This window comes from Mobula birostris, chromosome 13 (assembly GCF_030028105.1).
Source record: "Mobula birostris isolate sMobBir1 chromosome 13, sMobBir1.hap1, whole genome shotgun sequence".
Lineage (NCBI taxonomy): Eukaryota > Metazoa > Chordata > Chondrichthyes > Myliobatiformes > Myliobatidae > Mobula > Mobula birostris.
In genome coordinates, this window is record NC_092382.1 from 43,664,529 (window position 1) to 43,786,424 (window position 121,896).

The 121,896-nt window shown below is 45.5% G+C and overlaps 1 protein-coding gene and 1 long non-coding RNA gene across 2 annotated transcripts; one reads left to right on the top strand and one right to left on the bottom strand.

Moving 5' to 3' along the window:
- Positions 1–11,657: 11,657 nt before the first annotated feature.
- On the top strand, positions 11,658–28,549 carry LOC140207582 (uncharacterized). The gene is made up of 3 exons (XR_011888592.1): positions 11,658–11,673; positions 21,447–21,494; positions 28,513–28,549. It is a non-coding gene; the product is annotated as an uncharacterized lncRNA (long non-coding RNA).
- Positions 28,550–55,912: 27,363 nt separating this feature from the next.
- On the bottom strand, positions 55,913–120,049 carry LOC140207913 (uncharacterized). The gene is given in 10 exon segments (XM_072276455.1): positions 55,913–56,230; positions 76,674–77,471; positions 84,240–84,268; positions 86,152–86,561; positions 90,114–90,203; positions 93,211–93,305; positions 101,494–101,839; positions 104,343–104,442; positions 111,306–112,510; positions 119,990–120,049. Coding segments are annotated over 9 exon segments (2,985 nt in total). The 5' UTR covers positions 112,105–112,510; positions 119,990–120,049.
- Between the last annotated feature and the right edge of the window lie 1,847 nt (positions 120,050–121,896).

Below are 121,896 nucleotides of genomic sequence, written 5' to 3' on the forward strand. Positions count from 1 at the left end.
ATCCTTACCCCTCATACAGTGGTATCTGTAGCAACAGAAGGACAACAGACAATTAACCCCCACTTTGGCCTGGGAGGGAATGTGTGAAGGGTAAAGCAACAATTATAGGAAGGTTGCGCATTCTTTGGAGCGGGTATAGAAGCGCTCTACTAGATTACTCTACCTGGTTAGAGGGGAATGAAAGCATACGGACAGTGAGAAGGGAAGGGATATTAGTTCACTTAGACACTTGATTACGAATTTAATAGACTAGACGCAATACGGTGATCCAAAGGACCTGTTCCTGTGCTCTGGTGTTCTATGTTCTATATTCTATGCTATATAGAACCATAGAACTATAGAACACTACAGCACAGAAAAAAGGTCATTCGTCCCTTTTAGTGGTGTGGCTTTGCTAGTCAGGAAAATGTTACAGCAGTGCTCAGGCAGGACAGATTAGAGGGCTTGTCTACCGAGGCCATATGGGTGGAACTGAGAAACAGGAAAGGAATGACCACGTTGATGGGGTTGTATTCTAGACCACCCAATAGTCAGCGAGAGTTGGAGGAGCAAATCCGCAGAGAGATAGCAGACAACGGCAGGAAACATTAAGTTGTGATAGTAGAGGATTTAAATTTTACGCATATTGCTTGGGACTCCAATACTGTTAAAGGTCTAGACGGGTTCGAGTTTGTAAAATGTGTTCAGGAATTTTGTTTTTCTAATCAATATATAGAGGCAACAACTAGAGAGAATACAATATTAGATTTCCTATTAGGAAACGAGTTAGGACAGGTGACGGAAGTGTGTGTAGGGGAATACTTTGGTTCCAGTGATCATAACACAATTAGTTTCAACTTGATCATGGATAAAGGTAGATCTGGTCCTCGCGTTGAGGTTCTAAACTGGAAAAAGGCAAAATTTGAAGAAATGGGAAAGGATCTAAAAGGCGTGGATTGGGACAGGTTGTTCTCTGCCAAGGATGTGATTGGTAAGTGGGAGGCCTTCAAAGGTGAAATTTTGAGAGTGCAGAGTTTGTATGCTCCTGTCTGGATTAAAGGCAAAGTGAATAAGTGTAAGGAACCTTGGTTCTCAAAGGATATCGGAACTCTGATAAAGATGAAGATGGAGATGTATGACATGTACAGGAAAGAAGGAGGAAGTAAGGTGCTTGAGGAGTATAAAAAGTGCAAAAATAAACTTAAGAAATCAGGAGAGCTAAAAGAAGACATGAGATTGCCTTGGCAGTCAAAGTGAAGGATAATCCGAAGAGCTTTTACAGGTATACTAAGAGTAAAAGGATAGTAAGGGATAAAATTGGTCCTCTTGAAGATCAGAGTGGTCGGCTATGTATGGAACCAAAAGAAATGGGGGAGATCTTAAGTCGGTTTTTGCGTCTGTATTTACTACGAAAACTGGCATGAAGTCTATGGAATTGAGAGAATCAAGTAGTGAGATCATGGAATCTATTCAGATTGAAGAGGGGGAGATGCTTGATATCTTGAGTCAAATCAGAGTAGATAAATCCCCAGGACCTGACAGAGTATTCCCTCGGACCTTGAAGGAGACTAGTGTTGAAATTGCAGGGGCCCTGGCAGATATATTTAAAATATCGGTATCTACCGGTGAGGTGCCGAAGGATTTGAGGATAGTTCATGTGGTTCCTCTGTTTAAAAAATGCTCTAAAGATAATCCGGGAAATTATAGGCCGGTAGTAGGTAAATTATTGGAAGGAGTACTAAGAGAAAGGATCTACAAGTATTTGGGTAGACAGGGCCTTATCAGGGAGCGTCAACGTGGCTTTGTGCGTGGTAGGTCATGTTTAACAAATCTGTTGGAATTTTTCGAGGAGGTTACCAGGAAAGTGTATGTTGTCTACATGACCTTTGACGAGGTCTGGCATGGGAGGTTAGTTAGGAAGATACATTCGCTAGGTATACATGGAAATGTAGTAAATTGGATTAGACATTGACTCAATGGAAGAAGTCAGAGAGTGGTAGTGGAGGATTGCTTCTCTGAGTGGAGGCCTGTGACTAGTAGTGTGACTCAGGGATCAGTGCTGGGTCTATTGTTATTTATTATCTATATCAATGACCTGGATGATAATGTGGTAAATTGGGTCAGCAAATTCGCTGATGATACAAAGATTGGTGGTGTAGTGCACAGTGAGGAAGGTTTTCAAAACGTCCAGAGGGATTTAGGACAGCTGGAAAAATGGGCTGAAAAAATGGCAGATGGAGTTTAATACAGACAAGTGTGAGGTATTGCACTTTGGAAGGATAAACCAAGGTAGAACATACAAGGTAAATGTTAGGACAATGAGGAGTGCAGTAGAGCAGAGGGATCTGGGAACACAGATACAAAATTCCCTAAAAGTGGCGTCATGGGTAGATAGGGTCGTAAAGAGTGCTTTTGGTACATTGGCCTTTAAAAATCAAAGTATTGAGTATAAGAGTTGGAATGTTATAGTGAAGTTGCACAAGGCATTGGTGAGGCCGAATTTTGAGTATTGTGTGCACTTTTGGTTACCAAATTACAGGAAGGATATAAATAAGATTGAAAGAGTGCAGTGAAGGTTTACAAGGACGTTGCCAGGACTTGAGAAACTGAGTTACAGAGAAAGGTTGAATAGATAGAGGTATATAAAATTATGATGGGTATAGATAGAGTGAAGGCAAGCAGGTTTTTTTTCCACTGAGGCTAGGGGAGAATAAAAAGAAAAAAAAACACAGGACATGGGTTAAGGGTGAAGGGGGAGAAGTTTAAAGAGAACATTAAGAGAGGCTTCTTCGCACAGAGAGTGGTGGGAGTGTGGAATGAGCTGCCAGATGAAGTGGTAAATGCGGACTCTCTTTGAACATTTAAGAAAAACTTGGACAGGTGCATGGATGAGAGGTGCATGGAGGGATATGGTCCAGGTGCAGGTTAGTGGACCTAGGCAGAAAAAAATGGTTCGGCACAGCCAAGAAAGGCCAAAAGTCCTGTTTCTGTACTGTAATGTTTTATGGTTCTATGGTTCTAGTCTGTGCCGAAACTTCATTGCGCTGCTGCCATTGACCTGCATCCAGTCCATAACCCTCCAGAGCTCTTCGATCCATGTATCTGTCCAAATTATTCTTCAAACTTAAGAGTGAGCCCGCATTTACCACGTCAGCTGGCAGCTCGTTCCACACTCCCACCACTCCCTGAGTGAAGACGTTCCCCCTAATGTTCTCTTAAAACCTTTCCCCTTTCACCCTAATGCCATGTCCTCTCGTATTTATCTCTCCTAATATAACTGGAAAGACCCTAATCGCATTTACTCTGTCTATACCCCTCATAATTTTGTAAACCTCTATTAAATCTCCCCTCATTCTTCTGCTCTCCAAGCAGTAAAGTCCTAACCTGTTCAATCTTTCCCTCTAACTCAACTCCTGAAGACCCGGCATATCCTAGTAAACCTGTTCTGCACTCTTTCAATCTTACTGATATCCTTCCTATTGTTAGGTGACCATAAATGCACAGAACACTCCAAACTTGGCCTCACCAATGTCTTATACAACCTCACCAAAACATCCTAACTCCTATATTCAATACTTTGATTTATGAATGCAGGATGCCAAAAGCCTTCTTTACTACCCTGCCGACCTGTGACGCTACTTTAAGGGAATTATGTATCTGAACTCCCAGATCCCTTTGTTCCTCCGCACTCCTCAGTGCCCTATCATTTACTGTGTATGTCCTACCTTGATTTGTGCTTCCAAAATGCAACACCTCACACTTGTGTGCATTAAATTCCATCTGCCATTTTCTGGCCCATTTTTGCTGTTGGTCCAGATCCCTCTGCAAGTTTGAAAGCCTTCCTCGCTGTCCACAACGCTTCGAATCTTAGAGTCACCAGCAAACTTGCTGATTCATTATAATCTAGATCACTGATATAGAAAACGAATAACAATGGTCTCAGCACAGATCCCTAAGGCACACCACTAGTTACAGGTCTCTAGTCTGCGAAGCGATCATCCACTTCCACTCTCTGTCTTCTCCCACACAGCCAATTTCGAATCCAAATTAAATATTGAAACATACAGTAAATCCGGCGTTTGCATCGGCGCCCAATATACTCTAATGTTGAGTGGCGGGCAGTTTGCAAGGATCGGCACACTTCTGCTGCCGCCTTCGGAGCTCCACAAATTTCTAAGCCTGACACGTAGGTCCACGGAATGTACAAGGCCCACCGGAGCACCCGAACTAACCCACGCGATTACAGAGAGAACAGCGATACTCTTTACAGCCGTGAGTGCAGTGATGGTCGTGTGCATAGAGCTATAAATCTCTACGCTAGTCGCTACATTACGCTACCACCCTGCCGGAAGTCCCAGAAGAGACTGATGCAACACACACAAAATGGTGGTGGAACTCAGCAGGCCAGGCAGTATCTATCATAGATGCTGCCTGGCCTGCTGCGTTCCACCAGTATTTTGTGTGTGCTGCTTGAATTTCCAGCATATGCAGATTTTCTAGTGTTTGCGTTTTTAAAGGGACTGATGTCACAGGTGCGGAGTACCTCCTGTACCTGCTCAGAGTTACTTGTGGCACGTTCAGCCCTTCGCCTCGTCAGTGCCGTGTGGCTGTACTATTTACCGTGAGATTATGCTGCCATTTCATTGTCTGCTAATCTTGCTTCCCACCCCTCTCCGAGCCCCACACCACAGTCCCAGACTTCCAACTCCGCACACTAACAATAGCATCGTATATCGACAGATCCGGCGTTACAAGGAATCGGTCTGGGTTAGAACACACGTGAATACTAGCATCAGCCTCAAAATTGGCACTTTCATGAATATCCTAATCGACTATACAACGCGGGGCAACTCCGCAGGTAAGTTGGGAGTGTCGGTGGGTTGGGATGTCAGGAAAGAAGTGGTGACTGTCACAGCCCAGCTGTTACGCAGCTGTCCGCTCTGCATCTTCACCATTGCAGGGCGACCCAGTCTATGTGGCAGCGAGCAGCTGCATACCGCTCCCCCTCGCAATGTGCCTGCACAGTCATGTGGAAGTCTTTATCAAGTAATCGATCAGTTGAAAACAGCGGCATTTTTTTTCCAGAAGGTTAAGAGTGTTTGCAGTCCAAAGGCCTGAGCCATAATCCATGATGAATTCAGCTTTACTGGTAGCACCATATTCCAACAGAGTGTTTGTGAATGTGGAACGGTTATGGTAGATCAGAAAATCGGAGAGGATTGAAATCACAGCCGTGAATAAATTTCAGTTTAATAAAGAGAAAATTCCGGTATCACCGAACATAAGAGTACAACGTGGCACAGACCCTCCGGGGCACGATGATGTCCTGACACTTTATCCAGCGTGAGATCAATTTAACCCTCTGTCCTGCGTAGCCTCCCTTTTAATTTCTCATTCGTATGCCCATTTTGGAGTTTCTTCAATTCTCCGAAAGTATCTGTCTCATTCTACGCCCTTGGCCGAGCGTTCCACACACCCACCATTCTCCACGTACAGGAACCTGCATCATATTTCACATATATACCCCTCCAATAACCCTCCCATCTGCTCCCTAGTGCTAGTCCTTATTACGCTCGGCAAAAGTCCAAGTCGTTTTCGTCGTCGTTGTCGTCGTCTTCTTTTCTTCTTCTTCTTCTTCTTCTCCTCCTCCTCCTCCTCCTCTTCCTCTTCTTCTTCTTCTTCTTCCTCTTCCTTCTCTTCCTTCTCTTCTTCCTCCTTCTTCTTCTTCTTCTTCTTCTTCCTCTTCCTTCTCTTCCTTCTCCTTCTTCTCCTTCTTCTCCTTCTTCTTCTTCTTCTTCTTCTTCTTCTTCTTCTTCTTCTTCTTCTTCTTCTTCTCTTCTTCTTCTTCTGCTTCTTCCTAGTTGCCCAAACAGGTTCACAGGTCACTGACAGGAGCACGGAGAAACCTTTATCCTGGGTTTTTACAACTTCCTTTCAGCCATGATTCAGTGATGGCCACAACATCATAACTGACAATTAGCAACTATGGAACAATATCATCTACCTTGTTTCTTATACTCTGTGAACTGAGATATAGCACTTTCAGTGCCGTATTTGTTATCGTTTTTGATTGTGCATTCCTAATGCACTGATGCTCACCCTGCTGACTGCAATTTTGGCTTTTCATCTGCTGCTCTTCCTAAGAGTCTGACAGCACGCTTAAAAAAAAACATCCGTCCTACCGTGAGTCCATTCATCAAGGTCCCACACGCTGTCAAATTAGATTAAATCCTCCCGAACAGTTCCATCAAATGGGTCCACGAGAATATTGCCCCTCCCTGCGACATGTGCAACTTTTCACTTTTCTACAGGTCATTAATTCCCCAGATGAAATCCCAAATGTAAAAAGTAGCGAGCCCAATAGACTCCCAATTGGAACACAACTGGGTGCCTGCATTCAACAAGAAACGGCTACTTTAGTCCCACTCTTTGCGTCCGACCAAGTAGCTACTGTTCTATCCATGCTAGAATGTTTCCTGTAATACCACGGGCTCGTAGTTTGTTCACCAGCCTCATAAGTGGCATCTTGTCAACGGGCTTCAGAAAATCTATGTACACTGCATCATCGAATTCTCCTTTGACTACTCTGCTTATTATTTTTCAATTATTTATGCAAATTGGCATAGGAACAAGATGATCTGATCGCAGTTCAAGGATTAGTGTGGGAGCAGTGGGTTTGAATTCATGGGAAATTGACACCAGTATTGGGGAAGAATGGAGATGTGCCTATGGGACGGGCTCCAGCTGAAACGTGATGTGACCTGGATACATAATTAGGGCTGTGGACATGGCTTTAAACTAAATTGCAAGAGGGTGTTTTCAACAATTTGGATAAGTATGCATAAAGTAATAAAAAGAAAAGTGTCGATAAAATAAGTAAATGCAAAAGATAAAAAAGGGAAAAGTATGGAGTATGGAACAGTCAAGCACAAAAGAGCAAATGATTAAAATATCAGTGTCAGGGCAATTCATTGGAATTCCCGCAGTATTCGAAATAAGGTCAATGAACTTGCGGCACAGAACCAAGGGGTACTATTTAGTGTCTGTCACAGAGACTTGGTTGCAAGGTGATGAGGATAGGGTATTAAATATCCAAGTATATAAGGTAATACGGATGGATAGACAGAAAAGTACGGGAGGTGGGATAGCGCTCCTATTCAAAGATGAGTTCAGGGCTATAGTGAGAGGCGATGCAAGATTTGAGGAGCAGAATATTGAATCCATCTGGGAAGTGATTAAGAAAGGGAAAACATCACTCGTGGGAGTTGTCTGTCGGTCACCGAATAATAACATTACAGTGGCACAGCAATAAACAGAGAAATATCTGAGGCATGTAAGAACGGACAGCAGTTATCATGGTGGTATTTTACTTGCACGTAGATTGAGCAAATGATTGGGCGAGGCAGTCCTGAGGGAGATTTCACAGAGTGCAACCTTAATGGTTTTCTTGAACAATACCACACAATGAAAAAAAAAGAACAGAAAGAGTGTTACTCTTACTAACTCATCTTTCAATTAGTCCTGACGAAGGGTCTCTGCCTGAAACGTCGATTGTATCTCTTTCAATAGATGCTGCCTGGCCCGCTGCGTTCACCAGAATTCTTTATGTGTGTTGCTTGACATTCTAGCATCTGTAGATTTCCTCGTGTTTGCGATAGAAAAAATGTTGTTTTTTTTTGATAATTTTATAAATCGGAAAAGGTTAGCTAAAGTGAATGGATGTCCCCTGGATATTGGGAAGGGGGAATTGATGTCGGGTAATCAGGAAATACCCGAGGCTTGGAATGAACATTCTGTGACTGTCTTCACCGTTGAGCACACATCTAATATACCAAAGAGAGCTGTTATGGATGAGATAGGAGGTAAGGACCTCGATATAACCGATAGCAAGAAAGAGGTGGTGCTGAACAAACTTGATCAGGGTCCCTCGGAACTGAAAAAAATGGTAGAAGTTATAGTAGATGCTTACCAAAATGTACTGGACTCTGAGCAGCTCCCCGTAAAACGGAAGACGGCAAATGTCACGTCACCATTAAAAAAAAAGGATATAGGCAAAAGGCATGTAACTATAGGCCAGTTAGATTAACATCCGTAGCTGTGAAAATGTTTGAAGCCATCATTAGCAAAGAAATAGCGAAACATCTGGAAACAGATGGATCCATCAGGCAGACGCGGCATGGATTCAGGGAAGGTAGGCTTCGCTTGAGAAACTTACTGGAGTTATTTCATAATTTAACGAGCCCAGTGGATACAGGGGGACAGATGGACGTTATTTACTAGGAGTTCCGGAAGGCGTTTAATAAGGTAAAACATGAAAGACATACATGGGATAAGGATGCATAGAGTTGGGGTGCTGTATTAGCATGGATAGAGGATTGATTAACTCAGAGGAAAACAGAGAGTCGGTATACGTAGATATTACTCTGTTTGGCAATCAGTTGTTTGCAGTTTGCCGCAGGGGTCGGTGCAACTGTTCAGGATGTACATTAGCGATCTGGAAGAGGGGAACGAGTGCAGTGTGTCTACGTATGTTGATAACACTACACTGAGAGGAAAATACAATTGTGCAGAAGATACGGAGAGTCTGCAGAGACATATAGATAGCTTATGTGAGTCGGCAAGGGTCTGGCTGGCGGACTACAATTTTGCTAAATGCGAGGTCATCCAATTTGCAAGGGAAAATGGAAGAGCAGATTATTATTTAAATGTAAAAAAAAAATACAGCATGCAGAGGGACTTAGGAGTGATCGGGCATGAATCAGAGAAGGTTGGAGTGCAGGTGAAACAGGCTATCAAGAAGGCAAAAGGAATGCTGGTCCTCATTGCAAGAGGGATTCAATTTAAGAGCTAGGAGGCCATTCTGCAACTGTACAGGGTATGATCAGCTTCACCTGGAGTACCGTGTGCAGGTTTAATCTCCTTATTTGAGGAGGAATATACTGGAGTTGAGCGCCCTGCAGAGGAGATTCCACAGATTGAATCCAGAGATGAGAGGGGTGAGACGATGAGACGAGATTGAGTTGCCTGGGACTCTACTAGCTGGAATTATAAAAGCGGCTAAATTAATCCTCTATAAAATAAACGACAGAAATTCTGCAGATGCTGGAAATTCAAGCAACACACATAAAAGTTGCTGGTGAACGCAGCAACTTTTATGTGTGTTGCTCTATAAGATAAAGGCGGGATGGCTGTTTGCACTGATAAGCGAGAGTACAACGAAGGGATATAGCCTCAAATCCGTCGGAATAATTTAGAACAGGATGAAGAGGAAATGCTTTTCCCAGAAAGTGGAGAATCTGTGGAATTCTCAGCACAATGGAGGCGCGGAGTCTACCTCAGTAAATATTCTTTAAAACAAGTTTGGATAGATTTTTATATAGTGGGGGAATTAATTGTTATTGCAGAAAGACAGGTAGGTGGAGATGAGTCCATGAACTCATTGAATGGCGGAGCGGGCTCGACCATCAGAGGCCGACACCTGCTGCTATTTCTTATCTCTTTATGTTCAAAGAATCCAACAGATTTTTAGGCAAGATTTTCCATTGAGAAAACTATTTTCTGACTAAGGCATTTTTTTTTTCATGTGCCTTAAAGTACCCAGAGACCTTATCCTTATTAATCGACTCCAACGCTCCAACGTCTTGTCAAGCCCTGAGGTCAAAGTAATCGCCTACAGATTCCTTTCTTAAGCCTCTCTCTCCCTTTTTGAAGAGTGGTTACGATTTGCCATTTTACAGTCTTCCGCAACCATTGCAAACTTTACTTATTCTAGTACTATATCATTACTAATTCCTCCACAATCTCTTCAGCCACCTTTTTCAGAACCCTAAAGTATGCACCATCTGGTCTAGACGATTTATCTACCTTCAGCATTTTCAGCTTCACCAAACCCTATTCTCTGTCAATGGCAACTTCACGCACCTCGTGACGCCTGACAAATGGAGCATCTAGCAAAGTGCTACTGTCTTCCACAGTGACAGTAGAGACTTTGTACATCTCCCATCAGCTATTTTTCACCATTGCAGTTCCTGAGTTCTATCCACAATGACTCAACACCTTCCGACCATATGTTACTCCTTTGAATTCTACTTGCAGATATTCGCTGCCCCCTCTGCGTTTCTGTCTCTCCTCTGGATACAATCTGTAACTTGGACATTTAGTTCACAGCTGTCATCTTCTTTCAATCATGATTCATTATGTCCATAACATAAGACCAGAGGACCATAAAGCATCGGAGCAGAATTAGGCTATGTGGCCCATCGAATCTGCTCGGCTATTCAAGAATGGGTGACCCTTTCATTTGTCTCCTCCTCTACACCAGTTCCCGGCCTTCTTCCCATAACCTTTGACGTCATGTCCAGTCAAGAACTTATTAATCTCTTCCTTAAATACACCCCGTCAGCTGAGCTCCACAGTCTGCTGGTAACAAATTTCACAGATCCGCCACCCTATAGTTAAAGAAATCTCTCCTACTCTCTGCTTTGAAAGCGCTCCCCTCTAATGAGGTTGTGCCCTGTAATTCTAGACTCTCCCAACATGGGAAATATCTTTACAACGTCATTAGGACCAATCATCGTAAGTCTTACACAGTGAGCAGTACGACACTGAGGAACAAAGTCATCTGGCAACACGGTTCTTAATTTATTGAAGCTGGTGTCACAAGTTGATAGGGTGGAGTGCCTGAACTGTGCTACCGCTTTCTATTGAAATTCCTGTTTGAGATTCTAGTGAAAGGAATACATATTTACAACTTTCTTTATCACCCCCCAGGATATCTGATGCATAGCAATGGACTATTTCTCCTTTCACTCACCAGAGATGGAAAGATTACAATGTACTTGATGCTTCCCGAAGAACATTGGGAAAACCCTCCAACACCAACGAACCCACAAGTGAGGACCATCTGCTACCTGATCAGACGTTATATTGTGTCCGGCCCGCAGGCCGAGGGCGGAATGTGGTCGGGAACTAGATGAGGATGCTTTCACTGTAGGATGATGGTTAATTGATTGCATGTGTTTCCGCTACTGAAGTTAGGGACAAGATTGGGGTTCGAGGAAAGCTAGCGTCGGCCCATGTGTGGGATAATCAATGTTTTCCAGTCCGGTGAGGAATTCTGCACCACATAACGCTTTTGCTATTCATTATTAAGGGAAAGGATTTTGGTTCAATGAAAGGCAAACGATAAAGGACGCCGAATTCAGCACCGTTACCTTATGGGGAAATTACACCTGACAAATTAGTTGGAATTCTTTAAACAGGCAGGTTTAACAAAGGCGAGTCAATGGCCAGACTAGAGTCAGTGGCTGTAGTGAACCAGAATGGTGGGGGCGTTGGGGGGTTCGGTCTCATCTGGAATATCCCGGGATGCCGAAGAGGCGAGAAGGAAACGTGTCGCCGTTCAGTAGAGTGGGATGTATGTGAAAGAAACCGGAGGGGATCTCTGATATACCCTTACATCTGACTGAATAGCAGTGCAGCGTCGATAGACGGGTGTGTATCGGAATTTTTCTGTTGTAATTTCTACGATGTTTTTATCTTGCAGGCATTTATAACTCGTTTCCCAACAATGGACGTTTTTGTCAGTAGGATTCGTCGGAGTTTCCTGAAACAGGCAAATTACTTGAATCTTACGCTCACTGAGCAGAAAGCCAATTTCAACAACTCCTTCTACTTCGTAGCTTTCTGCAACAGGTAGGTCACACACCGAGGCGTATAGTTGAGTATGCTGTGCAGCTAATGCATAACGGGGCACAGAACATTCTCTCCTCGCCATTTGGCAGAAGGGAGGGTGAGCTTCTCAAATTTTCCTGGCAGAGTTCTGAACAATTGTGCTGACTTCAATTTTTGTGATTCGGTAATTAAAAGTACTTCGAAATGTCATCCTCAATAAACTCTTGTCAGTGACTAAGACAGGCGAAATGACATCTAATCTGTCGTCGATAACCAGAAGATGTGGGAGCCTTTGTGCCATTCAGCGCTTCGGTTCTGTCCACCGATAATGGCTGATTTATTATCTTTCTATCCTATTCCACTACCTTCTTCCTGTAAACTTTGATATCTTTGCTGAACAAGAGCCTATCAACCTTCACTTTATACTCGGTCTTTTCTCCTTGGAGCGACGGAGAATCAGAGGTGACCTGATAGAAGTGTGTAAGATGATGAGAGGCATTGATCGTGTGGATAGTCAGAGGCTTTTTCCCAGGGCTGAAATGGCTGCCACAAGAGGGGACAGGTTTACGGTGCTTGGGAGTAGGTACAGAGGAGACTTCAGGGGATAAGTTTTTTTTTTTCTTTTTACGCAGAGCGCAGTGAGTGCATGAAATGGGTTGGCGGCAACAGTGGTGGAGGTGGATACGAATCGGATGTTTTAAGAGACTTTTGGATAGGTACATGGAGCTTAGAAAAATAGAGGGCTACTGTTAACCCTGGTAACTTCGAAGGTAGGGACACGTTCTTCACAACGTTGTGGGCCGAAGGGCCTGTATTGCACTATAGGTTTTCTATGTTTCTATGTTAAATGTCCACGAGTACATGTACTCCATGTCCACCTATGGCAATGAATTCCTTGGATTTAACACCCTCTGGTTGAAGAAATGCTTCATCATATCTCGTCTAATTGGACACTCCTCTATTCTTAGGTTTTGCAATCTGGTCCACAATATCTCGGCCATTTAATACTCCGTGAGATCTCAGCTCACATTTCTAACCTCCTGTGAGTACAGGACCTGACCATCCAACACTTCTCTGAAGATAGCACTTGCATTCCGACAGCATTCTAATGATCCTCCTCCTCACCCTCGCCAACTTCAGCACACCCTTTTTTCTATATGGGGTCCACCCCTCAAAGCAATACGCTTAATGTGGTATGGCCAATGATTTATAAATCTTCAGCATTGCATCCTTGCTTTTACTTTTTAATCCTCTCGACATGAATGCTAACCCAGTATTTTCCATCCTTACTATCAACCGAACCTGCATGCTAACCTTTAGAGAATCCTACACGATAACACCAACATCTCTTTGCACATCTTATGAATGGATTTTCGCACCGTTAAGGAAGTTATTTGCGCCTTTAGTAATTCTACCAAAGTGCATCACCATCAATTTCTTGACACTAAATTCCATCTGACAAATCCTTGCCCAATTTCTCAATCCGTTTTCGTACTTGTGAATTCCTCCGGGTTCCTCAAACAAGGCTCCCCCTCCACTAATGTTGGTATCGTATGCAAATGTGGAAGCAAAGCCAGCTATTCACTCATCCAAGTCATTTACATATTACGTGTAACGACGCGATCTCAACACCACTTCCTGAGGAGCAGCGCTATTAACCGCCAGCTAACCAGATAAGTCTCCGTTTCTATCAGATAAGTCCCAGTTACTTTCTTTGTCTGCGGTCTCACGTGGAAGACAATATTCACCTTCAAGGATGGACCTTCTGATATTTCATTCTCCCGACCTACCTCCAGTCCAGTCAGCCTCCGAATCTACGTACAGGCCTTTCAGATTCCCGATCTAACTTCAGTCCATTCAATTCCAACCTATGTTCGGCTTCCATATCAAACTTCAAACCCTTTCACCTCCCAATCTATCTTCAGTCATTTTGACCTCTCAATCTAACTTCAAACATGTCAGCTTCCCGATCTACCTTGGGGCCTGTCAACAGACCAATCTACATATGCAGACTTTTCTGTCTCTCCATTTAACTTCAGATCTTAAACTTGTGGATCTAACTTCGGACGTTTCAGGTTCTCTGAAGACCATAAGACGTACTAGCAGAACCGAGTTATTTGGCCCATCGAGTCTTCTTCAGTATATCATCATGGAAAATCTTATATTCCTCACAGCCCCAATCTTCTGCCTTCTCCCCGGATTACTTCAGACCTTGATCAAAGAAGAAAGAATCCTTTGCAATCGATTCCGGCATCTTCCCATTCAATGAGGTCAGCTTAACTGGCATATAATTTCCTTTCTTCCTCTTGAGGAGTGGAGTGACATTTCCAATTCTGCAGTGTTCTGGACCCATTTGAGAATCTATTGTTTCTTGAAAGGTCACTGATAATGCGACAAACAATCTCTTTAGTGATGTCTTTCAGAACCTTGGCGTCAGATCCTGGTGCCTTGTCTACGCTCAGACCTTCTTAGTTTCCCAAGAACTTTCCCTCTGTTAATGGTAACTTCATACACTTCATGACTGCTGACATTTCGAACATCCAACGAAGACGGGTGAAAAATACAGTTTTCCCGCTATTTCCTTATCGCCAATAACTACCTCTAAGGCATCGTTATACAGCGGTCCAATATCCACTGTTGACTGTATTTTACACTTTATGTATCTGAAGAAACGTTTGCGATTCTCTTTAAGATGATTGGCTAGTACACTTTCGTATTCCATCTTTACAGTCTTAATGTGGTTATTGGATTTTTTTTGTTCTGTTGGTATAAGAAAGCTTCCCATTTGTCGAATTTCCCACTAATACTCTGTTTGGCTATTATGTTGGTTTTGCTTTCTCTTGGTAGTAACGGTTGTGTCATGTTGCTTTTAGACTACAGCCTACTCTTGGGAATGCATATATCCTGTGCCGTCGGAACTACTTCCAGAAATTCCAGTCTTCCCTGCTCTATCGTCCTCACTGTCAATGTTCTTTTCCAATCAATTCATGTCAACTCCCCTCTCTTGCCTCTGTACTTCTCTATACTCCTCTGTGTCGTGATACATCTGACTTTACCTTCTCTGTTTCAGATTTCAGGGAAAATACGATCATATTATGATCAATTGTCCCATAGGATTCTTTCACCTTAATCTCTCTAATTTAGTCCTATTCATTCCACAACTTCCAATCCAAAATAGCTGATCCCCTAGTCGGCTCAACCAGGAGCTGCTCTAATAATTCAAATTCTAAACATTCCACAAAATTCTCCTCTCGGACTCCAGCACCAACCTAATATTCCCAATCTACCTGCATTAAAAAAAAAACTCATTGAATATGCGCTTTTGGCATGATTTATTTCTCTCTCGTTGTAATTTGTAGATTACATCCTTACGACAGCTTGGGGCTCTGCATACAACTCCAATGAAGTCTTTTCACCTTTGCTGTTCCTTTGCTCTATCCATAATGAGTAAACAGTTTCCGAACCTGTGTCATATCTTTCTAATGATCTGATTTCCCTTGTTTACCAACAGAGCATTGACAACCGCTCTGTCTTCCTGCCTATCTTTCGATATAATGTGTACCCTTTGGACATTATGTTCCCAGCTGCAATCTTTCTCCAGCCGCGATTCAGTGATGCCTGCAACATCATACTCGACAATCTGTAACCGTACTTCAAATTCATCTACCTTGTTGAGTAACACCTCAGTACTGTAGACACGCTTTTCAATTTTACATTGCAGCTGATCCTGTTGACTGCATTTTTGCCCTATTATCATAATTTCCTTGCTAACAGTCTCACTACACACTGCTTCTGTTTGTAAACCAACTACTTCATGTTTGGCACTGTCACTTCGATTCATATCACCCTGTTAAACTAATTTAAACATATCCGTATTAACTTTTTTACCCTGCCCGTAAGGACTTTCGAATTCCTAAGGCTGAGGTGCAACCGTCCCTGTTGTACGGGTCACGCCTTCCCCAGAAGAGATCCCAATGATCAATAACCTTAACCCCTGCCCGCTGCATCATTCCTCAGCCACACATTCACCTGCCAAATCAGTCTGTTCCTACTTTCACTGGCACGTGGTACAGGGAGCAAGAGCTGATCACCCTTGAAGTCCTGTTTGTCAGCTTCCTACATAGCTGCCTAAAAACTCTCTTCATGACCTCTTCACCTTGTCTACCTATGTCATTGGTGTCGGTGTACAACAGGACTACTGGCTGCTAATCCAGTCCCGTGGGAATACCTTAGACTCGACACCAGACATCCCTAATTGTGACACCAGGAAGGGAAAATACCATTCGGATGACTCTAGCGCGACAGCAAAATATGGTTTCTGTTCTACTGAGTGATGAATCTCCCATCCACACTTTAGTCATAGAAACATAGAAACATCGATAACCTACAGCAGAATACAAGCAACCTGGCCCCATAAAGTTGTGCCGAACATGTTCCTACCTCAGAAATTACTAGGCTTACCTATAGCCCCCATTTTAAGCTCCATTCCCTATCCAAAAGTCTCCTAAAAGACCCTATTGTATTCGTCTCCATAACCGTTGCCGGCAGCCCATTCCACGCATTCACCACTCTCTGGGTGAAAAACTTACCCCTGACATCTCCTCTGTACCTACTCCGCAGCAGCTTAAACCTGTGTCGTCTTGTAGCAACCATTTCAGCCCTGGGAAAAAGCCTCTTACCATGCAGACGATCAATGCTCTCATCATTTTATACACCTCTGTCAAGTCACCTCTCATCCTCCGTTGATCCAAGGAGAAAAGGCCGAGTTCACTCAACCTATTCTCATAAGGCATGCTCCCCAATCCAGGCAAAATTCTTGTGTATCTCCTCTGCACCCTTTCTATGGCTTCAATATCCTTCCTGTGGTGAGGCGACCAGAACTGAGCACAATACTCCAAATGGGGTCTGACCAGGGTCTTATAACACTACCTCTCGTCTCCTAATTTCAATTCTACGATTGATGAAGGCCAATACACCGCACGCATTATTAACCACAGAGTCAACCTGCGCAGCTCCTTTGAGCGTCCTATAGACTCGGACCCCAGGGAACCTCTGATCCTCCACACAGCCTAGAGCCTTACCATTAAAGCTACATTCTGCCATCATATTTGACCTACCAAAATGACCCATTTCACACTTATCTGGGTTGAACTCCGGACGCCACATCGCTGCCCAGTTTTGTATCCTATTAATGTCCCGCTGCAACCTCAGATAGCCCTCCACACTATCCACAACACATCCAAGGTTTGTGTCATCTGCAAACTTACTAACCCATCCCTCCACTTCCTCATCTGGGTCATTCATAAAAATCACAAAGAGTAAGGGTCCCAGAACAGATCCTTGAGGCACCGAATTCCATGCAGAACATGACCCATCTACAACCACTCTTTGTCTTCTTTGGGCAAGCCAGTTCTGGAACGACAAAGCAATGTCCCCTTAGATCTTACGCCTCCTTACTTTCTCAGTAAACCTTGCATGTGGTACCTTATCAAATGTCTTGGTGAAATCCATATACACTACATCTACTGCCCTTCCTTCATCAATGTGTTAAGTCACATCCTCAAAAATATTCAATGAGGCTCGTAAGGCACGACCTGCCTATGACAAAGCAATGCTGACTATTTCTAATCATATTATGCCTCTCCAAATGTTCGTAAATCCTGACTCTCAGGATTTTCTCGATCAACGTGTCAACCACTGAAGTAACATTCAATAGTCAGTAATTTCCCGGGCTATCCCTACTCAATTTCATCAATAAGAAGAAAACATCGTAAACCTCCGATCTTCCGGAGCCTCTCCCATCCCCATTTATGATGCAAAGATCATCGCTAGAGGCTCAACAATCTTCTCTCTCGCTACCCACGGTAGCCTTGGGTACATCTCATCCGGTCCGCGGGACTTATCCAACTTGATGCTTTCCAAAAGCGCTAGTACACCCGTCTCCTTAATATCTACATGTCCAAGCTTATCAGCCCGCTGCAAATCATCCCTACTATCGTCAAGATCCTTTTTCCTTGGTGAATACTGAAGCAAAGTATTCATTAAGTGCCCAGCGGTTCCATGCACACTTTACCACTCTCACATTTGATTGGTTCTGTTATCTCATATGCTATCCTCTTGCTCTTCGCATACTTGCAAAATGACTTGGGGTTTTCCACAATCTTGTCCGCCAAAGCACTCTCATGGCCCCTTCTGGGTCTCCCAATTTCTTTCTTAAGCTCCTTCCTGCTAGCCTTATAATCTTCTAGATCTTTACCATTAGCTAGTTCTTTGAACCTTTCGTAAGCTCTTCTTTTCTTCTTGACGAGATTAACAACAGCCTTTATACACCACGGTTTCTGTACACTACTACCCTTTCCCTCTCTCATTGGAACGTACCTATGCAGAACCCCACGCAGATATCCCCTGAACATTTTCTACATTTCTTCCGCACGTTTCCCTGAGAATATCTGTTTCCAATTTATGCTTCCAAGTTCCTGCCCGATAGCCTCATGTTTTCCCTTATTTCAATTAAACGTTTCTCTAACGTGTGTTTTCCTTTCCCTCTCCAATACTACGGTAAACTAGGTACAATTGTGATTACTATCTACAAAATGGTCAACCGCTGGGAGACCTGACACTTGACCAGGTTCATTTCCCAATACCAGATCAAGCACGGCCTCTCCTCTTGTAGGCTTAGAGACCTATTTTGTCAAGAAACCTTCCTGAACACAACTAACAAACTCCAAACCATCTAATCCCCTCACTGTCGGTAGATGCCAATCAATATTTGGGAATTTAAGATCTCCCACCACAACAACCCTGTTATTATTACTCCTTCTCAGAATCTGTCCCCTACCTGCTCCACGATGTCCCTGCGACTATTGGGTCGTCTATAAAAAACATCCAGTTGTCACAATGGGGGGCGTTGGGAACGAGAGTGGACCCAAATGCAAGAAACATCTTGAGAGGTTAGCAGGCTGGGGTCTTGGCTCTTGAGTCTAGCAGGTCGGGACTAAGGGTTTGGGTTTGGACTCGGAATCACAGACCACCAGGGCAAGGACTTGACATGAGACTCGGATGCTGCCAGGGCCAGGACTTGACTTGGTACTTGTATGCCGCCAGGGCCAGGACGTGGTACTTGCATGCCGCCAGGGCCAGGACTTGACTTGCTACTTGGATGTCGCGAGGACCAGGACTTGACTTGGTGCTTGGATGCCGCCTGTGCCAGGACTTGGTGCTTGGATGCCGCCGGTGCCAGGACTTGGTACTTGTACGCCGCCAGGGCCATGACGTGGTACTTGGGTGCCGCCAGGGCCATGACGTGGTACTTGGATGCCGCCAGGGCCAGGATGTGGTACTTGGAGCCTCTGGGTAGTGGCGAGCTCTAGACTCGGCCCGGGAACAGAAGACAGCGGCTCTTGATTCCCTCCGGCGGGTTAAGGGACTGATCCGCCTCGGTGAGGAAACTTTGCAGGCTCGCTTTGGCGAGGTAACTTGACAGGGTTGCTCCGGTGAGGAAAGGCGACTTACTGGCACTCGCTTCGGGCGGAGACTAAGCTTGCTCCGGCCAGATGACGTTGGCGCGCCGTACCTTTAGTGACTTTGCAAACGCTCTCGCACGAACGGCAGAAAGCCGGAGACTATAAACTGCCGGTTCAGCCGAGAGTAAATTGCCTCGTATCACCAAGCCTGAGGGACACGGGAAAACTGGGAACCAAAGGGAAACAGGGAGTCAGCGGTCCGGATCGTAACGTAAACAAAGTAAATTTAAAGGGACCCCGATCCGGACCATGACATCAGTAGAGTTATTGACCCCTTACAATTCATAACCTCCAACCACAGAGACTCCGTTGTCAACCCCTCCCTGAATTCCCCCTTTTCTGCAGCCGTGAATCTATCTCTGATCAATATTTTCACGCCTCTACCTCTTTTGCCTCTCTCCCTGTCCTTTCTGAAACATCTAAAGCCTGGCACTTGAATTAACCATTCCTGCTCCTGAACCATCCAAGTCTCTATAATGGCCACAACATCATAGCTCCAAGTGCTGATCCATGCTCTAAGCTCATCCGCTTTATTCATAATCCTCCTAGCAGTAAAATAGACACATCTCAAACCATCGGTCTGAGCATGTTCCTTCTCTATCACCGGCCTATCCTCCCTTTCACACACTCTCCAAGCTTTCTCTATTGGTAAGCCAACCTCCCTTTTATTCATCCCTTTAGTTCTGTTCCCACCCACCAGCAATTCTAACTTAAACTGTCCCCAGTAGCCTTAGCAAACCGCCCCTCCAGGATATTAGTTCCCTAGGGGAGAACAACCACTGTTGTGCTGCACGCAAACTTGTTGGTGCGCTTAGTTCTCCAAACCGGTAGCTCCGATCGATCACGTCGTCTTCTGGGCCTTCTCCAATGAATCCCACTTTCTGAGTGGTTGCTCCTAAAATCAGATAAAAAGCCTGAAAAAAAAAGACAGACTTCCCTCAAAATCTGAATCGCCACCGGATTAAATAAAAACTCTTTTGCTGCGCCCCTGTCCTCAGGAAAAAATGGCTGGAAAATATGTTCATTTTTAATCTTTTGCCTGTCCCTGACTGAAAAGTATCACTGCTTACGCACTACCGCTTGCTGATTGGTCACTCCTCGATTCGGAAAACATAAACAACTGACGAGAAACTCTACAATCAAAGTCTCAGTCGCACTGATGAAAAGCTATCTCTATTCACGCACTGGATTGTGCAGGGATTGCAGCCCTGGAGGTTCGGTTTGTCAGCTTTATATCGAGCTCCCTAGAAACTCTCTCTGGACCTCCTCACCTTGTCATTGTTGCTCACGCTTGCCCTCGGGGATCCCTTGCACCCGAGCTGAGACATCTCTACCGAATGAGTTGTGGATCATTAACTGCTGCTCCAGTTCCGTCAAACTTTCCCTCAGAAGCTGCAGCTCGGTGCACCGGGGCAGACTTGATTATCCTGGTGTTTCTAATTTCCCGCATCGCAAACACAGAACACTGCCCAAGTAGTAATTCCCGCCAACAGAATGGAGAAATAGGAACACAATGATAAAGTTGTCAGATGCTTTGCCCTCGCCTGAGCCTGGGGATCTTAGACTGGCGCTATTTAAAGCCGAGCACACTCAAAGGATCTGTTGTGACACCTGAATTTGAATTTTCTGCCTTTTCTAATGAATCCACCTCTGTTGATTGAAAGGCCACACAATACATTCCCCTTGAAAATTGGTCAAGTTACTGGTGCCTTCTGCAGTGAAAGCGGATGCAAAGTATTTATTGCGATCATCGATCATTTCCCTGAATCATATTCAAACCTCTCCAGCATTATGTTCAATTTGAATGTTTTGTCCCTTCTCCCCTATCGCTTATTGTTTCCTTATCCACAAAAGAGTTTTTCCAGGGTTATTTTTCTTTTTCCGTCTAAATCGCACAAAGTGAAGTGCTGAGATCTCACGTGATCATTCACGGCCAGCTCTTCAACCCAGTTCATGTGCTCAGCCTTTTGCCCTGTTTAATAATCACCCGAGTTCTGGAATATCTCCGAGCTCCTCTCTCTGCACCAGCTCCGAACTCGCCTCTCTGCACCCTGCCCGTTGTAGTGTTGCGTCGCTGAGCATCCTGCTTTGCTGGCACGTCCTTGAATTCTTTGTTTTCCTCACATTCTTCAAACTCATTTATTTTCAAACTGACATGCTCGAAAGTTTTTAAAGCGAATCACACCAGTAGGACGCTCACGCAGGATCGGGAAACGAACGAAATAATGGTTTGATGAGCCGGGATATAATTATTTCTATTTTTGAACACAGGAACGGCGTAGAAGGAATTCCTTCATCTCCGGAAGCGTATCATTACAGGTAAGTGGATATTGAAGATTGTGACTGTGCGCGGGGCGATAAGTGAGCCAAAAGAGCTGCTGTATTGGGTGGGTGCTCAAGCTGACGGAAGGGTTGGGAGTGCTCCAGTAATACCGTGTGACCTTAGCTCGTTTAGCAGCCTCATGTGCGGCACCTTGTGAAAGGCCTTCTGAAAATCTAAGAAAGCAACAGCAATTGACTTTCTCAGATTTAGTAGAGCTGTCGAAAGTGGTGTGAAACAACATGGCAGTGTAACGGAAAGCAAGATGTATTGTTGAGCATGATCCCGCGGGTTTATATACAGACGATGGGTTTAACGGGCATGTAATGGAGGAGAAGTTAATGATTGGGTAGAAATGTAGACAGAACAAAGAGTTAAATTCTGCCACAGAGGCAAAATTCAAAAGGACTACAAATGCTGAACTGAAGGTGCTGTACGTATTGCACGTTGCAATCAAAATAAGGTGGACGAACTCGTGGCGCAATTAGGGATGTAATATGTAAGTCGTGGCGGAAAAAGAGCATAGCTAGGAGCTTAACATCAAATGATATACTGTGTACTGAAAGGAAGGTATCGGCGATGTTGTGGATCTGTTGCTTTCAGACGGTGTTACATCATTATAAAGAGGTGACATTGGGTCAAAGTGTGTTGAACCGATGTAGCTGGAGTGAAGAAACTATAACTGGGAAAAAATATTGTGGGAATCATATACAGGCCTCAAATTAGTAGCCAAGATGTGTGCTTCAGATTGCAAAATGAGCTAGAAAAGGTATGTAAGAATTGTAATGACACATTTGTAATGCAGGACTGCAATCTGCAAGGGGATTGTGGAAAAAAAAGATTGGTGTCGGATTGCAACATAGGGGATTTGTTGATCGCCTACAAGATGGCTTTTTCTCGCGGCCTGTGCTCAAGTTTAGTCGGGGAAAGACAATCTTGGATTGGTTGCTCTGTAATAACACAGGTCGCATTCGGGAGCTTAATGTAAAGCACCTTTAGGAGGCAGTGACCATAATATGATTAAATTAATTCTGCAATTTGAGAGGGAGTAGCATGACTCACATGAATCAATATCGCAATACAGGGGCAGGAGGAAAGACCTTGCCGAGGTGGATTGGAGGAGGATACTGGCGGGGTTGACAACAGAGCAGTTGTCTGAGTTACCGGGAATAATTCACAAGGCGCAGGATAGATATGTGCCGCAGAGGAAAGTGTTCTCAAGCGGCAGAGATAGGCAACCGTGGCTGACAAACGGTGGTAAGGATTGTATTAAAAAAAGGAAGCACATATAAGGTAGCGAAAGTGAGCGGGAAGTTGGATGTTTGGTAAGTTTCTTTTTTAAATATCCAGCAAAAGGCAACTAAAAAGTGATGAGAAGAAAAGATGAAATTTGACTGCAGAGTAGCGGATAATATATTGTAGGATATCAAAAGTTCTTTTTTTTTCAATTATCGTGAGTAAAAGGGAGCTGAGAGTTGGTAGTGGGCCACTGGAAAATTATGCTGGTGATGTAGAAATGGAAGGCAAATCAATGGCAGACGGACTGAATTTGGGTTTATATCCGCTTCATTGACGAAGACACCAGCAATGTTCCAGTGGTCCGTGAGCGCCAAGGAGCAGGCATGAGTGCTATAGCTATTGCAACGGGAAACTGCCAGACAAACCCAAAGAACCCAATATGGGTAAGTTCTTGCGCATTTTCATGCGAAAATTGATCTTTCCCTGATTAGTGAGAGCATCGAAGGATATTGAGAAGGCCGGTTTATGGGGTGAGTGTGGTCCGGGATCAGCCGTTATGGAATGGTGGATCAGACTCGGTGAGATGAATGGCCAAAGTTTGCTCATGTGTCTTATATGTTTATGCTTTTCTTGTCTTATGATCAAGCCTTCCTTTATTTCCTCAAAAAATACTAACAGATTTTTCAGTCATTATTCCCCTGAAGGAAACTATGCTGAATTGAGCCTAACACATAACGTGAGTCCAAGTACATCAAAAGCGCACTCGTAATAGCAGCATCCAACATTTTACCAACGACTGAAATAAGGGTCACAAGCCTGTAACTTTCAGAATGTATCGCCTCACCACCTCCGCTGTTAATATGGTGATTTTAAAATGGTTTCGTTACCACTTCCAATGCCCTTTTCCTTCTCGCAACTTATGTCCTTTGCCGCACGTCGCCTCTCTCTGGAGCTACAAATCACCCCTCCACCACCTTCATTCCCCAATGGCTTTATTTCTCTTTCACCAATCAACTTCCCAGCTCTACACTTCACCCTTCCCCCTTGTTTCACTTATCACATTGTGTTTCTGTCCTTCACTCCCCGCAACACACCTTTTCCATCTTGTGCTCAGTTTTTTTTTCCTCCAGTCCTGCCGAAGTGTTTCAGCCTGAAGCTTCGAGAGCACGTTTTTTTTGTATAGATGCTGCCTCCTCACCTGAATTCGTCCAGTATTCTGTGTGTGTTTCTTGGATTCCAGAACCTTCCTCTTGTTCACAAGATTCTCTTTGATACTTAATTCTTGATTTCCCGTCTGTTATGGAACAATAGCGGGAATGGCTGCACGGCAGTGTTTCGTACGGTATGTGCGAGATGGAAACTCTGGGAGATCCCCAGTCTCCCGGTGCACATCTGCACCAGGAGAACCGAGCTGCAGATCCGCAGTGTCATAACGAACTGGAGCTGCGGGTCTATGACCTTCGACTCAAACTTGAGAATGGGAAGCTGATAGCTAGGATCTATAGGCAGTTTATCACCCTGAGGTTGCAGGAGAAAGGCAACTAGGAGACTGTCAGGAGAAGGAAAGGAAGTGTCGTCGCTTCCCCTAATGAACAGTATACCAACTTGGATGCTGTTGAGAGCGTGGACGAGCAGCACTGACCGGCCCTTGGCGCTGTATTTGGTGCTGTGGCTCAGAGAATAAGAGAGCTGAGGAGACTGCAGTGGTGATAGGAGAATCCATAGTCGGAGGAACAGAGACAAGATTGTGTGGGCGCGATAGCCAGACTCGGATGGTATGTTTCCTCCCTGCTGACAGGATCAGAGATGTTTCTGATCAGGTCCAAGACATTCTGCGGGGTGAAGGTCAGCATTCTGGCACCAATAACATAGTTATAACAAGTGAGGAGGTCCTGAAGAGAGAATTGAGGGAGCTGGATAAAAAGCTGAAAAAAGGACCTGCAGGATAGTAATAGCGTGATTAATGTCTCGATATCGTCAGTGGGGGAAGAATACGATGACTTGACAGGTGAATGCGTGGCTGCAGAATTGGTGTAGGAGTCAGTGCTTCAGATTTATGAACGGTTTCAGCTAATTTGGCAAAGAAATGGCAGCCAGAGTGCGAGTGCCAAACATGAGGTATTTGGTTTCCAGACAGAGACAGTATGCAGTGAGACTGCGAGCACGGAGTGCTCTGACGATGCGACAAAATGACAGTGGACAACATGAGTTGCAATGCACAAACGTTTGTAAAAGGGTGAATTCCGTATTGAAGGTGATAAACGGAATAGGTGAGATGGTCTTGTGTCACAGTTGACGCGTATGACGTTATGGCATCACTAAATCTTTTTTTGAAAGATGACAGCTTGGAGCTTACCATCCAAGACACAGGTTGTATCGAAACGACAGACAGGTAGGCACAGGGGGTGGCATACCTCTGCTGATAAAAACTCAAATCAACTAATTAGAAAGGGTTACCAAAGGGTCTGAATGTTTTGATTCGTTGTGGGGAAATCTGAGGAACAGCAAGGGTAAAAAAAAAAAGCTGATATACAGACTGGCAAGCCCTTTCGATACAAACTGTCTCTTGGGCGGTAAGGATATGGTCTACAAAGGAAAACGGGATAAAAATGCATGCAAGACATGGAATGTTAGAATAGTCATAGGGGATTTCAATATGCAGATAGATTGGGAAAATCATTTTGGTGCAGGATCCTGGAGTGGACATTTCTAGAATGGCTACAAGATTGCTCTTTAGATCAGAGAGTTTAAGGTAATAGCCGTCATAGGGAAAGTGATCATACTATAATAGAATTTACACTGGCATTTGAGACAGAGAAGCCAGAGTCAAATGTATCATCATTACAGTGGAGTAAAGGGAATTGCAGCGGCAGGAGAAAGGAGTTTACTAAAATTAATTGGAAAAGACCACTGGGACGGCTGGAGACACAGAATCAATGCTGGAATTTCTGGAAACAATCAGGAAAGCGTGAATGTATACAACCACAAGTGGAAGAAGCCTTATAAAGGAAATGCGTCATAACGTTGGCTGAAAAGAGATGTCAAAACTAGCACAAAAGCAATTAGTGCGAAGTCAGAGGATGGGGAAGCCTTTTTAAAAAAAACAACAGAAGAGAAATAAAAAGTTATTAAAAAGGAAAATATGGAATGCGTAGCAAACTACTAAATAATATTAAAGACGATGTCAAAGGTTTGTTCAGATACATAATGTGTACAAGAGAGACGTGAGTGGATATCGGACTGTTGGGAAATGATACTGGAGAGCTAGTAATAGGAGACAATGAAATGGCGGACGAACTGAATATATATTTTGCATCAAACGTTACTATGGAAACTCGAGCAGATAGAGAGTCTCTGTGGGCAGAAATGTCAGAAGTTGCCATTTCAAGGGAGAAAGTTCTTGGAAACTGAAAGGTCTAATGTGGATGTCTCCTGGACAGGATGGCATACATTCCAGGCTTCTGAGAAGGTGACTGAAGAGATGGTAGAGGCATTAGTTGAGATGTTTCAAGAAAGAAATCCTGGCACTGTTGCGAAGGAATGGAAAATTGCAAATGTCATGCCCCTCGTCAAGAAGCAGGAGAGGCACAACTAACGAAATTGTAGGAAAGTTCGTTAGACATCAGTGGTTGGTAAAATGTTGGAGTAAGTTGATAAGGATGTGGTTTGGCGTTTTGGAGGCGCATGTAAAATAGTCACTTGTCAGCATGGTTTCCTCAACGGAACCTCTTGCCTGAAAATCTGTTGGAATAATTTGAGAAACTAACAAGCAGGATAGAAAAACGGTATGTTGTGTACATGAATCTTCAGAAAGTATCGCTCGTGAGGTTGCATAATAATGTAAGAGTCCATGGTATTACAAAAACTACACTAGCATTGATTTGCAGAAGGCAAATTGTGGGAAAGAAGGGAGACTTTTCTGTTTGGCTGCCGGTGACTAGGGTTGCCCTCAGGGATCTGGGTTGGGACAGCTTCTTTCTTACGTCACATGTCAATGATTTTGGATGAGGAAACTGTCATTTTCTTTCGGGGAAAATTTGCAGATGATACGAAAATAGGTGAAGTTTCAGAAAGTTTGGAGGAGGATGAGACCCCACAGACAGACCTAGACAGAGTAGGGAAATGCACAAAGAAGTGGCAGATGGAGTACTTTTCAGAAGGTTGATAGTCAGGCAATTGGCAGAAGAAATAAAAGGGCAGATTATCTTCCAAGCGCAGAAACAAAACCAAAAATCTGAGGAGCACATGATTTCGGGTGCCCTCGGGCAAGAATGTGAAGTTAAGTTCCCCGGCTGAATCGGTGGTGAGGAAGGCAAATACGATGTTAGGCATCTATTTCCAGAGGAGTAGAATAAAAGAAAGCAAAGACGTATTATTAAGGCTTTATAAAGCAGAGATGAGAACTCACTTAGAGATTGTATACAGTTTCGGGCCCCTTTTCTAAGAAAGGATGTGCTGACATTTTTGAAAATTCAGAGGATGTATGAGGTTCAGGAAAATAAGTCCAGGATTGGAAGGATTATCAAATGAAGAACATTGGATGGCTCTCGGCCTCTACTGTCTAGAATTCAAGCCCATGCAACGCTGAATGGTTTTGATAGGGAAACTCTGGAAGGCTTGCATCCCATTGTGCGGGAATCTGAGGCCAGAGCCAACAGGAGAATAGAGGGATGTCCTTTAGAAAGGGGATGTGGCGGAATGTCTTCAGCTAGACAATTGTAAATATGTGGAAATTGTTGCCACGGGCAGCTGTGGGGCCAAGTTATTTAGTATATTTTAGGCACAGCTTGATTGAACCCTGATTAGTCAGGACATGAAAGGATACTTGAGAAGGCAGGAGATTGTGACTGAGAGGGGAAAAAAATGGATCAGCTATGATAAAATAGTGCAGCAGACTTCATGTGCCAAATAGCCGCATCCTTCTCCTATGTCTTATGATCCTAAGCTCTTCTGATTTTATGGTATTGGCGACCAATGTACCAGATACAACAAAGTATTGGAAGGCAAGATGGAAAATAAGAAATAATAATAATAGCTGAATAAGCAATAAATATCAATATCGAGAATATGAGGTGGAGAGTCACTTTCAATTGGTCCAATATGCCCTGAAATCTCTCGTTTGTTCTCCTTATACCTTAAAATATGGTCTTCTTGGAAATGTTGTGCTCCCCTTGACTGCACACGTCGCGCAGCTGTAGTCTCGCCTGGTTATTAGAGCCAACACTCCCAGTCCCTGCAGATACTATACGGGAAATGTGCTCACACTTTTGTCCTGTTTTATGAGAACAAGGAGATCTGACCCAGGATATCCTTCCCCCACTCTGCCCAAAACATTGAAGCCTTCGTTTCCCGTGCTATTATGTTCACTAACTCTGGAAAATAATCCAATGAAATACAGAGATGTCCGGGTTAACTGGTCTACTTATTGTTCTATTCGTGAGGTACTCACATATAACGTATTGCCATAATGGCGTATGCCATTCAGGTACCCCCTATATATAACTCACAATGAATTATGTAAATAAAGAAAACGTAATAACAATATATGCACAGTGTTACGAAAATGCTTACAATCTGTTCAGCCTCACACATCCTACAGTCCCTCACTTCACTTTAGTGCTGAGTGTCGGTAACATATGGACCCTCTGTACTGTCCCACTTAAAATAGCACCTCAACCCATAGTGCGCACAAAGAGAAGGCTGAGTGAACATTGCACCGTTTCTCAGAGAGTTTTTCACATAACCAACTTTTGTATCTTCTTCATATTCTTCAAATAGGAGATGGTCCTGGATAAAACAGTTCTTTACCGGCTGGTAAGTGGAATTCGAAAGCTGTGTTTGTCTGGAGGCGTTAAATGAACCAGGCCCGTCGCAACATTGGGTGTGCTTTCATGCTGCCGGAAGGGTGGGAGGGAAAGAACAAAGAACATAGAAGAATACAGCATTGGAACAGGCCCTTCGGTCAACAATATTGTGCCGAACTGGAAAGTAAATGAACCCCACCTCCGCCAACGAATCCCTCTTACTTACACAATGCCCATATTCTTCCGTCTTCCTCACAATCACAGGGTTTCCTATCTTACCATCTCCTAAAACCTCTGATGTATTTGCCTGTACCACCACGCCAGACAGCACAGTCCAAACATTCACCACTCTCTGGATTAAAAGTTACCCCTCACATCGCCTTCGAACATACCCTCTCTCATCTACAATCCATGACCTCTGTTATTAGATATATATACCCTGGGAAAAAGAAACTGCCTGTGTACTCTATCTGCGCCTCTCACAATTCCCAGTCAGCTTCCTTCGCTCCAAAGCAAACAAAAGTTGTCGTGTCTAATGTTAGCACATGGCTTCTAAACCAGGCAACATCCTGGTAATCCTCTTCTGCTCTCTACCCAAACCCTCAACATCCTTCCTACGGTGGCATGACTAGAATTATATGCAATACTCTAGATTTTCATAAATTTACAACATAACCTATTGCCATTTGTACTAAATATCTTAACTAATAAAAGCAAACATTGCATAAGCTTCCTTAACCGCCTTATCGACCTTTGTAACTGTTTCTGAGGTGCTATGTACTTGGACTTCAAGATCTCTCTATGCAGCAAAATAATTAAGGGTTTTTTTCAATAGCAGAGTACTTGCTCCTCACATTTGCCCGACCAAGGTGCAACATTCCAAATTCATCGCGGTTAAACTCCTTCTACCATTTTTTCTGTCTATATCTGCAACTGATCTATGTTGCGCTGTACGTTTTGCAAGTTTTTTTCTAAACTATCCACAACTCCGCAAATCTAGGTATCATCCGAAAACTTACTAACAAATCTGTCGACATTTGCATCCCGCTTATTTATTCACATCACGAACAGAAGGGGTCCCAGCCCAGATCCTTGCTGAGCTTCACTAATTAGAACTCCAGATTCAAAAAGGCCCTTCAGCAACTAATTCTCTCTTGTAAGAAACTAACGTGAGACTCACGTGTAAATAGTTTCCAGCATTTCTCTTTTTTCCCCTTTTCATGTAGATGTAAAATGTTAGCCAGTATTCAGTCCTCCAGGATCTCTCACGTGGCTAGGGAGGAGATATTTGCCAAGGACCGTGCAGTTCCGTCTCTTTCTTCCTTCTCTAACCTGTGGAAATTCCATCAGGTCCTGGAGACTTATCCACCTGAAAACTCATTCGGAGGCCCAACACTTCCTTCTCCTACTTCACCTCTAAACACCTAACATATTTATACACTGAGCTCCGATCTGTTGCTCCTCCATGTCTTTTACCTTGATAAATACGGAAGCAAAATACTCAGTGAATACGTCACTTACATTTTCCGCATTGAAGCAAACATAGCCTTCCCTAGCTCCCCAAAGTGAAATGATTATACACTGCCCATAGTTAGTCATTTGCTGTTGATGTTTCTATTGAATACTGCTTAATTAAGTTCACTTTAATCCTGCTTGCCAGAGACTTTTCACGTCCCATTTTGGTTTTCCTCGTTCGCATTTTTCGTTCTTTACTGGCTTCGTTATACTCTCGATTTCCACCGTTTGATCCGAATTTAGGGAGCTTTACATACGTTTGCTTTTTCACTCCAGCACCTCCTCTCGCTGGAGTGTGCACGTTTGGATTTAATAAAGCATCCTGGATACATTTAATACATTCTCCCCGTCTATTACTCTTGAATGTACATTTTTGTATTGGGGAAGTTGAAGATCCCCATGAGATCAAACTTGTAATTTTACACATGTTGTTATTCACATTACATGGCTGTTCATTAATGTTCTAGCAGCTATTGCAGAGCCTGTAGTGCAAACCAGTCAGTGTGATCGCACGCTTTCTATTCCAGAAGCCTCCGTCGTCACGCTACTCCTCCAAGAACTGATAAAGTGTGACTGCTGCATTGTGTGTGTCTGTGTGAGAGGGCAGATAAGCTGGGCCGGTGCCCCAGCGAACCGCAGTAGGGCTCCACGGTTTGGAGCAAACGGAGGAAAGGAGTTTGGTGGAAAATTTGAACTTGATGTTGAAGTTGGAGGGTCAACGTGTCCAAAGGGAAGGTAGTTTGATGTCCCGGTGCTGCCTCTGAGCATATCGGGAAGGGATCAGTGTTGAGTGTCAGTGAGATGTGGATTGTGGGTGACAATTAACTTCACGATGTCGGAGCATTAATTATTTTTCTTATTTTTCCACCCTCTCCATCAGGTTATCGTATTACTTCGGCTTTAAGCAGTCAGGGTAAGTGGCATCCGAATGCTCTGTCCGTGATTGCGTTAGTTAATGAACCAGAGACGTTACAGTACCAGCCTTGTGCTCACGCACGGTCGGGCGGGGAGCGAAGCGGCGAGAAAGAGAAGAAACTCTCCTCACTTTGCTCTTTCAAGGGAAGGAACGGTTTTGAACAGCTTCCTTCGGCTCCTGTAATGTCTCCACGACCCCGGTGTGGTCACTGATCTCTGTCCCTACCCTGAGCTCCTGAAACATTGCCCAGGCATGATCCTCCCTATTATAAACTGTGCGGACCATCCTAGTTTATCCTGTACATAGATAAGAAAACACTGAACAGTGCAGGTTTTTGTAGCCCCTTTGGTCCTTGATGTTTTAGCGCCTCTAATCTTGTTCTCCGACAAAGCCGTCTATTGCTCCGTTATCCGTGTGCTAAGAAAATCTCTGAATTGATCCTAATGCATGTGTCTATACTACCACCATTGATACTGCGTTTCACACACTCACTACTATGCGTAAAAACACACTTTTGGCAGCCCCTATACATTACCAAAAAATCGCTTTAAAATTCCCTCCCCTTTTCAGATGTTTCCAATCTGGGGTGTAGCACAATTTCCCAGTGTGGTTTAACTCGAGTTTTATAGAGCTGCAACATTACCTCGCGGCTATTGAACTCGCTCCCCGAGCGGTTTATCCTAAACCATCCATAGACACTCTGAACCATTCTATTTAATGGCGCGGAAACATTAAGGGATAATGGACGTCAACGTTGAAAGTGCTTCTGCTCTTCAATATGTTCAATTACAGTAAACTGTCATTAACCATGGATTCTGCAATCAAATACGGCCTTTCAAAGTGTAATTCTTCACTCTTCCCATACTCAACTTGACCTGCCATTTCTCAACCCAGCTCTGCATCTATCAATGCCCAGTTTGTAACCTGAGATAACCCACCACATGATCCATAACAGCATCCATGTTTTGCCTGTTTACTATGTCTATCCATTTCCTCATCCAACTCAGTTGTAAAATTCAGAAAATCCAGGAGTCACAGAACAGATCGCTATGGATCACAGCATCTCATTGACCTCCAGGTGCAATAATCTCCAACTGCTAGCCCACTGTCTCTTGGGCACGCCAGTCTTACCTACACAGACAAGATTCTCTGGATCCCCTATCACATGACTTTCTGAGTGGGCCAACAATGAGGAATCTTATTAAACATCTTAATAAAATTCATGTATACACCATCCTCCTACAAACCATTAACGTGGTTTGCAGCATCAGAAAGAATTCAATCACATTCTTGAGACATGACCTGCACCTGGCAAGACCATGCTGACCATCTCTAATCAGACTCTATTTCTTCAAATGCCTGTATATACTGCCTGGATATCTACTGGAGCATTTTACACACAATGGCATAAGCTTTACTGTTCTATGATTCCCGCCATTATCCCCATTATATTCTTTGAACAAAAAAATAAACATTTACTCCTTGAAATCCGCCGGTACGACTGAAGAGGGCAGTAGGACGCAAAGTCCATCGCCAAAAGCGCCTAAAGACCTTACTGCTCTTCCCTTAGAAAACTGGAGTAAATATCCCCCGGCACCAGAGACTTAACTATCCTCAGGTTCTTGAAAGGATTCAGCTCATAAGACCAGAAGATACAGGAGCAGATTCGGCCCATCGAGTCTGTTCCGCCATTCAATCATGGCCTGATCCAATTCTTCCAGTCATCCCCTTTCGCCCGGTTTCAGCCCATACCCTTTGACGCCCTGGTTAATCAAGAACCTATCTATCACTGCCTTAAATACTCCCAACGACTTCGCCTCCACAGTCGCTGGTGGCGACAAATTCCACAGATTTACCACCCTCTGACTGAAGTAATTTGTCCGCATCTCAGTTCTCAAAGGACGTCCTTCAATCCTGAAATCCTGCCCTATTTTCCTGGAGTCCCTTACCATGGGAAATAACTTTGCCATATCTTTTCACGCCTTTTAAAATTCGGAATGTTTCTCCGAGATCCCACCTCATTCTCCTGAGCTCAAGGGAATACAGCCGAAGAGCTGCCAGACGTTCCTCATGCGGTAACCCTTTCATTCCTGGAATCATTCTTGTGCAGCTTCTCTGAACCTTCTCCAATGTCAGAATATATTTCTAAAATAATGAGTCCAAAACTGCCCAAAATACTCCAAGTGTGGTCTCACGAGTGCCTTGTAGAGCCTCAACATCACATCCCTGTTCTTATATTCCAAGTGAAGTGAGGTACAATAATAGCAGGGGTGTTGTGGTGGGAAATTTTAATTTCCCAGATATTGATTGGCATCTTCCTAGAGTGAAGGATTTAGATGGGATGGAGTTGTGTGTTGAGGAATGGTTCTTGACACAATATGGAGATAAGCCTACCAGAGGAGAGGTTGTACTTATTCAGGTATTGGGAAATGAAACTGGTCAGTTGTCAAGTATCACAGTGGAAGTGCATTTTGGAGCCAGTTATCACAATTCTCTCTCCTTTGCCACAGCATTGTGGAGGGATAGGAACAGACAAGTTAGGGAAAGGTTTGATTGGACAAGGCGAAATATGAGGCTATCAGGCAGGAAAATGGAAGCATAAATTGTAAAAAAAAAAAAAAAAAAGTTCTCAGGGAAACGTACGGAAGAATTCTGGAAAATGTTCAAGGGATATTTTCGTGGGGTCCTACAGAGGTACGTTTCAATGAGACAGGGAAAGGATGGTAGGATACAGGAACCGTGGTGTACAAAGACAGTTATACTTAAAGGAGAACTTGCGAAAGGTTCAAAAACTAGACCGTGATTGAGATCTAGAAAATTATAAGGCTAGCAGGAATGAGCTTAAGAATGAAATTCGGAGAGACGGAAAGAGCCATGAGAAGGCCTTGTGGGAAAGGATTAAGGAAAACCCCAAGGCACTGAACAAGTATGTGAAGAGCAAGAAGATAAGTCGTGAGATAATAGGACTAATCAAGTGTGACAGTGGAAACACTTGTATGAAACAGGAGGAGACAGTTGAGGTACTTAATGAATACTTTGCTTCACTACGGAAAAGGACCTTGACGATTGTAGCGATGACTTGCAACCGACTGAAAAGCTTGAGCATGTAGATGTTAAGGAAGACGATGTACTGGAACTTTTGGAAAGATCAAGTTGGATAAGTCACCGGGACCCGAAGGAATGCACCCCAGGCTACTGTGGGAAGCGAGGGAGGAGATTGATGAGCCTCTGGGGATGATCTTTGCATCATCAATGACGGCGAGAGAGGTTTCGGAGGATTGGAGAGCTGCGGGTGTTGTTCCCTTATTCAAGAAAGGGAGGTGAGATAGCCCAGGAGATTATAGACCAGTGAGTCTTACATTAGTGGTTGGTAAACTTATAGGGAAGATCCTGAGAGGCAGGATTTATGAACATTTGGAGAGGCATAATATGATTAGGAGTAGCCAGCATGCCGTTGTCAGCATGTCGTTGCCTTACGAGCTTGATTGAATGTTTTGAGGATGTTATTAAACCCATTGATGAAGGTATAACCGTAGCTGTAGTGTGTATGGATTTCAGCAAGGCATTTTAATAGGGTATCCCACGCAAGGCTTATTGAGAAAGTAGGTAGACATGAGATCCAAGAGGATTTTTCTTTATGAATCCAGAACTGGCTTACCCACAGAAGAGAAAGAGTGGTTGTAGACGGGTCATATTCTCCATGGAAGTCGTTGAACAGTGGTTTGCCTCAGGGACCCCTACTCTTCGTGATTTTTATAAATGACCTGGATGCGGAAGTGGAGGGATGGGTTAGTAAATTTGCTGATGACACGAATGTTGGGGTTGTTGTGGATCTTGTAGAGGGCTGTCACAGCGGGACCCTGATAGGATTCAAAACTGGGCTGAGAATTGGCAGATGGAGTTCAACCCAGATAAGTGTGAGGTGGTATATTTTGGTAGGTTAATAATGATGGCAGAATATTGCATTGACGGTAAGACTCTTGGCAATGTGAAGGATTCGAGGGATCTTGGGTTCCAAGTCCATAAGACACTCAAAGCTGCTACGTTGGTTGACTGTGCGGTTGAGAAGGCATACAATGTATTGGCCGTGTGTTTAAGTGCCGAGAGGTAATTTGCAGCTATATAGGACCCCGGTCAGACTCCACTTGGAGTACTGTGCTCAATTCCGGTAGCCACACTACAGGAAGGACCTGGAAACTATAGAAAGGATGCAGAGGAATTTTATAATGAGGTTGCCTTCATTGGGAGCATGCCTGATGAGAATCAATTGAATAAACTAGGGCCTTTTCTCATTGGAGCGACAGAGGATGAGAGATGACCATATAGAGGTGTACAAGATAATGAGAGGCATTGGTCATGTGGATAGTCAGAGGCTGTTTCCCAGTAGTGAAGTGGCTAGTACGAGAGGACATAGTTTTAGGGTGTTTTTAAGTAGGGACAGAGGAGATGTCAGGGGTATTTTTTTATGCAGAGAGTGGCGAGTGTGTGGAATAGGCAGCCGGCGGCGGTGGTGGAGAGGGAACCGATAGGGTCTTTTAAAAGGCTCCTGGATAGGTACATGGGGCTTCGAAAAAATACAGAGCTCTGGGTAAGCCTAGGAGGTTCTAAGGTAAGGACATGTTCGGCACAGCTTTGTGGGCCGAAGGACCTATATCGTGCTGCAGGTTTTCTATGATTCTGTGTTTCTGTGCCTCGAGAAATGAATGCCAACATAGCAATCGCCTTGATTAACAACCGACTCAACCTGGAGGTTAACCTTTAGGGTGTCCTGCACAAGGGGTCCCAATTCCCTTGCAGCTCTGCATTTTGAATTCTTTCCCGATCGAAATAATAGTCTGTCCGTTTATTTCTTCCACCAAAGTGCAAGTCCATAAACTTTCGAACATTGTATTTCATTTGCCAATACTTTGCCAATTCCCCTAAGCTACCTACATCTCTCTGTAGGCTCTCTGTTTCCTCAACACTGCCCGCTCCTCCACCTATCCTGGTATCATTGGCAAATTTGGCCATAAATCCATTAATACTGTAGTCAAAATCATTAACGTGCATCGTAAAAAGTAACGGTCCCAACAGTGACAACTGTGGAGCTCCATTGGTAACCCGTAGACAACCAAAATACGATCCTCTCATTTCACTCTCTGTTTTCTGTCGATCAGACTAGTAACCAAGCTAGTAACTTCCCTGTAGTTCCATTGGCTCTTTTCTTGCTAAACAGACTCATGTGCGGCACCTTGTCAAAGTCCTTTTGAACATCCAAGTACACCACGTCTACTGCATCTCCTTTGTCTACGCTGCTTTTAATTTCCTCAAAGAATTGCAGTATGTTTGTCAGGCAGGATTTTCCTTTCAGGAAACCGTGCTGGCTTTACCTTTCTTGTCATGTGCCTTCACGTACTCCGTAATCTCATCCCGGACAATCAATTCCAACAACTTCCCAACCACTGATGTCATGCTAACAGGTCTATAGTTTCCTTTCTGCTGCCTCCCACCCTTCCTATATAAAGGAGTAACATTTGCAATCTTCCAGTCATCCACTACCATGCCAGGATCTATCGATTCTTGAAAGATCATCGTTAATGCCACCGTATTCTCTCCAGCTACTTCTTTCAGAACACGGGTGTGCAATCCATCAGGTCCAGGAGATTTATCCACCCTCAGACCATTAAACTTCCTGAGCACCTTTTCAGTCGTAATTTTCACAGCACGTGCTTCACTTCCCTGACACTCGTGAATGTTCGGTACACTGCTGACTCTTCCATTGTGAACACTGATGCAAAATACGCATTCAGTTCCTCTGCCATCTCTACATCTCTCATTGCAGTATCTCCGGCGTCATTTTGTATAGATCCTATTTCTGCCCTCGACTCTCTTTTACCCTTAATGTACAATAAACAGCTTTTGGTATCTTCTTTGATATTAGTCTCCAGCTTCCTCTTGTAATTCATCTTTTCCTTCTTAATGACCTTCGTAGTTTACTTCCGCAAGTTTCTTAAAGCTTCCCAATGCTCGATCTTCCCACTAGCTGCGGCTTTATTTTATGGCCCGTCTTTTGCCTTTACATCGGCTCTGACTCTACTTGCCAGCCGCGGTCCTGCCCTTCTTCTTCTTCAAATTTCTTCTTCTTTGTCTTTCCTTCAAATGTCCCTTTCCAGTCAACTTCGGCCAGTTTCCCTTCCATGCCATTGCAATATCCTTTATTCCATTGAAATTCCACACATTAGATTTTATTTTCCCTCTCAAATATCAATATGAACTCGATCATATTGCGATCACTGTTCCCTAATGGTTCCTTAACCTTGTGCTCTCTTACCACCTCCAATCATTGCATAACACCCAATCCAGCACAGCCGATCCGCTAGTTGGCTCAGCAACAAACGGTTTCTAAAATGCTATCCCTTAAACATTCTACACATTCTCTCTCGAGGTTCAGTACTGACCCAGTTTTCCCAATCCATTTTCATGTTAAAATCCCCAACGATTATCATGACATTGCCTTTCTGACATGAGTCTTCTATCTCCTGCTGTAATTTGTAAACCACATCCCGGCTGTTGTTTGGAGGCCTGTATACAACTGCCACTAATGTCCTTTTACCCTTGCTATTTCTTAACTCAACCCATGGAGACTCTACGCCTTCCAATCCTATGTCACCTCTTTCCAATGATTTAATATTATTTCTTATACACAGAGCTACAGCACCCCCTCTGCCTACTAACCTATCTTTCCGATATACCTTATATCCTTGGAGGTTCAGATCCCGATGGCAGCCATCCCTTAGCCAAGTTTCAGAGATAACCTCAACGTCATATTGGCCAATCTGCAGCTGAATTGTCAGATCGTCCATTCTATGCACTCATCCTACTTAACATTGACCTGTTCAAGCATATCAGCCTGTTATAGTTGTGCTCACATTTGTCAAGATCTTTCTGAATCATGAATACAGAGAGAAATATTCATTAAGGACCTTTCCTACCTCTCCGACACCAGGCTCTGTTATTCCTGAATAGTCCTGTCGTGACACATGTAATCCTTCCGTTCCCCACATCCGTGGAAAACACCTTGGATATTTAGTCTCCTTGCTGGCGATATTTTTACCCTGTCTGATCGTAGATCCCATGCTCTCTAACGGTAGGAATGCGTTTCTCAGCGCATCTGTGCCGCCGGCTCTCCACACTCAGCCGGCCAAGCACTGCCGATTTTTGGGGCCGGTTCTCTGCTGATGAGGACGATCCCGTCAATAAAGGGACAGCGGTTGCACTCAGGAAGTTTCCCCTCACCTTTCTCTTACACCTTTCAGTGAGGAGATCTGGTTCGTTGCCACTGGCAGAGCGGATTGCCCACGCATGTGAGGACGACGGAAATCGCTTTGGATCCCCCCACCTTGCTTCGTATCAATCATCGCTTTCGGCACGCACTCCGCTAATAACGCATTCCCATACCGTTATTCAGTAATCAAAGCACTGGACTATTCACCCAGCCTGGCCTCGGCACCCGATAACCAACACGTGACCGATCATCACCGACCCCCACAGTAACCGCAATGTGGCTGGCTGAGGAGCCCAGTTCTAGGACTTCCGGCCACCATGATCCTCCACTGACCCAAGAACATCGGGCCGCGTTGATAAGGGAAGCAGCCTTGAGAAAACTTTGCCCATGTTGGTGTGGGGCGCCGCGTCACGGTGAACATTCAGATGAGTCCTTCCCCGGGCTCTTTTGCATTCCTGGTGAAAGAGTGAGATCGGAAATACATCAAAAACCGCGGGCCACGCAGGTTGACGCTTGGGGTTGGAGGGGATGTCTGTGTCTCCTCGGGGAACGCACTGGGGAAGCTGAAGGCCACAGACCACTTCTGTCTGGCCGCACGGGTTGTCGGCGCTGGAGCGTTACAGACACTGGGCAGATCAGGCAGTGGACGTTCGATATGATCCACCTCCTGTCTCCATGTAACTGCAATAATTCTCCTGTGCTCTGATTATGGGAAGGGGTTAAAGTTTTCCGGTGTTCACACTCTCTGGTATCGGTACTGACTATACACTATCCCGCTGATCGCTGTCCCGCCGTCGTATAACCGTTAATCCATCCAGCTGCATGATTCAATAAAACTGACGCTGTTTGCATTAAACTGGTCTCCGTCTCTTGCTAAAAGCTCGCTGCCTTCGGTACCGGCGGGCCATTAGGAAGGTCTGTGCAGCCTCACCGGACGCATAGAGCAGCCTGCTCCCAGAGTAGACAATGCAGTGGCCTGAAACAGCTCAACCCAATTCCCTCCCAATGCCGAGTCACTCTGAGGCAACTGCAAGCTGCTGGTGAAGCCGCCTGGTGTGTGAGGGTGAGGAAATGGTGCGGCACACCGACGCAGGGACTGTCACCAGTGGGATTACTCTCTTGGGTCCGATAGGCAAAACGAACTCCCGTCGGTATGATATCACTTGGCGTGGAAGTACTCTGGTCTGAAGCGATGGCTGAGGTGGGCAGACTGCAGGTGGGTGTTAGCCGGGTGACGGACAGAGTCTCCCCTACTCCGGGCAGACGGTTTTCCTACGCTTCTTCCCCTCCAATCCCAGGGCTGTAAATCACCGCGGGGCGCGTCACTGAACCCCTATCGCTCGGAGGCAGTAACACCAGGGATGGAAGACATGGCAGTCGGGTGTGTGGGAATCAGGGACATTAATGGTCACGGTAGGGAGTGGAACATTCACTGCAGGACAAGCAGAAGGATGCCGAGTGTGAGGGTGGGAGGAGGGATAAATGACTGGTCGGTGGAGAGAAACGTTTGACACCAAAGTAAGGGTCGTTGAGGGTGGGTAGAGGGTGGCATTTCTGGAGATGACTATAGAGGTGACTCGTGCGGATAGATGGCTTTCAGAGAGAACGACCATCGAGCTTTCGGGGAACGGGGGAAGGGGCGTGGAGGAGAACGGATTCAGCAGTAGGCTTAATATCACAGTCCTATGTTTGGAATTTGTAGTTTTACGGCAGTCGTTCAGTAAAATAAATACTGAAATGTGTTCCTAAAATAAGTGTTTTAAGGTAAATATGTAGTTCTTAAACAGAGGGTAAATATTAAGGTAGTGTAGAGGGGTACATTGTCCATTTAGAAATCTGGTGCTGGAGGAAAATAAACTTCCTGAAACTTGGTGTGTGGGGCCTCAGACACCGTCAATTCTTCATTGACGGCAGCAATGAGAAGAGGGCATGTCCAGGATTGAATATCTTTAATGATGGATGCCCCATTTCTAATCATCTATTTTCGAAGATGCCTTCGATGTCTGAGAGGCTGGTTCCCGTCATGCACTTGGCTGAGATTTCTGCGGGTTTTTATTAATATATATTTTCTGTGGAAATGATGGAAGTTCCGCCGGGTGATAATTGAAAGTTCAGGGAAGAGTTGCGGTTTTGGGAGGTTCGCCGCCCGTTAACACATGAGGAAGTAAACGCAGACTGTAACCCTCAGTACACCGATTTCCCGACCAGTGGATGTCCTGTTTTTCCGTTTTCATCTCGCAACCTAACATTTTTCTTTAGTACCACTTTATCTTTTCTATCGATTTCATTGGTACTGATAGGTACCAAGACACCTAGCTGCCTACTGTTCCACGTCAGAATATTATGGTTCCGATCTGAAACATCCCTGATCCTGGCAGCTGAGAGTCAACATATCATCCAGGAGTCTCTATCGCGCCTACAGAATCTCGACTCTGCTCCTCGGACGTTTCAATCTCCTTCAAACCCTGTAGTCCTCTTCAATACTCTTCGTTTGTGAGCAGCAGCCGCAGATTCAGTGCCAGAAACCCGGCCACAGCGACCCCCGCCCCTTTCTTGTAGGCAGTCATCAACGGTATTTACAGTGTCTTAATAGAGAGGGGAAAGGGCACAGAAAACTCCGCACTGGCTCCCGTTTCCTTTCCCTCTGCTGACAAAAACCCAGTTGCCTCCCTCCTGCAATCCAGAGACGCCGGCCTCCCTGCAGCTCCTACCTGTCCACAGTCGCTTTTGTGAGCCAAAATTCATCGAGCGACAGCGCCAGTTGCTTAATGTGTTCACGGGGGAGCCACAGCTCGATGTTTCTGATGCTAATTTGGTTATCCGGAAGACCATATCTGAAGCACGGAACAAAAGTCTGCCACCGGAGACATTCTCTCTGCACCGCTGTACCCTCATGGACGAGGAATGAAAAATTAGGGAGAAAAAGAGAAATCGATCAGGTAATTAGTTCACCTAAACCTGATCTCGTGGAGCCTGGTGATCCAAAGCCACTCCAAACACTGGCCCACTCGCAACAATGCCCTTTCCCAGAATGGCCGCCCCGCAAAATTATGCTATTTTAACTCAACATTTCTAATGAATCCCGCTCAACTATTGGCCTCAGTCCAACTCCGAAAAGTTCTGTCTTTTAAAACTTGAGAGCGGACCTGATAGAAAAGATCACAGTCAAAATCTGAAATGCTCCCGCGAAGTTCCACCTTTGAAATCATGAACGCGCACCTGATTGTAATGGTAACTCAAAGTTTTCACACCGTTTCGTAAAATCACCAACTTCAGCTTCTTCACTACCACATTACCTTGTTCTCGACGACAGTCAGGGTTGGGAGGCGCTGTTCCGCACAGACTGTCTGGATAGAGAGATAGATGGAGATAGATAGGTAGATAGATAGATAGACAGATAGATAGATAGATAGATAGATAGACAGTCAGATAGATAGATAGGTAGATAGATAGATAGATAGACAGTCAGATAGATAGATAGATAGATAGATAGACAGACAGATAGATAGATAGATAGATAGATAGATAGATAGATAGATAGATAGATAGATAGATAGATAGATAGATAGATAGATAGATAGGTGGATAGGTGGATACGTACATAAGCCGATAGAACCGCGTGTCAGGATTGCAGTGAGGCACTCTGGGATATTGCGGGCAAAGCGAGGCGAGAGGAGCGATGGCCCCTCAATATTCCTGGATGCCATACGACCATAAGGCCATGTGATGTAGAGGCAGAATTTGGCCATTCCGTCCAGCGAGACGACTTCGCAATTTGTTTCCCGCTGATCCATTACCCTTTCAGCCTCAGACTCGTGCCTTCTCCCCATCATCCTTTATATGTTTATAAACTCTTGTCTTGAATATTCTCAATTTCCAGCCGCCTGTGGCAACGCAGTCTAGAGGTTCATTTCTCGGCCTATATACAATCCTCTTCGTCTGCATTCTAAATGGTTGGCCCTGTGCTCTGAGGTTTCGTCTTCTGGTCCGAAATTCCCCCAGCGCGGGAACGTCCTCGCCAGATAAACTCCATCGAGTCCTTTTAGCATCCGACAGGTCTAATGGTTCCATGTATTATCAGAGAATGTACATCCTGAAATTCTTGCTCTTCGCATACATCCTCGAAACAGAAGAAAACCCTGGAAAAATAATGAACCACAAAAAATATCACCAGCCCCATCTCCCGCCCCCACCCCCTCACTTGCTCCTTCAGGAAGCATCAGGGCTGACCACCCAACAAACAAACAAGTAACAGCAAACCCCACGAAGAGTGACGGAGGTCAACAAACCTATTAATCACCTGGTAATATCGGCATGTCTCATGTTCTCAATCTTACAAACAGAGAGAGGTTTCACCCCTTTCCACAGAGAGAGAAGAATAAAACAAACGTCACGTATCAGGATTTTCTGAGGATTTGATGGCCAGCGTTAGAGAGAATAATTCAATATATTTAGTCTCAACATTTTCATATGATACAATCTGACCCTTCTGAATCATTTTTTTAAACTTAAATTATATGATTAGAGGAGTGAAGTTGACGGCGTTACTGAACGTGTCTGATACAAGATATTGGTCTAGCCCTGTTTTGTTCTTTTTTGGGTTTTTTTTCTGTTTTTTTCTTTTGGGGATTTTTTTGTTCAAATATATTTTTTTCTTTTTATTTCTTTTTTTAATGACTAATTTCATTATGAGTTTTGAAGTCTTTTATATCTATGTTACTTAAAATCCGTTTTGTATTTGCTGATTAAGATTATTCCAATAACTTTGTACCAACTTTGTTATTAAGTTTATAATTTTGAAAATTAATAAAAATATTTTAAAAGATTTAGTCTCATCCAAACTGAGGCTTTTCTTCCTCGGGTAAGGTGGCACTGAAACAAGTAATCATAGGCTAATGGAAAAAGTTGAAATATTTAAGCGGAACATGAGAGGAAACATCTTCACGGAGGGGTCAGTGGGAGTCTGGAATGAGCTGTAAGAAACAGTAGTAAATGCAAGTTGAATATCAACATTCAGAAGACCCGCTGATGGGTACATGGATGCGAATGGAATGAAAGCGACGGTTCTTGTGCAGGCAAATGGGACTGGGCCAGACAATATGCTGTCACAAATCAGAAGAGTGAGGCGGTCTACTTATGTGTGTGGTGTTCGATAGCTCTACATCCTAACCCAAAGCGTCCTTTCCAGTATCTTTCCAACCCCTGACGTGAGATTCACTCGTCTATATTTTCCTGCATTATCAATTCCACGTCTTAATATTTATCACAGCTTTTCTGGGGTCTTGTTTGTGGCTGCAGAGAACGCAAATATACTGGTCTAGACCGCAGTAATCTCAACTCCTGCTTCTCGGAATAATATGCAGTAGAGCCCAGTGGGCCCTGAGAGATTACCCAGCTCACTGCTCTTTAGCACAATCTCTTCATTGGCCCCGAGCTTCCAAAACGAATCAGTTTTGGTAAGTACAGCATAGGAAGCGTTTCTTCACAGACTTTTACAGCAGGGAAAAGACCCTTCAGCGTGTATGCCATTACGATCTAGATGTACATTCAAACTAATTCATGTCCCAGAAGTGCTAGGTCAAAGGCAGGCAGATGTGACTAATTTAAATGGACAGCAGTACAGTATGGAACGGTTGGGCCGAAGAGTCTGTGTCAACGCTGTAAAAGAAAGTTTCATCCGAACAGTGACTCTATTCCTCTCAATAGATCCTGGCTGGCCTGCCAAGTTTCTTCAACAGTGTCATTAATTTCTACTTAGTATTCTGTGCAAAGGATCTTTTGTGCTGAAAGACTGCAGAGAAGATTCATCATGAATGTGGGGGCTTGTTCCATAATACGATAAGACCATAGGACTTGGATGTAGAATTATGCCATTCAGCTCATCTAGTCTGCTCCGCTGATCCTAGATCCCACACTGAATCCCTTACACCTTGCCATATCTTTGGATGCCCTAACCGATCAAGTAATGATCAACTTCTTGATTATACACAAAAATATAGACGGAAACTGTGCCTCCGACGAAGTCTGGGGCAGAGCGTTCCACAGATACACTACCCTCCGACTAACAAAATTCCTCCTTCCCTCTCACAAATAAAGACGATGGAAATTCAAGTAAAAAGTGCTGGTAGATCTCAACATCGGTAAAAGGACAGTTGACGTCTTGGGACGAGACCAGTCAGCAGGACTGGAGAAAAAAAGGTGAGGTGTAGATTTAAAAAGGGAAACACAGGGTTATAGGTGAACCCGTGAGAGGAAGGGTTGAAATAAATAGCTGCGGAAGCTGATTGGTGAAAGAGGTCCGGAGCTGGAGAAGTCTGGCAGGTGAGAATAGAAGAGCATGGAAGAAAGAAAATCAGGTTGAAGCCCCAAAGGGAAGCGATTGGCGGGCAAGGAGATAAGGAGAGAGACGGAAAATGGGATGGGGCTTAGTGAAGGAAGGTAGGAGTGCCATTACCGGAAATTTGGGAAATTGTCTTCATGCAATCAGCTTGGAGGCTGCCCCGACGGAATATAAGGTGTTGTTCCTCCAACCTGAGTATAGCCTCGTGGCGATAGTCGAGGAAGCCACGGATTGACATATTGGAATGGGAATGGGAAGTGGCATGAAACTAGGTGACCAATGGCAGATATCGCTTCTTCTAGGACCATGTTGTAATAGAGTATCTTGTGAGCATGATGTAATGGCCCTGTGATGGTGTGGTGATGTAATTCTCCCGCCAGTGTGAGGTCACATGATGCAATTTTCCCTCCGGTGTGAAGTCACGTGATGGCCTGTTCCAACAGGTATAAACCGGGAAAGCCTTGCTGTGACGCAAGAGTTTTGAGTTGGTTGGTTCGTCGGTGTTTAGTTTGGCTGCGTATTCGTCTCATGACGCAGTTTCACTTCAAAACGGAGCTTTACTTCATATTTTAAGATGGAAAGGTTGCTGCTGGCAGTTTCACCAATCGCTGCCAGTCTTTGTTTGTAGCATCTTTGATTCGCCTTTACAGTCCAGTATTGGAGAGTGAAAACCTTACCAATGTACGGGAACCCGAACGACTGGGGAACGTTGCTATCGTTCGGTAGTTTTATAAAGGATCGACCTTATTGAATCTTCGTTCAACAATAGTGGCCTACATCTGAGATAACATCTGGAAGAGCAGGAAAGTTTGGTGCAGTGTTCACCTTCCAGAGAAGAAGGTCAGTTCCTTTAAACCGTTTTATTTTCCTTCGTTGCGTATCCTTCGTACAAGGCATATTTCTGCTGGGATCAGCAGTAACGTCACGTATTCGAGGAATTCTGTACTTCAGGGAGGCCTCTCCTAATTGTCTGTATAAATCACTCGAACTTTCCAATTTGCCACTTTAAGACTGTGTTCGCATTTACCACTGTAAGAACTATTCCAAAGTTTGGCGGTTTGTTAAATTGCCGTAGAGTAGTTTACTTCCGGTTAAATTAGTCTTTTTTTTTTACTTTTCACTATTTTTGATTAGTCTTTAATAAATGTTTATGTTTGTTTAGAAAAACCTGTCTCAATTCCATATCCATTGTTGTCGCCCACGTAACACTGGTCATACGTCCTCTTACTTTCCCGATTCTGCTTGGCGGCCGCTGCCCCAGCCTATTTCGTAAGCCCTTTTCAGCTCTCTCCTCATATCAGACATATACTTCAGATAAGACTTCGGCTGCACCTCACCCGCGTCAATCCCGAAAAAGAGGTCAATGGGCAGCCTCGCCTCACGCTCAACCATCAGATAACAGGGCGAATACCCAGTAGCTTTATTGCTTGTACAGTTGTAACAGTGAAACAAATGTCCAATATGTTGACTCCTTCATTTCTTTTTGCTGACCTCCAGAGTCCCAAGTATGTCTAACAAGGTCTGATTAAACCTCTCCGCCTGGGGACCGGCCTGCGGATGATAAGGCGTGGTCCTCGATTCCTCAACTCCCAGCATGCCCAGTAACTCATAGATGAGCTTACTCTCAAAGTCCCGTCCTTGATCACTGTGTATCCGCCGGGGAAGGCCATAATGCAAGAAATACTCACCCATAACACTTTTCCCACCGTAGTCGCCCTCTGGTCCTTGGTCGGAAGAGCTGAGTATATCTGGTGTGGTGGTCCGTGATGACTGAGACATTCGCCGTGTTGCTGGCATCGGGTTCTATAGACAGAAAATCCATACACACCAGGTTCAAGGGCCGTGCACTCTGCAAGAGTGAGAAAAGAAGAGCCTTCACTGGCAGTGTTTTCCGGCGTATGCAGCGAATACACGACTTGCAGTACTCTTAAAACTCCGACTTCATTCGACGCAAGTAACACCTGTCCTTGAGTAACCCATAGGTCTCCATCCTCAAATGTCTAGACTCATCGCGCAGTGACTTCAAGGCAATCTTCCGATACTTCTCAGGCAGGACCAACTGCCAACACCGAGGTCGGTCCGGGGATGACGTTACCCGGTATAAAATTTGTTTCCTCAACTTCAACCGAGGCCACTCCCTCAGTAACGGAGGCAGTGAAACGTGTTTCTTCTTCACCGCCCAGGCCATATCCCCCTTATCTACCGCGTATCAAACGATGCCAATGCCCGGACCATCTCGCTGAGCAGCAGCCACTTCCCCCGGACTCAATTCCAGCAGCTGCTTGGTCTTCAGAGTAGTCAGGTCACAGTAAACAGGGGGTAGGGCGTCGTCAGAAGCCCCCAGTGGGTCCACTGCGCGAACCGGCATCTCCTTTTCGTTGGCCTTCACAGTCATAGCGAACTAAAGCATGGCCTTCACCGCAGGGTCAGTAACGCTCTCCCACTCCTGGTCACTCTCCAGTTCCTGATGCACCCGTCGGGACAAAGCGTCGGCATCGACGTTCTGGCTCCCCGGCCGGTAGTTCAGGCTGAAATCATAAGACGACAAGGCCGCCAACCACCGATGGCCTGCAGCATCCAATTCGCGGACGTCAGGATGTAAAGTGACCATGTAACAACAGTCCGTCTTCATCTCAAACTTGGCCTCGTAGAGACAGTCACTCAGCTTATCGACCATGCCCATTTCAACGGTAGGAACTCCAAATTGCGGGTGGTATAGTTCCTCTTGGAGGGCGACAAGCTCCGGATGACAAACGCTACAGGCCTCAACCGGCTACGCTGATCTTGATACAAGACAGTCCCTAATCCCTCTCGGCTGGCATCGGTGAGTATACATAAGGTAACCGGGGTTCCACAAAAGCCAGCACCGGCGTCTGGGTCAGCAACTCTTTCAGCAATTTAAAAGCCTCCTTACATTTTGCATCCCACCTCTGTCCAAAAGGTTCCGCTCGGTAGAGATAATCTCCGGTCTGCATTCCCCTTTTCCTTTTCTGCCCCAAGGGAGGGTAACCAGACCGAAGCTGGTTCAAGGGGTGACTCACTTTGGCGTAGCCCTTCACGAATCTCCGGCTACGTTGTCATCGCTTCTATCTTAGCCGGGTATTAACAACTCCATCCCGCGAGATTATGTGCCCAACATAGCTAACATACGTCTTGCAGAACTGGCACTTGTCCAGGGAGAGTTTTAACCCTTCCTCATTCAGTCGGCTTAGCATCTTCAGTAGCCTCGCTTTATGCTCTTCCAAGTTGTATCTAAATACTATCAAGTCATCCAAGTACACCAACACATCAAACAAATTCATATCCCCCACCTTCTTCCACATGACCCTCTGGAAAGTGACAGGGGCTCCCGATATGTCCTGGGGTATTCTTTCAAACTGGGAAAATCCTTGAGGGCATATAAATGCCGTCTTCTCTTTATCGGCATCGCTCATCGGGATCTGGTAGTATCCACTCCTCAAATCCAGAACACTGAACCACTTCGCTCCACTGGGACAGGTCAGCACATCTTCGACGCTCGGGACTGTATACTGGTCGGGGACAGTGCGCCGGTTTAGAGTCCTATTGTCCACACACATGCGTCCCTTTCCGTTCTTCTTCCGGGCCATTACAATTGGAGATGCATAAGAGCTTCGTGATTCAGAGATGATCCCTGCTTCCTTCAACTTACGCAGGTGCTGGCGCACATTTTCCACATCGGCAGGGGACAATCGCCGCGATCTCTCTCTGATCGGCGTGTCCTCAGTCACCCGGATGGTGCGGCAAGTGCTCTTGAAACAACCCACATCGAAATCGCCAAGGGAAGAAACATCTTCCAGCTGCAACATCTTCTCCACCAGCCTCTTCTTCCAACCCGGCGGCACCGGCGAGTTCCCAAAATTAAAAGCCTCAGCAGTCAGCTTCTCTATGTTTTCCAATCGTATCCCTCCAGCAGGCCTCAAGGTGGAGCTCGACATTACAGTTACCGGGAACAAATGTGCCAACGGCAACCCTCTCTTAAAGGAGATTTCTCTCGTTGTGCTGTTCTGACAATCACAGAAATCCTGTTCGCCTGTACCACGGAGAGCCTCTGCACTTCGGGCCTCACCAGCAACCCAGCCGGAAATCTTTACTCCCTCTCGAGGTCCACTAAAAGGCCTCACCATCAAGCACACAGGGAAATCTGGGGGTTCCCATCACCCTCGCTACTTCCCCGGACCTTATTGCCTTAGGCTTCGACTGGGTGCACCACACAGTCCCTCGCTTACGTTCAGTATCCGGCCCAGCACTGCCACAAAAGCAGCTCGAAACATTGGGTGCACAGACCGGGTCTCGAAAAAGTTCTCACCCGCCCTTTCCTGGCAGGCCCCCATGAGCCTCCACACTACAGGGGTGTTGGTCCCCACAAGAATTGAAGCACCCCCCGTCTCAACCGGGTCCGGACAAACCAGCATTAACGTCTCCCGAACTTCGGACAACCCCACATCGGCTACTGAAAACTCCAGTCTCTCTGACAAATACGCGTCATACGGATAATGACTAGCACTGACGCGCCAGTTCTCCAGTGCACTGAATGGGGTCACGGACAAATGCTTTAAACACTGGTTGTAACACCAACGGTATAGTAACGCGACCTGCGACCCCGTATAGCGGCACGCTGGATCGGGGACCCATTACTCCTTCTGGAATCGGGTCTTTCGCTTTCGGGGTTCCTTGGTACATCGCTGGGAACGTGTTCCCCCAGAGACACCAGACCGTTCCCTCACTGGGCCTCCTCTAAATTTCCCGACACCTCTCCCTGCTTGGATGCCCGGGGACTCCCCCTCGGAGGGATTCCCTGCTGCCCACATTTCTGCTGGAAGTGACCCTCTTCCCCACAGTTATAGCGCACCCCGTGCCACTCACATTCTCTCCAAAAATGTCCCTCTTTACCGCAGTTATAGCACACGCTAACGGCCACCCCTCTTCTCGCGGACCCCCCGCCACTCACAGCCTTCTGACACAGTGAGAACTCTACACTCAAAAAAAATATATTTAAAAAAAACATAATAAAAGTCTAAGACTTGGAGACGATAAATGCATAAAATTCCAACAGAAACAAGGAACAGTCAAGCTTATTACATCATCCTGTAGTAGTTAAACTCATTCCGATTACTTACACAAGGATAATCAAGTGGAAATCATCATTCACGAAAATCTTGCTTTAAAACATAATCTTTTACTCCTCTTCCAGCATTAATCTGGGTTATATCCTGACCACGCAAGAGGATATAACGCTGCCTTCACAAACTTCAAGACTACTCTCACTGGCGAATACGGAAGTAAAGTCATCATTAAGGACTTGCCCCACCTCGCCGACTCCAGCGCATGTTTTATCTTCTATCCCTGACCCGAACTATCCTCACTCTCTTCATCCTCTTCACAACGTCTTGGGGGTTTTCATAATCCTACTCGCCAAGACCTGGCCTTCTAATGACGGAGAGGGAAGTAGGAGTTAACAGAGAGGGGAAGGGAGGTGATGGTCACGAAGACGGGCTGGCAGGAGGCAGAGCAAGGATACGGTTTGGGAAGCTGTGGGTTCGACGAGACTGGAATGGAGGGTTTAGCGAGACAGGAAGGGTTGAATGTTTCCGAAGGACTTTAGAATCGTGGAAATGCAAATCCCAGAAAGCCCTCGAGACACTCAAGGTACGTAAGCCTTTTCTTCGACTCACGTTTCCCACCTTCCCTCATCCCATTCTCTCTCAACCCGCAGTGTCTATCACCCTCTCCAGTCTTTCCATCTCTCGTCTTCCTGTTTCCCCCAGATATTTCCGCTCTATCCCGCCTCTAAAACAATCTTTCTCTACGCTCACAAACAAGAGGAAAGCTGCAGATGCTGGAAATCGGAATAACGCACACAAAATTCTGCATGAACTCAGCATGCCAGGCAGCACCTATGGAGAAGAGTACAGTGGTTGTTTCGGACCGACATCCTTCGGAAGGAGTGGGGGAAAAGCTGAGGAGTAGATTTAAAAGGTGGGGGATGTGAGAGAGAAATACCAGTTGATAGGTGAACCCTGGAGGGGTAGGGATGAAGTAAGAAGCTGGGATGTTGATTGTTGGAAGAAGTTGGAGGCCCTCAGCAATTCTTTACCTTACAACCCCTCCCCACGTTTTGCTTTCCGGAGGGATCGCTCCCTACACGACTCCCTTGTCCATCCGCCCCTTCCCCTGATCTCCTCTGGCCACTTATCCTTGCAAGCGGATCAAGCACTACACCTGTCCATACATCTCCTCCCTCACTACCATTCAGGGCCTGAAACAGTACCTCCAGGTGAGGCAACATTTCGATTCTGTTGGATTCAGTTACTGTGTCCGTTGCGCCCGGTGTGGCCTCCTGCATATCAGTGACATATAATATAGTCTGGGAGACTGCTTTGTTCAGTATCTACACTCTCGTCGCCAGATCAAGCGAGATCTCCCAGTGGCCACCCATTTTAATTCGTCGTCCCATTCCCATCCCGATATGTCCATCTATGGCCTCCTCCACTGTTGCGATGAGGCCACATTTAGGCTGAAGGAACAAAACCTTGTATTGCGTTTGGATAGTCTCCAATCTGATCGCATGAACATCAATTTCTCAAACTTCTGGCAATGCCCACGGCCGGCTTTCACCATTCTCCATCCCCTTTCTTTAGGTCAGAGGAAATGTCAGGGGTAAGTTTTTTATATATATATACTGAGAGTGGTGAGTGCGTGGAACGGGCTGCCGACAACCGTGCTGGAGGCGGAAGCGATGGCGCCTTTTAAGAGACTCCTGGATGGAGCTTGGAAAAAATAGAGGGTTATAGGTAAGCCTAGGTAGTTCTAAAGTAAGGACATGTTCGGCACAGCTTTGTGTACCGAAGGGCCTGTATTGTGCTGTCAGTTTTCTATGTTTCTGTATTTCTTTGTTTCTATGTTTCTCCCCTCTCACCTTATCTCTTGCCAGCCCACTGCCTCCCTGTTGTGCTCCTGCCGTCTCTTTCATTCCTCAATGTCCCGGTGTCACTATCACCAATCAACTTCCAGGCTCCTTACTGCAGCCCTCCCCATTCAGGTTTCACCTGTCACCCGGTGTTTCTCTCTCCCCGCACTCCCCCCTACCTTTTAAATTCACTCCTCAGCACTTTTTACTCCAGTCTTGCCGAAGGGTTTCTGCCCGGAACGTCAACTGTACGTTTTCCCATCGATCTGCCTGGGCTGCTGAGCTCCTCCGGCATTTTGCATGTGTCTCTCTCCCGTTGTCAATCTCTCCACGCCCACTCTCCAACCCTGGTCCCTCGTTGTGCCACCACCCCACCCCCTTCTCGCTATCCTCCCACTCTCTCTTATTCTTACTTTTCCCGAAGTCCCTAACTTCCAGTCGCTCTCTACCAATCCCTCCCGCTGTCTCTCTCAGTCCATTCTCCCACACTCCTTCCACTCTGTCTCTCACCTTCAGTTTCTCTTTTCCCACTCTGTCACCCTCGACCATTCAAGCTCTGGTCTCTCTCACTCCGAATGTCCTCGTCCCTCTTTCCCTTCTCTCTATCCCCCAGTCTGTCTCTCCACAGTCTCGCTCTTTCTCTCACTCAGTTTATCTCTCTTTCTCCCTTAGTCTGTCGCCCTCTGCCCTTTATCCTCACCTAAACTCTCGCCCCTGTATCAGTCTCTGCTTTCCACACTTCCCGTCCCTCTCCCACGTTTTTCCCCAGTCTCTCTCTCATTCTCTCACCAATATCTCTCTCCCCAAGATTCTCTCTTCTCCAATTTTCGCTCACCCCAGTCTCTCTCTCTCTCTCTCTCTCTCTCCCTCTCCCTCTCCCTCCCCCCCCCCCCCCTTCTCTCTCTGCACTGTCTCTCCCTTCACGGTCACTTCCCCATCCCTGTAGTGCTAAGCATTTCTCCACAACAGGTTTATCTAAAGCGAAGCGCATGTGCAAGGCTTACTCTAAATTCGTGAAGACTGCTAATTCTCTTTTTTGTTTCATTCTTATACAAAAGACTGAAATAACAAATGAGTTGCTTTTATTACCGATTTGGTCTTGAATGCCGTCAGATCCTGACCTGCCCTAGCCGAGGGTGTTTTGGAAAACTACAGCGGAGATGGTTTTGCCCTTATCGAAGAGCAGGGAATCGAAAGGCCAGGAGGCAGCTGACGTTATATAAGGGATGCAGCGATGTGCCGGGGAACAATTGGGACATGAGTCAGCTCATGATGGGATTCAGATGACAAAGTTTACTTGCAGTGAGACGACAGAAAGATGTTCAATTTGACAGAGTAGGCAATGACGTAACAGGGGAGTGGGACATGCACTTCGGAGTAATGGATTGAAGGTTTTTTTTTTAACCGGAGGGAAAACTCAGGAAGACGAGATGGACATTGACTTATGAGTTCAACTTCCGGATGCCGGGAAGGTTATTTCGGCTGTAACGAAAGTAAATTCAATGCTGGCTTGTATTTCAAGTGAGATCAAATTTAATTCCACTGATCGTGTGGGGCGTAAGTTCTCTGTACTTAAGAAAAAAAAAGTTGAATAGTTCTTGATGTTCAGAGTGTTAACGGTTTCTGGGAGAGGCGAGCAGACTGGGGTTGACAAACAGGTCACCCAGGAAAGAACGGCAGAGGAACTAATGACCCAATTATCCTTCGGTCCAATGGTCTTATCTCATGTCATTCGGCCGAGTTAATTAACAATGATCCCTTTTCTCAAAGTATTGATAAAGTGCCTAACGAGAGCTCCTACCGCGTTGCGTTCATTGAACGTCTTTCCTACCCGGTATAACACACCCTGGGAGTGTCCAAGGAAGAAAGGCGCCTTTCTCACAAGGACATCAATAGACCTTCAGAAATAGACTTTATGCAGATGCTAATTGGACCCTGGACAGTCATTGCTTGTGCGAGTAAACACACCACGATTTTGATGCCAACTCATTGGACACCGTCAGTTGAAGTTAGGATATTTGTATACGTGGATGTGGCCTTTTCATAGTATGTTGGATGCAATCAGTTAAATCTTTTTGCGGCGCTGTCTCATCTCTCCCAGCACGTACCAGGCTCGATCAGATCACTGAGAATTCCGCCCGTTCACTTTGCGGTGGAAAATTGACGGATGTGCATTTACGATAGCCGCAGGATACATTGTCGGGAGGTGCAGCGGTGACGAGAGCGGGAGCATGGTGAACAAATAAATCTAAACTTTGGATGAGTTTAATAACTGGTAGGAGGTGGATGTCGTGGGCTGCGGGCGCGGAAGGGTCCGTTCTCGTGCTGTGTCTCTCTCGGCCACTCAGCCAGTTTTATTCTCACGCTGCTACGTTCTCCAATGACCGGCAGTGTTGCAGTGTCAAGATGGAAAACACTGTGATTGTCAGGGAGACAAACTTAGATATTTTGTTTAATTAGTTTAACAATTGACGTGAGCGGATATTTCGCTGCGCTGATGAACTGCTCTCTGAACTTAGACTGAGTTACCCCAAAAATAAAAGTGTTTGTGCAGCAACTTAATATCATCAGCATGTCTCCTGACTGTTCAAATATGTATTCCGAATAGTTGTAATTACTTGGATCCAATCGGGCAATGGTGAAGTAATGAAATTCGGCAACACTCACCGACCACAGGATTTCGAACCTCCCGGAGATGGTGAGAAGTAAGATCACAGACCTCCTCCTGCTCTCCATCTCCGGGTCACTGCGGTTCTCCGCCTTGCTCTGACCCCTCAGTCCCTTACGGACGCGACTAGTCACTAAAATGTGTCTGACTGTCAGAGCGTTGAACAGGAGTATTAGCACGAACGGGAGTAATGGCGTTAGGACGGTAGAAAACCACCGATATCCCACCCCCCCGGGATCCGTATCGTGGCCCGGCTTTCGAATACAGTCCCAGGGTATATTGTTGATCACTTTCGCGGGACGATATATTAAGAAGTTAGACATATTTTTAAAACAGAGAAGGAAACCGGTTGCTGTCAGAACCGCAGCCGCAGTTTTCCCGGTGCAATACTTTGTTTTCCACTTCGAGCAGCATATGGCGACAATCCGATCAAACGTAAAAGTGACGGTGAACCAGACAGAACTTTCTGTTGCTGCCTCTCCCAGGACGGAGATCACACTGCACACGGGGGTGATGTCCAGGAAAGTCCCGGGGAAGTAATAATAACCGACCCGCCACAATATCACCGCAAACACGATGGTCAGTAGATCCGCCGCTGCCGTGGCCACCAGGTAGAGAGTGGTGCAGGTGGAGAGGCCGCACTTTCCCCGGGACAGGATCACCATCGCCACTAAATTCACTGGGAAACAAGCAAAGATAATAAATGAATTACTGTCTCTCTGCTCCACGGTCCTCAGGGTAGAGATAAGCTGGAAACTGAGAATAACCAAACTTTTCAGATAGCTCATTTCGGGAGATTTAAAAATAGTAAAGTACAACTCGCAGATGCGTCAAAGGAGTGCGTGCTTGTTGAAAGGGTACTGTACTCGGTACTGGGAGAAGAGCAGGATCTGGGAAACAGGCATTGTCAACTGAACGCCGAGGGAGCTTTAGAGCGATTAATATAAAACGGCCACCATCAGGGATTTGATTGATGGGTAAAGCCTCGATACCTCGGCGAATTTCTCAGTGATAGTGATTCCCGCCACCTTTATTCTGGCGCTCCCCTTACACAACGAATCCTGCTACCTCCACCTCTGTCCATTTACAGGTTTCAAACTCGAAAGCGAATTGATTTCCCCTTTCTGCATGTCTTCGTCTCCTTCTCGACTCCCTTTTGCCACCTCCCACGGAAGCTTGGCCTCGCTTCTTTTTAATTTCTGTAAATTTGGCCAGGGTTCTTTCACGCCGTGTCAAGGTTAACCAATCAGGAAGTTTCAATATTCGCTTTTGAAGATTTTGCCTGGCTCTTTGAAACTTACAGTTATTTTGAACGTTCATGGATAAACACAAAATACTCTGCAGATGCTGGGGTCTCCGCCAAAAACGTGTTGTGAGTGTAACTCTCAAGCGATGTCAACCGTTCTCCCCTGGATCTCACCGGTGATTCTTTTCCTACATTCCCTTCCAAATTGCAGCAAGTTCTTAAAACACAATGCAATACCTTTAAATTGGAACTTAAAACGTGTTCCATTATGGATCCGAAATAACAACAATAACCCGTAAAGGTGGCGAGCGCTCTGCATTATCAGAATTTACTTTGAAAGCGGTTTTGCATCGATAAATCAAAACTGTCTGCTATGAATCCACAAAATAAATACCTAACCTGAAGTTTCCACTCTACATCTATTTCAACTGTCGGTGTATTTCAGCTAAAGCCACGCGTTAAACTGCAAGGGAACGTCTGAGTGAACACAGGAATGGTCACAATGTCTGCACCGCATTCACTAATACAATCGTGTCGCAAGGCTTTCGATAACTGAACAAGTCCCGAAACCGCGCACAAACAACAGCAAATGTTAGTTCACCTGTGTTCTTACCAGGGACACCAATGACTGCAATGATCATGAAGTATCTCTTTCTCACACGGTAAAGTGCTGTGTGATATTCAATCCGTCTTCCAGCTGCCCGCGATCTCGCTGAAGAATCTCTGAGCTGACGAATCTCCGCGGTCGTTAATTTATACTCGCTCCAGCACACCGAATATTCAATACTACACAAGGCTGACGTGTCTTCCAACAGCTGGAGTAAAAATAAACATGATGTCATTCAAGTAAAATCCCAATTGTGATGAGGTCTGGAGAGCTTGACAATAAATCACAAAATCTCAAAGACAAAGAAATGACGATTGGAGAAGTTGTTGCGAAACACACTCAGGCTCACCTCTCGGTTTCATGATTGCTATTGTTAATCTTGTCCATTCCTATGCTGCATGGACTTTGTCATCGCAGACCAATGACATACGGTCAGTAGGGTGCTCCGTTTCACTTTGTGAATTGCCTCGGTTATAGATCTTGTTAAGGACGTGATTACGTTGCATCGGGAAATGGAACAATTCAGATAGTAGCGGAGAATATGTAATTCTCTCCTTGAAGTGGGGGAGGAAGACGAGCTTCTCACAGACGTTTAAACTTTATTTCAAGTATTCAGTGGTGAAAGCATTTCCCGATGTCATCTGAATCTAATACGAAAAGCATCGGCTAGGTGGAAGTGTAAGTTTGAGCGTCATTAGCATAAGGTGTCGGTGTAAGGAAATGACACAGAAATTAGAAACATACATAGAAACATACATAGAAAATAGGTGCAGGAGTAGGCCATTAGCCCTTCGAGCCTGCACCGCCATTTATTATGATCATGGTTGATCATCCAACTCAGAACCCCGCCCCAACCTTCCCTCCATACCCCCGACCCCCGTAGCCACAAGGGCCATATCTGACTCTAATTTAAATTGCAAACCTGCCGATCTAGGCTACTGCACTTCCGGTGTTCACAATTATGTCTCCACTACGTTAGAGAGGAAAACCAAACAACCGAGTTGAGTTTGAGTGTTCATTCCTCATGGTCACGTAGTTGGCCCTCAGCCCCTTGATTTTATCACATTTTAATTGTTTAACACTGACTTTTTATGTCTCTGACTGTGGCTTTCTCCAGTACTAGCTTTTTTCAAAATCTGTCATGTGACTCACGCTGGAATAAAATAGTGGGTATAAGATGCCAGAAGTTTATGGCCAAAGCAGGCCGATCTATAGAAAGAAATAAAGAGGATGTTTGAGCTGAAGTGGCAAAAATGGCAGGCGAATCACACCTAGCAACTACTTACCAGAGTCCCCATTGTCTAAAGCGGCCGTGCTATAGCTGTAGAGCAAATGCTTGTCTGTTAACCCACGAGGTTTCCCGTATTCTCCACAAATATTCAAACAATAGGAAAGCAAACACCCCAAAAAAAAAGTTCCCCTCTACCACCACTCTGCTCCGTCTCGCGGATTTAGTCCTTACTCTTAATAATTTCTCCTTTGGCTCCCCCCACTTCCTCCAAACTAAAGGTGTAGCTATCGGCACCCGTATGGGTCCTAGCTATGCCTGCCTTTTTGTTGGCTTTGTGGAACAATCTATGTTCCGTGACTATTCTGGTATCTGTCCTCCACTTTTCCTTCGCTACATCGACGACTGCATTGGCGCTGCTTCCTGCACGCATACTGAGCTCGTTGAATTTATTAACTTTGCCTCCAACTTTCATCCTGCCCTCAAGTTTACATGGTCCATTTCCGACACCTCCCTCCCCTTTCTAGATCTTTCTGTCTCTGTCTCTGGAGATAGCTCATCCACGGATGTCTACTATAAGCCTACTGACTCTCACAGCTATCTGGACTATTCCTCTTCTCACCCTGTCTCTTGCAAAAATGCCATCCCCTTCGCGCAATTCCTCCGTCTCCGCCGCATCTGCTCTCAGGATGAGGCTTTTCATTCCAGGACGAGGGAGATGTCCTCCTTTTTTAAAGGAAGGGGCTTCCCTTCCTCCACTATCAACTCTGCTCTCAAACGCATCTCCCCCATTTCACGTACATCTGCTCTCACTCCATCCTCCCGCCACCCCACTAGGAATAGGGTTCCCCTGGTCCTCACCTACCACCCCACCAGCCTCCGGGTCCAACGTATTATTCTTCATAACTTCCGCCACCTCCAACGGGATCCCACCACTGAGCACATCTTTCCCTCCCCCCCTCTCTCTCTGCATTCCGCAGGGATCGCTCCCTACGCAACTCCCTTGTCCATTCGTCCCCCCCATCCCTCACCACTGATCTCCCTACTGGCACTTATCCGTGTAAGCGGAACAAGTGCTACACATGCCCTTACACTTCCTCCCTTACCACCATTCAGGGCTCCAAACAGTCCTTCCAGGTGAGGCAACACTTCACCTGTGAGTCGACTGGGGTGATATACTGCGTCTGGTGCTCCCGATGTGGCCTTTTATATATTGGTGAGACCCGACGCAGACTGGGAGACCGCTTTGCTGAACATCTACGCTCTATCCGCCAGAGAAAGCAGGATCTCCCAGTGGCCACACATTTCAATTCCACATCCCATTCCCATTCTGACATATCTATCCACGGCCTCCTCTACTGTAAAGATGAAGCCACATTCAGTTTGGAGGAACAACACCTTATATTCCGTCTGGGTAGCCTCCAACCTGATGGCATGAACATCGACTTCTCTAACTTCCGCTAAGGCCCCACCTCCCCCTCGTACCCCATCTGTTACTTATTTTTATACACACATTCTTTCTCTCACTCTCCTTTTTCTCCCTCTGTCCCTCTGAATATACCTCTTGCCCATCCTCTGGGTCCACCCCCCCCCCCGCTTGTCTTTCTCCCCGGACCTCCTGTCCCATGATGCTCTCGTATCCCTTCTGCCAATCACCTGTCCAGCTCTTGGCTCCATCCCTCCCCCTCCTGTCTTCTCCTACCATTTTGGATCTCCCCCTCTCCCTCCAACTTTCAAATCCCTTACTCACTCTTCCTTCAGTTAGTCCTGACGAAGGGTCTCGGCCTGAAACGTCGACTGCACCTCTTCCTACAGATGCTGCCTGGCCTGCTGCGTTCACCAGCAACTTTGATGTGTGTTGCTTGAATTTCCAGCATCTGCAGAATTCCTGTTATTAGGCCCCTAATTCTACCTGTTTGGCATAGGCATGACAGAGAGACAGAAAGGTGTTAACGTGGGGGACCCCAGATGCTGGGGTGAGCCTTCTCAAGGACATAAACACAAATACCACCATCAACCAATACATTCTCCTTTAGTCCGAGAGAGTCCTGCTACTCAGTTCCTTCAGTAACACGTTTGCAGTCTGTTCGATGTAGTTCGAAGTTTAGTGTGATGTTCCTGCCCTTCTCTCCTATCTAGGCCGGCCTTGGTTTGCTTACGTTGTTTTTCCTGCTCTCTCTTTCAGCGCCCATCCACCCATTCACGCTCCGTTTTTAGCGTCTCCCAACCTTTGACGTTCCTTCTGCAGTACATACCCCATCCCAATATCACATGCAGTTTTCCTCCAACTTGCTAATAATATACTGTTCCTCTTTACATCTGCCTTTTCCTTCCATTCCCATTTCAACAATTTCTACTTCTTTCCACAGTTCTTTTTCCATATCAAATTTACTGCTTGTTCTCATGAGGTAATACCCCAGGTTGCCTCCCAGTGGCCACATTTTGTTCCCAATTTCTTATTCAGCGCTGCACTCAGTATTCGCAAATCCTTTTCCTTGTCTGGAAAACTCTCACACATACTGTGTAGGGCTGCTCCTGGCCCACTGGTATCAATCGACTGCAATTGACCCATGTTCTCTTAGTAATTTACCCAGCACGTCTGCCTCCTGCCCACTCAGTAAAATTTTGACTTCCTTATACGAGTCTCCCGACAGATTTTTTCCCAATCCCGTCAAGGTATGAGATCAGCCTTGGGCGGGGGACGGTACCTCCAAAGGAACTAACGGAGAGCGACAAAAGGTAAAATACCTATTGGGCGCCCGGTCGGTCTCTGCCGTCCCCAGAGTGGTCCAGCCACTTACTCAGCCTATCTGCTTGGCACTCCCTATATTGGGATCCTGTTCGTGACACCAAATGATAAAGTTGAATCTGAATAAAACTTGGGACACCAGCTTCTTATTGTCTCCACAGTTTATTGCATATTCTCCTGCAGGATGTTTGAGACCCAGTTGTCAAAGGGAAGGCATGTAAGCACTGCCACCATCTGAAAAGTGGACTGACTTAGTCGGGTTACAGCCATATACTTATATATAGTAAGCCGCATACATTACTCTCGCAAGACGTTATTTGAACTGGTACGCCAATCAAGTCTGTTGGTGCAAAACTTAATTACTTAGATAAGAGAGTTTGCTAAATAAAGTTTTTAAACGAGAACTGAGTGTCCTCATAATCTAATCTAAAAAAATCTAATCTAATCTAATCTAACTACAGACGGATGTACTGTTCAGTACTTCCCAGTTATTCCCTTTGCAAAGCCCTGACTTAATTACAGACAGATGTTCATTCCTGTCCTTATCAGTGAGTCCTCCTCCCTTTACTCAAACGAGGGTACAATGTATAATGTTATCAACTAATGAGAGTACAATGTATAATGTTATCAGCTCTCAGTCTGTCTCTCTGCAAGCTGCAGAGAACTAGTAATGAGTCTGTCTTAGCTAACCGCTGAAGACAGAGTTTACTTCAGTTAAAAAAATTCCTATTCAGTCCCAATTATTCTTTCAACCAGAGGTTACATAGGTTCAAAATGTTTTTTTTTATATATCCTCAATTCCTCCGGAGGATTCAGGGGAAATATTTGTGTACAATATAGAAACTGGTGTTACCTGTGTGTATTGTGGTGATGCAAAAGTTTCTGCAGAATTTACAAGTGGGAAGAAGTGGAGTGATATTTGGAAATCTGGCTTTTTAAAGCATAATTTAGCAAGCAAACCACATGGGCAATGTGCAAAATCTCTGGTAAGAAATTCCTTCATCACCAGTAACAGACCTGCTAACGTAGGTTGTGTGAGAGAGCAGGTGAACTTGATCGAACCCAGAGGATATCAAAGTTCTTATCGACAGTGAATTGCGAGCTGTTAAAATGAATACCTCTCTATATAAAATTCACTGTGCACGTGTTGTCACTGGGTAAAAAAATGCACAGTACAAGATTTATGTGCACATTGGTCATTACAAATTAGAGAGGACATTGGTGGAAAGGTGGGGCGACCTTCAGTGTCCCTGATGCCCTCACCAACAAGATGTGCATCCAGCTGCAGCTTGTAACCCTGCACTTTAAGGAGTTGGAACTTGAAATGGATGAATTCCAGATCATCTGGCAGTCAGAGGGGGTTATAGATATGACATGAAGAGAGGTGAGTTACACCCAAGGTGCAGGACACAGGAAACTGGGTGAGAGCCAGGAAGGGGAATGAGTTTAAATAGCTATCGCAGAGTACTCTTGTTGCTATCCCGCACAACAGCAGGTGGACCACTTTAGAAACTGTTGGGGGGATTACCTGGCAGAGGAAAGTCAGAGGCATGATCGGGGACTCGTTAGTTAGGGGAACAGAACAAGAGGGGACTAATATCCCAGTGGTAAGGCTTGCTAGTGCTCGCGTGGGGGGAGGGGGTGATGTGGTTAAAATAAGTTGTAGGAAGAATGGGAGCCAGAATGACAGAACAGATAGTGGAGAGGGTGAATTGAATTGAATTGACTTTATTCCATACATCCTTCATATACATAAGGTGCAGAAATCTTAACGTTATGTCTCCCTCTAAATGTGCAATGTGTAATTTATAATAACTTATAATAAATAGTTTGTACATAGGACAGTCAATTGTATCAGCATGAATTAATCAGACTGATGGCCTGGTAGAAGATGATGTCCCGGAGCCTGTTGCTCCTTTTGCTGTGGTACCGTTTCCTGGATGGTAGCAGCAGGAACAGTTTTTGGTTGTGGTGAATTGTGTCCCCAATATCCTTTGGGGCCTTTTTACATACTTGTCTCTGTAAATGTCCTGAATAGTGGAAAGTTCACATCTACAGATGTGCTGGGCTGTCTGCACCACTCTCTGCAGGTTCCTCCGATTAAGGGAAATACAGTTCCCATACCAGGCAGTGATGCAGCCAGTCAGGATGTTCTCAATTATGTCCCTGCAGGAAGTTCAGAATGTGGGGCCCCATCCCAAACTTCTTCAACCGTCTGAGGGGAAAGAGATGCTTTTTTCACAACACAGCCGGTATGTACAGACAATGTGAGATCCTCGGTGATGTTTATGCCAAGGAACTTAAAGCTGTTCACCCTCTCAACCCCAGATCGCTTGATGTCAATAGGGGTTAGCCTGTCTCCATTTCTCCTGTTGTCCACAATCAGCTCCTTTGTTCTTGTGACAATGAGGGAGAGTTTGTTTTCTTGACACCAGTCAGATGTTGTTCAGGCCTCAGATAGAGTCAGCAATCAAACGGTTGAGCATGGTGCGATGAATGTGTTGAGATTCTAAATTGGAGAAAGGTCAATTTTGATGGTATCAAAGGATTTGACAAGTGTGGTTTGGGACAGGCTGTTTTTTGGCAAAAGAGTACTTGGTATTTGGGAGGACTTCAGAAGTGAAAGTTTGAGGGTGTAGAGTTTGTATGGGCCTGCCAAATTAAAAATTGAAAGGTAACTGGCGCAGGGAACCTTGGTTTTCAAGAGATATTGATGCCCTGGATATTTTGTTCCTCTAAATTCCTCAGACGGTTAGTCAATGCTGAAAAAACATTAAAGCTGTCTAATGCAACTACCTGCACCGGGACCATCGCCCTCCATACCTCTACCATCCAGGCTCCCATCCAAACGTATCTTAAATGGTGAAACTGAGCTTATATTCACCACTTGTGCTGGCATCTCATTCCACACTCTCTTGACCATTTCAGTAAAGAGCTTTTCCAAACGTTCCCCTTAAATTTTCACCTTCCCCACTTACCAATGAACTTGGTTGTCATCTCACCCAACCTCAGTGGAAAGAGCTGCTTGCATTAACCCTATCTATACCCTCATAATTTTGTATACTGCTAACAAATTTTCAATGTATAATTTCCTTGTTTATGTTTAGAGCCTTTTTTAGGTGTATAAGATGATGAGGGGCATTGTTCGTGTGGATAGCCAGAGGTTTTATTCCCAGGGCTGAAATTGCTAATACGAGGGGCATAGTTTTAAGGTGCTTGGAAATAGATACCGAGGGGATGTCAGGGTAAGTTTTTTTTTACACAGAGAGTGGTGGGTGCGTGGACTGCACTGCCGGCTAATTTGCATTTGATTGTTTCAGTTACTGTGGGGCCAGGCACCCATGCAGCCAGCAGGAACATGGAATAATACCAATGGAGAGAGTCAAGCTGAGCCAGGACACAGGTTGGAGATGGCAGAAATGCCCCATTCTTATACAGACAGGAAGAGCATCAGAGAATTTGATGGTCGTTCCAGATACCAGTTCTGTGCCCACTCAGAAGATGATTTCTCTCTCCAACTTAGGTTGAACTTCACTGTAACAGTGTGATGTCAGATCACACCTTGACAACTCAAGTGATCTCATCTGAAATGTTGTCCAACACCCATTGATGGATTTTGTAAATCTTTTTACAGGTTAAAAGTGACAAGGAATTTGTCTACGGTAATCCAGAACACAACACACAAGTTTTGCTGTCTCTGTCCAGACATTTAAGAAGTGGACCAAGGGATTCACTCGATCATCTGACCTACTGACTTGCCCATAATTTTACACAGGGGAGAGGCTATTCATCTGTTCAGACATTGGGAATGGATTCACTCGGTCATCTCAACTGAAGGTACATCAGCAGTTCACACAGGGCAAGGCCATTAATCTGTTCTGTGGGTGAGAAGGGATTCAGTCGGTCTTCCCACCTGTGGACACACCAGTCAGTTCATACTGGGCAGAGGTTGGTTATCTGCTGAATTTGTGGTGAAAGATTCACTCGGTCATCTGGCCTCATGGCTCACCAGCGAGATCACACTGCAGAGAGGCCGTTCACCTGCTCATACTGTGGGAAGGGATTCACTCAGTCATTTAATCTGCAGGTACATCAGAGAGTTCACACTGGAGAGAAGCCATTCACCTGCTCGGACTGTGGGAAGGGATTCTCTTGCTCATCCCAACTGAAGGTGCATCAGTCAGTTCACACTGGGGAGAGGCCGTTCACCTGCTCAGACTGTGGGAAGGGATTCACTTTGTCATCTCGATTACTGAGACTCCAGTCAGTTCACACCGGAGAATGGCCATTCACCTGCTCAGTCTGTGGGAAGGAATTCACTTTCTCACCTCACCTACTGAGACACCAGTCAGTTCACACTGGAGAGTAGCCATTCACCTGCTCAGATTGTGGGAAGGGATTCACTGAATCACCTCAACATAAGGTACATCAGAGAGCTCACACAGAGGAGACGCCATTTACCTGCTCAGTCTGTGGGAAGGGATTCATTAGGTCATCTATTCTGAAGGTACATCAGCGAGTTCACACTGGAGAGAGGCCATTCACCTGCTCAGACTGTGGAAAGGGATTCACTTCGTCATCTCAACTGAAGGTACATCAGCGAGTTCACACTGGGGAGAGTCCATTCACCTGCTCAGACTGTGGGAAGGGATTCACTCAGTCATCTCAACTACAGAGACACCAGCGAGTTCACACTAGGTAGAGGCCAATCTCCTGTTTAGACTCTGGGAAGAGATGCTCTCAGCCAAACCAACCAATGTGCATCATTGTTCACACTGAGGGGAGGCTGTACACCTGCTGTGAATGTGGGAAAGGATTCATTCAGTTATGTAACATTCAGCTGGCAGCTTAATATAGGGGGAAATAGCCGCCCAGCCCGGCCAAGCTTAAGAAATCTTGTTTGGGTGGATGCTGCATGATGTGTCCCCTGTTACAAAGCAGTACTCCGAAATAACAAATGGTACACAATACGTGATTAAACGTTTCAGCTTTATAATTCTTTCTTTGACTACAGGGTTAGTGAAGTAAACAAAAAAAAAGGGTCCACTCTCTCCATTCGTGTCTTCTCATCTCTCCCCGGCAAAATACCATGAAAATCTCTCTTCCAGACTCACAAGAAAGAACAACATTTCTGTCATTGGATAGTGCCGCATTCCAAAACCCTGTTATATCTAGTCGTAACCTAAACATTGCTGCTACAGAAAAACCATTACCTCAGAAGTGAAACATTACAGAGAGGCCATTACATTAGCAGTGAAACCTTGCAGCGTGTTACACTTGTGACACACTACTGGGTTCACACCGGGGAGAAAGTTTCAATAAGCTGCATGCTGGATATTTGTCCATCACTGTTGCTGAAAACAATTTTGAGAGTGACTGTCGGTGCTGAACTCTGCAATTATTGCTGCTGCTCACCACACCCAGTTCTGCACCCTGGTCACTGGGCATGGGAGGAGTTTCTTCTGCTGTATATTCACCTTTAATAGAACTGGAGTTTAATATTCTGGATCTGAGACAAATAAATCAGTTCTATTTTGAACTCTGTCTCCAGTACTTAGTGAATATATAACACACCTAGTGTACAGTAGAGAGTCAACTCAGGCCTGCTGGACTCTACCAGTGATTCTGTTCCATGACAGTCCTTTTAAATCCTCCCCTGTTGTTCATCTCTTGCTCCCCCTGTGCTGATGGGTTCCAAACAGTCACCACTCTGTGGGTGAAGAGATTTCCCTTGAATTCTCTGCAAATTGAAGAAGTCGAGCTGACTGCAGTTCTGTCTGAGATGTTCTTTGCCTCTGAAATCTCTGGGCTGAGGAAGAATGACATTGGGAGTTAACCTCCTTATTCAGGGCTCATTTCCACATTTTGGTCATTTTCCCTGCTTCTAAAGGATTGCTTGCAAACACAACTCCTGACCTTCAAAGACTGAAATCAGAATGGGAAACCATCAGTTGGATGTTTAATGAAGCAGGGGCAGAAACCAGAGGCGGGTCTGCACAGGGCAGAGTTTGGGGCTTTGGATCAATGTCAGGGTAAGAATGTATGATGAGGAGAAGGGAATCAGCAGCCAGGCGTGGCAACGAATGACAGAGTAGCAACATTTAGAAGCTAATTGGCAAAGAAAATAATTTGTCTGATGACACAAACAATGCCTGTTGTGAGGTGATGCACTGGTCGAGGAACATGTATGTGTTGGGATGATTTTATCTATTGAGGGAGTTGTTCCAGTAATAATATATCTGGATGGTTATTTTAGATTATCCTATCTGTAATAATGTATTGATTATCATGTAAATTGTGAGATACTGTCCCTATCTGGATCAGGCCTGAATTTATAGTGCCTTAATGAAGTTACGGTTGTCACTCATAAGTTTGTGTGTTAAAGCAAGATTTTGGTGAAATATATTTGCCACTTGATTGTACCTGCATAAGTAATCAGATTGAGTTAAACTGCTGCAGGATCCTGGAATGTGTTGGATAGTGTCTGGTTTCTCTTGGCATTTTCGGTATTTATTGCCTTGTTTGTTTGTATTTCATGTATTTTCGATTTTTTTTTCATATTGTTGACCACCTTGTCCTATATTTCTGCAAGGAACCCCTCTGTTTCTGGGAAGAGGTCTCCAACTCTCAGTCAGGTGCTCGATGCTTCCTTGTCAACATCTTGTCTGCTCAGGTCATTGGGATGTCTCCCATGGAAGGTCGTACTCATTCCACTGGTTAATGTTTTCTTCCATAGTGATGATTCATTTCTGAGTTAGCCTCTCATTTAAGTTTTCTGGTCTGTATTTCTTACCACGATTGCATATACACACATGGAGTAATGAATACTGTTCATTTTTGATGAAAATATATACTTAGAAGTTTTATCTGACTTGTGTGATTTTTTTTTCATGTGTGTTATTCCTCTTCCTCCTCCTGTCCGAGGTAGTGTTAATCTAACTGAGTCTGAGTGTAAATAGTCTTTTCTAAAGCTGTCATTTCAGTTCTGTATCTTTGTTAATTTTACTGATTGAAATGGTACAAAGGATATTTTTATATAAAAAAAAAGTCAATGTTGGTATTGATGAAAGTGTTTATTGCCTTTGTTGTATTTGTTAACTATTGAGCTCTGTTTGGCAGGTTTTTTTAAGCCTTGAACTAAATTTTGACAAAGGTTCTCCCTATTTCGCACTACTTTCTATTTCCTTTGCTTGTTGATATTCCAGCTACGTGGGTGTCAAGAGTCCCGATGAAGGGTCTTGGCTGGAAATGTTGATTCCCATCCATAGATGCTGCCTGACATGCTGAGATCCTTCAGCACTTTGTGTGTAGTTCTCTAGATTTCTAGCATCTGCAGGTCCACTTGTTTCCCAGATACTTACATGCTTCTTGAAAGAACAAGCTGGTGGTGGGATGTGTGGCTGTGTTGGTAAAATAGTAAATAGAATCAGTAGAAAGAGTTGGCATAAGGTTGGAATGTGTGGAATCTGTGCGTAGAATTAAGGAACAGCACATGTAAAAAAAAAAAAAAAATCCCTGATGGGAATTGTATAGAGACCTCCAAACAGTAGTAAGTATGTGGTCCACAAGTTACAATGGAAGTTAGAAAATGTGTGCCAAAAGGGCAATGTTACAATAGTCATGGGGGATTGTCATGCAGGTGATTAGGAAAATTAGGATGGTGTTGGTCTCAAGAGGAGGAATTCCTAGAATGCCTACAAGATGTTTTTTTTAGAGCAGTTCATGGTTGAGACCACTTGGGGATCAGCTATTCTGGACTGCGTGTTGTAATGAACCGGAATTAATTAGGTCACTTAAGTTCAAAGAAACCTTAGGGGCAAGTGATCTTAATACGATCAAATTCACCCTGACATTAGAGAAGGAGAAGCTAAAGTCAGATGTGAAATAAAGAGAATTAGAGAGGCATGAAAGAAAAATTGGTCAAAATTGATTTGAAAGGAACATGGGCAAGGATGAAAACAGAACAGCAATGGCAGGAATTTCTGGAAGCAATTCGGAAGGCACAGGATATGTACAGTGGCATGTAAATGTTTGGGCACCCCTGGTCAAAATTTCTGTTGCTGTGAATAGCTAAGTGAGTAAAAGATGACCTGATTTCCAAAAGGCATGAAGTTAAATATGACACATTTCTTTAATATCTTATGCAAGATTACTTTTTTATTTCCATCTTTTACAGTTTCAAAATAACAAAAAAGGAAAAGGGCCCGAAGCAAATGTTTGGGCACTCTGCATGGTCAGTGCTTAGTAACACCCCCTTTAGCAAGTATCACAGCTTGTAAACGCTTTCTGTAGCCAGCTAAGAGTCTTTCAATTCTTGTTTGTGTAAATTTCTGGGTTCAGTCATTGGCAGCAAAGCAGTGACTGTGGAAATTACAAATCAGAATGTTATTAGAGTCACAGAGCCCAGCTGCACTGAAACAGGCCCTTTGGCCCTTCTAGTCAATGCTGACACTGAACTTATCTCTAATGTGGGGGTGAGAGGGCGGACGGGGCAGAGAGGGAGGCAATAAGGGGAGGGGGTGGTCGAGTGCGGAGAGGGAAACAGAGCAGAGAGTTTATACTTAATATCTTTCAGAAAAGGTACTTGTTTGAATTTACTTGCTGCAAAGCTACTATCCATACCCTGTAGTTCTCAACTAAATTATTGATTTAGATGACAAGTAGCAATGTTCAAAGTTCAAAACAAATTTTATTATCAGAGTACATATGTCACCACATACAACCCTGAGGTCATTTATCCAACAGGAACACTTAGCAAATCTATAGAATAGTAACAAGATCAGTGAAAGATCAAGTAGAGCATAGAATTCAACAAACTGTGTAAATGCAAATGAAATTAAATATCAATGAATAATGATAGCAATGGGGTATAACCCTGGGGAACATCACTAGGCACGGGCCTTGAGTCCAATAAACAGCCTCCCACCATCACTCTCTGCTTCCTACCATCAAGACAACTGTGCATCCAGTTAGCCAGCTCTCCCTGGATCCCATGTGATCTAACTTTCCACAGCAACTTACCATGCTGAACCTTGTCAAAGGCCTCACTGATGCCATGTCGGCCACGATCCTGGGACAGAGGTGTCACTGATCAGAGGGCACAGATTTAAACAGAGGATGAAGAGGTTTAGAGGGATCTGAGGAAGTGATGTTTCACTCAGAGGGTGGCTGAAATCTGGAACACACTGCCCGAGGTGGTGGTGGAGGTAGGTCCCTTCACAACATTTACAAAGTGTCCTCTTTCCTCCATCTCCAGGGAAGCTGCATCTCCACACAAACTCCTCACTTGAGACGACTGCCTGTACTCGTGACACAGGAAATCACATCACTGTCACTCTCCTGATACCATCCGAGAAGCGGTACGGCAACATAAAAGCCAGGACCAACAGGCTCCGGGACAGCTTCTTCCACCAGGCCGTCAGACTGATGAACTCACACTGACTTGAGTGTACTCTATATTACACTGTCTGTTTTACTTATTATAAACTATTATAAATTACTATGATTGCACGTTGCACATTTAGATGGAGACGTAATGTAAAGATTTTTACTCCTGATGGATGTAAGAAATAAAGTCAATTCAATTCAATTCCTGATCCCGTGTCTGAGCTGCTCGCCTCCGGGTATCCTCCGTCAACAAGCTTCTTCCTCAGTCACCATCTGTGAGATTATAAAAAACAATTAAAACGATCTATCAGACAGCTCCTGTACCCCTCCGCCCCTGAACAGGTTCCCCTGTTAAAACTCTCTGCTCAGCCCCTTCCCTATTCCCTTTCCCTTTCAGACTCCCGATGTGCCAACAGATCCGAATTCACCGTGTGGACATTTCTACCCCACAGGAGGCTGTACAAACCCGTGTCCTTCTCTGATGCACAGCTCAGTGACCCCAATCCCTGTCTGCACTCGCAGCCCATGACGGTGACAGCTGTCCTAGACTCTGTAACTCACAATCTTGTAACACAGAATCTTGTTCACAGCAAGTTTAGACAGTCATTAATATGAAGAGAGAATTGTTGTTTCCTGAAAGGACAGGCGAGCGAAGCTGTCTAATCCAATTCACCAGATGGTCCGGTGTTTACAAGTTAATGTGTCCCGGGGCCCACTCATAACCCCGACCCACACAGACAGACAGACAGACAGACAGACTGTCCCTTCGCCCCAAACCCCCTGCAGAACCACAAGGAATTGACCCACGGCCCGGGCTCGGTCGCAAAGTGAAAACCGGGGCTGAGGAGAGCCCGGAGACAAACACCCCGCTGCCCACTCCACCAACAACACGGCACAGCCGGACACATCTCACAACACCGGATCCGCTCCCGGTGAAACCCGAATTTAATTTTGTTGTTCCAGATCAGACCCAACAAAAGGTGTTTTAAAATTGAAGCGCCCCCCTCACGTGACGTCACACAACAGCCCCCCCCCACGCGCCTGACGTCACCCATGGTCTCCCCGTATCTGCATCTGCTGTCACGAGCACGGTGCCTTACGTCACACACGCGCTGCTGTGCTCGAGCTTTTTCGGTTTAACGGCTGAGCTACTCAGCACGAGCCACGCCCCCTCCCCGAACAGTCAACAGAGGAATTGAATTGATTGCCGAGCTGCGCTATTCCCATTGGCGTGAAGCGATGTCAATCACTGGTTACACCCAATAGTGGAGGCGGACCAGCCGAGAGGGCGTTATCCCGTTCCCTGGAGCAGCGCGACCTGCCCGTCAAAGCGGAACAAAATCCCAAAGTAAATGTCCGCTTTCTGATTTATTTCCATTTCCCTCCGAGGGAAGTTGGGGCGTTTGTGAAGCGTCTCCTGCGGCCGGAGTCTGATGTATCGCTGAGAGGTAGGAGGAGACCGCTCGGCCCGTCGGTTTGATGCCGGTTCCCCGGGGAGGGAGAGGATGAAGACGGTGAGAGAGGGGGCGGACAGGATGTTTGTCCCGGTGGGGACAGGAGGGGCTCATCTGTGGAAATGTCTGAGCCCACGGTGGTGGCGATTCACCACATTGGGGGGCAAACACCGGCAGACTGTTGCCCTGCAAGCGGGGCCAATGGTCCGGGCAAACTGGGGATGCGAGTGGTGTTGGGGGCCCGGGTCTTATTGAATGACAGGACGGTGTGGAGGGGCTGAGTGGCCTTCTTCTGTTCCTGGTCTCTGTGTGTTCAAATACAAGGAATAACCAGACCCTTCCCGGGCCTGCAGGATGTCCCAATCGGTGTTGTTGGGACCGGTGCTCGGAGTCCAGTTGTTCCCAAACTGTGTCAGCCATTTGGCTGAGAGACCAAATCAACATTTCCAAATCTGTTACTGACACAAAATGTGTGTTCATAGAAAATCTACAGCCCAATTCAGATCCTTCGGCCCACAAAGCTGTGCCGAACATGTCATTACCTTAAAATTACCTAGGGTTACCCATAGCCCTCTATCTCTCTAAGCTCCATGTACCTATCCAAAAGTCTCTTAAAAGACCCTTTCGTATCCGCCTCCACCACCATTGCCGGCAGCCCATTCCACCATCCTCTGAGACCACTGGTCACCAACCTCCATGCAGAATATGACCCGTCTACAACCACTCTTTGCCTTCTGTGGGCAAGCCAGTTCTGGATCCACAGAGCAATGTCCCCTTGAATCCCGTGCCTCTTTACTTTCTCAATAAGCCTTGCATGGTGTACCTTGTTAAAGATCATCTGAAATCCAAGCCAACAACATCCACTGCCTCTGCTTTATCTATCCTGCCTGTTATTTCCTCAAAGTATTCCAAGAGATTTGTCAGACATAATTTCCTCTAAAGGAGTCCTGCTGACTTTGGCCAACTTCATCAGGCGTCCCCAATTACAGTACCCAAAAAACTCACCCATCATACACTCCATCATCTTCCTGACCACTGAGGTCAGACTAACTGTCCTATAACTTTCTTTCTTCTGCCTCCCTGTCTTAAAGAGTGGAGTGACATTTGTACTTTCCAGTCCACCAGAACCATTCCAAAATCTAGTAATTGGTGATAGATAATTACTCATTACTTTAAGAGAAAATTAAGGGGGAAATTATCTGTTCAGAGGCGGGAAGAGTGTGCAACGAGCTGCCAGAGCAAGTGGCAGGGACGATTTTAACCTTTAAGAGAAGTTTGCTTTGGTGCATGGATGAGAAGGATATGGAGGGCTATGGTCCAGGTGGAAGTTGTTGGAACTCAGCAGATTAATGCTTTGGCACAGACTAGATTGGCCGAATGGCATTTTCCTGTGTTGTGGTGTTCTATGACTCTAATGCCTTCCCAATCTCTTCAGCTACCTCTTTCTGAATCCTGGGGTGTTCACCTTCTGGTCCAGGAGTCTTATCTACATTCAGGCCTTTTAGCTTCCAAAACACATTCTCTCCTTGGTAAAAGCATGTCTCCTCACTTCTGCCCCAGATACTCCCCAATGTTTGGCATTTATGTAATAAATTTAATGACACAATTGTAGTGTGTGACTTCAGTCTGCAGGAGAATTGGGAAAGTCAGACTTGTGTGAGATCGCAAGGAGGGTATGCATTGAATGCTTACAAAATGGCTTTATAGAGCAGCTGATGTTTGAGCCTACTCGGGGAACTGCTATCTCAGATTGCATGTTGTGTCAGATGTGGTTAATGTAAAGGAATCATTAGAAGGCAGTGATCATAATATGATTGAATTCCTACTGCAATTTGTGAGGGAGGAGCATAGGTCACATGCATAGTATCGCAATGGAACAAAGGGAATTACACAGGCATGAGAGAGGTGTTTCCCCAGGTGGATTGCAGAAGGGTACTGGTGGGGATGACGTCAGAGCAGGAATGGCTGACGTTTCTGAGAGTAGTTCATAATGTACAGGATAGATATGTCTCGATGAAGTAGCTCTCAAACAGTGGGGCTAGGCTACCGTGACTGACAAAGGGAAGTTAAGGACTGTATAAAAGTGAAGGAAAGTGCATATAAGGTAGCAAAAGTGAGTAGGAAGTTAGTTAATTGGGTAGCTTTTAAAATCCAAAACAGGCAATGAAAAAAAGCTATTTGAAGAGAGCAAACTAGACAATAATATAAACCATTATAATAGTGGTCTCGGCCTGAAACGTTGACTGCACCTCTTCCTAGAGATGCTGCCTGGCCTGCTGCGTTCACTAGCAACTTTTATGTGTATTGCTTGAATTTCCAGCATCTGCAGAATTCCTGTTGTTAATAGTGAATTATTATCTGATTGGGGAGAAGGTTCAAACAACAGAAGTACAGAAGGAAATATGAGTCCTTGGGGCAAGACTCCCAGAAGGTTAATTTACAGGTTGAGTCTGTGGTAAAGAAGGCAAATGCAATGCTGGCATTTAAAGTGAAGTAGAAAATATAAGCAAGGAGATAATGCTGATAATTTATAAGGCACAACTTAGGCTGCACTTAGAATATTTTGGACCCATATCTCAGAAAAGGTGTGTTGTTATTGCAGAGAGTCCAGAGGATACTGAAGAAGATGATTCCGGAAATGAAGGGGTTAAGATATGATGAGCATTTGCCAGCCTTGGGCCTGTACTCCTGCACTGACACATGTTTAATAAATGCAGATGATGGGGGGTAAATCTCACTGAAACCCACCGAATGTGGAAAGGTCTGGATAGGGTGGATGAGGAAAGGACTTTTTGTATGGTGGGGGTAGCTATAACAGAGAGAACAGCCTCAAAACTGAGGAGTGACCTATTAGAATAGTTAAGGAGGATTTTATTTAGTCAGAGAGCAGTGAATCTGTGGAATTCTCTGACACAGATGGCAGTGGGGGCCAAGTCTGTGGGTACATTTAAGGCAGAAGCTAATAGTTTGCTGATCAGTCAGGGCATTACAGGATATGCCGAGGAGGCAGGTGCATGGGGCTGAGTGAGAACCGGGATCAGCCGTGATAGAACGGCGGAGCAGACTTGATGGGGCTGAATGGCCTGATTCTGCTCCTATGTCTTATTGTCTTATACTGCTCGTGTTTTACACAGTGAAGACTGACACAAAATACTCATTACGCTCGGCCGCTATTTCTTTGCTCTATTACTGACTCTCCAGCATCATCTTCCAGTGATACAATATCAACTCTTCCCTTTCTTTTACTCTTTATAGACCTGAACAAAAACCCTGCCAAACAGAGCTCAATAGTTAACAAATACAACAAAGGCAATAAACACTTTCATCAATACCGACATTGACTTTTTTAATGAAAATATCTTGGTCCCATTTCAATCATTAAAATTTACAAAGATAAATAAGAACTTTAGAAAAGACTATTTATATTCAAACCCACTTAGATTAACACCACCTTGGACAGAAGGGAGAAGAGAAATAACACACATGGAAAAAAAAAAATCACACAACAGTCAGATAAAACTTCTAAGTATATATTTTCATCAAAAATGAACAGAATTCAGCACTCCAGGTGTGTGTATGCCATCGTGATAAGAAATACAGACCAGAAAACTTAAATGAGAGGACAACTCAGAAAAATGAATCATCACTATGGAAGAAAACATTAACCAGTGGAACGAGTATGACCCTCCATGGGAGACATCCCAACGATCTGAGCAGACCAGATGGTGACAAGGAAGCATCGAGCACCAGACTGAGAGTTGGAGAACTCTTCCCAGAAACAGAGGGGTTCCTTGCAGAAATACAGGACAAGGTGGTTAATAAAAAGAAAGAAAAAAAAATCGAAAATACATGAAATACAAACAAACAAGGCAATAAGTGCAGAAAATGCCAAGAGAAAGCAGACACAATCCCACACATGCCAGGATCCTGCAGAAGTTTAACTCAATCTGATTACTTACAGAGGTACAATAAAGTGGCAAATATCATTCACTAAAATTTTGCTTTAAAATACAAACTCATGAATGTCCTCCATCACTTCATAAAGGTACCATAAATTCAAGCCTGATCCAGTTTTAGAGTCAAAATCTTACAAATCATATGATAATAAATACATTATTTCAGATAGGACCATCCATAAAATCATCCGGATATAATATTATAGGATAAGCAAGCAGGAACAATTCACTCACTAGATATAACCATTCCCAACACACATATGTCCCTCTACACCAGAGGAGCACCTCACCACAGATATTGTTTGTGTCATCAGTCAGACAACCGAAAGATTTTCTCTGTCAATCAGCTTCCAAATGTTGTTACTCTGTCATTCGTTGCTACACCCTGTTGCTGATTCCCTTCTCCTCATTATAGGTTCTTACCCCGACCATCGTCCAGAGCCCCAAACTCTGCCCTGTGCAGACCTGCCTCTGGTTTCTGACCCTGCTTCATTGAACATCCAACTAATAGTTTCCCATTCTGCTTTCAGTCTTTAGAGGACAGTGGTGTTTTCTAACAACCCTTCTGAAGCAGAGAAAATGACCCATAATGTGGAAATGAGTCATCATTAAGGAGGTTAATAACCAATGTCATTCTTCCTCAGCCCAGAGATTAGAGGGACGAAGAACATCTCAGACAGAACTGCAGTCAGCTCAACTTCTTCAGACTGCAGAGAATGCAAGAAAACCTCTTCATCCACAGAGTGGTGACTGTTTGGAACCAATCACCAGTGGGAGAGCAAGAGATGAACAACAGGGCAGGATTTAAAAGGACTGCCGTGGAACTGAATCACTGGCAGGGTCCAGCCAGCCTGAGCTGATTCTCTGCTGTAAACTAGGTGTGTTATAAATTCACTAAGTACCAGAGACAGAGTTTAAAATAGAAATGACTTATTTGTCTCAGATCCAGAATTTTAAACTCCAGTCCCATTAAAGGTGAATATGCAGCAGAAGAAACTCTTCCCATGCCCAGTGACCAGGGTGCAGAACTGGGTGTGGTGACCAGCAGCAATAATTGCAGAGTTCAGCACCGATAGTCATTCTCGAAATTGTATTCAGCAATGGTGATGGACAAATATCCAGCAAGCAGCTTATTGAAACTTTCTCCCCAGTATGAACCCAGTAGTGTGTCACAAGTGTAATATGCTGAATACGCTGTAAGTTTCACTGCTAATATAACGGCCTCTCAGCAATGTTTCACTGCTGAGGTAATGGTTTCTCTGAAGCAGCCATGTTTAGGTAATGACTAGAGATAACAGGGTTTTGGAGTGCAGGGCTATCCAATGACAAAAATGTTCTTTCTTGTGAGTCTGGAAGAGAGATTTCTTGGTCTTTTGCTGGGGAGAGATGAGAAGGCACGAATGGTGAGAGTGGGCCCTTTATCTTTTTTTTTTGTTTACTTTACTAACCCTATAGTCAAAGTAAGTATTATAAAGAGCAATCGTTTAATCACATATTGTGTACCGTTTGTTATTTTGGGGTACTGATTTGTAACAGGGGACACATCACCCAGCATCCACCCAAACGAGATTTCATAACTTACCTGGGCTGGGAGGCTATCACCCCTTATATTAAGCTGCTAGCTGAAGCGAGAGTTACATAAGCTTAGATGGCTGAGTGAATCGCTTCCCACATTCACAGCAGGTGAACAGCCTCTCCCCAGTGTGAACTCAATGATGCACATTTGATTGATTTGGCTGAAAGAATCTCTCCCCAGAGATTGAGCAGGTGATCGGCCTCTACCTATTGTGAACTCGCTGGTGTTTATGTAGTTGAGATGACCAAGTGAATCCCTTCCCACACACAGAGCAGGTGAATGGCCTCTCCCCTGTGTGAACTCGCTGGTGTCTCTGTAGTTGAGATAACCGAGGGAATCCCTTCCCACATACTGAGCAGATGAACGACCGCTCCCCAGTGTGAACGAACTAGTGTTCTTGAAGGTGGGATGACTGAAAGAATCCTTTCCCACAGTCTGAACAGGTGAATGGCCTCTCCCCAGTGTGAACTCGCTGATGTACCTTCAGTTGAGATGAGAAAATGAATCCTTTCCCACAGACTGAGCAGGTAAACGGCCATTTCCCTATGTGGGCTGACTGGTGTCTCAGTAGCTGAGATGATAAAGTGAATCCCTTCCCACAGAATGAGCAGGTGAACGGACTCTCCCCAGTGTGAACTCCCTGATGTACCTTCAGTTTAGATGAGCAAGTGAATCCCTTCCCACATTCAGAGCAGGTGAATGGCCACTCTCCGGTGTGAACTGACTGGTGTCTCAGTAGATGAAATGACTCAGTGAATCCCTTCCCACAGTCCGAGCAGGTGAATGGCCTCTCCCCAGTGTGAACTCACCGATGTACCTTCAGCTTAGATGACCAAGTGAATCCCTTCCCACAAACTGAGCAGGTGAACGGCCTCTCCCCAGTATGAACTCGCTGGTGTGCCACTAGGGTGGATGACTGAGTGAATCCCTTCCCGCAGTCTGAGCAGGTGAACGGCCTCTCTCCAGTGTGAGCTCTCTGATGTACCTTCAGTTCAGATAACCAAGTGTATCTATTCCCACAGACTGTGCAGGTGAATGGCCGCTCCTCGGTGTGAACTCGCTGGTGAGTCATAAGGTCAGATGACCGAGTGAATCCTTCCCCACAAATTCAGCAGATGACCAGCCTCTGCCCAGTGTGAACTGACTGGTGTGTCCACAGGTGGGAAGACCGACTGAATTCCTTCTCACACACAGAACAGGTGAATGTCCTTGTCCCAGTGTGAACTTGCTGATGTACCTTCAGTTGAAATGAGGGACTGAATCCATTCCCAGTGTCTGAGCAGATGAATGGGATCTCTCCTGTGTAAAATGACGGGTGTGCCAGTCGGTCAGATGAGCGAGTGAATCCCTCCCCACAGGCTGAGCAGGAAGGATGATCGAGTGAATCCCTTGCTCCACTTCTTAAATATCTGGACAGAGACAGAAAAACTGGTGTGTTGTGTTTGAGATTCCCGTAGACAAGTTCCTTGTCATTTTTAACCTGTAAAAAGATTTACAAAATCCATCAATGGGTTTAGGACAACACTTCAGATGAGATCACTTGAATCATCAAGGTGCAATCTGGAATCACACTGTTACTGTGAGGTTCAACCCAAGTTGGAGACAGAAATCATCTTCTAACTGGGCACAGTGCTGGTATCTGGAATGACCATCAAATTCTCTGATGCTATTCCTGTCTCTATAAGAATGGGGCATTTCTGCCATCTCCAATCTGTGTCCTGGTTCAGTTTGACTCTCTCCATTGGTATTATTCCCTGTTCACACTGAACTGCCCCACAGTAACTGAAACAATCAAATGCAAATTAGCCCGCAGCGCACTCCACGCACCCACCACTCTCTGTGTAAAAAAACTTACCCCTGACATCCCCTCGGTATCTATTTCCAAACACCTTAAAACTATGCCCCCTCATGTTAGCCATTTCAGCCCTGGGAAAAAACCTCTGACTATCCACATGATCAATGCCCCTCATCATCTTATACATCTAAAAAAGGTTCTAAACATAAACAAGGAAATTAAACATTGCTTTGAGGATTTTCCGGAAGTATACAGAATTATGAGGGTACAGATAAGGTAAATGCAAGCAGTTTTTTCCACAAGGGTTGGGTGGGATGACAACCAGAGGTCAAGGGTAAGTGCGGAAGGTGAAAATTTAATGGATCTAGTGGAAAAACTCTTTACTGAAATGGTCGTGAAAGTGTGGAATGAGATGTCAGCACAAGTGGTGAATATGAGCTCGCTTTCACTATTTCAAAGGTGCTTGGATGGGAGCCTGGATGGTAGGGGTATGGAGGGCGATGGTCCCGGTGCAGGTAGATGCATTAGACAACTTAAATGTTTTTTTGGCATTGACTAGATGGGCCAAATGGCCTGTTTCCATACTGAACTTCTCCATGTTTCTATGACAGAGAAGCTGGCCAAACTCGTTTGGAAGGGAAAAGGTAGGAGTGACAACGGAGCAGCAAAGGCTGGAGTTTCTGGAAGCAATTGGGGAGGTGAGTGATCGATACATCCCAAAGAAGTGGAAGCATTGGAAAGGCAGGAGGACACAACCATGGCTGAAATGAGAAGCCAAAGCCAACATAACAGCCAAAGAGAAGGCAAAATAATGAGCAAAAACTATTGGGAAGCTTTTAGAAACCAACAGAAGGTGACTAAAAAAAAAGTCGGATGAGCTCAGGGCGTGGAGTTATGATATTGTAGTCATTAATGAGTCTTAGTAGCTCCGAACGGTCTGAGGCATTTAGAGGAACAAAATATCCCGGCCCTCAATATCCCTTGAAAACCAAGGTACCCTGCACCAGTTACCTTTCAACTTTTATTTTAGCAGGCACAAACAAACTCTACACATTCAAAATTTCACTTGTGAAGGCATCCCACTTACCAAGTACTCCTTTGCCAGAAAACAGCCTGTCCCAAACCACACTTGTCAGATCCTTTCAGATACCATCAAAATTGACCTCTCTCCAATTTAGAATCTCAACCCGTGGTCCAAACCTCTCTTTTCCATATTTACTTTGAATTTCATGGCATTATGATCACTAATTTCTGTCGCCAGCCCTGGATCGTTTCCTCACAGCTTATTGGACACTTCTACGTTAGGAATTCTACGTACTGATTAAGGGCACATTTGACAAACTCTACCCCATCTAGTCCTTTTACTGTATGGGAGTCCCAGTCAATATATGGAAAGTTAACATCACTTACTGAATCAACCTTTGTTTCTTGGCATGGTCTGCGATCTCTCTACAAATTTGTTCCTCTAAATCGCTCAGACTATTGCGTGCAAACAAGTCCCAATAATTGCTACAATATCATAATTCCCTGTCCTGAGCTCATTTGGCTTTCCTACAACGTTTCTTGCATTGTGATATACACAGCTCAGCTCATTCATCACACCATGCTCAAACATTCGATTGCTGACTCTATCTGAGGCCTGTACAACATCTGACTGGTGTCAAGAAAACAAACTCTCCCTCATTGTCACAAAAACAAAGTAGCTGATTGTGGACGACGGGAGGAATGGAGACAGGCTGATCCCTATTGGCATCAATGGATTTGGGGTTGAGAGGGTGAACAGCTTTAAGTTCCTCGGCATAAACATCACTAAGGTTCTCACATAGTCTCTACATACCGGCTGTGTTGTGAAAAGAGCACAACAGCTCCTCTTTCACTTCAGATGGTTGAAGACATTTGGGATGGAGCCCCAAATCCTAAGAACTATCTACTGGGATACAACTGAGAACATCCTGACTGACTGCATCACAGCCTGGTCTGGGAACTGTACTTCCCTCAATCGCAGGAACCTGCAGAGAGTGGTGCAGACAGCCCAGCGTGTCTGTAGATGTGAACTTCCCACTATTCAGGACATGTGCAGTGACAGGTGTGTAGAAAAGGCCCAAAGGATATTGGGGAACCAAATCACCACAACCACAAACTGTTCCTGCTGCTACCATCCAGGAAACAGTACCACAGCAAAAGGACAAACAGGCTCTGGGGCATCATCTTCTACCAGGCCATCAGACTGATTAATTCATGCTGATACAATTGCATTTCTGTGTTATATTGACTGTCCTATGTACAAACTATTTATAATATATTACACATTGCACATTTAGACAGAGACGTAACATAAAGATTTCTACTCATATATATGAAGGATGTATGTGATAAAGTCAATTCAATTCAATTCACTATCCACTATCTGCTCTGTCATTCTGGCTCCCATTCCCCCTACAACTTATTTTAACCACATCAACCACCCCCCACACCAGCACTAGCAAGCCTTACCACTAGTATATTAGTCCCCTCTTGTTCTGTTCCCCTAACGAACGAATCCCCTATCACCCCTTTGACTTTCCTCTGCCAGATAATCTCCCCGCAACAGTTTCTAAAGGGGCAGAGACCCTATAAAGAAGGAGGGGGGAGGGTGGGAAGTTGAAGGCTGGTAGGTTCCAGGTGAAAAACCAGTAAGGGGTAAGATAAAAGGGTTGGGGGGGGGGAAGCAGGGAGGTGATAGGCAGGAAAGGTGAAGAAGGAATAGGGGAAAACACTATGGGTAGTAAAAGAACCACCTCAACTCTGCTTCCCATTCCCATTCAGATATGTCCATACATGGCCTCCTCTACTGCCATGATGAGGCTAAACTCAGGTTGGAGAAGCAGCACCTCATAACCGTCTAGGTAGTCTCCAGCCCCTTGGTATGAACATAGAATTCTCCAACTTCCGGTAATTCCCTCTCCCTCCCTTCCTCTATCCCTATATCACTCTGCCCCCTCCCCCAGCTGCCTATCACCTCTCTCATGGTTCCGCCTCCTTCTACTACCCATTGTGTTTTCCCCTATTCCTTCTTCACCTTGCCTGCCTATCACCTCCCTGCAACGCCCCCCCCACCCCACCCCTTTATCTTTCCCCTTACTGGTTTTTCACCTGGAACCTACCAGCCTTCTCCTTCCCACCCTCCCCCCACCTTCTTTATAGGGCCTCTGCCCCTTCCCTCTAAAGTCCTGACGAAGGGTTCCGGCCCGAAAAGTCGACTTATCATTTCCACAGATGCTACCCGGCCTGCTGAGTTCCTCCAGCGTTTTGCGAGTGTTGCTTTGACCCCAGCATCTGCAGAGTATTTTGTGTTTACTCTGTGATGGCTATTTAACCTCATTCCCCTTCCTGACTCACAGAAAACCTGTGTCCTGCACCTTGTGTGTAACTCACCTCTCTTCATGTCATATCTATCACCCCCTCCAAATCCTGGATGATCCGGAATTCACCGTTTCAAGTTCAACTCCTTGAGTACAGGGTTACAAGCCACAGCTGGATGCACATCTTGTAGGTGAGGGCATCAAGGACACTGGAGGTCTCACTGCCTTCCCACCAATGTCCCCTCTAATTTGTAATGACCAGTCTGCACATAAATCTTGTAATGTGCATTTTTCACCCAGTGACAACATATGCACAGTAAATTTTATTTCGAGAGGTATTCATTTTAACAGCTAGCAAATCACTGTCGATAAGAACTTTGATCTCCTCTGGGTATGATTGAGTTCATCTGCACTCTCACACAACCTATGTAGCAGGCCTGTACTGGGTAATGAAGGATTTTCTCACCAGAGCTTTCGCACATTGTCCATATGTGGTTTGCTTGCTAAATGATGCTTTAAAAAGTCAGATTTCAAAATATCACTCCACTTCTTCCCACTTGTAAATTCTCCAGCAACTTTTGCATCGTCACAATACACACAGGTAACAGCAGTTTCTGTATTGTACATAAATATTTCCCCTGAAGCCTCCGCCAAATGACTGACTGTGGTGAACTCATTGATGGTACAGTAATGCCAGTGAATATGAAGGGAAGCGCAGTAGTCTGTCTCATTCGAGTCTGGCACATTTGTGATGTGAAAGCTATTTGTTGCCCAGGGCAATGGTGTTTGATATCATTATCTTCACAGAGTGAATGGGTCAAAACATGTCCTCACGGGTAGAAAGGTCCGGAACAAGAGGAGGTAGAACAAGCAACACACACAAAATGCTGGAGGAACTCAGCAGGCCAGGCAGCATCTGTGGAAAAGTGTACTAATGCAGAATTCCGGCATTTTGTGTGTGTTGCTTGGATTTCCAGCATCTGCAGAATGTCTCTTGTTTGTGATTGGAGGTAAAATAAAGGAGATTATCAGAACTGGCGATGTAAAAGATTTTGTTCCCTTTCTCCGAGTTCCTAACCCTTTGATGGCTGGAGCTCAGCTCTGTCTGAGAGATCCATCGGCTCCCATTCCCTCATCAGCCTAAGCTCCCCGGGTTCCGTGCAGGGATCGTGGGGCTGAGAGAGAGAGAGAAGAGAACAGGACTATCCCGGGATCGCGGGGCACAGTTTCCGGAGTCACAGCAATTGCCCCTCAGTCGGTAGTGAAAACGGTCTCACGGAGAAACACTCACCGGCAGCGATATCCGAGGCCTTTTGTGTACTGCGCATGCGTGATATTCGGGACATCCGCAACCCTGACGCCTGCGCATTCGATCGGTGCTTCAGCGACAGCGATAATTGTAACGCAGAGCTTTCAAGCTAATCGCGGTGCCATTGAAAGTTTCCGCGCGGTTCAAGTACATAACTCAGTCTTTTTTTGTGTAGAAAACTCAGCACCTCTTTTAACGCAGAAAGCAGCTCTAATAAAACAATACAATATCAGCAAACGTTCCGCGTGTTTAATGCCAAAGTAAAACGTTCTTACAAATGCAGATATAAAACACAAGAGATTCTGCTGTTGCTGGAGATGTGGACACATACACATAAAATGCTGGAGGAACTCTGCAGTTCAGGCAGCAACTAAGCAGAGGAGTACACAGCCAATGCATGCTGAAGGGGCTCGGCCTAAACGTTGTTTATTTGTTCCTCTCCACATTGGTTGCCTGATCTGTTGATTTTCACCAGTATTTTAAAGAAATTAACCATTTTTTGATCAACCAGTTCCCAAATGCTTTTGATCTTTCATTTGTAGGCACATCCTGCCGGTCTGATTCCTCTTCTTCCCCCTCCTTGTAAACTCCTGGCCGCATCTCTTTCCGGAGCCCCAAAGCTCTGATTCAGACTGGCAATTCTTTGGTTTCTGACTCTGCTCCATCGAAGATTCACTCTCTAGTCTGCTGTCAGACTTTAGCAGCGCATTGCAACAACCCAGCTGTCTGAGGCACAGTCGTTTGAAATTAGTGAAAATGACACAAAACGTTGAAAAGAGCAGGGAAGAAGGAGCTTAACCACCTTAGTCCAGAGTCCTGAAGAACGTCAAAACCACAGTGAGCTCATCGTGTTATTCAGCCTGGAGAAAATCATGCAAGAAATTCATGCATGTGTATAAGAGGATGAGAGGCTTTGATCGTGTGGATAGCCAGAGGCTTTTCCCAGGACTGAAACGGCAAACACGAGGGGGAATAGGTTTAAGCTGCTTGGAAGTAGGCACAGAGGAGATGTCAGAGCTAAGTTTTTTAAACAAAGTGTGTGTGTGTGTGTGTGTGTGTGTGGAATGCACTGCCAGCGACGGTGGTAGAGACGGATACAATAGGGTCTTTTAAGAGACTCTTAGATAGGTACATGGAGATTAGGAAAATAAAGGGCTATGTGGTAGGATAATTCTAGACAGTTTCTAGAGTAAGTTACATGGTCGGCACAACGCTGTGGGCTAAAGGGTCTGTAATGTGCTGTAGATTTCTATGATTCCATGAAATTCAAGGGAAATCTCCTAACCCACGGAGTGGTGACCAGTTGCAACCTGTCATTACAGGGAGAGTGAGGGGGGAATGGCAGGGATAGATTTTGATAAACTAATATGAGACATAAACATAGGCAGGGACCAGAGGGGCCGAGTGGCCTCTCTAGTGTACATCGTGAGTGTGGTAGAGACAGCAAGTACCTGAGACAGGGGAGTGAATACAGAACTGATTTATCTTTCACAGATCCAGAATATTAAACACTAGTCTAGTTTAAGGCTAACATCAGCAGAACAGACTTTTCCAATGCTCAGTGACTAGGGTTCAGTCCTGGGTGCGATGAGCAGCCGCAATAACTGCAGAATCTGACAGTAACAATCCCTCATGAACCTGCAGCTGCCTTCAGTCACCGTGATGGTTAAATATTTAACACAGAGCTGATTTGAACTTCCTCCCTGATGTGAAGTTGCTGATGTTGCAGCAGCTGGGATGATTGAGTAAAACCCTTTGCTCACTCCGGACAGAAATGTGGCCTCTATTTATAGTGAACTCACTAGAGCATCACAAGGTGGGTTAACTGAATGAGTCTCTTCGCACACACGGAGCAGGTGAACGGCCGCTTCCCAGTGCGAAGCTGCTGGTGTATCTGCGATGGCCGACTGAATCCCTTCCAAACTGAGAGCCAGTGAATGATGTCACACTGCTAGCAACGTCATGGCAATGTATCCAATCAGATCACGGATATGGACACGTGATCGGGCTCTCCTTGTAGCGAGTGGGGCGCTGTCTTCTCCAGCATCTCCGCCTCCACATTCAAGGATCGGCGGCATTCAAGCGCTGGTGAACTGACAGATACAGCGGAACTAACGGGCTGTAGTGTTTGTGGTTCCCATACACAAATCCTTTGACTTTTCTGCACTGTTAAAAGTTTATAAAGCACGTCAGTGGGTGTAGGACAACATTTCAACTCAGATAATTTTAGTCTCCATGGTTAGTTCTGATAAAAAAAATACTGTCACAGCTCAAAACAAGTTGGAGGAACAAGAAACACACACAAAAAATGCTAGTGGAAAGCAGCAGGCCAGGCAGCATCAATAGGAAGAGGTACAGTCGACGTTTCGGGCCGAGACCCTTCGTCAGGACTAACTGAAAGAAGAGATAGTAGAGATTTGAAAGTGGGAAGGGGGAGGGGGGGATCTGAAATGATAGGCGAAGACAGGAGGGGGAGGGACGAGGCTAAGAGTGGGAAAGTTGATTGGCAAAAGAGATACCAGACTGGGGAAGGGAGAAGATCGTGGGACGGGAAGCCTGGGGAGAGAGAAGCGGGGAGGGGACCCCGGAGGGTGGAGAGCAGGCAAGGAGTTATGGTGAGAGAGGCAGAGGGAGAAAAAAGAGAGAGAGAGAGAGAGAAAAGGGGGAATAAAAATATATTAAATAAATAAATAAGGGATGGGGTCTGAAAGGGAGGAGGGGCATGAACGGAAGTTAGAGAAGTCAATGTTCATGCCATCAGGTTGGAGGCTACCCAGACGGAATATAAGGTGTTGTTCCTGCAACCTGAGTGTGGCTTCATCTTGACAGTAGAGGAGGCTGTGGGAATCATATCAGAATGGGAATGGAAGGTGGAATTAAAATGTGTGGCCACTGGAATAACAAGACCCTTCTTGGGCCTGCAAGATGTCCCAGTAGGTATTGTAGAGACCGGTGCTTGGAGCCCAGTTGTTCCCAAACTGTGTCAACAATTTGGCTGAGGGACCAAGTCAACATTCCCCAGTCTGTTATTGACACAAAATGTACATTTATATCCTGAAAATGACACCAACTGTATATTAGATCCCGAGAATTTCGGGAGTTTGGAAAAATTAAATAAGGGTGTCTGTGGGTTTTTGTTTCCCGGGGTTTGTTTCCACGCCCTGATATCGATGTAGTGAAACGGGAGTTCAGAGCCGACACAGCCGGGTCCGATACAGGTCAGACGGGGTAAGTTACAGGCGACACTCCGCTCCGGGACCGTCGGCACCGAAACATTTAGAGTAACGCCGCAGTAATTCGGAGCAGGTCAGGAAGAATATTAAATAAAACCAACACGGGAACTTTCTGATCCGATCTCCTGACAGAGTGTGAAGGAGCCGCGGCGAAGAGTAGTTGCGGAATTTAAAATAAGCGAGCCGAGCCGGGCCCGTGTGGGCGGAAGCCGAGGAGGGCATCGATGCCTGCGAACGGGGGAAGTAAATCTGCAACGAGCTTTGGAAACTGTCCGTGGACAAAGTCGAAGACAGCGGGGCTGAGCGGTACCGGACAGTGTGAACAGATGTGACCGGATCGCGGGAATCACTGTCGCTGAGAAAGTTCCCGAGGCTTTCTCGGCCTTGCATATCAGTCAGAATCCTGATGGACAGAGATTTACACTGATTTCCAAACCGTTCCCGGCCTCCTTTCCGAACCCTGCTCTCCGTGCAGCGCCCCGAACCGGAACGTTTCTCTCGGCACCGGCACCTGTGAGGCGCCGGCGATTCCTGGAATATGACTGGCTTTCTACCGTCCTCACGCCATTACTCCCGTTCGTGTTAATACTACTATTCAACGCTCTGACAGTCAGACACATTTTAGTGACCAGTCGCGTCCGTAAGGGGCTGAGGGGTCAGAGCAAGGCGGAGAACCGCAGTGACCCGGAGATGGAGAGCAGGAGGAGGTCTGTGATCTTACTTCTCACCATCTCCGGAAGCTTCATCACCCTGTGGTCGGTGAGTGTTGCCGAATTCCTTTACTACATTATTGCCGGACTGGATCAAAATAATTAGAACGATTCTGAATACATGTTTCAACACACCGGAGACATGCTGATGTTATTAAGTTGCTGCACAAACACGTTTATTTATCGGGTAACTCAGTCCAAGTTCAGACAACAGTTCATCAGCGCAGCGAAATAATCCGTTCGTCTCAATTATTCAATTAATTCATAAACATAATGTCTAAGTTCTTCTCAGAGGCGGTCGCAGTGTTTTCACTCTTGACACTACAGAACTCGCGGTCATTGGAGAACATGGCCGCGGGTGGAATAGAACTGCTTTACAATCCGAGAGTGACAGGGCACGGCAACAGAACCTTCGGTGAACAAATCTCCCGACCTTTACCTCCTACCAATTATTAAACCCTTTCTACCTTTTATATCCGTGCTCTTGTCACAACCACAGCATTTTCCATAATGAATCCCATACCCTAATGTAAATTTCCTTTGATCAAGTGAACGGCAAAGCTGTTGCTCCTCGAGACTCCTGAGATCAGGTCGGACCTGGTCTATGCTCGGATTGAGTAGGCAGCACGGCAAAGAGATTTAACTAATTGAATTCTACATCGGCACGTCCTTTAACACGGGATCAGCAGACAACGTCCACATCCACAGATACCCTAACCTCAACATTCACTTGTCTCTCGTAAGTTGGTATCAACTTCCTGATGAGTTTACCTTCACAGGGTTTGCCTCAACAAGATCCAATTATCTCCTGCAGAAAGTCTAAAGATGACTTGCATGACATTGTTAGGAAGATGTCATTTCCTGGGATGTTCATGAGGATGTAACAAAGAATTTCAGTGAACGCAACGCGGTAGAACCATCAATGGGCACTTTACCGAGGCGTTTGGCGAATTTCTGGCGGTTAATTCAGACAGTCAAATGACAAGGAACATGACCATGAAACCACAGGATATCGGAGCAGACTTGTGTCCTTCGTTCCATCGATCTCTTCCAACTTTCCATCGCGGTTGATCTGTTCCTCAACACCAACTTCCTTCTCTTTCCCTAAAACCGTTAGTCCCCTAACCAATTAAGAACCTGTGAACATTTTTCTTGGCCTACGCACCTTCATGGCATCGGGTTTGAGTCGGGAAATGAATGCCAGCATTACATTTGCCTTCGCTAGCACCGAATTAACCTGCGAGTTAGCCTTCAGGAAATGCAAAGCAAGACCTGTGAATCCGTATGCAGCTCGGATTTCACAATGTTCTGCCCAGTTAGAAACTTTTCCCTGCGCATTAATCATTCCTTTCACGACACAATTCCATACGCTGTATTTCACCTGTCACTTCTTTATCCATTCTGTCAACTGACACCCTGACGGCGACAGTACTTGTCTCTACAAGTAGATCCTGTCCATCTGAATCCCATCCATTCGCTGACTGATCACTGTTGAAAAGCTCATCCACCAGTAGTTATCTGGCGTATCTCTGCATCAATATATAGCGATAGACTATTTACTACAGCAATCTCTGATCGTTTCCCATATCATTGTATCATTTCTTAATGCATGCATTACTAAATGACAATAAAAGAGGGCTGCGTGTCTTCATAATCTAAATAATATCCTTTGATAAGGATAGTCAGGATCGGAGGACACTCATGTAAAATTCCAACATCTCTTCCACTCTAATGACGACATTCTGTCAGATTGCACAGATCCCTGCAGTGAGCTCACAAACTATGCCCATCTGAAGAGTGACTGTAGATTTACTCATTTACACAGATGCTGCCTGGCCTACTGGATTTCTCCAACATGTTTGTGTATTGCTTTCGATTTCCAGCATCTGTAGATTCTCTCGCGTTTGTAAATGTAGATGTGATGTATTCATTTAACACTTCGTTCATTTTCCGTGTGTTCTGCACCTTATCACCGTTGACGCTAGTGGCGTCCATTCCAAACCTAAGCATGAAATTGCCTATTTACCCCAAAAATACATTACAGTGCAAAAGTAATTGGCACACTTACGTAGGTAGAGCGCCTAAGATTTTTGCACAGTACTGCATTTATCATTGTAGAGCAGAGAACGTGTTGGTAAATGGGTTTAACATTTTGTTCATGTCCTGTGGTTCTGCACTTTATCACCGTTGACGTTAATGGCGTCCATTCCACACCCAGGCATGAAATTGCCTATTTACACCAAATATACATTACCGTGCAAAAGTCATTGGCAGATTTATATAGATAGGGCATGACTAAATGTCTCTCAGGTGCTCTCTGTTCCCTCCCCTCTATTCTCAACAATGATACCATTCTCACTGTCAGTCCACAATAGAGACCAATATCAGAACCAGGTTTATCGCCGCTCTCAGTTTTTTTCTGTATATGCATGACATTTGCACAGCACCATAAAGGGTGTCCTCTCGGTTTCTCTTCTATCCTTTCCAGTAGGGATATTTCATAGCGGCCCAGCACTGCTAATGTACTGCCACGACCCTTGGACTCCACAAGGAACTGCTCGGACCCAGCGAACTATCTCTGACCATATCCCGTCATTTTTCATGACGATGTCCTCAGTGACCATTGCCAAAGGCCTAATTTGGCCAGCCGGGATTATTAATCTAACATGAACATTGTGCCACTGACGACTTCTTAAAAATTCCACAGTTGTGCACCGCCCGTTGATAATATAATATCGCGAGGTGCTCTCCGCTGTAATTTTAGAGGCTCTCTCCAGAGTCCAGCACGTAGATGCCATTATGAAGAATGCATGTCAGCACCTCTACTTTCTTAGAAGTTTTTAAAGATTTGGCATGTCATTAAAACATAGAAATGTTTCTGTGTGAATTTGTGGTGGAGAGTACATTGACGGGTTGCTTCATGGTCCAGCAAGGAATCACCAATCCCCTTCTACAGCAAACCTACAAAAAGCAGTGGATGTGCAGTAACAGAGAGCTAATGGCGGGAGAGTTAGAAACAGAGGGACAATATAGTCAGAATCAGAACCAGATCTGTAAGCACCGGCGTGTGTTGTGGAATTTGTTACCCTAGCAGCAGAAGTTCAATGTAATCCATAATGTAGATGATAAATAAGTAAACAGATAAATAATTAACTAAATTACAGAATATGGGTGTTACAAGAATTACCCCTCGTAATAATGATCAGTGAGGCACAGAGAATCTGTATTTACTGACAAGTAACTTTTATTATTTCTACTAGAAAGTACGTGGGTTCACATTCATATCTACCTGCACGCACCCTTCTAGAACCCCTGACACTTCGTGAACAGACAATGAAGAGAAAAGGTATTACCCGCGAAAGTAGTATCCTGATTTGGCGTTTGTGTTCTGCAGGTGGTCTAAAGCCGTGTGAAAAGCCTCTGAGATTACGTCTGTCTTTGACCTATTGTGACAATAGGCAAATTGTAATGGGTCCAGGTACTTGCTAGGGCAAGAGTTCAGTCTAGTCATGACCAACCTCTCAAAATATGTCTTCACTGTAAATATGAGTGCTACCAGGCGACAGTCATCAATGCGCCTCACATTATTCTTCTAAGGCACTGGTATAATTGTGGCCGTTTTGAGCAAGTGGGAAATTCCATCCGTAGCAGTGAGAGGTTGAAAATGTCCCTGAATACTGCCGACAGTTGGTTGGCACACGTTTTCAGAGCATTACGAATTATTCCATCCGGACCTTAGGTCTTCCAGACTTCACCCTCTTTATAGACAGCCTAACATTGGCCTCCGTGAGAGAGATCACAGGGTCACCGGGTACAGCAGAGATCTTCACAGCTGCAGTTATCCATAGATCGCTGCAGGTGTTCTCGCAAACTAATAGGGTGGTTAATATGATGTCATGAAAAAACTTCAATTACCCTGATGTACTCTAAACTGAGACCTTCCTATTGCAAATGGGGTAGAATTTATTAGGTACATCTAAGAGAGTCACTTAAATCAACATGCAGATGGTTCAACACGAGGGAGAGCTGTACTGGATCTGGCGTTGCGCGATGCGCCTGGCCAGGAGACTGACCATTCAATGAGTGAACACAACTCTTTAAGTTTCAAGGTAATTATAGATAAGGATAAGCACGGATTTTGCGGGAGAGTATTAAACTGAAGCAGGGCAAATAACAAGGTCACTGGGCAGAAACTAGAGAAAGTTAATAGGGAACAGCTGTTTTTGCAAAGACTACATCCAGCACGTCAGGGATATTAAAGACCAACTACCCACAGTACAGGGCAGGGATGTTCCAGTCAGAGGGAAGGACGCGGATCACAAGGTTATTGGACCTTCAAGTTCGAGAACTTAGTGAACAAGAAATAAGAAAAGCATGTAATGCTTAGGAAGCTCGACTCAAATGGAGCCCTGGAAGGTTAATAAATATGCCAGCAAAGACCTCAAGAAGGAAATTAGGAAAGCCAGGAGAGGCCATGAAAAGTCCTTGGCAAGTAGGATTAAGGAGAATCCCAAGGCACTCTGTATACACGTCAAGAGCAAGAGGATAACTAGGGAAAGCAAGAGACCACCCAGGGATAAAGGCAGGAGGAAGCATTTGCTTGGATGTGAAAGATGTGGCTGAGCTCCTTAATGAATAACTTATATCAGTATTTGCCAATGAGAAGGATATGGAGGAGCGGATGTGGGACAGTGTCCAGATTTTTAATATGCCAAGGAATTTGGAAGTAAAGGAGGAAATAGTGGTCTCTTAATTAGAATTAAGCTGTTTAATTCCCCAGGGCCTGATGGGACATACCCCAAGTTATTAAGAGGCAAGTGAAGGGATTGCTGTGACCTTGATCATTATCTTTGTGTCTCCCTAGCGGCAGGCAGGGTCCTGGAAGACTGGCAGGAAGCTGATATTGATCCATCTTTCAAGAAGGGAACCAGGGATAAACTTGGAAGCTATAGAAGGCGGAGTCTCACATTAGTGGTAGGGAATTCACTGGAGAGAACTCTTATGATTCTTACACGATATATGAATATTTGGAAACTCATAGTCTTATTAAGAAGAGCCAGCGTGGCTTTGTGCAGGACAAATCATGTGTTACTAACTTAAGTGCGTTTTCCGAAGAACTGGTGAGGGTGATTGGTGACGGTAGAATTGTGGATGTAATATACATGGATTTTATTGAGGCGATTGACGGGGTTCCTCGTGGGAGGCTCTTTCAGAAGATTACGCCATTTAGATTCAGAACAGACTCACCCATAGAAGAAGTGGGTGGTAATAGGAGAGACTTATACCAGCGGGAGGTCTGTGATTAGTGCTGTTCTACAGGGATATGAACTGGGACCTCTACAGTTTGTGATGCATATAAATGACCTAGATGAAATGTACATGGGTGGGTTAGTAAGTACGCCACCGATACAAAGTTTGGTGGCGTGGATAGCGTTGAGAATGGCAAAGAACACATTGGGATATCCTGCAGAACAGTTACAGATATGGGTGGGGAAGTGGCAGATGGAGTTCAATGCAGCGAATGTGAGATGTTGCACCTTGGTGGTTCAAATGTAAAGAGATTGTACACTGTTAGTGACAAGACGGGCAAGAACATAGGGATCTCGGTGTGCAAGCTCACAGCTCGCTGAAAATAGCTACAGAGGTTGATAGGGCAGTTAAGAAGGCAAATGGCATGCTTTCCTTTATTAGCTGAGATATTGCGTTCAAAAGTCAAAGTTATCCTACCCCTTTATAAAACTCTAATTAGGTCACATCTGGAGTAATGCACATAGATCTGGTCACGCCATTATCGCAAGAATATCGAGGATTTGGAAAGGGTGCACGAGAGGTTTACCAGGATATTACCTGGATTAGAGGGCATGAGCTATAATTAGTGGTTGGACAGACTTGGGCTGTTTACTCTGGAGTGCTGAGGGGAAAACTGATCGAGGTTTATAAGATTATGATAAGTATAGAGTAGACAGACAAAATCATTTCCTCGGAGTGAAGTATCTAATACCGGAGGGCAGGCATTTCTTGTGAGAAGGAATAAGATCAAAGGAGATGTGAGAAGCAAGTTCCTTTACAGAGATTGGTGGGTGGCTGGTATGCTCACCTGGGGTAGTGCTGAAGGCAGATACACTAGGGACTTGTAAGAAAGGCTCAGATGAGCACATGACTGCGTAGAGAATGGAGGGGTATGGGCATTATGTAGGTATAAGGGGTTAGTTTTATTTGGTCAATTGGTTACTCATTTGTTCAGTTCAGCACAATATTTTGGGCCAAAGTGTCAGTTCATGTGTTGTTCTGTTCTCTTTTCTATGTCTCTGTTCTATAACATTGTAACTCTACAATATTTCAATGAGATTTTCAGTTCATTGTGCTGTTTTACCTATCGAGCTCCAGAACCTCTTCCAACATTTTTGGAATTTTGCCAGCCCATTCCTCATTTCCATAAAGGATTCTCACATCACTCCCTGGGACTGGGAGAGGTTCCCCATCACCAGGATGAAGAGTGGGGAATCCTCTGTCGGGGTTCCCTTCTCTGTGAGCTCTGTGATTTCCTGTAAACAATGAACTTGTTGAATGACAGCCAGTGTGAAAGAGAATGCAGAGGGCAATATCTTCTCAGCGATGGGACATCCCAGTGACTTTGAACACAGGACTAGCCTCTTTATCCATTCTGTAAGTTTCTGGGATATGTTGGGACCAGGTTAGGTCCTCAGAGATCTTGACACGCAGGAACTTGGAACTGCCCACTCTCTCCACTTCTGATCTCCCTATGAGGATCGGTATCTGATCCCTTGTCTTGCCGTTCCTGAATTTCACAATCAACCCTTTCGTCTTACTGACGGTGCGTGCAATGTTGTTGCTGAGACACCACTCCACTAGCTGGCATATCTCGTTCCTGTGCGCCCTCTCGTCTCCATATCATATTCTACCAACAATGGTTGTGTCATCAGTGCATTTATAGATAGTATATGAGCTATGTCTAACCGCACAGTCATGGGTGTACAGAGAGTACAGCAGTGGGCTAAGCACACCGCCCGCCCCCCCCCCGCCCCGAGGTGCACCAATGTTGACCGTCAGCGTGGAGCAGATATTAACACCAACCCGCACCAGATTGTGGTCTTCCAGTTAGGAATTCGAGGATCCAATTGCAGAGGGAGGCACAGGGGCCCAGGTTCCGTAACTTCTCAATCAGGATTGCGGGAATGATGGTGTTAAATGCTGAGCTATTGTCACCAAACAGCATCCTGCATAGGTATTTGTATTATCCAGGTGGTCTAAAGGCGGATGAAGAGCCATTAACATTGCTTCTGCCATTCACCTGTTGTGGCGATAGGCAAATTACAGTGGGTCCAGATGCTTGTTGAAGCAGGAGTTTACCCTAGTCATGACCAACCTCTCAAAGCATTTTATCACTGTCGATGTGAGTGCAGCCAGGTGATAGTCATTAAGGCAGCTCACATGAATCTTCTTCGGCACTGGTATAATTGTTGCTTTTTTTTTGGAGGAGTGGGAAATTCCACCCGCAGCAGTGAGAGGTTGAAAATGTCCTTGAATACTCTCGCCAGTTGTTTGGCACAGGTTTTCAGAGTCTTTCCAGGAATTCCATCAAACCTTTCGCCTTGCGAAGATGCACTCACTTTAAAGATAGCCTAACATCGGCCACTGAGACGAAGACCAGAGCGTCACCGCGTTCAGCAGGGGTCTGCACAGCTGTAGTTGTACTCGCGCGTAGTTGGGTATATCTGGTAGTGAAGCACCGCTGCCATTCATGCTATTGGGTTTTGCTTTATAGGGAGTAATGTCTTGCAAACCCTGCCAGAGTTGTCGTACATCCGATGTCGCCTCCAACCTCGCTGGAAATTGTCGCTTCACCCTCCACAAATCATACCTGGTTTTCTGGTACAGACCAGATCGCCAGATTTAAATGCCACAGATCTAGTCTTCAGCAGACGACGTATCCTCCGGTTCATCCACGGCCTTTGGTTTGGGAATGTACAGTAATTCTTTGTAGACACACACTCAGCCACACAGTTTTAATGAAGTTGGTAAAAGCCACACTATACTCATCCAGATTCGAAGATGAATTCCTGAATACAGTCCAGTCCACCGATTCAAAGCAGACCTGTAGGCGCTCCTGCGCTTCCCTTCACCGTACCTTCTTGGTCCTCACTGCTGGTGCTGCAGTCTTCGGGCTCTGCTGTACTCAGGGAGCAGAAGTACAGCCAGGTGATCAGACTTCCCGAAGTGAGGGCGTGGAATAGCACAGTAGGCATTCTTGATGGTGGTGTAACAGTGGTCCAGTGTGTTGTTCCTCTGGTATTGCAAGTGATCTGTTGATGGTAATTGCTTCGTGATTTTTTTTTCAGATTGGGACGGTTAACATCCTCCAAAACGCTGGTGAGAGCGTTGAGGTACGCTGTTTCGTGTATGTTGATCCCATTGCTCTTTCCTTATGCCACCAAAATTTTTGACTAAAATGTCTGTTCTCTCTTCTCTCCAACAACCTTGAAACAAGTAGAGTGATGATCATTGGTCCCAAACGAGGTCCGCACTGACACAGAAGCCTCTTGAACCGTCTTGTTCCCCCAGAAGCGATCGAGTGCAATGGTCTGACTTTCAATATGATCATCACCATTTCATTTTTCAAAGCAGTCCCGGAGGCACAAAGCACATTTGACCCAATCTACATCGTTGGAACGTTGGCAGTCTCAGGCAATATTTGTGAGGAGTTTATTAAGTAATATTATTATTATTATTATTTCTACTGCTACTATTATTACTGTTATTGTATTGGCGTGTGGCCAAGTGGTTCAGGTGTTCGTCTAGTGATCTGAAGGTCGCTAGTTCGAGCCTTGGCTGAGGCAACGTATTGTGTCCTTGAGCAAGGCACTTAACCACACATTGCTCGGCGATGACACCGGTGCCAAACTGTATGGGTCCTAGTGTTTCTGGGAAGAGGTCTCCAACTCTGAGTCGGGCTTTCGATGCTTCTTTGTCACCAGTTAGTCTGCCCAAATCATTGCAATGTCTCCCATGGAGGGTCATACTCGTTCCACTGGTTAACGTATTCTTCCATAGTGATGATTCATTTTTCTGAGTTGGCCTCTCATTTAAGTTTTCTGGTCTGTATTTCTTATCAGAATTGCATTTTCCTGCATAGAGTGCTGAATCCTGTTTATTTTGTATGAAAATATATACTTCAGAAATATTATCAGATAGTTGGGTGATTTTTTAAATGTCTGTTTTAGCTCTTTCTCCTTCGGTTCTCAGTAGTGTTTATCTAAATGTGTTTGAGTGTAAATAGACTTTTCTAAATTTGTCAATTAAGTTCTTATTTTTAATTGTGAAGTTTCCAGACTGGAATGGGACCAAGATATTTTGCTGAAATAATATGCTAATATGGGTATAACAAAGGTGTATATTGCCTTTGTTGTATTTGCTATGTCATGGAGATCTGCTTGGGAAATCCTATTATGCCCTTAAGTAAATTTTGTCAACAGTTGTTGTTTTTTTTTTTTAATTTTCGCCCTATTTTCTATTTTATTTACCTGTTAATATTCCGGATACCTGGACCAAAACGGTGATTCCCATCGATAGATGCTGCCTGACCTGCTGAGCTCCTCCAGCACATTGTGAGTATGGCTTAAGACTTCCAGCATCTGCAGTATCTCTTGTGTCCCATATTCTTGTATGTTTCCGAAAAAGACATGCAAGTAGGCAGAGAGGGTGCTGTGGCTCTGTTGGTAAAAAAGTTAAATCAAATCATCAGAAAGTTGACATGGTTTTGGAAGGTGTTGAGTCAACGTGGATAGAACTAAGGAACTGCAAGGGTGAAAAGATTTTGATTTGTTTTGGAGACCCCCAAACAGTAGTAAGTATACTGTCTGCAAATTAGAACGGAAGAAAGAAAATGCATGCCAAAACAGCAATGTTACAAGAGTAATGGGAGATAGTCAGCAGACAGATTGGGAAAATCAGGTCGGCGCAGGATCCCAAGAGGGAGGTTTCCTAGAATGCCCACAAGATGGCTTTTTTACAGCAGCTCCTGATTGAGCCCAGCTGGGGATGAGCTATTCTCAACTGGGTGTTGTGCATTGAACCGGAATTAATTAGAGTTACTTAATGAAGAAGAACCTATAGGGGCAAATGATCTTAATGTAATGGAATTCACCCTGAAATATGAGAAGGAGTAGCTAAAGTGAGATGTACCAGTATAACCATAGAATGAATAGAATTACAAAGTCATGAGAGAAGAATTGGCCGAAATTGAAAAGAAAAGAACATGGGCAGGGATGACGACAGAATGGCTGGAATTTCTGGAAGCAATTCAAAGGCACAGGATATATACATAAAAAAGAGAAAGATGTATTCTAAAGACAAGATGAAACAATCATGGCGAAGCCAACATAAAACAAGAAAGAGAGGGCATATAACAGAGCAAAAATGGTGGGAAGTTGGAAGATTGGGAAGCTTTTAAAAACCAACAGATGGCAACTTTAAAAGAAATAATTCAAAAGAAGAAAAAAGATGGAAAACCAAGTTAAGCTAGCCAGTGATATTAAGGAGGATGCCAAATGTTTCTTCAGACACATAAAGTGTAAAGGAGAGGCGAGAGTGGATATTGGACAACTGGACACCGATGCTGGAGGAGTAGTATTGGGGGACATGGAACTGGCGGATGTACTGAATAAGTATTTTGCATCAGTCTTCACTCTGGAAGACACTAGCAGGATGGTGGATGTCCAGATATCAGTGGTCAGAATTGTGCAAATTTACATTACTCAGGAGAAGGTTCTTGGAAATAGAATGGTCTGCAGTTAAATAGGTCACCTGGACCAGAAGGTGTACATCTGAAAGTGGTGGCTGAAAAGATTGTGGAGGGATTAGTAACTATGCTTCGAGAATCAGTGGATTCCGGTACGATTCTGGAAGACTGGAAATTTGGAAATACCACTCCACTCTTCAAGAAAGTAGAGAGGTAGAAGATACAAAATTATGGGCCAATTAGTCTGACCTCAGTGGTTGGGAAGATATTGGAGTCGGACATTGAGGACGTGTTTTCAGGGTGTCTGGGGCACATGATAAAATTAGCCATTTTCAGCATGTTGTCTTCAAGGGAAAATCTTGTCTGACAAGCATGATGACATTCTTTGAATTCATTGAAGAAGTAACAAGTAAGACAGACAGAGGAGAATCAGTTGATGATGTGCACCCGGACTTTCAGAAGGTACTTGACAAGATGCCATCCATGGGTCTGCTTAAAAGATAAGAGCCGATGATATTACATGAAAGATTCTTGCATGGATAAACAGTGTCTGATTGGCAGGAGGCAAAGAATAGAAATAAGGGGAACCTATTCTGGTTGGTTGCCGGTGACTGGTGGCTTTCCACAGGGATCTGTGTTGGGACCGATTCTTTTCATATTATATGGTAATGACTTAGATGGCAGAATGGATAGCTTTGTTGGAAATTTTGCCGATGATACCAAGATAGGTGGAGGGACAGGTAGTTTTGAGGAAGTAGAGAGGCTACAAAAGGACTTCGACAGATTGGAGGAATGGGCAAAGAAATAGCAGATGAGATACAGTGTAGGGAAGGGTATAGGCATGCACTTTTGGAAAGGGAATAAAAGTGGCAGATGAAATACAGTGTAGGGACTGCAGGTCTGCATTCAGGTACTCAGGTTCCCTCAGGATTATGTTGCCGAACGTTATCAGCCAAACACTCCGATACAATACGTGCTTCATTTTGTTACAGACAAAAGTACCATTTTGGAACTAGAAGTAAAGTACATTTCCACAGTGGTGGAGAAACGCTCAAACACCCCTCACCATCTGTGAAAACCCTTCCAACCCCTCCACCACACCCCATCACTGTAAACCCCTCTGACCCCGACAGCACTCGTTATCTCTGCAAAACCCTCTGCCATCCACCCTGGTGCATTCAGGCGACAGTTGACCCGAGAAAGACACTGCCGTGGCAGAAGGCAGGGCTCATAAAACACCCTCACACTTTCTCTTTGTAAACCTTCAGATCTGCATGGCTGTCTTGACTAAACCTCTTCCCACATTGTCTCCTGTTTAAAAAAGAACTATTCCCTTTTCTCAGTTCATTTGTCCACACCATATCTGCTCACAGGATGAGATTTTCCTTTCCGGGACACCACAGATGGTCTCCTCTTGAACAGAATGGGTTTCCCTTCCTCCAGCATTGAGGCTGATCTCAGTCCAATCGATTCTATTTCCTGAAAATCTACCTTCACTCCATCTTACAGTCACCTTAACATTGACAGAGTCCCTCTTGTCCTCACCTGCAGCCCCATGAGCCTCCACATCCAAGGCATCATCCTCCACAACTTCTCTCATCTCCAACCACCAAACACAACTTTATCCCACCGCCGCCCCCCCCCACCAACACTCTGCTTTCCAGAGAGATTTCCCTGTCTATTCGCCCCTCCCCACTAATCCCTTTCTTGGAACGTGTCCTCCCAAGCGAGGGAAGTGCTACACCTTCCTATTTACCTCCTCCCTCAGCTCCATGCAGGATCACCATCAGCCCTTCCAGGTGAGGCAACACTTCACCTGCGGGTCTGTTGGGTTCTTCTACTGTATCCGGCGCTCCCAGTGCGGCCTCCCGTACATCAGTGAGACCTAATGTAGATTGGGAGACGGCTTTATCAAGCACATTCGTTCCGTCCGCAACGAACTGTATTTCCCGATGACCAACCATTTAAAATCCACGCTTCATGCCAATTTGACATGCCGGTTCATTGCTCTACTAACAAGATGAGGCCACTCTCTGGTTGGAGGATCAACACCTTATATTGCATCTGAGTCACCTCCAACTTGACATCATGAGCATCGATTCCTTTAACTTCCACCTCAACCTTCTCTTTTCCCTCTCCCATTATGTCCTCCCTCCTCGCTTCTCCTCCACTGCCTCATATTTCTCTCTGGTGCCTCCTCTCCTGCCCTTTCTCCCATGATCCACTCTCCCATGCTGTCGGATTCCTACTTTTCAGCCCATTGCCTTTTCCAAGCAATTGTGTGCTTGTCGGCATCTATAACAGAATTTTTAGCTGAGATAAAAAGTAAAAATAGGAAACATACAATTCTACTGGAGTGAATGCAGAGGGGAGTCGGATGGAAATTTATTAGAAATCTGGAAGTGAGATGTCATTATTTTCCTCGAAGCAGAGTAGGCATCGGTGGTTTCGGTAAAAAAAAAAATCACGCAATTCGGAATCAGTGCTGTGGTGTTAAACATTCCTCCATAACATTTTTGTCTAATGCGATGGACAACTGCAAGCTTTACTGTAAGTTCGTGTTGGCCTTTTTTTTCCAATTTAATTTTTATGCAAAAGACTAAAGTAGGAAATGAGCGGCATTTTTGCCGATTTGGTCTTGAATGTCCCCAGAACCTGTCTGGCTTTCTCAGACCGAAAAGGGTCTGGCGGTGACGAGTGTGGGAATATGGTGGAAAGCTGAAAATAAAAGGTAGGATGAGTTTAATAATCGGTAGGAGTGGAGTCGCGGGGTGCGGGTGTCGGAGACTCTGTTCCTGTGCTGTGTTTCTCTCGGGTACTAAACCAGATTTACTCTCCCCCGCTGCCACGTTCTCCGATGACTGCCGGTTCTGTAGAGTCAAGATCGAAAACATTGCGACCGCCTCCGAGAAGAGCTAGATATTTTTTTATTAATTAGTTGAATAATTGATGTGAGCGGATATTTCACTGTGCTGATGAACTGCTGTCTGAACTTGGACTGAGTTACTCCATAAACAAACGTGTTTGTGCAACAACATAATATCATCAGCATGTCTCTGGTGTGTTGAAAAATGTGTTCAGAATCATTTTAATTATTTGTGTAGCCCCGCCTGGCCAGCCTCAGGGTCGCTCAGCTCGCCGTCGTCTGGGGAAACAGCCCTCAGCCCCGCCAAACAAGGTAATTGGTTTGTGTGGATGCAGTGTGATATACCCCACCCCACCCAAATGAGAGACAGTACACCAGATACGATTAAATGAATTACAGTTTTATAGATATTACTGGAACTATATAATTAATAGAGAATAAAATATAAAAGGAAAATAAAAGGCACCACACCTATCAAAGTTCTATCGCTTAGTGTAAAAACAGTTGGAGCTCAGGACCCTCCTCGTTTACCCTGCGTCTCCCCTCGGACCACCTCGACCTGCCGCCTGGGACCAACAACGATGGTCGACTAGACGCTCCACACGCGTCCGTCTCCGTCTCCTCTCCTCGCCGAACACCCTGGACCTCGGACTCCTGCTCGGGGTCCGACCCTGTTAGCGGACTCACAGCACCTTGTCCATCCTCTGTCTCTCTCTCCCGCCTTCTCCCAAAAACCCACATCACGATAACTTACAGACACACAGAAAGAATAACATCTATCCCAATTGGTTTGTTCACCCTCTTATCTGTACGTAATCCAATCAAACTGCTAGCGGGAGGACTTTCTCGGCAGTTAACATAACAAAGAAGCCATTTCAATTATAACATAACAAAGAAGAAACGCCTTACACTCTTCCCCACCAAATAAAATTCATGTCCTCATGACATTAACAGAGTTCACCATTTCTCCTTACAAAACACAACACTCAACCCAGGTGCATAAAGCAGTGACATAACTTCCCAGGGTTGTAGAGATCACACCATTTTCTCCCGGCGCTGTATAAGTCAACCTCTCCGGCGGGTGCCTACTCCTCTGAAACCTCTGTACCTCCTCAGCTGACTCTTCTGGCTCAGACTCCACAGATGACACCACGGGCCTACCTGTCGGACCCTCACCCTCACTGGGATCCCTCGGCACCTGTGAGCCCTCTGCCTCGGGCTCTGGTTTCACCCTCTCTTTCCCCAATGCTGGCTGTATTTCAGGTGGCTCCTCAGCACCCTCCCTCCTCTCCCCTAACTCGGTGGGGGAAGGGCCAGGAGCCTCTTCTTCCGGTACCGGGGAATCAGTGAACGGAAAGAGGTGCCACACGTCCGAATCATCGTCTTCCGATGACGTATCCCTTTTCAGGGTGTGGACCGGCCCCGTCCCTTTCGCAGCGGGCTCTTCCCTTGCCCTGCGCCCTTGCAGAGTTCTCATACTAGCCGTAAACTCCCATTCGGGCTCTGGGTCTACCTTCACCTCTCGACCCAGAGGCAACAGGTGATTCCGATGGAGTACCTTGACAGGCCCCTTCACACCCTCTGGCCTCACCCGGTAAACAGGTAGATTTGGCATCTGGCTCTCTACCACATAGGGGGTGGCCGCCCAGCGATCCGCCAACTTGTGATTACCAGGTAGTCCTAAATCCCAGATAAAGACCCGGTCTCCTGGCAATAGTTGGGAGAATTTTACTTTCTGATCATACCTCTTCTTATTCCTCTAATTCTGCTTGGTGGCCGCCGTTTCAGCCAACTCGTACGCCCTTTTCAACTCTCTCCTTATATCGGACACATAATTCAGATATGGCTTCAAAGGTAATTCACCCACTTCAGTCCCAAAACACAGATCAATGGGCAACTTCGCTTCCCGCTCGAACATCAGATAATAAGGCGAGTACCCCGTAGGGTCATTGCGAGTACCATTGTAACAGTGAACCAAATGGCCGATGTGCTGACTCCAGTTACTCTTCTGACCGATCGCCACAGTGCCGAGCATGTCCAGCAGGGTCCGGTTAAACCTCTCGGGCTGAGAATCACCTTGCGGGTGATAGGGTGTGGTCCTGGATTTCTCAAACCCAAGCATACTCAGTAATTCATGGATAAGTCTGCTCTCGAAGTCCCGTCACTGATCACTATGGATCCACCCGGAGAGGCCATAATGAACAAAGTACTTCTCCCATAACAGTCTTCTGTGTCTGCAGGACTGGCTGGCGGAGTTTGGTGCAATGTGAGAAAAATGACCGAACATACCAGTTGCATGTCCTGTTGATAGAACATATGGCTGGGAACCAGGGGTTTTTGGCGGGGAGTTGGAGGAGAGACCGTGAGGAGAAGCGGAATTCCGAGCCGACACTATGGTCATGTACTGATGAATTAATTCAGAAAAGATTGGAAGACTTACAAGTTGGAGAAGATCAAGGAAGTGGTCTGACTAAGGTGAACAGAAAACCGAGAGCCCAGAGAGGGGAGTTTGACTACACGCCAGCGGAGATGAAGCAATGGAGGACAGACCTCGGAAAAGATACTATCGACAGTTTAAATGAAGTGGAAAAACTGAAAGTTGACCTGAAAGAAGTCATCAGGAAGAAAAAAACGGAGGCTGAACATCCTTTACCTGCTGCTTTTCAGGTCAGGGTGGAAGAAGCTGGTGGGGTGCGAGAGGTCCCGGGTTCAAATCCCGGACGAGCCCCCAAGTGTAGCCCCCATGGCCAGCCTCGGGGTCGCTCAGCTCGCGGTCGTCTAGGGAAACAGCCCTCGGCCCTGCCAAACTGGGTAATTAGTTTGTGTGGATGCAGTGTGACGTAACCCACCCCGCCCAAATGACAGACAGTACACCAGATACGATTAAATGAAGTACAGTTTTACAGATATTACTGGAACTATATAATTAATGGAGAATAAAATATAAAAGGAAAATAAAAGGCGCCACACCTGTCAAAGTTCTATCTCTTCGTGCACAAACAGTTGGAGCTCAGGAACCTCCTTCTTCACCGTGCGTCTTCCCTCGGACCACCTCAACCTGCCGCCTGGGACCAACAACCATGGTCGACCAGACGCGCCACGCGAGTCCGTCTCCGTCTCCTCTCCTCACTGAATACCCTGGACCTCGGACTCCTGCGCGGGGTCCGACCCTGTTAGTGGACTCTCAGCACCTTGTCCATCCTCTGTCTCTCTCTCCCGCCTTCTCCCAAAAACCCGCGCATCACAATAACTTACAGACACACAGAAAGAATAACATCTATCCCAATTGGTTTGTTCACCCTCTTATCTGTAACATAATCCAAACAAACTGCCAGCGGGAGGACTTTCTCAGCAGTTAACATAAAAAAAAAGTCATTTCAATTATAACATAACAAAGAAGAAACGCCTTACACTTGGATCCAGTCCGGCAATGGTGTAATAAAGGAACTTGGCAATACTTACCGACCACAGGATGACGAAGCTTCCGGAGATGGTGAAAAGTAAGATCACAGACCTCCTCCTGCTCCCCATCTCTGGGTCACTGCGGTTCTTCGCCTTGCTCTGACCCCTCAGTCCTTTACGGACGCGACTAGTCACCAAAATGTGTCTGACTGTCAGAGCGTTGAACAGGAGTATTAACACGAACGGGAGTGATGGCGTGAGGACGGGAGAAAGCCGGTCATATCCCACCCACCCGGGATCCATATAGTAGCCCGGTATTTCAATACAGTCCCAGGGTATATTGTCAATCACTTTCACAGGATGATATATAAAGACGAAGGGCACATTATTAAAGCAGAGCAGAACGCCGGTTGTCGTCAGAACCACAGCTGCAGTTTTCCCGGTGCAATATTTTATTTTCCGCTTCTGGCAACAAACTGATCAAAAGTAAAAGTGACGGTGAACCAGACAGAAATTTCTGTGGCTGCCTGTACCAGGGCAGAGATCACACTGCACACGGGGGTGATGTCCAGGAAAGTCTCGGGGAGGTAATAATAACTGAACGGCCACAATATCACCGCAATCACGATGATCAGTAGATCCGCCGCTGCCGTAGCTGTCAGCAAAACAGAAAATCTGAAGCAGCACTTCAACACTACACATGCTGCCAGTTTCAATGCCAACTACCCTGCAAAATCAGATCAACGCTAACAAAACATTGCAAATATAATAACATCATAAAGCACTCCATTTCTACCAGCTATAGGTCAACATCTGCACAAGAGAGGGCAACAGCTGCATCATTGCATGTGTCATGGGATCTTGCCAAAGCTAAGAAGCCATTCGCTGATGCCGAGTTGATTAAAACGTGAGCAATTGATACAGTTGGCGAAGTTTTAAGTCATGATGAGAAAACGGTTGTGGAGCTATTAAAGACGGTGCCATTGTCGGCTAACATGGCAACAAGAAGAGTAGAGGTTTTAGCGGAGAAGTGTACATGTGAGTCATTGTTTTCTTCAAAGAACTCTATCAAGAACCAGGACAGAAACAGACTCTCCAATGCACATCTCGGCCAGTGCCTCAGGATTCCCACAACAGAATACAGGCCCGACATCAGAAGGATTGCCTCATCCCGTCACTGTCACTTCTCTCACTGATTGGTGAGTGAATCAATTTACTTTTGTCCATTTGTCAATCTTATTGCGGTATAATAATATTACAACAACAATAATACTGATAATTTCATTTATAGCTACACTTCATACTTCAAATGCTACATAGCTTAATTTAAAAGAAGAAATAGATTAAATGAGAGAAGAGAAACAGTGGAAAAGGCAGTACTACCAAAACTCCGTGTGGAAGATGTGTTCTTTGTGTGGAAGAGAAGTGGTGAAGACTACCATGTTTACTGTGTGTGTGTGTGTGTGTGTGTGTGTGTGTATGTGTGTGTGTGTGTGTGTGTGTGTGTGTGTGTATTTTAACTCCAAGATGAGGTTTCATGTTATGGTCCGGTCTGTGAAGTCCGCATTCCGGTTCACGGTCCGGTCCGTGGACTCGGCACTCCGGGTCTTCCAGCTGTCCCTTGTTTTGGTTGAATTATTTATAGGCACCTGATTCTCAACTTGAGGCTTGGAATATAAGTAGCCTTGGGGTTGAGTGTGGGCTGCTGATATGTCTTGTCAAGATCCCCTGGGAGCAACCTGCCGATGGAAGGCTGGAGTGGCCACTTGCCATCTTTAGGCCGCGATAGGGGAACCATCCCCTCATTGAGCCTTGCTGCCAGTAGTCGGAGCTATCTTTGCGGTATGGATTCGGCCGTTTCCTGAGCCAGCTGAGTGGCCGTCAGTCACTCCGAGTTAGACAGAGAGCCGGCTGTTTCCGTAGTCAGCCGAGTTTGCCGGCCGTAACTGCTACTCGGAGCAACCCTGATGCAGAGATGGAACTGTCTGTCGTTCTTTGGTGTTTGTCTCTTCTTGTCCTCGCCTCTGTGGGGTAAATCAGGCCGTTCTGCCATTGCCCTGCAGGGGGATGTCATGTCTTGTCTTGTCCTCGCCTCCATGGGGTGAGTCAGGACGTTCTGCCGTTGCCCTGATGGGGGGACCTGTCTTGTTTGGTCTTTGCCTCTGTTGGGTAAGTCCAGCAGTTCTGCCGTTACCCGACGGATGGTCCTGTCCCACCTTGGTGTGGAGAGGTTGATTCCTGGTTTGTCTAAGTATAATCCCGGCTCTCTGTCTATGTACTGTCCTGTCTCATGTTGGTGTCGTGATAAAGATGAGTCCCGGCTTTTCGAAGGATAACTCCCGGCTCTATGTTGATGTACATTTCCCAGTCTGTCTCCAAGCTCCAGCCTCCGAGATATCAGCTTCCGCATTCCAAGTCCCAAGACCCCAGCCTGTAGCCTCGAGACCCAAGACCCCAGCCTGCAGCCTCGAGACTCGAGACCCAAGACCCCAGCTTGCAGCCGCGGGACCCAAGACCCCGGCCTGCAGCCGCGGGACCCAAGACCCCAGCCTGCAGCCGCGGGACCCAAGACCCCAGCCTGCAGCGGCGGGACCCAAGACCCCGGCCTGCAGCCTTGGGAGCCTAGACTCCAACCTGTCTCCAAGTTCAAGAGCCAAGACCCCAGCCACGTCCTGTCTGGTAGCCATGTCATGTCCTTGCCTGGTTCCGAGGTCCGAGCCCGAGGCAAGTCCCAGGTTCTGGGTCCTTGTCCAATCTCTGGCTCGGAGTCCAGGCCTTGTCTCCTAGTCCATAGTTTCTAGTTGTGGTCCCGCTCTCCCTAGCCCAGACTCCTAGTTCATAGTCCCTTGTCCGGTTTCCCTGTTTCTTGTCCATGTCTAAGCCTAGGTCCTGCATCCTTGTTCTGTTCCTAGTACTTCAGTGTCTGTGTCTTGCATTTGGGTCCGCTACCATCTCAATGTGACAGCTGACAGTTGCGAGAGCTAGAGTCATAATTAAATGGTTGGTTTTGGACTTATTTTGTTGCAAGAGTGCATTTTTTCTTGTGTGACCCACAACACAGGCTTTCAGAATCCCAGGCCTATATTATTACTACTACTACTACTAATAATAATAATAACAATACTATTAATGTTAATAGCAGCAACAACAACATCTGCTCATAGCTGTGTACATACATCTATTGATGCTTCTGGACACATCTTCAGTGATGTTCCTGGAATCATCGGGTGTTTCGGATCTTTCAACATCATACAGCCTCCTCCAGGTGACCCAGCCGGGGCTGATCAGACCCCAGCTTGTGTCCAGATGGCTAGCTACTTATGACTCCATGGCTCCCCTCTTTTGAGCCACAGCCATCTTGAGGCCCTCTCTGCCGCATCAGTGGTACTGCGGATGGCTCTCCTCTTCCCCTCTCGCTCGATGCCCAAAATGCTGAAGGCTCTAACTAAAGAACGGGCTATGAATCCCCTACAACCAACCTCCACTGGGAGACACCTCGCTCTCCATCCAGCCTGCTGACAGTTGCTGACCAGTCCTGTGTACTTGGAGAGCTTCCTTTCAAAGGCCTCTTCCAAGCTATCTTCCCATGGGACTGTCAGCTCCAGCAGCACCACTTGCTTAGTAGACTCAGACACTAGGACAATGTCTGGTCGCAGGGTGGTGGCTGCAATATGGTTAGGGAACTTCAGTTGCCCTCCGAGGTCCACCAACAGCTGCCAGTCCCTTGCAGAGGTCAGAATGCCTGCAGATGTTCTTTTGGCAGGTATTGGCTGCTCCCCAGCTCTGACAAAGGCAATGGTCTGCTTGGAGGGTCGGGACCGCTTCGCCCACTCAACTCCTGCACTGACAGCTTCAGTGATGGTCTTCAGGACCTGATCATGCCTCCACCTGTACCATCCCTCACCAAGTGCCCTCGCACAGCTGCTGAGGATGTGCGCCAGGGTTTCTCACTTGGAGCACAGTGGGCACGGAGATGACTCTGCCTTGCCCCATGTATGCAGGTTTGATGGGCTTGGAAGCACATCGTACACTGCCTGGATGAGAAATTGGATGCGGTGTGGTTCGGCTTTCCAAAGATCAGCCCAGGTCACTTTCCTCTCAACCGCATTCTCCCATCTTGTCCAAGCTCCCTGTTGCTTCATTTCCACCGCCTTGCAGACTCTCATCTCCTCCACTACTGCTCTCACCTCCTCCTGAACTAGACGACGCCTTTCCTTCCCTCTGGTGTCCATTTGGGGAGTTGGAAAGGATCCTAGCCCAGCTCGGCCTCGTGTGACCACTCCCACCAGCCTCCTGTGACGCAGCTTCGCCTCTGCCTCCTGAATAGCTTCCTCTGCCCTCACTTCCTGCCAGCACTTACTTGGATCCCTGCTCCAGCCACCTTCGGGTCACCTGAGTCCCTATACTGTAGCACTTCTCTGGCTCTTATTATCTTGAATTCTTCCTCCAAGGATTTGAAGGGCAGTTGCAGTTTGTTGTGGTGTCCATAGAGTGCGATGCTGCTCAGGCTCTTTGGCAGCCCCAGCCATCTCCTGAGGTGGTTGCTAACCCTCCTCTCTAAGGTTTCGGCTGTCGAGATCGGAACTGCATAGACAAGGAGGGGCCACAGAATTCTGGGAAGAATGCCATGCTGATACACCCGGGCTTTAAACTTCCCAGGTAGGCCAGACTTGTCCACAGATTTCAGCCAGCCATCCAATTCGGTGCAGGTTGCCTGAATGGATGTTGTGTCCCTTAAAGAGCTGTCAAAAACTTTGCCTAAGCTCTTGACTGGCTTTTCTGTGATGGTTGGGACGGCTGTGCCTGCGATGCTGAACCGGAACTTGTTCTCCACCTTCCCTTTCCTCAGCACCTTCGATCTTGATTTGGTGGGTTCCAAACGCATCCGGGCCCACTCCACCAGCTTTTCGAGCCCTTGCAGAATCCTCCGGCAGCCTGGGACTGATTCTGTGGTGACTGTGAGGTCATCCATGAATGCCCTGATAGGTGGTTGCTGTTGAGCGGAATTCATTCTGGGCCCTCTGCACTCTGGCTCAGCAGACTTAGTGAGCATGTTCATGGCTAGGGAGAACAGTGTCACTGAGATAGTGCACCCTGTGATGATGCCGATCTCCACCTTGTGCCAGGTTGATGTAATTGCTCCTGAAGAGACCCTCATCCTGAAGTTGCTGTAATAATCAGCGATAAGGTCTCTGATTCTGCTGGGGACGTGATATTTGGTCAGTGTGAGCTGCACCAGCTTGTGCGGAATGGAGCCATATACATTCGCCAAGTTGAGCCACAACACTGACAGGTTGCCCTTGTTCTCTCTGGCCTCCCTGATGAGCTGTGTCACCACACCGATGTGCTCCAGACAGCCCAGCATCGCTGAAATGCCACTCTTCTGGACTGATGTATCAATATAGGTGCTCTTTGCTAGGTAGGTGCACAGCCAGTTAGAAACTGCACTGAAGATCTTCGCCTCGACACACAGCAGGGAGATGATGCGAAACTGATCTATCTGGGTGGCATTTTCCTCCTTCGGTATCCACACCCCTTCAGCCACTCTCCACCGTTCTGGGATCTTCGTCCTTCTCCAGAAGATTCTCAGGATCTTCCACAGACGCAGCAGGAGTTTGGGGCAGTTCTTGTACACTTTGTACGAGGTGTTGCTTGGTCCTGGAGCCGAGCTTGCCCTTGCTTTGCGGACGACCTCTCTGACTTCCTTTAGTTGCAGCTCTGACACGTCGAACTGCACATCCGGTTCAGGTGGGTCTATTAGGATGTCACACTCTCCCAACTCCTGCTCCCTTTCAGGATCATTATATATCTTCTTCAGACGTTGGTCTATGTCTTCCTGCGAACAAGCCAGTTTCCCACTGCGCTTCTCCCCCAGCAACTCCTTGGTGAACTTGAAGGGGTTGGCGATAAAGGCAGCACGTTTTCGAGCCCTTTCACGACACCGCCTCCGATGCCACTCTGCGCGGCGGAGGACCCTGATCTTCTTTCGTAGTGTGCACATCCGCTGGGCCAAGCCAATGTGCACAACTTACTGGCGCAATAAAAAATCCCTGGACGTTATGGCCCTTGGCTTGGCATGTTTGACATAATTTGGCCCTCGTGGAAAGCTAATTGGGGAACCCTGGCTTAGATCACATGAACTTATCCCTCTCCGACACGTGTTATTCTCCCAGCTGGTCTGCATAGATTTATTTGTTACTTCCTCCACGTGGATATTAAAGTTTTCCATTTAGTCCCTGTATTACATTTCCAAATTGCCTCTTCTGCTTTTATACATTTAATTACATCCTAAGTTCCCTGTATTGGCCAAATTTCATTTCTCAATTTTTTAAATTTCAGCATGGCGACAGGCATCTGAACCGTTCCTCATCTTTGGGGTTATCCCGACATAACCGATACAAAGGGGTTCCAACACCCGGCTTATCCAATGTCTGTCCCAAACTTAAAGTGCCAACTCCTTAACTTATCTCTATGTACTAGCCCAGTGTCTTTGCTCTCCACACACACTTCAGGGTCCTGACCTTTGCGTGGGGGACTTCCCGTCTTAACAACCGGTCTGAGACCGGGTGGTTGAGATGGACACTGTAATTAACCTTATTTTCAGGGACTCGAACCCCACTATCTGAGGACTCTCACCTCCTTTTCCGAAAACTTACAGCTCTGAGGACTCTAACCTCCGAACTCCGGGGAATCGAACCTCCCTGAGACGAATCCGTCGGCGTACAAGTGCCGTCACGACAGAGCTCTATGGGACAAGGGGTCGACTGAGTGATGGATTAATGAGAGAGATCAAGGTAAATCTTACCTTGTGGGCCCATCCGTCTCACGTCACCGTCACACAACTGATCACTTATTCATTCCACCTAGGAGCTCCGTTTACGTTATAATCCCATCCTCGTCACCACATGTCATGTCGGTTTGTTTTCTTGAGATTCTTACACAGTTGATACAAATGCAATACGCCAACTTCTGTGGATAGCCAGGATTCTTTATTTAAGCAAGTACAAGCTTTTTGGAGGATCGCTTAACAAACTTCGTAGTACTTGCACAGCCCTGTCAAGCGATGCTCTTCGAACAGGGGAACAGTCCTCCCTTTTTATAGGGTTTTACACCACAGTCAGTCATGTATACAAGATACAAATTTTAGCTACTCCCACAGTCACGTGCCTGGCAACACTAATAGTATGAGACAAAGAATACTTCAGCACGTAAAGCAGAAGCAAAGGTCATCCACCCAAGTACTATGTGTGTGATTAGTATCAAAATTCTTGCATGTCATCAGCACAGATTAACCCTTTAAAATCTCAATAGCACTTGACAAAGACCACGTAATCACCTGAGAGCATCTAATTTCCAGCAAGTTATCAGGACAAATTATCCTTTAACATCTCATCTGTTGGGTGGAAGAGTGAGGGAGTCCTTTCCCACAGTCTGACAGGTGAACGGCTTATCTGCAGTGTGAACTTGCTGGTGTCTCTGTAGGTCAGATGACCGAGCGAATCCCTTCCAAGTCTCAACAGATGAACTGCTTCTCCCCTGTGTGAACTGACTGGTGTGCCAAGAGGGAGGATGACCGACTGAATCCCTTTCCACAGTCTGAGCAGGTGAACGGCTTCTCCCCAGTGTGAACTCGCTGGTGACTCTGTAGGTGGGATGATTGAGTGAATCCCTTCCCACAATCTGAGCAGGTGAACGGCCTCTCTCCAGTGTGAACTCGCTGATGTACCTTCAGTTTAGATGATGACGTGAATCCCTTCCCACAGTCTAGGCACGTGAATGGCCTCTCTCCAGTGTGAACTCGCTGGTGTCTCTGTAGGTTGGATGACCGAGTGAATCCCTTCCCACAGACTGAGCAAGTGAATGGCTTCTCTCCAGTATGAACTCGCTGGTGTCTCTGTAGGTTGGATGACCGAGTGAATGTCTCCGCACAGTTTGAGCAGGTGAATGGCCTCTCCCCAGTGTGAACTCGCTGGTGCACCATTAGGGTGGATAACTGAGTAAATCCCTTCCCACACACTGAGCAGGTGAACGGCCTCTCCCCAGTGTGAACTGACTGGTGTGCCAGTAGGGTGGATGACTGAGTGAATCCCTTCCCGCAGTCTAAGCAGGTGAATGGCCTCTCTCCAGTGTGAATTCGCTGGTGCAGCATTAGGGTGGATGACTGAGTGAATCCCTTCCCACACAATAAGCACGTGAATGGCCGCTCCCCGGTGTGAACTCGCTGATGTACCTTCAGTTTAGCTGACCGAGTGAATCGCTTCCCACACAATGAGCAGGTGAATGGCCGCTCCCCAGTGTGAACTCGCTGGTGAGCCATTATGTCAGATGACCGAGTGAATCCTTCCCCACAAATTCAGCAGATGACCAGCCTCTGCCCAGTGTGAACTGACTGGTGTGTCCACAGGTGGGAAGACCGACTGAATTCCTTCTCACACACAGAACAGATGAACAGCCTTGCCCAGTGTGAACTTGCTGATGTACCTTCAGTTCAAATGATCGAGTCAATCCAACCCACTGTCTGAGCAGATGAATGGGATCTCTCCTGTGTAAAATGACGGGCGTGCCAGTCGGTCAGATGATTGAGTGAATCCCTCCCTACGGTCTGAGCAGGAAGGATGATCGAGTGAATCCCTTGCTCCACTTCTTAAATATCTGGACAGAGACAGCAAAACTGGCGTGTTGTGTTTGAGATTCCTGTAGACAAATTCCTTGTTATTTTTAACCTGTAAAAAGATTCACAAAATCCATCAATGGGTGTAGGACAACATTTCAGAAGAGATCATTTGATTTGCCAAGGTGTGATCTGACATCACACTGTTACAGTGAAGTTCAACCCAAGTTGGAGAGAGAAATCATCTTCTAACTGGGCACTGTGCTGGTATCTGGGATGACCAACAAACTTTCTGATGCTTTTTCTGTCTCTATAAGAATGGGGCATTTCTGCTGTCTCCAATCTGTGACCTGGCTCAGTTTGACTCTCTCCATTGGTATTATTCCCTGTTCCCACTGAGCTGCATGGGCGCCTGGGCCCACAGTAACTGAAACACTCTCACACAAATAGCCTTTCTTGACGTGCAGCTGGGATTTTCTTTTATGTACTGTTAATTTAAAGTGCCACAGTTTTAACGCCATGTAAATATCTCCTACTGAGATGTATGGCTGGTCTGCACAGCTGCTAAATGGAATTACAGTGAATATCAGCACAAACATGAGGAATTCTCCTGACGAAGGGTCTCGGCCCGAAACGTCGACTGTACCTCTTCCTAGAGATGCTGCCTGGCCTGCTGTGTTCACCAGCAACTTTGAGAGTGAATATCAGTATTATTTAAGATTCTTCTCACAGTCATAGAAAAGAACAACACAGAAACATGTCTGGCCCATCTAGCTGGTGCCGAGCTATTCAAACTTTCTACTCCCATACCCCTACCATCCAGGTACCGATACGAAGCTCTTAAATGTTGAAATTGAGCTTGCAGGCACCACTTGTGCTGGCTGCTCATTCCACACCCGGATGACCGTCTGTGTGAAGAAGTTTCCCCTCATGTTCCTCCTAACGTTACACCTTTCACCCTTAACCCATGTAGTCTCACCCAATATCAGTGGTAAAAGCCAGCTTTAATTTACCCTGTCTATACCCCTCATAACTGTGGTATACCTCCATCAAATCTCTCCTTAATCTTCTACATTCCAAGGAATAAAGCCATGACCTGTTCAATGTTTCCTTATAACCCAAGTCCTCCAGACCTGGCAACATCCTTGTGATTTTTTTCTGAATTTTTTCAACCTCTTTTGCATCTTTCCTGCAGGTTGGTGACCAAAACTGCAACAATACTCCAAATTAGGCCTCACCAATGTCTTGTACAACGTGAACAAAACATCCATCTCCTGTACTCAGTACTTTGGTTTATGAAGGCCAACATGCCAATATCTTTCTTTCCGTCCCTACCTAACTGTGACACCACTTTCAGTGAATTATCGACTGTATTCCCAGATCCCTTCCTTCTACAGCTCTCCTCAGTGCCCTACCAGTCACTGTGTAAGATCAAGGTCCTACCAAAATGAAACACCTCGCAATTGTCTGTATTAAATTCCGTTCTCCATTTCTCAAACCATTTTTCCAGCTGGTCCAGATCGCACTGCAAGCCATGATAGTCTTCCTCACTGTCCACAACACCACCAATCTTGGTGTCAGCCACAAATTTGCTGATCCAGTTAACCACACTATCATCCAGATTACTGATATAGATGACAAACAACAACAGATCCAGCACTGATCCCTGCGGCACACCACGAGTCACAGGTCTCCAGTCAGAGAGGCAACCATCTGCTACCACACTCTGGCATTTCTCAAAGACAGTGTCTCATCCAATTTACTATCTCATCTTGAATGCTGAGTGACTGAACCTTCTTGACCAACCTCCCATATGAGACTTTGTCAAATGCTTTGCTAAAGTCCATGTAGACAACATCCACTGCCTTGCCTTCATCCACTTTCCTGATAACTTCCTCGAGAAACTCCATAAGACTGGGTAGACGTGACCTACCGTGCACAAAGCCATGCTGCCTATCCTTAATCAGTCCACATCTATCCAAATACTTACATATCTGGTTCCTGCACATATGTTCCAATAACTTTCCCACTACTGATATCAGGCTCACCAGTGTGTAACTTCCTAGTTTATTTTTAGAGCATTTCTTGAACAGCGGAACAAAATTGGTTGCCCTCCAATCCACCAGTACCTCTCCTGTCACTAAGGATGATTTAAATATCCTTGAATGGGCCCCGACAATTTCTGCACTTGTCTTCCAGTAGGTCCCAGGGAACAAATTCACAGGCCCTGAGAATCCATGCTAATTTGCCTTCAGACAGCAAACATCTCCACCTCTGTAATCTGTACAGGGTCCACAAAAGGTCCTGCTTTGCCTCACTTCTAATGACTGTGTCCCTCTCTGGAGTAAATACAGTAAAATCTCCCCCATATATTTTGTGTCCTCGTATGGATTACCATTCTGATCTTCCAGAGGACTAATTTTTCCCTTGCAATCTTTTTGCTGTTAACATATCTGCAGAATCCCTGAGGATTCTCCTTCACCTTGTCTGCTGGGGCAACCTCATGCCTTCTTTTACTTCTTTCATAAGTGTTCACCTGAATTTCCTGTACTTCTTAAGTACCCCATTTGTTCCTATCTGCCTGTACCTGGTATGCACCTCCTTTTTATTGATCTAGTGGAGGGGTTGTGGAGACAGATGTTGTTCAGCCCTCAGACAAAGTCAGGAATGAAAAAGTTGAGCATGGTGCAGTGAATATGCTGAGCCCTGTATATTTCAATACAAGGAGCAGCGTAGGAAAGGCGGATGTGTTCAGGGCATGGAACAAATCCTAGAATTATGACACTCGGATCTGGCAGCTGTGGACTGGGACAGGTTGCTTTACGGCAAAGGTGTGCTTGGTAAATTGAGGCCTTTAAAGCAAAATTTTGAGAGTACAAAGCGGGTATGTGTTTGTCAGAATAAAAGGTAAAGATAGAAACTGCAGGGAACCTTGGATTTCAAGAGATATTGAGACCCTGGTGAAGCACAAAATGGAGTTGCAGAACAGGGATAGGCAGGTAGCTTCTTATGGAGTGTAAGATATGCAAGAGAACACATGAGAAATAAATCAAGATGGCTAAAAGAAGGCATGAGGTTGCCCTCGCAGAGGAGATGAAGCATTATCCTAATGGACAGATTAAGAGCAAGAGGACTGCAAGGGGCAAAGTTGGTCCTCTGGAAGACCAGAATTGCAATTCATGTGTGGAAACAAAGCAGATCGGGAAGATCTTAATTTTTTTTTTCATCTCTATTTACTCAAGAGATGGACAGAGTCCATGGAAGTGTTAGAAAGCGGCATTAAAATCGTGGACCCTGTGCAGATTAAAGAAGAGGAGATGTTTGCTATCCTGAGACAGATTAGGGTAGATAAATCTCCAGGACATGACAGGGTGCTCCCTCAGACGCTACGGGAGGTAAGTGCAGAAGTTGTTGGGTCCCTAGCGGAGATAAATAAGTCATTGTTAGCGACAGGGAGAGGTACCAGAGGATTGAAAAGAACAGTCGATGTTGTTCCGCTGTTTAACGTAGAACATAGAAACCTACAGCACATTACAGGCCCTTCGGCCCACAGTGTTGTGCCGATCATGATACCTCCTCCAGAAACTGCTGAGAATTTCCCCTAGCACATAGCCCTCTAATTTTCTAAGCTCCACGTACCTATCTAAGAGGCTCTTAAGAGACCCTATTATATCCGCTTCCACCACCACTGCTGGCAGTGCGATCCACACACAAGCTACTCTGTCAAAAACTTACCCCTGACTTCCCCTTGGTACCTATTTTCAAGCACCTGTGTCCCCTCATGTTAGTCATTTGAGCCCTGGGAAAAAAACCTCTGGCTATCCACATGATCAATGCCCCTCATCTTATACACCTAAAATAGGCTCTAAACATAAACAAGGAAATCATACATTGCTTTGAAGATTTGTTGGAAGTATACACAATTATGAGGGTATAGATAGGGTAAATGCAAGCAGCTTTTTCCACTGAGGTTGGGTGGGATGACAACCAGAGGTCATGGGTAAGTGCCTCCCACATTTAACGAAAATTTAATGGGAACCTGTGGAAAACCTCTTCACTGAAATGGTTGTGAGAGTGTGGAATGAGATGCCAGCACAAGTGGTTCATGCCAGCTCGATTTCACCATTTAAGAGAAGTTTGGATAGGTACCTGGATGGTAGAGGTATGGAGGGCTTTGGTCCTGGTGCAGGTCTTTGCATTTGTCAGCTTAAAAGGTTTTTCAGCATTTACTAGATGGGCCTAATGACATGTTTCTGTACTGAACTTCTTCCTGTTTCTATTGTAGAAAAGCTGGCCAAACTTCATTGGTAGGGAGAACTGTTGGGAATGACAAAGGAGCAGCAATGGCTGGAGTTTCTGGGAGCAATTCGGGAGCTGAGTGATCGATACATCCCAAAGTGGAAGCATTGGAAAGGCAGGAGGACACAACTGTGGCTGAAATGAGAAACCATAGCCAACATAAAAGCCAAAGAGAAGGCAAATCATAGCATAAAAACTATTGGAAAGCTTTCAGAAACCAACAGAAGACAACAAAAAAAAAAGAAAACGGATGAGCTCAGGCGTGGAATTATGATATTGTAGTCATTAATGAGTCTTGGTTGCACCCAGCAGCGTGAGGCACTTAGAGGAACAAGATATCCGGGGCCTCAATATCTCTGGAAAAGCAAGGTTCCCTGCACCAGTTACTTTTCAACTTCTATTTTGACAGGCACATACAAACTCTACACCCTCAAGAACTAACTTCTGAAGGCCTCCCACTTACCAAGTACTCCTTTGCAAGAAAACAGCCTGTCCCAATCCACTGTTGTTAGATCCTTCCTGATACCATCAACATTGCCCTTTCTCCAATTTAGAATCTCAACCCATGGTCCGGATCTTTCCTTTTCCATATCTACTTGGAATCTCATGGCTTTGTGATCACTAGATGCAAAGTGTTCCCATACACTAATTTCCGTCACTAGCCCTGGATCATTTCCTAACAGCTTATTGCACATGACCATGTCAGGAATTCTATTAACTGAGGGCACATTTGACAAACTCTACCCCATCTAGTCCTTTCACAGTATGGGAGTCTCCCAGTCAATATATGGAAAGTTAACAAACTTTGTTTCTTGGCATAGTCTGTGATCTCTCTGTAAATGTGTTCCTCTCAATCTCTCAGACTGTTGGGTGCAACTAACTCCCAGTAATGGTAACAATATCACCATTCAATGCACTGAGCTCATCTGGCTTTCCTACGATGCTTCTTGCATTTGATAAACACAGCTCAGCATATTTGTCGCACCATGCGCAACCTTCTCATTGCTGACTTTGTCTGAAGTCTGAACAACATCTGACTGGTGTCAAGCAAACAACCTCTCCCTCATTGTCACAAAAACAAAGGAGCTGATTGTGGACGACAGGAGGACTGGAGACAGGGTAACTCTTACTGACATCAATGGATCTGGGGTTGAGAGGGTGAACAGCTTTAAATTCCTCGGCATAAACATCACCGAGGATCTCACATGGCTGTGTTTTGAAAAGAGCACAGCAACACCTCTTTCATATCAGATGGTTGAAGAAGTCTGGGATTGGGCCCCAAATCCTAAGAACCTTCTAAAGGGATACAGTTGAGAGCATCCTGACTGGCTGCATCACTGCCTGGTATGGGAACTGTACTTCCCACAATCGCAGGACTCTGCAGAGAGTGGTGCGGACAGCCCAGCGCATCTGTAGATGTGAATTTTCCACTATTCAGGACATTTACAATGACAGGTGTGTAAAAAGGGCCTGAAGGATCACTGAAGACCCGAGTCACCCCAGCCACAAACTGTTCCAGCTTCTACCATCTGGGAAACGGTACCACAGCATGAAAGCCAGGATCAACAGGCTCTGGGACAGCTCCTTCCACCAGGTCATCAGACTGATTTATTCATGCTGATAAAATTGTATTTCTATATTATACTGACTGTCCTGTTTTAAATACTATTTACTATAAATTACTATAAATTGCACATTTAGATGGAGACAGAACATAAAGATTTCTACTCCACATGTATATGAAGGATGTAAGTAATAAAGTCAATTCAATTCAATGACTCCACTATCTGTTCTGGTATTCAGGCTCCCATCCGCCCTGCAACTTCAGTTTAACATCCACTAGCACTAGCAAGCATGACCACTAGGATATTAGTCCCCTTCTAGTTCTGTTCCCCTAACTAACGAATCCCCTATCAGCCCTTTGACTTTCCTGTGCCAGCTAATTCCCTGCCAACAGTTTCTAACGTGGTCTACCTGTTGTTGTGGGAGTTGGCCACAAGAGTACTCAGTGATGGCTATTTAACCTCATTCCCCTTCCTGACCATCACCCAGTTTCCTGTGTCCTGCATCTTGGGTGTAACTCACCTCTCTTCATGTCATATCTATCACCCCCTCCGACTCCCGAATGATCCGGAATTCATCCATTTCCAGCTCCAACTCCCTAACGTGCAGGCTTACAGGGAGTCAGGTATGTGAGGGTATCAGGGACACTGGAGGTCTCCCCTCCTTCCCACCAATGTCCCCTCTAATTTGTAATGACCAGTGTGTGCAAAAATCTTGTGCTGTACAATTCTTGCCCAGTGACAACAACATGTATAAACTGTATTTTATATAGAGAGCTATTCATTTCAACAGCAAGCAAATCACTGGCGATAAGAACTTTGATCTCCTCTGGGTTCGATCACGTTCATCTGCACTCTCACACAACCTATGTAGCAGGCCTATAGCAGGTAATGAAGGATTTTCTAACCAGAGCTTTTGCACACCGCCTATATGTGATTTTCTTGCTAAATGATGCTTGAAAAAGTCAGATTTCCAAATATCACTCCACTTCCTCCCACTTGTAAATTCTCCAGCAACTTTTGTATTGTCACGATACACACAGGTAACACCAGTTTCTGTATTGTACATAAATATTTCCCATGAACCCTCCCCCAGGTGACTGACGGTGGTGAACTCATTGATGGCAATGCCAATGAATATAAAGGGAAGGGCAGTCGTCTGTCTCATTGGAGTCTGGCAGATTTGTGATGTGAAAGCTACTTGTTGTCAAGGGCAAAGGTGTTTGATACCATTATGTACCCAGAGAGAATGGGTCAAAACGTGTCCTCGCGGGTAGAAAAGTCCAGAACAAGAGGAGGCAGAACGAGCAACACACACAAAGCTGGAGGAACTCAGCAGGCCAGGCAGCATTTATGAAAAATAATACTAATGATGAGTTCCTCCAGCATTTTCTGCGTTTTGCTTGGATTTCTGCAGATTTTCTCTTGTTTGTCATTGGAATTAGAACAAAAGTGATTTTCTCAACTGCTGATGTAAAAGATTTTGTTCCCTCTCTCCGAGTTCCTAATCCTTGCATTTAGATAGCTGGAGCTCAGCTCTGTCTGAGAGATCCATCAGTTCCCATTCCCTCATCAGCCGGAAGCTCCCCGGGGCCCGTGTACGGATGGTGGGGCTGAGAGAGAGGGAAGAGAGGAGGACTGTCCCGGGATTGTGGGCCACGGCGCCCGCAGGTCACAACAATTGTCCCTCAGTCGGTGTTGAAAATAATCGCCCCGAGATACTCGCTTACCTGCATCCGATCCTGCGTCCGATCCTGCAGCCATGATCCTGAGGGCTATTGTGTACTGCGCGCATGCGTGATATTGCAAATCTAATCAACCTTTACGCCTGCGCATTTGAGCGGTGCTTCGGCGCCGGCGACGTAAACAAGGTGCCATTAATAGTTTCGGCAACCACCGGTTCCATGTCCATACCTCAGTTTTTTTTTGTGTATATAGAAACCTCAGCAGCTGTTTTAGCGCAGAAAGCGGCTCCCATAAACAATACACACAATATCAAACTGTATGTACAATCCTCTTACAAAGGCAGATATAAAACACAGCTGCAGTTGCTGGACATACAGAGACGCACACACACAAAACGCAGGAGGAGCTCTGCAGTTCAGACAGTAACTAAGCAGAGTATACAGTCTGGGCATGCTGAAGGGGCTCGGCCTAAAGGTTGTCTACATATTCCTCTCCACATTTGCTGCCTGATCCGCTGATTTCCTCCAGTGTTTTGCATTTTTTTCAATCAGTTTCCAAATGTTTCTGACCTTTCATCTGTAGGAACATCCTGCGGGCCTGATTCCTCTTCCTCCTCCTCCTCGTAAACTCTTGACCCCATATCTCTCTGGAGCCCCAAAGCCCTGACTTGGGCTGGTAATTCTTTGGTTTCTGACTCTGCTCCATCGAAGATTCACTCACTAGTCTGCTGTTAGACTTTAGAGGCGCATTGCAACAACCCAGCTGTCTGAAGCACAGTCCTTTGAAATGAGTGAAAATGACACAAAACGTTCAAAAGAGCAGGAAAGAAGGAATTTGACCACCTTAGTCCGGAGCCCTGGGGAATGTCAAATCCACAGTGAGCTCATCGTCATATTCAAGCAAGAGCAAGTCATGCAGGAAATCCATACAGGTGATGATGAGAGAAATTGGTCGTGGAATAGCCAGAGGCTTTTTTACCCATGACTGAAATGGCTAACACAAGGGGGCATAGCGTTAAGGTGTTTGGAAGTAGTTGCAAGAGAGTTGTCAAAGGTAATGCTTTTACATAAACAGTGGTGGGTGGATGCAATGCACGGCCAGTGACGGTGGTGGAGGCAGATACAACTGAGTCTTTTAAGAGTTTAGATAGGTACATGGAGCTTAGAAAAATAGAGGGCTACCTGTGAGGGTAATTCTAGGCGGTTTCCAGAGCAGGTTATATGGTGTGGCACAACATTGTGGGCTGAACAGCCTGTAATGTGCTGCAGATTTCTATGATTCTATAAAATTCAAGGGAAATCTCTTCTCCCACGGAGTGGTGACTAGTTCCAACTCGTCATCACAAAGAGAGAGAGAGAGAGGAACGTCAGAGATGGATTTTAAAATATGGAACAGAAACATGGGCAGGGACCAGATGGACTGAGTGGCCTCTCTAGTGTACATTGTGAGTGTGGTAGAGAGAGTAAGTACTTGTTACCCGGGATTTGACACAGAACTGATTTATCTTTCACAGATCCACGATGTTAATCACTGGTCTACTTTAAAGCTTATAACAGCAGAACAGACTCCTCCAATGCTCAGTGACCAGGGTTCAGTCCTGGGTGCGATGAACAGCCGCAAGAACTGCAGAATCTGGCAGCAACAGTCCCTCATGAACCTGATCGAGCTAGATAGGTTTTTACAGAGTAAGGGAATCAAGGGTTATGGGGGAAAGGCAAGTAGATGGAGCAACTTGCTGGATGATCTTGCATCCAGCATCATTTTTCAGTGGTCTGATATCCACGTCCACCTCTCTTTTACACTACATGTACCTGAAGGAAAATTTGGTATCCTCTTTAATATTACTGGCTAGCTCACCTATGTGTTCCATCTTTTCCTTCTTAATTATTTTAGTTGCATCCTGTTGGTTTTTAAAAGCTTCCCAATCTTGGAGGAGGAGAAGATGGCAGCA